Raw genomic sequence first — 138,834 nt, forward strand, 5'->3', positions numbered from 1 at the left:
CTTCCTCTGAGTGGGACTCAGCACCCTCTCCTTAATTGCCTTCTCGTTAAACAAGCCCTTAATAAACACATACCAAGGGAAAGAGGGTGGGGCAACATAGCACCCTCACAAGTGATCATTACACAGAGGTCACAGTAATTAAGCAAATCAGGGAACAGGAAGGGGTGGGCAGGACACGTACATTACCAGTTACATGCTTAGGAAGGGACTGGTACCCATTTTATCCTCAACTTCGCAGTTGAGGATAAAACGGCCATGGCCACAGTGGGAACTCGGGCTGATCAGGGATGGGGTGAGGGGCAGCTAGTGTAGAGTGGCCCTGTGCCTAGCCCGTGAAGAGGAGCCTCAGTCCTACAGAGGCCCACTTCCTAGGGTCACTGTGAAACCAGCACATCTGTGCCTAAGGTACAAGAGAGAACACCAGTGACTTCGATCCAGCTGTGGGGATGTAATAACATCAGCGGCTCCTGAGTGCAAGACATCCTCTAGCCCCCTCCTCCACCAGGTGCCAACGTGACGGGTCTGCACACAGTTTACATTTGCAGAAGCAGCAGTGACCGCCCTTAAAGGCTTCTGTCTCCCTGTTTTCAGCCCAAATGCCTACATGGTGTGCCTGACCCGGCGAGGGGGGAGCTGCCAGAAGCCAAATGTGACTAATATAAACAGGAAGCGGTGCAGGTGCCGGAGATGGAGTCGGCTTACATTGAAATCCAGCTATGATTTGTGAGGCGGTTACATTCTGGCCTTAATAAATATCATCCCCCAATCTGTTGGAGTTTGACGCTCGAAACTATCGCGAGCATACTAATAGATAATAATCTGTTCCTTCTGTGTCCTCTGGATGTGCCCCCTCCGTCTTCATACTCATCCCAAAAATGAAGAGCCAGGAGCAGGCTAAACAGGTTCCCCCACACTCCCATGGAATCTTTACCTAAGAAGAGGGATAAGATCCTTCCTAAAAGGGGGCTTGGGGAATTCCCTGGCGGTCCAGTGGTTACAACTCCGACTCCGCGCTTTCTCTGCCGAGGGCGCGGGTTCAATCCCTGGTCCGGGAAATAAGATCCCGCAAGCAGGCGCGGGCCAAAAATAACTAAATAAATAAATAAATAGGGGCTTGAACTGTCCTCCAAGTCCCTTCAACCCCATCCAGTCTGCAGGGAAGGCAATGGGCACTGGGGGAAGTAGAGAGCAGAGGAGTCAAACAGAAAAAGGACCAGGAGGAAGGGGAGCTCCCCCACCCCCAACTGGTGCACGCTACTGCCTGGGCAACAAGCATCCAAGTTGCAAACGGCTCTGGGCAGAGGTAGAAACCAGCATCCGAACAAGTACACGTTGGGATGCAAACCCACCTGGCATCCCCTACACCCAAGGCAAAGACACCCTTCCCCAGCACGCTTAAACCTCCGAACTCTGGGCCCCAAGATTCAGCTTTAGAAGCCCGGGGCTGAAGGCACCACAGACAGCAAAGAACTAATCTCGGGGCTGGCTGGCCGGATGGGGCAGGGGACGGCGCACGGTCCCCAGGGAGCTCAGCAGTCCGAGCCCGCGTCCGGCAAGAAGCGGTAGCCGCGATGCTCATTCCGTGCCGCACTCCAAAGCCCACCCCGTCCAAGGCGCTGCTCTTCTAAGTGTCTCCTCCTCTGGGGGAAGGTGGGGGAAGGGTGGGGGAAAGAGGCAGAAGAAACCAAGCCGGGGCTGCCTTACCCAAAAGCCCAGTGCCCAGCCATCTCGCCCGGGCTGCGCCTCGGTGCCCAGCCCCGGGCATCGTGCTGTTCTCTGCCGAGCGCACCAGGGGCGCGGGGACAGGATACACAGGTCACAGCCGCGCTCGCAGCCCTCGGTCTGCAGTCGGCCCCGAGGCTGCCGGGGAGCTGTGCACCGCCGGCCGGGGCTCGGGAAAGTTGGCGCGGAAAGGGCGAAGAGGGGGAGGGAGGGAGAGGAGGAGCCGGCTGCGGGAGCAGCCGCGGAGGGCAAGGGGAGGAGAAGGAGGGGCCCGAGGAGGAGGACCCGGAGCAGCAGGACCTCCGAGCTAGTGCAGACGCGAGCGACGCTGCTCCTCTGCTTTGGAAGCGCTCCAGCCGCAGGAGGGGCGGTGGCCGCCGCGGAGCCCCGGGCGCCCCCGCCTCGTGGTCCCCGAGCCCCGGGAGCCAGCCGTACCGGCCCCACCACCACCACCCCTGCTTCCGCTCCGGCTCGGGCTGGGCGGCTGCGGCTTCGCACTGCAGGGCCGCCCTCAGCCGCGCGCATCATCCCGTGCGCTGAGCTGCCAATTAGGAGGATAGTTTGGGGAGGGGTAGAGATGGAGCTTTTCGGCTGTTGGAAGGCTGTGATGTTCTGCTTTGAGGAACACGAGTAGGGTAGCGGCTCCCTCTCCCGGGGCCGCGAAGGGACCGCTCGGATGCCCGCAGCCAGCACTGCAGCAGCCGGCGGGCGTGTGCGGGCTTGTCCGCCGCGGCCGCCGACCCGCGAGTGTGCAGCCTCGCGGAGCCCCGCTGTGCAGGGTCCCGGGAACCCGGCTTCCAACTGTAAACTACCCCCGTCACCGCCCACCATCCTCTCCCACTGCTTCGTGGACTCCTCGAAAATCATGATGCTCCTAGTTAGGGAATCGGCCAGACACCACCGATCGGGTCCAAGCCCCGCTTCACCCTCCCGCGGCACCCCTACTTCTCATTTTTCCCACCTAGGCCACCCCCCTCAGACCCTCCCCTTTTACCCCCCTCCAAGGGTGTCCTGAGTCCTTCAGAATCCTGGAGGACTCCCTTGGCCTCGCCTCCCTTTTGGGGTGGGGGTCGAGGAGCCCAGGGCAGATGTCCGGGCTTGGTGGGGGTCGCAGCCAGGTCAGAGGGCTTTTTCCCAGACCCTCTTGAGTTACAAGTGACTAGTGCTACTTGGGGTGGTTTGGTGACTCATGTCTGCTATCCTCCTCAGCAGCCCCTTCCCAGCCATCCCAGCCCCCTCCCGCCACCACAGGGCCTGTCTGAGGTCCTGACCCTCCAACCTTTGCCTGTCTGGAGACTGGTTCAGACCTGGAAACCTGCTCCCACTTCATGGCCTGACCTCTGCTACTGCCCCCGCACCGCCCATCTTCTTAACCTGGGGTCCCTGGGGGGCTTCAGAGATCATGGACCCCTTGAGGTTGTACTGGAAATGCTGAATGTCTCTCTTTTTTTCCAGGAGAGAGGCTGCTCAGTATAGCTGTGATAGTGGTATAGGGGCTCTGGAGTTAGGCACTGGGGAATCAAGTCCCAGCTCCAGCATATGTTGTCGTATGACCTTGAGCAAGTTATGCAATCTTCTGCAGCAGCTTCATCTGTAATATGGTGAAAGTGACGATATTCACCTCATGCAATTGTTAAGAGCAATGCCACCCTTAGACCTGGGCAACAGGGGCCTCAGCCCTGGTCTCCTGAGTTTGGAGGGCCTCACTCTGGCCCTCCTCTGGCCCTATGCCTCCTCACTGGAAAAGTGTTTCCTGGGACAGAAGGGAGGGTAGTCTATACACCTCCTCTTCTAGACCATGCTCCGAACATCCGGGACCCTGGAATTCCCTGTTCACATGACCCGATTCCGAGCAGGCCTCTTCCCCGGGTCAATCCTCTCAGGAGCTGCCCATGCCAGATGTGCACCCCCAGGCCGGGGCAAAGGGCAGCTGTTTACAGAGGGTGGGAAGTGGATGGAACTTGACATGCAGATGGAGGGTTCCCAGGCATGCATGAGAGAGACCCTGTCCCAGCAAGACCAGGGAAGAGTGGACCAGGGAATGGCTTTTGGGCCTGGCCTTAAAATTAAGACTGAGGAAAATTCATCAAAGGTGGAGGATAATAGATGAGTTTTAACACTTTGTTATCTTGATTCATAACTTATATTTAGACATATATGTAATTATCATTTGTGCAGTTGCCCCAGGCCTCACAAACATCAGATGTGGACCTATGAAGACTGGATGAGATATCATACGTAAAAGTGCTAACAGAGTTCTAGGCATAGGGTCAGCCCGCAGTACATTTTAGCTCTCATTATTCTCAAAGAGGTCTGTGGCCCTAAAAAGGCTAAGACTCTTCCTGTCTCCAAGTTTGCACGTTTACCCCCTCCTTCTCCAGGAGCTTCCAGACACTAGATCCACAGGGCCAGACATCCACACTGCCCACTTTATTTTTACAGCAGGGGTCAAGTTTCTCAGAGCCGGAGGCTGATTTGAGACAGGAGGTGAGTCAAAGGGAAGGAAAGTGACCCCTGCCCAGAGAAAGGGGAAGGGAGGGGACAGCATTCCCTGGATATCTTTAGACCCTGGGGACACAAAAACAGGCCAGCTTCCTCCGCACCCTCCACCTTCTAGGCTGCCTCGCTGCTCACCAATTCTTAGAGCCAGAAGGGTCCTTAGGAAACCCACACGCCTCCCAAATGAAGAAACAGGCCCAAAGAGGTAGAATGTGTGGCCCAAGGTCACAGAGAAAGTGATTCTTAAAGTCAGAATTAGAACTTCCCCCATTATTTGATTCCCTCCCTCCACACCCCCAGCTTTCCTCTAGAGAGCAGGAGGGCTCCACAGCTGGGCAGGAAAAGTGCTTGAAAGATGCATTAGCGGCTAGAGGAATTTCACATTTAGAGAGCACTTTCCTCAAAAATTCTCAAAACCCTAGTGCATCCATCAGATGGACGGGCACTTTGGCCCTTTCTGCGCCTCCGGCTGCAAGTCCCTAGAGGGCAGGATGGTGGTTTGGACACAGCCCCCTGCTGTGCCCAGCAGGCTGGCTTCGCGGTGGTGGGGTCCTGCACACTCAGGTCCTGGGCAGACTGGCTCAGAAATACCTCGAAGAGCAAGTTTTCAGGGATACAGAGACGGACTGGACCCTGAGCCAAGGAGCTGCCAGGAAGCTGTTCTCAGGTGGGAGGAGATGGGCCTAGATTTAAGAGGAAAGGAGATTTTTCCAGGGGGGTGGGTGTGCGGGGGAGGGCTCAGGGTCTTTGAAGCAGTTAGTCCAGCAGTCCTCTCTGAGACCAGGCAAGCCTCTGGGTTCCTGCCCTCCGCCTCCACCTCAGGGCCAGGATGGGAGCTAGGAAGCAGCGCAGGTATGAGGTTCAGTGTGTGGTGGGGAAGTGACACGGGCAGAAATGGGGGCCGAGCTCCGGCTCCCAGCCTCCGGGAGACGCTTTTATCCAGGCAGGTACTCAACCCTGGGGGTGGTCCCACCTTCCACCTACACCAGGGCGGGTAGGTGGAAGATTCCATCTCTGTCAATTCTCAGAAAGCTAGCCAAGACCCCGGCAGGGGAGGAAGGGAGAGCTCCGGTGAGGCCTCCGGAGCTATTTTGGGAGGAGTTCCTTCTAAGTAATAAGAGCCTGGCAGGGAGCCTCCTCCCCCTCTGGCTCCCCTATTGCCCTTGCCCTTGCCTGCCCCTCCCCCTCCCGCATAAGCCCTCTTGGCTCCTGTCGGGGCATTGCAGGTAATGGAGCTGGACGGCAGCCACGCTGACCCAGCTCAGAGAGGCAGAGAAGAGGGAGCTCTGCAGGGATCCATCCCCCCGCAATGCCCCCACCTCCCAGCCCCTCTCCCTCTGACCTCAGATCACTCAGATCGACACCAGGAGCTTATAGCCCAGTTATCAACAGGGCCCCAACCTCAGGACAGTGGAACTGCAGGAGCCGGGATGCTCTGCATACAGTAACTTAAAGTTGAATGCTCCCAAATCCTTCTGCCTCTGGGGTTGGGGCTGGGTGGATGCTACCTAGCCAGGCATTTGGGTGTCTCCTTCTAATGCACCTAGGTCTGTTCCCTGCCCATTCCGACTCACCATTCCTGCCCTCCAGCTCAGCGCTCACTTGCCTCAGCCACAGTCTCAGCATCCACTGAAGTTTGGCAGGTGCTGAGGGGGTTAACAGGACAGCATGCACCAAACCAACCCGCAGGCACGTGGCTCAGCAGCCTAGCAAGGAACCAGTACTGGCCCCCTCGCCCGCTGCTCCCCAGCCCACCTCGAATCCGACCTGGAGCAGCGATGAACTCTTCCTGAGCTCTCCTCACCCATCTCCACTTTCTCTAAGGGCTCTGGGCGCACGCACCTCCTCCATCCCTCCCTTCCTCTTTTTCTGTTTTCTGCCAGGTTCTTTCCAAACATCCCTTCAGGCAAAGGGGGGTGGGGAGCCCCAGACAGATGAGCTCATTGGGAGGAGGAGGGCAGAGGGAGGAGGGAGCTAAAACATCCTGACCAGGGAGGTGCTCACTGGACAGTCCCAAGCTGGAGAGGGGCATGTGCCCCCTGGCAGGAGCAGGCGTCTGCTTCCCTCACTGCAGCTCAGAGATGGGGTGAGTCCTGGGCATCCCTTTATTCTGGGCCACTTTGGGGTAGGGCGTGAAGCCCCATGGCAGGGTCTCAGCCACCCTACCCAGCACCCCAGAGCTGTGTTTACCTCTGTGTTTCATGGATTACCATGCCCCACTGCTTGTCCATCATGGGAGGATGGGGGCTCAGGAGGGCTGGGGGTCGGAGGCATTGGGAAGGTTTGTCATTCATTGTAGGGGGACTGCCTAGTCCGCTGAATGGCTAGATGTCCTCCTGGAACCGTAGACCTGGTCCTGCCGCTGAACTGGGCGCTGGGACAGACTGACCAAACCAGAAGCGTAAAAAGGTGCAGAGCGCCAGGCAGGGCTCCCCTAGTGTTCTGGTCCCATCCGCTATGAATATTTTAGTGTGAGAGCAGTGGATCTTGCAAAGTGAGAGGAGAGAGAGGATGTGGAGTAGAAGAGGAGATATGGCAGGGACAGAAGGCCAGGAGAGATGGCCGAGAGGAAGGGAAGAAGCATGGGAGCAAGGGAGAGTCTGCCTGGAATGAAGGGGAACCTGGGGAAGTTGGAGTGAGACACAGGCCGAGGAGGAGGGGTAGGGATGGAGACAACTGGTCAGCAGGTAAAGAAAAGGTTTTATAGGTTTTCAGAAACCAGGAGAGGAGAGGGTGGCCAGCGGGAGCCAGAGCTGTTTGCAAAGAGCTGTGGGATCAGGGGCATGGAGGTGGGATGTTAGAGACCCACTGGGAAGCCTTTGCCTCTGCTTCCAAACACTTTTGCCCATCTCTGGCTGTCCATGGTCAATTTGAGATTGGCTCCCAGTCACCCCTCCCCCACCCACTCCTAGGTCTCTGGGCTGCAAGAGGCCAGTCCACTGCCCTTTCCCAGTCACAGCCTGATGTGATTGATGGCTTTGGCATCGCTCCACCCTGGGTCTGAATTCTCTGCTATTTTCTGTGTCACCTTGAGTGTACCCATAACTTAGTATAACAGGTCTCCTCATCTGTAAAAGTGAGAAAAGAATGCATATTTGGGGAGTTGTCCTGAGTACTATCAGCTGATACACATAGAATATTGAGCTTAGGGCCAGGCACAGAGTAGCTACTCAGTAAATGGTGTTCATCCTGATTAGTCTAGCCAGCTGTCACTCACCCTGCTACCACCCCGGCCCCACCCTCCAAACCCTTTGAGGCTGGATATGAGCCCGCCCATCCCACAGCCCTTCCCAAGAGCATCAGCTCCTGTGGAGAGCCCACAGGGTGTGAGCCTGCTATGGGACAAGGATGGGAAGGCTGAAGACTTTGACAAAGCTGGGAGGGTGAAGGGAGGAGAAGGCTGAAAAGATTGTCACCATTTTCTACAGTCTTGATTGAAGGACAGGGGAAGCTTTGCCCCAGCTGGAGGCCCAAAGGTACAAGTTAGACTTGGCCTGATCTTTGGAAAGAAGTTCCTGAGGGTTCCTAACTCCAAATTTCCACCCTCTTCCGGCCTATTTCTCACTGTGAATAGGGGCTTGCCACCTACCCTCTCCCCACCACCATCGCTAAGTCGGGTAAAGATGCAGCCTGGGGTAGAGCGTGACTGAGTAACAAGGCAGAGGGACAGGAGTTTGCCCATTCATGTGTCCTGTTTATCTTCAGGCAGGCAAGCAAGAGTTAATCCTACTTCTATCATTTGAATCCTAAAATGAGGGCTGCAGAGGGCCATTGTCAGTAAATTTAGACAGCATCTAAAAGTATGCCCTGACATATGAATCTTCTCGACAACACCCCCAAGCTATGCTTGAATACCTTCCGGGATGGGGAGCTCATTACCTCAGAGAAACTCAACCCTCTGCACAGCTCTGACTTCCATTGGATCAATATCTGCCTCTGTCCGCCAGCCCTAATGTTTCGCCCTGGGGCAGAATGGGTCAAGGCGAATCCCTCTCCTTGTGGCCACAGCCCCACCCGCTGTATTAGCCATCAGCTGTGACACACACTTTCCCTCCAGGAGGTACACACCCCCTTCTTTTGCCCATTTGCCCACAGGAGGGTCTCAGTCTGTTGAGGCAAACAGTTCTAGTCCTATGCCACCTGTTTACAGGGAATTTGTCGCCGTTGAGAAGCAGAGGCAGCTGCAGTTGGGATAAAAGTGCCTGTGCCAAGGCTGTAAGGGACAGCCCCTCTCATGGACTCCAGAGTAGCCAAGCTGAGCACCCAGTGTCCACTTGGCCCCCTTCCCAGCGCCTCGTGGGCTCTCAAAGTCATTATTGCCAGAGAAAAGGAGAAGCTGCTTTACAAGCTCCCTACTCCCAACTCACCTACTCCCACCACCTCCCTCCCGCAGTCTTTCTCCCTTTTCTAGACAGAGGCCTCCTCAGCCCTGCAGAGGAGTGGGGTCCTAGGCTAATCTGTTTTAGGACCAAATTTATGGGCCATGTCACGATGCCAGGATATAGTTCTAAGATGGGCTTCCTTCCCCATGGCCCTCTGGAGCTCTCAAACACTGGGTGGCCGGAGCCTGTCCTAAAAGGTGGTTGGTACCCTGCACATCAGCATGGTAGCAGGCAGCCAGGAATGACTAGAACCTGGCAGCCTTCAGGGTCAATTTCACCATGGCCATCCGAGAAGAGAGCCCGCAGCGCCCTGCCAGCATGGACCTTCTGAGCCCCTGCAGTGCCGAAGGCGGAGGGCAGGAGACCTCAGTGGGGACCTGTGCTCCTGTGCCCAGCTGCCCAACCCATATCCCACCAGGCACTGCCCCAGCTTCCTCTCCCCTGAAGTTTTTTAGCACAACACCTGCAACATGGGAGGGAGACAAGTGGCCTAAGATGGACCATATACAAACCAGCATGAGGAAAGGCACTCTACTGAGGTGTGGAATGGGACTTGGAATGGCGACTAAAACCAAGCTCTGTCATTAGCCTACTGTGTGACTTTGGGAGAATTACTTTCCCTCTCTGAACCTCAGCTTTCAAAACTGTGCCCTTACAAGAAGCATGGGGGCTTCTTTTTGTTCAACTCAAGCCCACTGGGAAGGGGCAGGCAGGAGCCTGGGCTGGTGTGGGCTGCTGTGCCGAGCTGTGCCGAGCGCTAGGCTCAGACTGGGTGTGGGCTGTGGGAAGAACAGGCGGCCTGGAGCCAGCTGGGAGATCCTGGATTGTCCTTGACTCATCTTGTGGCCTTAAGCAAATCGCTTCCCCGACCTGGTCCTCAGTTTCCCCGTCAGGATAATCAGGAGACTTGGCCAAGTAGTCCCCGGGATCCCTCCCCTCTCTGATGTTGTAAAGATCTACTCTTCCCCCTCCCCCGCTCCTTTTGGGCCTCAAAACCTGTCCTGGGGACTCTGAGAGGCTCCGCATACAGACTACTATTCCGGGGCAGCCGGCCATGGGCAGGCCGATGGCTGTGCCTGAGCCCTGCAGGGGCTCCGGCGGGAAGCAAAGGAACGGTGGGAATGGAGAGGCACCAGCACCTCAGGTGGGGGACACGGGAAGCCGGTGAGCAATTCTGAGTTGCGGGGTGGGAGCTAGCCCTTCCCGTACACGGCAGCCCCCTCCTCAATCAGAACTACCTCACCAGGCCCCAAGCAGGCTGAGCCCCAAAACATCAGTTTAGGGGAGACACCTGAGCCAAACCCAGTCCTCCCAGAAGCCAGGCCCAGCTCCACAGTGTCCTCCAAGTGTTCTGGGGGAGAAGACTTGGACTGAGTTAGATGCTGTGTCCACCCGGAAGGAACCCAGCACCTGAGTCCACATCCCCTGCCTCAGTTTCCTATCTGTTAAGTAGGGAAGCATCCTCTCTGACATTCCATCCTTGGAAGGACTCAGGGGCTCCAAGGGCAGACATCCTTTTAAACCAAGGTACCTTTGGTTCTGTCAAATACCAGCCACCTCTGTTTAACACTGCCACCTTCTATCTGGCTTCTTTCTCGGGTAGCAGCTGCCGGCATTAGGACTACGAATGTTAGGCTACTCCTAGAATAGTCTAAAATGCATCTGACCACTAAACCAGTGGCGAAGGTCTCTGGGTTACCAGGGAGCAGGCAGAAATGACAAAGGAACCATGAGAAAAGTAGAAACCAAGCACTTCAGCATTCCCTTGCATTCAGAAAGCTGAGGACTTTCTTATCGGGTGAGCCTCCTTGGCAAGGGTGTGTGGGTGTGTGTGTAAGAAAGAGAAAAGTGCAAAGAGATACAAAACCAGAAGGCAAGAGAGAAGACTGGGTTGTCTGGGAGAGCAGAGCCCCTGGGCCAGGTGGTTGCCTTTGGTCCTGAATTGAGGACCGATTCAGCAGCACGTAACTAGGATAGAGCAGTTCGCAGATGGGACATGAGCGACCTGATTCTTCCCTGCAGCCACCCTCATCCGTGAAGTTGCATGAGGGCAGACTCTGCACCAGCTGTCAGCTATTCCTCTTGAGCCCAGAGCAGATGAAACAGATGTCTGCCTAGTCAGACACAGCTTAGAAACAGGGGGCAGGAAGGATGGCCCGTCCACCCATGGAAAGAATAGACAACATCGGCATGACGGTTAGCCTTGGGGACATAAAGTGTTGTCATCTTCCAGAAATAACCAAAAGCCCTCCAAGAAGTGGGTGTTTAGACACCCTGTCCCCAGGGTGCTTTCAAGGTGGATGGAGTCCCCCAGGATTTTGTGAAGGCAATGAGGGGAAAAGAGGAAACATCTAACAAGAGGGGAGCAGAATGATCTCATCATTGATGGGGACCCAGCAGTGTCAATGGCATCACCAGGAAAGGAACAACAGGACTCCCTGTGAAAATCCTGGCACCGCCTCAACTTGCCCCACTCTGCACCCCTGAAAAAAGTCACACTCAAGGGATGTTCAGGGGAGACCATCTGTTTATTGCAGCCAATAAATCCAAGCAACGAGACAAACTGCAACAGAAACGGTCTGCTCCCCAAAGCAGACACATCACAGCAGTTGGGTCACAGAGGACCATTTCAGTTTCTCTCTCCACCACCTCTTCCATTACCACATAGCACATAAATCCTAGAAAGTGCATAAGTAGTTGTGTTTTCCCCTCCAAGTGCACAAAGAGCAATAAGAACGTTCCATAATTTGCCTTTGGTGAATCAACTCAAAACACTGAGAAATAATTGTTGCCCCCTCAACGTAACTTTCGGGGTAGATGTAGTGAGATGTTTTATATTTGTATATATCATATATCTCTACCTATATATAGACTATGTACAAACGCATCAGCAAGCTTCAATAAAGGAAGACATCAGCAAGAGGCACAGCAAGAGACACAGGCTTTCTATCCTTAAGACGTATGTAGGAAGAAAAATTTCTCCATTCATCACCCGTTCCAATTGCACCAAGCCATTCCTATGGCCTGGGACTGTCTTTTGGACCTGGCCAGCATTTTCAATTGTCCATCTGCTTAACCTGACCTTGCAAATACTTACCAGCCCAACCTCACCAAGGAGACTCACAGGGAGAAATATGGGTCCAGCTTTTCCTTTTTATAAATTGGGAATAACTGTGATTAGTCCAGAGCTAGGGGGCAGATAGCTATTTCCAAAGCCAGTTCCAAGGCACCTCAAGGCATTTCAGTCCTGAAAAAGTGTGCTTTGTTCCTACAAGCTAAATCCCATGGGTTGGCGAGCCCATCTCTCTTTCCAGGGGCCCTTAATGAGGAGAAAGGGACAGATACGGGGTTCCAAGAGAGCAGGAGAGGCAGAGGCAGTTGAGAAAACCAGCAGACTGAACCCAGCAGAGCGCAGTGATGGGAACATGCGGCCAGAAGTAGGGCTTGAGCCCCACGGTGCAGGAAGAGGTATACACTAGAAAGCAGGGTGCTGTGGAAACATCTCACCAGTCTCCCACCTCTACGCACAGAAGCTCCATTTTGTTCCCAGCCTCATTGCCCTGGGGGAGGCAGCTCTATGAGGCCTCTGGAAGAGACTCTAAGAGGCTTGGGGAGAAAGTGCATATGAGGATGGGTACCTGAGACAAAGGTGGTTCCTGGCCCATCCCCATCTGCTTGGGCGCCTGAGGCCCCTGGACAGGCACTGCTCTCCCTAGGACCCTCTAGGGCAGGGCAGAGAAAGGAAGGAACCCAGAAGTCTTGGGCTTCTTAATAGAGAGTTAGGACTTCTTAGAATAAACCTAGGGAATCTTGCAAACAATTTCCCTAAATGTTATGAGTCCTGGAAAAAGAAAAGTTCCCAGCATCCACACAGATCCTCACTCATCCCGGAAGAGGAGAGCACTTAAGAAGTTGCCAAAAAGTGAAATCTGCAAGCTGCAGACATGTTATTACAACCACCCTTGGTCTCAGCTGGAACGAGGGTGCCCACTACCCATCTCTCCCCTCTCAGCTGGTTGGCTCCAAGGATGGGCAATGTCCACCTACCCCAGGCATCCTGGGGGCTTAGCCCACCCCCATTGGCAGTGTGTTGATTGGCAGTTAGGTACTGATGAGCTAGAATTTCCAGGTGAGCTGGACTCATCCCACCCAGGAGCTCTCAGGCTGGTTGCCCACCCTCCACTCTGTCTGGCCTCTCACCCTCTTCCTTATTGCATCTTCCCTCTTTCCTTCCTTTCCCCCCTTCCCAGGGCCCAGATTCTGGAATCTCTTCCTTTTTCTCCTACTCCAGTCCTGGAAGCAGTGGCTGCAGAGGTGGAATTAGATGCACCAAAAAAAAATTCATCTTGGTCCCCACAGTGCTGACCTAGCAGTTCCCAGCTCTGTTATGGCTTTGTGTGCATCTCCAGTACCTGGTCCAGTGCCTGGCACATAGGAGATGCTCAATAAATGGATGTTGAATTGAAGTGAATTAAACTGAATCGCCCATATACTATTACTCTCTCCCCAAAAAGGCCATCGGCTGGGCAGAGGCAGAGAGGGGTCCCAGAAGCTGTCAGAGTCCCATCTCTACCCCCTTTCCCCAGACTCCTGCCCTGGGCTCTGATCCCCTGAGCCCAGGCAGGGCCTGAGCTCTGAGAAAGGCTGGGAAGTGCTGCAGAGGGTCAGCCTGGGGTGGGCGTGGGGCATTCCAGCAGCTCTGCCCTCCCACTCCCATCACCCCATCCCTGCCTCTGTCACAGCCTGGAGGGGCTGGGCTCCAGGGAGTTGAGCAGGGCTGGAGGAGCTCACCTCCCTCCCCTCATCTCCTTCATCTCTCTGTCTGCAGAGGCCCCTCCCACTGGGCAAAGCGTGGCTTTATTCATCCAACCTGGAGACTGAGGAACCAGAGGAGAAGCAGGCCCCTCGGTTGTGAGTTTGAACCTCAGTCTCCCGGTCTGTAGTATGGGTGACTTGGCTAGCTGATCTCTGAGGATCTTCCAAGGCGGTTTCTCTCTGTCTCTCTCCCGCTCCTGAGGCTTGAGCGATTCCCTCTTCATGTGAGTAAAATGGCAGTGAAAGTTGGCTCCCCACAAATGCTACTTTCCGTCCCCCCAGAGAGAACTGTCGGGGCAGGGGAGGGTGTGACATGGCTCCAGATGTGACATGGCCACAGGGTCTCAGAGGCTACCAGGCTCCCCTCAGGCTTCCCTCAGGGCCAAAAGCCAGATGAAACCCTGCTGAGGGTAACGCGGGAAGTCTGAACAGAAGCCCCAGCGAGGCCCCCGCTCTGCACACCTACTCCTCTGACGTGGCTCCCACCCCCTCTCTCCTTGTCTCCGCACCTCAGCTGCTCCTGGCCCAGGTGATGGTGGCCACCCTGGGGGAGGAGGCAGTCAACCTTGAACTCCATTTTACAAAGGAGCCCCCAGCCCCTCGTCCCTCAGCTAACTTTGCAGTTGCCTCCTGTGAGTGGGTAACTGCGGTGAAAAATGACCAGCACCTGGAGAAACACGACTCCCCGCCCCCCACGGCCTAGCTCAGCAGCCCTTTGGTACTTTTCCTGCCAAAAATCCCAAGGGCTTAAGCAAGCCCACAGAAACCCAGAGGCTTCTGTGGTAGCAGCTATCGAAGGAGAAAGGTGAGAGCAGAGCTCCCTGGGCCAAGGCTTGTCTCCAGCTGCCTCCAGCTTCCTTCCCTTCAAGGCCCAGGAAACGCACGGACATCCCTTCAACACACCCCCAAGTTATAGGAACCCATCACCACCCCCGTGACAAGGCTGCCCAGGGCTAGGGGCAGCTCTGGGAGCAGAGGCATGCCACACCCCAGGCCTTCTAGAGGCAGCCAGCAGAGCCCCGTCCCACCTGCAGGTCCCCTCTGAAGCGGCCACCAGACCAGTCCACGCACTGGGCAGACTGGACAGCTGGCCTCCTCCTCCTCCACTGCCCACCCTCCCCCTTCTCTCTCTGCGCCCCTCCCACAGGCCTCCTGCCTCTTCTCAGAGGCTGGCAGTTTTGAGCCCGCTTCTCCCTCCCCCCCAGGGCCCACACATCCCAGACGCCAGGGCAGGTTTCTCGAATCAAAGAGAGGTGAGTCTCTCTTGGTGCAGGGTGGCGGATACGAAGGGAGGGGTTCAGGAGGCCCCAGGTCAGCCCTGGGATCCTGGTTCGAGAGAAGCACACCAAGAGAGGGCAGGCGGGGGCACACAGTGCAGGGCGGAGAGTGGGAGGGAGACAGGACGCAAGGGAGGGGCTGCAGGGCCGGCCGCCCGCCCGTTACTTGGTGCCATTGTCCGCGTTGCCCTCTCCATCCGTCTTGCCCTCCTCCTCCGTCTTCAGGTCATCCGTGCTCAGTTTCTGCTCTTTTTTCCTCCTCACACACTTTACTACCATCAGCACCAAGATGACCACAGCCAGAAAGCCCCCGACGGAGGCGCCCACGATCACGGCCACAGTGGAATCCCGCTCAGGGGGCTCTGGAGAAGGAGAGGAAACAGACCCGCTGAGCCCTAGGGCTGGAAAAGGGAGCCTCGTCCACTGGCCCCTGCTCCCTGCAGTAGGTGTGGGGTGGTCCTGACTTTACTCTCCTCCGTGGAAAGCACTCTAGTCAAAGCAAAAATCAACCCAGGCCATGGACCTCTAAGCGCCCCACCCACCCCATAATCCCAGGACACCTAAAAGTCCCAGGGGAGGGCAATATAATGCAGTATCCAAGAGGATGGACTTTGAGGTCAAATGGACCCAATTTGAGTCCTGATTGTACTATTTATTAATTGTGTGACCTTAGGTACCTTACGTAGCCTCAGTTTCCTCATCTGTAAAATGGAAATAATCATAGTACCTCCCTCATAGGGTTGTATGAGGATGAAGTGAGATATTGCATCTAGAGGGTTTAGCCCTACCTATAACTGAGACATAGCAAGTGTCCGATAAATGAAAGCTGCTCTTGGGATTCTTAAGATCGTGATCATGCTGGACAGCATCATCAGGACTCCCTGAGACATAGTCCTCAAGGACGGGAAGGAGTAAAACAGATGCCTTCCACCCAGCACGTGCTGTTGCTCCCACCCCTCAGGAGGGCACAGCCTCTCCCAAGGAGCCCCAGCTAGTCCTGCTGGAGAGTAGCTGGGTGGGAATGGGCAGGGCCCCCCAGCAGCCCCTCACCTTCCATCAGGACTTGCAGGTAGATCTTGCCGTGGCCGCGGTGGCGGTCGGGTGGGTTCATGATGTAGCAGTTGTAGGTGCCCTCATCCTCCAGCTGCACGTTTCTCAGCGTGACTGACACGTCATACTTGCTGGGGTTCCCTGAGAACTCCACGCGGTCTCGGAACCGCTCCAGCTTCAGGTTAATGATCTTCATGCGGAACTGGAGAAACTGGGGGGGGCAGGAGGCGACAGGATAGGGGGCTGCATGAGCAAGGAGCTGCAAGGACAGCAGGATGCCCCTCCTCCCATGCACCCTTCTACCTGGAAGAGAGGCAGTCACCTCTAGGTCTCTGCCACCCTCCCAGGGCCACCCAGGCACGACAGCACACCTCTGCCAATGCCCTCAGGAGCAGATAGCCCACCAGGGTATGCTAGGGTCCTGGTACAGTGCAGGGGCAGGTGGTGGGAAAGGGGAGCTTCACGCTGTGGGGCTCCTGCCTCCCCCACCCCTGCTTCCATCTGAGAACTCACCATCTCCTCGGAGCAGTTACTACACTCCTGGTAAGTCCAGTTCAGGGAGAACTGTTTGTGGTTCACGGTGTAGCAGGAGTTGAAGGTGCAGGACAGGCGGGCATCAGAGCCATTGAGGACGTTGAGGGTGGTAGGTACTGTGACTTCCATGCTCCTCCCTGGTGGCACTGTGGACAAAGCCACAAGCTGGTGAGGATTCTGGCAGACAAGGCCAGGGAGGGGCAAGCCTCTGCATCTGGTGGGGAGCGGAGCAGAGCTAGGACAGCTGGCGGGGTCCCTTATGGCTGAAATTAGGGGGTGGGGTGGAGTGGGGTGGGCAAAGCTCCTAAGCGGTAACTGATGTGGCCCTTGGGGTGGAGAGAGAGCACATCATCTGTCAAGCCAGGGACAGACAGATGGCCTCAAGCCTGCCCTCCATCTGGCTGTCCTGCCACAGGCCTGTCATGGCCACCTGATGGCTTGGACAAGGGGCTGCACGGTGCTGGCCTCGGTTCCCCCTCCTTCCCACCACTTTCAACCATCTCGGCTGAGCCAAAGCCCTTCCAGCGGAAGCTGCAGTGTCCCCTGGGGGCAGGCAGCCTTGAGGACAGATGCAGATACAGAAGGCCTCGCTCTCTATACCGCAGGGAAGAGTCAAGCCATATGCCCAGCCCAGCCCAGCCCAGCCCCCTTCTCTTCCTCAGGCTCCTGGCAGGGACAGCAGATGGGCAACGGGAAGGAAGAGATGCCCCAGAAGAATAGGCACAATTCAAAGGGATCAACTGATGGGTCTACAAGGACAGGAGCCCCTTTTGGAGATGCCAGGCCTGGACACACCGCAGCAAGGAGCTGATACAGGCTGCAGGGACAGCAGGGTGCAGAATCCTCTGGGGAACACTGGACCTGGTCCAGGAGCCCTGGGCGTGTGGCCTGAGAAGGCCCATCCGACTCTGACATTCCAAGCAGGGCAGAGTCTAGGGTGAGGGGAGTGAGCCGAAGCCCTCCCAGCTGAAGCTGCAGTGCCCATCCCACCCCCCGCCCACAGAGGGGCAGAAAGCCTTGGGCACGAAATTTAAGGGGGTGCCCACCCTCAGGGTCATGCAAACACCTCCTTAAATTTTGCACCCTAGGCACTGCACTCACCCCACCCTAGCCCTGGGCTGAATTCCAAAATTCTCTGCCAGTATGGTCAAAACCTCATCCCAAAAGATGAATATTCTTTATAAAGGAGAAGCAGTAATGCTCAGTATCAATCATTCATTCACTCATTTACCAAATATTTATAAATCACCTCCGGTGCCCCAGGCACTCAGTCTAGGGCCCAGGGATTATTGCTATGATGGAGGCAGGCAGAGGTACTGTAACATGGAGCTTATATCCTAGGGAGGGGGACAGACATTAACAGGGAAAAGAAATAATGTAACTTTAGCTATTGATTCACAGGCAAGGGCTGTAAAAAATAAAGCAAGGTGCAGGGTGTGTTTGACATCGGGTGGTCAGGGAGAGCTGCTCCGAGCGCTGCCCTGTAGGTGGCCCCACACTAAAGTGAAGGAGTGAAGCCATTTGAAATTTTGAAGGAATGCAAGGCAGCCGAACATCAAGAGGCAAGTTCCAGGGGTTGGAATGAGCATCACGTATCTGAAGCACAACCAGCAGAGTGATCAAGGGGGCAACTGGAGAGAGCTGAGGTCCCAGAGTTAGGCCAGGACCAGGACACTATTCTGAGTGAGAGAAGAAGCCGCTAGGGGACGGCAGGGGGGCAGCTAGGAGGCACGGAGACCCCAGTAGATGTGGTTCAATCCCAGCTCTGCCTTCTATCGGCTGGGAGAACATGGGCAAGTTCCTCTATCTTCTGAGCCTCAGGCCCCTCCTCTGTAAAACGCAGCTGATGATACCTACCTCCTGGGGTTACGGTAATAATTAAATAAGATAAAATATGTAAAGCAAAGGGTAGGGGAATTCCCTGGCGGTCCAGTGGTTAGGACTCAGCACTTTCACTGCGGTGGCCCGGGGTTCAATCCCTGATGGGGGAACTAAGATCCCGCAAGCTTCAAGGCACCGCCAAAAAAAAAAAAATACAAAATAAAAATAAGGCAAAGGGTAGCCTAAATTCTCCTCAAGTTCTGCCCCCTAAGCAGGAAGGGCTTAGGCAGGGCCACGTTGGAGCCTGACCCCTCGGGGCAGCCCCTTGGAATTCCCCCGGATTGCACAGGGCTCGCGTTTTGCAGAAGATTTCGCTGTGCAAAGCTGCCGGGCCCCACCCCAGGAACAGCAGCACTGCAGCCTGGAAGCAGGGATAGCGAAGCCCTTCCACTCGGCTCATCCCTTCGGATGAGTGGCCAGGGCCAGCAGGCAGGACTTAAGAACAGGAGATGCTCTGAACTGCTGGCCAGGGAGGTCAGGACCCAGCCCTAGATGGAGGGACAGGCACACGGCTCCACCTGCAAGACCAGGTGTGCTGAAGTGCTCATCAGGGAAATACGAACTGGAGAGGCTGAGCGGCAGCCCCAGGAGAACAAAGCCCAGTTCCCATCTCCTCGCTCTCACAGCGTTATGAAAGCACTGAGCACAGCGCCAGGCGAGGAGGAGGTGTGCTGAAAATGCCATCTCCGCCCCCGCTCTGCAGAGGCGGAGGTATCTTCAGGGAAGGAGCCCGGCAGGGCCTTGTCCTGAGCTTACCTCACATCCCAGGAACACCTTGCTTCTCTAGCACCTTCCCTGGGAAGGTTCCGCGACCTTCCCAGGGCACCTGAGCAAAAGGAGCCTCCAAGTGGCAATAGGAAGTAGGTCCCACACATCTGGCTGACCCATCCCTGCCTGTGTCCCGCCCCAGGCCATAACATCACTCCAGAGACAGAACTTGAACCCTACCAGGAGCTGCCTCCAACTTGAAGGAGCTAGCACTCTGCCGTGCGGGAGGGCAGGGCCCTGGGGAGTGAGGGGCCTTTTCTGGCCAGCAGGAGGGGGGCAGACTGAGAGGTGCAATGCGGCTCCTTCCCCGCATCCCTATGTCACAGCCTGCAGGAGGCGCCAGGCGGACACGTGTGCCCTCTAGTGGTCAGAGAGGTCAACCGTCAAGTCCCAACTGCAGGGAGAGGAACAGGAGTCACCAAAGCAGGGGGAACCTCAGGAATTGTAGATCCAGCTCCATCATCTTACCAACGAGGAAACTGAGGCCTGAGAGAGACACACAGCAAGTAGGGACAAGCCGGGTCCCGAATCACGGTTCCTGACTCCCAGTACAGCGCCCACTTCCGCCTGAGGTCTCCCAGCGTCCCAGCTCAGGGCAAGGGCCTTAGGCCTTTCACCAATCCAGGCCCTCGTTAAAGATGAGGAAATCATCGTGCAGCGAGGACAGAGCTGTGAGCAAAATCCTGGGCTCCTGGTGAGCTCTGCTGCTTCGGGAAATTAGCCGAATCCACGGCTAGGGCCACAAAGGGACTTCATAGTAACAACAAGATGCTTACTGTGCGCCAGGCGCTGTTTACATACCCTACAGATATCACCTCATTTAATACAGCAACCCTATTATCACCCCCACTTTCCAAGTGGGGAAATGGAGCACAAAAAAGTTAAATGAATAGCCCAAGTTCACAGCTGGTAAGTGACAAAGCTAGATTGGAACGCAGGCTGCCAGGCTGCCAGGCTCTAGACAGCAGGTTGAGGGGTGGAGGCTGGGTGAGGGGGTGAGTTTTGTACCAAGGGGTCCCAGGGCTCAGTCCTCCTGCTGTCTACATGGCAGGTCCAGCCCCCATGTCAGCCCCTAGGCAGTCAGGCTGGCCAGAGGGGAATGGTCTTCTTTAAAGGAACCTCCATACAAGGGGGGCTCACAATCTTCCTGGTTTTCCCATTTGGGACCATGTCTGGAGCCTGAGTCTCTGATCTCCAACTCACAGAAAGGAAATGATTCAACAAGGGTACCGTAAGGATGTGGCTTTTGAGCTCAGTTCCAAAACTTCACCAATGCCCAGTGCCCCTCACTCTCTCTAAGGTGTATCTGGGCACCTCAGGCCCCATGTCATATACTTTTCTAACTGGCCCATCTTGCAGAGATCACAAAAATTTGCTCATCTCCTGTGAAACACTATTTCCTACACAGACTAGAAGTTAATTCTCTTCATGCCTCTTTCCAACCCTACAGCAACCTATGAGGTAGGTTAATTTTTTTCTTGGTTAAAAAAAAAAGAACAGTTTGTCTAAGCAGAGAAATTAGTCCCCACCCTTCTGGAGCACGCTGTGTCCCAGGGCAGCCCCTGCTACCCAGGTGACTGTGACACGCAGCCCAACTCCTGGGCTGCCTTACCATTCAGACCCACCACCTCAGGTCTCCCTCCCAGGCCAGGCCACCCCCATGCAGCCAGGAGAGCACCTGTCCTTGTCACCCCTCATCCCTAATTGCCATTAGCTCCCTGCTGCTTTCAGGATCTCGTCCAGGCTCCTGGGCTTCTGAGCCCTTTGCCATCTGGGACCATCCAGCATCCCAGCCTCATTTCCTGTCCTGCTCCTAACCCTTCACGCTTCCTCCACTCCAGTGACCCTGGAGTTCTTACTTTCCTGAAAACGCCACTTTCTTCCACTCCTCCATGCCTTTGCACGTGTTTTTGCTGCAGGTTGGAAAGCTCATTCACCCTGCTGCCCCTGAGCCCTCCTGCTTACCCCGCAGATCCCAGCTAACAAGGCATCGCCCCCGTGGCAGCTTCTCCAGTGCCCGTGACCTCTCCCCAGACCGGGAGGTTTCTGTCACTTCCAGACCAGGAAGCAGAATGGCATAGTGGCCAAGACCAGCGCTCTAGCACCGTGGTCTGATCTTAGGCAAGACGGTTCACCTCCCAGCACCTCAGTTTCCTCATCCATAAAATGGGAGACAACAATAGGTCCTACCTCCTGGGGCCGTTGTGAGGATTGAATACTAAAACATAAAGCTCACAGCGGTGCCTGGCTCATGGTCAGCCCCCACCAAAGGTTAGCTGCTAACAGCACATGGGATGCTGCATTACTATTTTTTGTTTATGTTCCCTAGTCCCTCGGGAGGCTCTGGGGAGCTGATTCTTATTTATCTTGGCATCCCTGGACCCGGAACAGCATGTGACACACAGTGGGCACTCGATAAAAGTCTGGAGAGGGAAGGGAAGGTGTTTTCCCCTGTGTGTCCATGTGCAGTGGGGTTGAGTGAGGACCAGACTCCACTTTCTAAGCCTCGCCTAACATAACCCAGACTTTGGTAACCAGGCCAGTGACCGTGGAACCAAGAGTTTTGAGAAAAACTCTAAGGAAAACCAATCATTTGGATTGCTTCTAACTGAAAACTAGTCCCATGTGCTTCTGTGGTGTGTACAGCAGGTTGGCCAGCTGTCCCCTGTCCCTTTGTCAGATCTGTAGTCATCCTCCAGGCCCTGTGTCAGTCCCCTCTCTTGTCACTTGGGACATCCCTCCATCTTGGGGACTTATGCTGCTACAACCACCAAGGTTCCATTGTCCACTTGAGCCCTCGGCCGCGGAGTACCAGGGCCTGTCTCATCACAGCACCAATCAAGTTCAAGTTCGAGGTCCCTACTCCTGCACCCTCCCCCCATCCAGGTTTGCAGAGGCTTTAGCCTCCTCCCACCACCGCCTCACAGCCCCCATGCCCTTACCTCTTCACCCTAGATTCCATCTTCCTCTAAGCCACACCCTGGTCCTGGTCACTGAGCCCCCTTGCTTTCTTCACTTAGATAAGGCTCTCCCTCCTGCAGGAAGCCCTCCCTAACTCCCCAAACAGGTTGCCTGTCCTCCATCCTCATTTCCTTGCACACTGGTCACTCACCCAACTCCCCTCTTTTGCCTGTACTTAAGATTCTTTGATCCAAATTATTGTTACTATAGCAGCATCATTTCTTAAATATCGGGGGCAGTAGAATTCAGTGGTTAAGAATGGGGTGAAGCAAAAATAAACTCAGAATGGATTAAAGACCTAAATGTAAAGCCAGACACTATAAAACTCTTAGAGGAAAACATAGGCAGAACACTCTATGACATAAATCACAGCAAGATCCTTTTTGACCCACCTCCTAGAGAAATAGAAATAAAAACAAAAATAAACAAATGGGACCTAATGAAACTTAAAAGCTTTTGCACAGCAAAGGAAACCATAAACAAGACGAAAAGACAACCCTCAGAATGGGAGAAAATATTTGCAAATGAAGCAACTGACGAAGGATTAATCTCCAAAATATACAAGCAGCTCATGCAGCTCAGTAACAAAAAACAAACAACCCAATCCAAAAATGGGCAGAAGATCTAAATAGACATTTCTCCAAAGAAGATATACAGATTGCCAACAAACACATGAAAGGATGCTCAACATCATTAATCATTAGAGGAATGCAAATCAAAACTACAATGAGGTATCACCTCACACAGGTCAAAATGGCCATCATCAAAAAATCTACAAACAATAAATGCTGGAGAGAGTGTGGAGAAAAGGGGACACTCTTGCACTGCTGTTGGGAATGTGAATTGGTACAGCCACTATGGAGAACAGTATGGAGGTTCCTTAAAAAACTAAAAATAGACCTACCATATGGCCCAGCAATCCCAGTACTGGGCATATACCCTGAGAAAACCATAATTCAAAAATAGTCATGTACCACAATGTTCATTACAGCTCTATTCACAATAGCCAGGACATGGAAGCAACCTTAGTGTCCATCGACAGATGAATGGATAAAGAAGATGTGGCACATATATGCAATGGAATATTACTCAGCCATAAAAAGAAACGAAATTGAGTTATTTGTAGTGAGGTGGATGGACCTAGAGTCTGTCATACAGAGTGAAGTAAGTCAGAGAGAGAAAATCAAATACCGTATGCTAACACATATACATGGAATGTAAAAAAGAAAAAATGGTCATGAAGAACCTAGGGGCAGGACGGGAATAAAGACACAGACCTACTAGAGAATGGACTTGAGGATATGGGAAGGGGGAAGGGTAAGCTGGGACAAAGTGAGAGAGTGGCATGGACATATATGCACTACCAAACCGATAGCTAGTGGGAAGCAGCCGCATAGCACAGGGAGATCAGCTCGGTGCTTTGTGACCACCTAGAGGGGTGGGATAGGGAGAGTGGGAGGGAGACACAAGAGGGAGGGAATATGGGGATATATGTATATGTATAGCTGATTCACTTTGTTATACAGCAGAAACTAACACACCATTGTAAAGCAATTATACTCCAATAAAGGTGTTAAAAAATAAAAAAGAAAGGGGTGAAGTCAGACAACAAGGGGTTCAAATCTCAGCTCCCCTTAAACTACTGTGACCTTATTGGGCAAGTTACTTAACCTCTCTGTGCCTGTTTCCTCATCTGTAACGTGAGGGTCATAATGTATCTGCCCCATGCGGTTACCAGTTGCCGTGAGGACTAAACAAGATACACAGCGCGTGGGCACGTGAAAAGAGTTCATAAAGCGTAGCTATTATTAAGCACTTGCTATGTGCCAGACTCACAAAAAACCCAGGCAGTAAGTATTCTCCAGTTCACCCAGGAAAGAACTGAAGCTCAGAGGGGAGTAACTTGCTGATAGTATGAAGTAAATGACAAAGGTGGCTTTAAACCCAGATCGAGTCCAAGGCTCATGCTGTCTCTACTGCCTGAGCTTCCCTAACACTCCTGCTCTGTTGTTAATATGTTCAGTAACTCAGCAAAGCTCACAGGCCTTACCGTGCAGGCTGCCAGGGGCCCTGGGCTGTCTCTAGCACTCCAGCCCAATAACCAGCACAGCATGCCAGAGAAGGAGAGAAAAAGAGCGAGAGAAGGAGGGAGAGAGAAACTTTGTGATGGGGAATATTCCCACTGACAGCCGTTGGACTGGATCCTCAATTGCTATGCCAGCAATGAGTAAGTTTAAGAGCAAAAAGGAGACTACCTATAAAGCAGGCTTGCAAGTGACTCCCTAGCCCACCTGCCCACCAGGAAGTCCCTAAGTGGCCATGTATGAAATTAGCATTTGGATCTCTTGACAGTCGGCAAGGTGGGGCTGGACAGTTCAGAGACGTGATCCAAAGGGCCACAACCACACTCATGTGTTCCCTTTTTTTCTTTTTTTTTTTTTTCTGATCCCTTCACCTGACCCCTCCTCCACTCCATCTGGCCCAAGCCAGAGAGCTTCTCCATCAGTGCCTGCTTCAGCAGTTCTCTTCCCAATGCAGAGATCGCTCCTCAAGCCTGCTTCCCACCTACGCCTCCACACACTGCAACAAATCGGTGGTACAGATTTCCAGGAAGCCAGACCCAGACTCAACTTTCTGCCCCTCTACTCCCCCCGTACACGCTTTTCTGACATCCTAAATCCACCAGATTCCAAAGATCAAGGTTCACAGAAGAAGCCCCTTAAGGGAGCATTAAGTCCCAGGAGATTTGTAGCAGCTAAAAGAAAAAAATCCATGAAGAGGCTCTGCACATCAGCCTACCCTCGGCCCCCAGCCCCACATACGTCCATTTCAGGGAAATCCAAAGAAAAATCACCTCCCTTGACAATTGACACCTCCGAGGAACCCTCAGATCCCCTGACCCAACGTTTCTGCGACCAAGTCGTCCCAGCGTTATGCAGTCCCCAGCCACATCTCCCCCCATCCCCGCGCCTCCCTTCCCAAGGACAACGCCGAAGGGAGGCTCAAGCGATGTCTTCTTTCCTGCCCCCGGCCCCCATCCTCCTCCTGTTGCGGCTGCACTTCTGTACCCTCAGAAGCATGCAGATGTGCAGTCTAACTTACCCAAAGAGAAAAAGAGACTGAGCCCCGTGAGACTGAAGGCAGGGCGAGGTAGCCAGGCATCTTTGTGCATTTTCAGAGACTGAGATGTTAGTCGGGTGGGATAGGGAGAGGGTGATTTGAGGGGCCGAGGGCTACAGGGGAGGAATGGTTAGATGCTAAAAGAAAAATGCACAGATGTACTTCAAAGACACATACAACATTAAGGAAGCTTTATTTCCATCTCTCTAATATGGCCGGCTTGTATGTTGCTGCTAAAAAGAGAGAGGGAGTGTGGAAGGGAGAGAGAAAAAAGTGGATGGAGTAAATTTTGTGGTTGGTGGATTTCGAAAAGCAGGTGGGAGGGCATAAAAAAATCTGTCTGCAAAGAGCAAAGTTCCTCGGAAATTTTTACCCTCCAAAACCAGAACTAAAGCATGGCCTGCCTTTCTTCTCCACTTGGGTGATGGTTGGAGTTGGAAAGTTGTTTGAGGAACCCATTTATTTCAAAGCTGCTGTGAGGGGTGAATTCTTTTTGTCATTTAAAAACACCCAAAAAAGGAGATGCTAGTTTTTGTTTTGTTTGAAAAGGGTTCAGGGAAATGAGGTGGGAGACTTTCAGGAAGTAAGAACTTCCTCATTTTTCTAGCATTTCCACTGAAAACAGAACAGCAGGTTGGTGTAAAAATACCTGAGAGCTCTTACAGTCATTTGTAACATGAACTTTTGGGGAATCCTGATTCAATCAAATCAACAGTAAAAAGACATTGTTGAGATCATTGGGAAGAAAATAAATATGGACTGGGTGTTAGATTATATTAATGAATAATTCTTGATTTGGTGGGGGGGGGGGCGTTAAAAATTTTTTGTGGTTGGGACTTCCCTGGCCATCCAGTGGTTAAAACTCCGTGCTTCCACTGCAGGGGGCGCGAGTTTGATCCCTGGTCGGGGAACTATTATCCCACATGCCCCATGGTATGGCCAAAAAAAAAAAAATTTGTGGTTATGTTCTTTAACATCTTTATCTATTATACACATTGGAGTGCTTATAGGTGAAATGATACGATGGTTGAAACTTGCTTTAAAATATTCCAAGAAAAAAAGTGGGGGGGAGGTAGGTGACACAAGACCAGATGTTGAAACTGGTTGTTTCAACAGATGTTGAAAAAGGGAGAAAACAATAGGCTAGTGTCACAAGTAGGAGAACTTGGGGTGGAGTACCCACGTGGCCCTAAGCAGATAAGGTGACCCCTACTCCTCTGGGGAGACATTTGAGGAGAACACAGGTTCTCCTGTAGCCACTACAGGCACTTGCGATGGGCCACTGGTGCGGCAAGGAGGGAGCCACCCACATCTTAGAGCATCAACTCTGTGCCAAGTCTTTAAAAGTTTGTACTTAATTGTAAGCCTGGAAGAGGTGATTTCTTCTCTTTTCTTTTTAAATTGCAATGAGGAAACAGAGGCCGACAGGGCCTAACCCACTCAAGTTACCTAGGATAGTTAAGGGCCGAGTCAGAGCCAGGACTCAAACTGAGGTCTGTGTGAAACACTGGGTATGTCCAGTATTCCACATCGCCTGTTGCCAAGGGGAGGAGACACAACACCTTCCCTTGGGGTGTTTAGAGACACAGAGAAGAGCAGACTGGACTAGATGAAGCAAGGGGCCTCTGCGTGCGTGTGTGTGTGTGTGTGTGTGTGTGTGTGTGTGTGTGTGTGTGTAAAAGAAGGTGCTAAGAGGCAGGGCATGGAGGAACCAAAGGAGAGGCCAGCACAGTGCTTGGTTCAAAGCAGACACTCAATAAACAGGTGCTGCATAGCTGCACGGGGGCACCCTGAATGAATGAATTTGGAGAGGAGTGAGACATCGTCCACATCATCGTGAAGGCAGTAAAATCTAGCTGAGGCCGCTGAGGCTGTCCTAGGCTGGGGAGGAGTGAAGTGGGCCAAATTTGGGTGGCAGTTGCTAGAGGCAGAAAGGCGGAGAGGAGGCCTCTGTGCTTCTCCACACCAGAGATGGTTGTCCATGCCTGCATCTTGCACAGACTCTGTCGCCAAAGTTCCTCTGTCACTTCCCCAGAGTCTGCCTGCAGCTGGCTCATGCATTCACAGAGCTCACAGCCCAAGGGAAGGAAAATCAGAGAAGAAGAGATAGGGCAGCCTAGGGAGAAAAGTGTCTTCCGGTGGCCACAACCCTCAGGCCCCAGGCCTCCTCCGCTGTCAGCAGTGGCCTGGCTCACAGGTGTGCCCGGAGAGATAGATTGGCACCAGCCCGTGCCCTGGCTCCCGCACAGCCCCTCGGCCAGGTCTGCAGCACCATGTCAGCCCGAGAGTTTTCGTTTGACATAGCCGGCCTCCTCCTTTTTCTTAATGCAGCTGAGCGTGCCTGTGAGGCCCAGGGAAGCTGATTACTGGGCTCACTTGGTCTCACACTGGGTCCAGACGCTTCTGTTTTGGGGACATCTGAGACAAGAAGGGGATCCAGAAGTTCCTTTGCCTCAATCCAGAATTTGGCCAAGAGAAACCAAGTATATGACTTTACAGACTTTGTCCAACCCAGCCCTCCAGGACCAAGGGTCAGAAGGCTCCAGATCAGGGGAGAGACACCCTGGCAGGGTGAGTCGGGAGGAGAGCTACCCCAGAACCTCCCCTCAACTCACGTGGGCCTCCAGATGCCCATTTGCTCCAAAAGAATACGCTTTCCCCAGGAGCCAATACAAGCCTGGGAAGCAGAAACTTGAAGAGGTATTTTGCAGAATGAAGACACCACTGGTGAAGACTGGCCATTTGGGAAATGAAGCCCTATTTTCGGCATTTCTACCCAGTGCCATTCATCCGTGAAGATTTTATTAGACAACACTCAATTACCTACCCTGCTGGGGAAGACTGTTACAAATAATCTAAAGGAAGGTAGCTTCCTTTTGCCTTTGGAATTCGTGGTTGAAGCTACAAAGAGGCTCCCTAGGTACCACTGCCTTACTGGACCAGCATCCTCAGCATCACCTGGGTTCTCCTTCGAAATGTACACTCACAGGCCCCACCTCAGACCCAAAGAATCAGAATCTGCCTTTTTAACAAGATCTTTAGGTGTTTCTTGAGCACAGTAAAGTTTGAGAAGTAACACCTTCAGCTAATACTAAAAGGTTCGCATCCCAGGAGCAAGGGGCAATGCAGGCCAGGTTTGTGGGGTTGGGGAGAAGGCACCGGCAAGCAGAAACAAACTTAGGGGTAAATGGGCAGAGCAACCGGCGGCCTGCTCAGGGATAACAATCTCACTCACCTCTCTCCTCTGCCCGGGCCCTTCCCAAGCCATTCCACACCAGGCGAGGTTTCTCTTACCCCCACATAGGGCTTTACATCATGGTGTCTCTGCCTCTGCAGTTTCCTCTTCTAGGAATGCTCTTCCTCCCTTGTCTACTCAGCCAGCTCCTAGCCCTTCTTCAAAAATCTGCTACAAAGTAACCCCTTCTTTGTCGTACCTACATACCTCTCCTCTCTCTGCTGCTGTGACCCTGGGTCCATTCACTCATTTATCAATTCCCTCAGTCAACAAACTCAAATATCTATTTAATGTCCCCTATGTGCCAGACGCTAGGCTAGAAACCAGAGACCCAGAAACGAGTGATATACAGCTCATCCTTTGAGAGCTTACCTTCTAAATAGAGAGACAAATGTATCAATCCCCATCTACAGTACACCTGGGTTGCCCGAGTCAGGGAGTATTGTCATTTTTTGTTTATACATCTTACCTCCCCAACTAGACTGTAGCTTCTTAAAGACAGGGGTTGTGTCTTACTCTTTTTAGTTTGTGCTGGGCCACTACTGGTCCCTGAGCAGATGAAAATGAATGAATGAATGTCTATTTTACATCTGGGGAAACAGCAGAAACTCCATCAGCCTGACCTTTCACAGCCAAAGTGTGGTAGAACCAGGACTGGGAGCCAGGTCCAGCCACTCCACACCCTAGGAATTCCATTCAACAAGGGACTGTCCCACATGGGGTCAGGTGCTGCAAAGCTCACAGAAAAGACCTAAACAGGATCTCTAAGAGTTTAAGATCTCTCGCAGAAAAGAAAGCCTCACACCCATGAAACAATTAGAGAACATCAGAAGATAAAATCTGGTAAGTGTAGAGACATCTAGGAAGATGTGAGAAATAGGAGATCACCCAGGCGAGACTCAAGCAGGGCCTTGAAGGAATGTTGACTTGGGCAGGCAAGAAGGAAAAGGGAATTCCAGGCAAGGGAACACCAAGAGCAAAGGCTCAGAAGCACAAAAGACCAAGGTATATGGAGCAGAGGGGTCCTGTCACGGAAAAAAAAAAAAAAAAAAATGAGAGACGTGGATGGGTAGACAAGATGGTACCCAACCTCAGAAGGCCATGAACATATGATGTGGAGTTCAGACAAGGGCTTTGAAAGTTCTGGGACAAGTAAATCATGATTGCTCTCACCACCTATGAAATAAGAAAGGGTTTAGCTTTCTGTGAAAACTCCAAGTTCCCTTATTTTTTGATAAAGAAGGGGTGTTTCGAAAGTTGGGCTTTATAGAAGTGGTAATGGATCGCCTGATCTCCCTTGAGGAAGACCAAACCACATTTGCAAACCAGCTGGCCAGGACAGAAGGTCAGGAGTCTTGAGAAACTTTGTTTATTCTTAGTAAGAAGATAACTGGTCTGTGTTGGGATAAAACTTGCAACCTAAGGTTCTTTGGGTCTAAGCAACTGAGCCAAATCAGTGGCAGTGGGACCCCTTACACACACACACACACACACACACACACACACACACACACACACACAGAGCTAGCGTTTTATAAAAGAAAATTGCCAGTATAGACATGCAAGCATATGGGCTAGCCAGAAGGAGAAAGAGTGGGGTGGCAAAGAGAAACAAAAGACCAAAGGGCTGGCGGAAGGCTGCAGCCTTTAATAGGAGGCACATCTTCTGCAGGTCCGCAGTGGACAGACAGGCTGAACTGTTTTCAATTCCAACAGCCAAACTCTGACAGTGCCAGATTATCCATTATTCTTGGGTGGCCCCACCCCCTCTACCCTTATGCTGCTTTCTGTTGGCAAAAGCCTGCTTGCTTCTGGAAGCCTTTGAATATGGGAGCATCTGGTGTCCTAGAGACTTAAAATACTACAAATTTGAGTAACAAAACTGCTTGGATCTACCAGGAGATCCAGCTTGCTCCATCTCCAGCAGGTTTCACACCCTTCAGAATGTCACTCCTTGGAGCTATGCAAAGCCCTTCCCTGAGCTCAGCTTCCTAACTCTTTCTTTGAATGGGAAGAGGGACTTAGGTATTTAGGGTTGCAAGGGCTTCCTGCCCATAGAAATAAAAATTAATGGGAGATGGGGACTGAATCATCAGAAGACAAATCCACTGGGAAACACACTGGAAGAGGATGGAGGGCCCAGACCAGGCTCTAGCCCCTAACTGACCTCATTTAGTCCCCACCATGTATTTTATATCTGGGAAATAGCCTCAAAGAATTGACATAAACTTTGCAATACTGAAGAGAGAGTAAGAAGCAGAGGCAAGATATAAACCAGGCCTATTTGACCTTGAAGCCATTCCCTACGCCATATGCCTTCATGGCCCTGGATTTAGTAGACAACCACCCCTAGGCGAAGGGCATGAGGGAGCAAGCAGGTCTTTTCCATGGTCCCTTGCAGGGCTATTTTGGTTTGGGGCAAAATTATATTTGACAGCTGTGGACTTGCACTCTCAACTTTGACCCCATGCCTGTGTATAAGAGGAAAATTTGTAGAGAGGTAGGCTTGTGGGAGAGAGGTGGGCTTCCTCTTCCTCCTCCTTAGAATGGAAGCCAAATCTTGGATGAATCAAATTCAGATTTGATGTGAGCAAGTCAAACTCTGGAGGGGCATGCCCACACTTCCCCGGGGAAAGCACCCTCTGCAGGAAGGAACGTATGCAGAAGCTGCCCAGCCCACCCTCCAGCTCTTATCCCAAGTATCCCCTTCCACCCAGAGCAACAGATGTACAGTCACCATCCATCCATCTCACTCGGTATCCTGAAGGTCATCATCCTATAAAAACAATAATTGAGGAAATGGAAAAGGGCCCCTTAGCCCAGGAGAGCATGTTACCTTATAGCCCAGAAATGAAACCACTTCCTTCCCATGAACTCTTAGTATATGAAAGACTCCTCCTCCCCCCTCTCCTTATCATGTCAACACGTGTCCTCTCTCTGGTAGGTCTTGAACAGGCTATTGCCTTCAATTCACATACTGTAAATTATTGACATACTCCTTATTGAGAGCTGACAGGTGAGAAGGAGACATTTAATGACTCTTAGCCATGGCTGAACAAAAAGAGGCTTCAGGCCTCCAAGTGGAGACCTGAGAGCCTTTGGTAAAAGAGAAAGATAATGATGAGTGTGTTATAGAGGGTTCTTGATATTTGCAGAATTAAGGAAACCCTTCAAAAATGTAGCTCCACTTACAGCTACGTGTAAAAGAATGAAATTAGAACACTCTCTAACACTATACACAAAAATAAACTCAAAATGGGTTAAAGACCTAAATGTAAGGCTAGACACTATAAAACTCTTAGAGGAAAACATAGGCAGGACATTCTATGACATAAATCACAGCAAGATCCTTTTTGACCCACCTCCTAGAGAAATGGAAATAAAAACAAACATCAACAAATGGGACCTAATGAAACTTCAAAGCTTTTGCACAGCAAAGGAAACCATAAACAAGACGAAAAGACAACCCTCAGAATGGGAGAAAATATTTGCAAATGAAGCAACTGACGAAGGATTAATCTCCAAAATTTACAAGCAGCTCATGCAGTTCAATATCAAAAAAACAAACAACCCAATCAAAAAATGGGCAGAAGACCTAAATAGACATTTCTCCAAAGAAGATATACAGATGGCCAACAAACATGTGAAAGGATGCTGAACATCACTAATCATTAGAGAAATGCAAATCAAAACTACAATGAGGTATCACCTCACACCAGTCAGAATGACCATCATCAAAAAATCTGCAAACAATAAATGCTGGAGAGAGTGTGAGAAAAGGGAACTCTCTTGCACTGTCGGTGGGAATGTAAGTTGACACAGCCACTATGGAGAACAGTATGGAGGTTCCTTAAAAAACTAAAAATAGAACTACCATATGACCCAGCAATACCATTACTGGGCATATACCCTGAGAAAACCATAATTCAAAAAGAGTCATGTACCACAATGTTCATTGCAGCTCTATTTACAATAGCCAGGACATGGAAGCAACCTAAGTGTCCATCAACAGATGAATGGATAAAGAAGATGTGGCACATATATGCAATGGAATATTACTCAGCCATAACAAGAAACGAAATTGAGTTATTTGTAGTGAGGTGGATGGACCTAGAGTCTGTCATACAGAGTGAAGTAAGTCAGAAAGAGAAAATCAAATACTGTATGCTAACACATATATATGGAAGCTAAAAAAAAAAAAATTGTCATGAAGAACCTAGGGGCAGGACGGGAATAAAGACACAGACCTACTAGAGAATGGACTTGAGGATACGGGAAGGGAGAAGGGTAAGCTGGGACAAAGTGAGAGAGTGGCATGTACGTATATACACTACCAAATGTAAAACCAATAGCTAGTGGGAAGCAGTCGCATAGCACAGGGAGATCAGCTCAGTGCTTTGTGACCACCTAGAGGGGTGGGATAGGGAGGGGGGGAGGGAGGGAGACGCAAGAGGGAAGAGATATGGGGATATATGTATATGTATAACTGATTCACTTTGTTATAAAGCAGAAACTAACACACCACTGTAAAGCAATTACACTCCAATAAAGATGTTTAAAAAATCTAAATTTAGAAAACCCATTATAAAAAATAAATAAATAAACAAACTCAAAATGGATTAAAGACCTAAAGCTAAGGCCTGACACTATAAATCCCTTAGAGGAAAACACAGGCGGAACACCCTTTGACATAAATCTCAGCAAGATCTTTTTTGACCCACCTCCTAGGGTAACGAAAATAACAAGAAAAATAAACAAATGGGACCTAATGAAACTTCAAAGCTTTTGCACAACAAAGGCAACCATAAACAAGACGAAAAGACAACCCTCAGAAAGGGAGAAAATATTTTCAAATGAATCAACGGACAAGGGATTAATCTCCAAAATATAACAGCTCATGCAGCTCAATATCAAAAAAACAAACAACCCAATCAAAAAATGGGCAGAAGACCTAAATAGACATTTCTCCAAAGAAGACATACAGATGGGCAACAAACACGTGAAAAGCTGCTCAACATCACTAATTATTAGAGAAATGCAAATCAAAACTACAATGAGGTATCACCTCACACCAGTCAGAATGGCCACCATCAAAAAATCTGCAAACAATAAATGCTGGAGAGGGTGTGGAGAAAAGGGAACCCTCTTGCACTGTTGATGGGAATGTAAATTGATACAGCTACTATGGAGAACAGTATGGAAGTTCCTTAAAACACTAAAAATAGAACTACCATATGACCCAGCAATCCCACTCCTGGGTATATATCCGGAGAAAACCATAATTCAAAAAGATACGTGCACCCCAATATTCATTGCAGCACTATTTACCATAGCCAGGACATGGAAACAACCTAAATGTCCATCAACAGAGGAATGGATAAAGAAGGTGTGGCACATATATACAATGGAATACTACTCAGCCATAAAATGGAATGAAACTGGGTCACTTGTAGAGACGTGTATGGACCTAGAGACTGTCATACAGGGTGAAGTAAGTCAGAAAGAGAAAAACAAATATTGTGTGTTAATGCATATATGTGGAGTCTAGAAAAATGGTAGAGATGAACTTATTTCCAAGCAGAAATAGAGATGTAGATGTAGAGAATAAACGTATGGATACCAAGGCGGGAAACGAGGGTGGGATGGATTGGGAGAGTGGGACTGACATATGTACACTACCATGTGTAAAATAGATAACTAATGAGAACAGAATGTACAGCACAGGGAGCTCTACTCGATGCTCTGTGGTGACCTAAATGAGAAGGAAATCCAAGAGGGGATATAGGTATACATGTGGCTTATTCACTTTACTGTACAGCAGAAACTAACACAACATTGTAAAGCAACTATACTCCAATTTTAAAAAATGCAGCTCACTTAAGATTGGATCAGAAATCAGAGACCCACAAAAGACCTGCTCTTTATCCAGGCCCTGAATGGCTAAGAGGGAAAAGTGGGATGCAGAGAATGAGGAAGGCCCTGTGGGAATAAAGACGAGGAGATCTGAGCTGGGCGCAGACTAGAAATAGGAGTTCAGAACCAAAGGATTTTAAAAACTAACCTCATTAAATCTTACAATAGTAACCCAAAGGTAAGGGAGCCTCACATTTCAGACCAAGAGTTAAATCACTGGCTGTCCACTTTGGCGACACATGAGTGTCACTTTTGTAAAAGGTAAGTGCCCCAGCTCCACCCAAGAATTCCAAACCAGAGCACCTCTGGTGGAGCCCAGCAGAGAGCCACCAGCCACTCTGAAACCCAGCCAGGATCAAGAAGCACTGCGTTAAGTCAAAGAGCCGTATTCATACCCCACTTCCAACCCCATTCACCCCCTCAAAACCCCAGTGTGTAAGTCACAGCAGGGCTTTCCTCCAGTCACTTCAATTGTTTCAGGAGTTCCAGACCATAGATTCCTCACCAAGACTCCACTTGCCCCTCAGCCAGGGTAGAAACACAGGATGATTTCCACAAACTGCATTTATTTGGGGATAATTGGCCAAAGAAATCATTTGGGTTGGCTTTTATCTCTGTGATTCTTCCCTGGAACCATCCACAAGGAGCACCGTCCAAGCAGAGGGTCTGACCTGATGGGATGCTTGCGGCCTCTGGGGCAGCTCAGTCAGGGTCCCCAGGGCCAGTGTCCCGCTCCAGAGGGACCAAGTCCATGCTCCCCCTAATCAGGGCCTGTTCCTCCAGAGCTGTCCCGTCTCTCTGTCAAGCTTCAAGCCCTCCATCCTCAGCCCTTTGCCCAAGCAATGAGGCCGGGGGAGGACTTGGAGGGCAGGGGATCTGACATGGACTCAGGACACAAGGAAGAGAGAGTCTGTGCCACGGCCAAGGGCAAAGGGAACTCCCCCTTCTTTTCAAAAAGCTTGCTCTGTCCTTGGCATTCCCCCATCTGACTTTTTGTCAGATGGGCTAGTTGGTGCTGACCTCAGAGAAGGCCAAACTGGGTGCTGTGGGGAGAGAGAAACAAAGCACATTTGTAAGAAGCATTTCAATCATAATAGTTACCATTTATTGAGCTCTTTCCATCTGTCTGGCCCAATTCTGAATTTCACATGTACTGTCTCATTTGATCCTTACCACCCGAGAGATAGGTTTTATTATTCCCATTAAGGATTAAGAAACTGAAGTTCAGAGAAGCTAAGTTACCTGCCTAAGACTGAGCTAGCTTCTAAGTCAGGGTAAAGATTTGGACCCTGGTGTGTCCAACTCCAAAGCCTGTGATCTTAACCATTGTGCTATACAGCCTCAGAAAGGGGACACGGCGCGGTGCCCCCTTCATCTAAGTAAATTTAATCAAGAAGCAAAGGTTCTTTGTTACCCTGCTGTCTTTCAGATAACACCTCCCTACCTGAGGTCTCAAACAAGTGGTACGCAGGCCAGAATTCACCCACGGGCTTGTTTAATTTGGTACATAGTGTTTTAAAATAACTTGACAACCCCTGAAGGGCTTTGAGTTTGTGGCCCTGGCCTCTCATCACACTCGCTTTATTGAAACCGTTTCAAGGGGACAGGGCTGCCATTTTCTGCAAAGTTTAAATCGCAAGCACCTGGCAGTGAACATGGGGAAGCTGGCTTTGAAACTGGCTTGCCCTCCTCCATCATCTCTGCCCCGCAGACTATCTGCAAACAGTACCACCCAGGTGGCTGACACACTCCGCAGCAGCCGCTGTGCAGCTGTATCAGCAGGTCTCTAAGATGAGGCTCTGGCCGGCACTGTAGCACCACGTGGCTATAACAGGAGAAGGATGGGGGGAGGGGAACGACTATATTCAACTTCAGAGGGGAGCTTATGTTTCCCTTGGTGGAGCCAGGCCAGGGCTCTGATCTCACACTTCCCTGGCAGAACCTTTCTCTGCTGTAATTATCTGGAAGTTCATGTGTCCTTAGCGCTGGTGTGACAGGAACAAACACAAGCCATCATCCTATAAACAGAGGAGGCCAGCCTCCCTGAACCCAGCAGAACACCGCTCCCTCCATGGCTGGGGTGCCTATCGTTAGTCTACAGATAGCATCATATCTCTCGCCAGCTCAGTCCTTTTGTCCTTACCCCTACTCACTACACAGCAAGGGTCTTTTTTAGGTGCTGGACTTCCCTGGACAGTTGAGCAAAGAGAAAGTAGGAATCAGACTCTGTATTATTACATGAAATTCAGCATGAAGCCTTGCCGGCAATTAGATGATGCCAAGGTATAATAAGTCACAGAATTTAAAAATCTAAGAGTTGGAAGGCATCTTTTGAAAGGAAGGAAAACCATCCCTTGTGACACGATGCTTGTGCAAGGATCTTACAGCCCCCTCGTTACTATGCTAAGATCAATCCTCTCTAGCCCTAGAGATGCTCATAATACTCGAAACTGGGTACAAGGACAAGTTTGATATGACTTTTCTATCCAGCAGGACTTCAGCTTCTCACCCTTTCCTACTACCTAGAAAAATCTCTGCCCTCAGCAGAGTGGCCTCCCCAGGGGACCTAGCAATGTGCATCCCCCATGAGTTTGCCGTATCCTTCCCAGCTCCTTTTCCTGCCTCCAGATGCCTGGCTTGGCTGGACCCAGAATATTCCTCACCATGGTCATGTAGGTGGCCTCTGACTTCCCACTTGATTCTTCATCAGTCACCTCTTGCATGGTTATTGAGGAGTAGATATGTTTCTAGAGGGGAGAAAATCATGTAAATATTCCTAAAACTCAACAAGTCTTACACACCAGAGAAAAGGCTATCTACCACTCTTCAAGGGGACAGGGTTTCTCCAGGGCATCAACCACCAAAATCAGTAGGTCAGAGGGTTACTAAGAGCTAGAGAATTATCATAGGTCACGATAATCCAGTCCTCAGACTTCCTGGAAATTAAGAAAATTAGCTCATCAGCAAAGAGCACTATCTTAAGAACCAAATTCTTTGGTTCAAAAGTCAAACATCTGGGACTTCACTGGCGGTCCAGTGGTTAAGACTGCACGCTCCTAATGCAGGGGGCACGGGTTCGCTCCCTGGTCAGGGAACTAAGATCCCACGTGCTGCATGCCGTGGCCAAAAAAAAAAAAAAAATCAAACATCTTTGTTTGGATGGGCATTGAGGTAGCAGCAGAAAATTCTTATCTTGCCAAATTATTTGTACTTTGTGATTATTTCCTCCTAATTAGAGTCATGGCAGGACGGCATTCATCAGCAGCTAACTGTCATCATCTCTTCCAGAGGGTTTATATGCCAGGAACAGCCCTCACTGAACTTCACATCTGTGAGGTCAGAGGTACTTTGTGATTCCCATTCCTGTCACTATTTGGAGAAGTGATATCATCCACTGGCAAAGTCTTGGACTTCTGGAGTCCCCTGCACTATGTTGTGAGAAAATCCTACTCTTGGGACACAAACAGCCCAAAAGATGGAAAGGTAAATATGATAAGAGGAGTTTTTCAAAGGAAAGAAAGAGAGAGAGAGAGAGGGAGGGAGGGAGGGAGGGAGGGAGGGAGGAAGGAAGGAAGGAAGGGGGGAAGAAAGGAGGGAGGGAGGGGGAAAAAGGGAAGGAGGAGGGAAGAAATGAAAGAACAAAAGGGGAAAAAAAGAGTTCAAGGAAACTAATCCATTTCTCAGTCCCTGGTAGCAATTATTTATTACAACTAATATGGTTGAAAAAGTTCTTGATCCTCTCTTTCTAAAGGTCCCCGAATATTTAATCTGAACAATTAACTCCTTCACTTAACTCTGGAATGGATCGTAATCATCCTTTATATTGATACCGTGCCTCATAGATTACAAAGCACTTGCCTATCATCATGTTATTTGAACCTTACAATGGGGCAAATATGTTTGTCCTTAAACTCATTTTACTGATGAGAAAACTGAGGCTCAGGGAGGTGGCAGAGCTGGGCTTGAACTGGGACTTTCCCAGGGCCCTCCAAGGATGTACTGGGCTGCTGGACTGGCCCTGTCCACCCCACGCCACTCACTCTCCCAGGGACTCATTGCAGTGATGGAGATTCCCTGAGCCGCTGCTCTGTGCCAGGCACTGGATGCGCCGAGACATAACGATGAGTGAGACACAGTTCACACCACCTGGATCCTGGAGCAGCCTCCACCTTGCCCTTACTGAGCACAGCAGCAAAATGGCAGAGTTCTTCTCTTACCTCTGGATTTGCCTTCTTTGTGTTCTCCAGGTTTTTGACCAAGGTAGTGGAAGTTACTGAACTGCAAAGGCATGAAAAGCATGTGGAATTACCCAACCAGCACCGTATATCCAAGGGTGACAACATGAGACCACACAGAGTTTTATGAAGAGAGAGACCCCAGGTTAGGAACTACTCCCAGACACCTACAGCCCACGCAACCCAGCTCCGCTTGAGATCTGAGAGATGCATCTCTTTCACCGAGAGCAGAAAGGCATCTGGAGATAGTTTAGGCTGAACGACAGCTTCAACCTCTCTATTGTCACACTAACAAGTTTTCTGCCCATAACAATTTTAAGTGAATTAATAGAGAGGGGCCATGGGATTCGATTTTAACATTTCCGAGGACTGGGGAGATGGAGCTGAGCCAGCAGGGAGCAGCAGAAGCTCAGCGAGACACCGGTTCAAAGGCTTCCGGCTTCTTTCTTCCAGGGAGGAGGCCAAGCAGAATTATCCCCTCAAACACCCAGGGCTGGGAGCTCCGGCCCCTTCCCTGCCCTTGGCCTTTGATCGTTCGACCATCTGCCTTCTGCATTTGCCACTAAATAGGCTTCCTTTTTTTCCTATTTTGGCCTAAGGTGGAGCGAGAAAAGAAAAATAACAACAACAACCAGGGTTAAAGCTAGAAAGGAATGTATATTTTTTTGACTCAGAGTAGAAATATTTTAATCGTATTTTCTGATTATAAAGTTGTATGCTCTGATTGTAAAATAACTCAAATAATACAGAAATGTAGACAGTCTGAAGTTGAAGCTCCAGTAAACCCCCTACCCTCCTAGGACCCACGTTTTCTTTTATCCCAAATAGCACTATTAATATTTTAGAATTATCCTTCCAAACCTCTCTCAATGCAAGCGTAAGTATACTCACACGAAATACATTTAGTATATATGCTGCTGAAGAGAGAATTACATAATATGCTTTTTTATTAAAATGAGATCATACTATATATTGTATAATACTACTCCTCGGACATCTTTCTCCATCATTACATACAGAGCCATGCGGTATTTCATTGAATGGAATACCAATTCATTGAATCATTACCTTTCTGACAGGCACTGAGAATGATTTCAGTTTTTAATTATAATCTTTGCTACAGCAACCACGTTTATGCACAAGTCTCGGCACATCCATCCGACTATTTCTTTAGAATAAACTAGTAGACAGACATGGGAATGCTGCTCTTCATTTTGAGGGAAACTGAGGCCCAGAGCAGAGAAGTGAGTTGATAGGGAAAGCCAGGTTGTCTAACTCTCGGTTCAGTGCTGTCCACATGCCCAAAGCAAAGACCTTCAAGTTCAAAACCAAGTCAGAGAGCCCCTGGGGAGTCAAGTGCAAACCTAGCAGGCAGCACCAGTTTCTGGATAATACATGTCCCATGGAGAAAGGAGTCCCAAAAGTCAGCACTACTCAGTCTTAATGGGGGTTCTTGCCCATTGACACTATTTCAAAAAGACAGTCAATTTGCCCTAGCAACATAGTTCATCCATAGTTGGATAAACGGAAGGATATGAGCCTGCCAACAGCCAGTGAAACACCAGTGCCCGTGCCCAGAGCATCGGTGTATTTCTGAGGTACTGGTAGAATTTCAAGCCTTTAAAAACACATTTCAACAATAAATAATTTAGGACCTGAGGCCATTCATTCAAAAGTAGCTTCTCATAATTAAAATGTGGTCCTTCAGATAAAGCCACTGACAACCCTCAAAGTCTGAGCTTCTCTACAAAGTACATACATATTGTGGGCAATTCAAAAATCGTTTCGGGCATTGAATAGCACCATTACGGTTCTTGCATAAGATTTATACTCTTAATTGTACTCTACCTGGACCAACATTTGTAAGTCTGTGTAATCTTTGTAAAATGAGGATGGTGTGGGAATGTGCAAGGCCTTTCAGGATAACAGTGAGCAAAGGGGGTGGGGTCACTATACGATGACGTCTAATGTGGTAACCACAGATGATTCTGGTTTAAAACACCCCCTTCTGTGAGAATGGCACGCTTAGAGCCTTATCACTCTCTTCCACTTCAGGCTAGAGGCATCTCCAGCCCCCCAGCCCAAGAGGTGGGAGCAGCCCTGTACCTCTTATTCCCATAGGTCCTCTTCACAATCAATATCAGAACCGGAAGCAGCAGGATAGTGGCGCAGATAACTCCCACAATGATCACCAGCTGATTACCGCCCAGGATCTCAGGTCTGAGGGTTACTGAGGTCACCAATGCTTGGGAAAGGAGAGAAGTAATGACAGGGCCTCAATAATCCAGAAAAGAGCTGGGAGCCTCACCAGTTCTAGACCAAGTAGCAACAGCCACGTCAGAAGTGGGAGGAGAAGGTCAGACTCCACTCCGTGTTGAAACACTAGGACTCCAGCTGTCCCCATTAGATTGAGAACCGAAGTCCACTGACACACACACACCCCCACCCCCGCTTACCATTAAAATGTAGACTAAGGTGGGTGGGAAAAGAGAATATCACCTCACCTACAGTAGAGTTTCCTTTCACATTAATAATTCTATCTTAAAATGTGGTTTACCAAATGACAGAAATAACAGACATGTTAGAGCCTGCTCTACAACACTCAGCCCCATAGTCATGATACAAAGTAAAGCACTTCCACCCTTATGGCGCCCTTCACTCATTTCCTCAGTTCACTCTGAACATACACATCAAACACCTCCTGGGTGCCAGATATCACTAGGCACAGAAGATACAAAGACAAATAGTGCGTGGTCCCTGCCTTCAAGGAGAGAGACAATGTAAACAGAAAACCACAGACTGCTTATAGATGCTTTGAGAGCTGTCCATATAGAGTACAGAGCAGCATAGAGAAAAGGGTACCCAATTCTATGGGAGCAGAACCTGAGAATTTGTCAGCAAAAGTTTAAGAGTTTAAGTTGAGTCTTAAAGGAAACATCAAGGTTTTTTTGGCAAACAGTATGGGTAAGGATGGTAGGGACCTTATACCCAAGGTCTGGAGCTCTTAGGTGCTTTTTTTGTTTGTTTGTTTTGTTTTGTTTTGTTTTGTGGTACGCGGGCCTCTCACTGTTGTGGCCTCTCCCGTTGCGGAGCAAGAGGCTCCGGACGCGCAGGCTCAGCGGCCATGGCTCGCGGGCACAGCCGCTCCGCGGCATGTGGGATCTTCCCGGACCGGGGCACGAACCCGTGTCCCCTGCGTCGGCAGGCAGACTCTCAACCACTGCGCCACCAGGGAGGCCCTCTTAGGTGCTTTTAGGTGACAGGATGGTGCTTTTAGGAACTAGCAAGAGTTCCATGGGTCTGGTTCAAAGGTTGTGTTTGTCGGTGTGGTGGGGAATGAGGCTGGATGAATAACAGGAGCTAAGTCATGCAGGACCTTGATTATCTCAATGAGGAGCTTGGATTTTTTTCCTTGGCGATGGAGAAGACATTGAGAGATTATAAGCAGTTGAGATCTGTTACTGAGAAAGATGGCACTCAGAGCTGCATGAAGAATGAGGGGTAGTGACTGAGAATGAAAGCAGAGACTTGTTAGAGGCCTACAGTCCAAGACGGGGATGAGACAGCCAGAATAAGGCGGTGGTGACAGATGGGAGAGGAGGCAGATCCAGTCAGTAGTAGACAGCCATAAAAAGGAACGAAACTGAATTATCTGTAATGAGGTGGATGGACCTAGAGTCTGTCATACAGAGTGAAGTAAGTCAGAAAGAGAAAAGCAAATACGGGTTGCTAATGCACATATATGGAATCTAAAAAAAAAGGTATGATGAACCTAGCGGCAGGGCAGAAATAAAGACGCAGACGTAGGGAACAGATTTGAAGACACAGTGGAGGAAGGGGAAGCTGGGATGAAGTGAGAGAGTAGCATCAACATATATACACTACCAAATGTAAAATGCGTGGCTAGTGGGAAGCTGCTGCATAGCACAGGGCGATCAGCTCGGTGCTTTGTGACGACCTAGAGGGGTGAGATAGGGAGGGTGGGAGGGAGGATCAAGAGGGAGGTGATATGCGGATATATGTATACACATAGCTGATTCAATTTGTTGTACAGCAGAAACTAACGCAACATTGTAAAGCAGTTATACTCCAATAAAGATATATATATTTTTAAAGTCAGTAGTAGAAATGACAGGACTTGTCAACTTGTTAGACTGGGGGTCGTGGGAAAGGGAAGAATCAAGTACAACTCCCAGGCACCCAGTTGGATAACTGTGTAGATGGTGGTGACATTAACTGAGGTTGAAGGGATGGGCTGGGGAGAGGTGAGAGGGGTAGGTTTGGATATGTTGTATTTGAGTATTTGTGGAATATTTGGGTGGAGCTCATATAATACATAGAGATAGATAGATAGGCAGACAGATAAAGTTGTATCTAACATAGAATATATTGAATGTATATAGAACATGGTGTTCAATACTACTGAGGTAGAGAAGGTCAAGGATGTGCCTTTAGAGTACCATTGGTGATCTATGCTAGAGCAGAGGTAGAAGCAGAAGACTGAATGCAGTGTGCTATCAATTAATGGGAGATGAGATAGGAGACACCATGTCCAGCCCTTTAGCAAGCTATCTGGCTGTGTAAAGAAAGAAATACATAATGTACGGTGGGGAAGGTTGCACAACTCGGAATATACAAAAAACCATCAAGTGTACACTTTAAATGGGTAAATTGTAAGGTATGTGGGTTGTATCTCAATAAAGCTGTTTCAAGAAAAATAAAGATATAGGATGAGAGCTAAAGGAGACAAGGACATAGGTAAGAGGAAGAGTGGAGTGTATGTTTGTGCTGAGTGGTAGAAGCCCTTGGAAAGTACGGGCTTAAAGAGCCATGCTGTGAGGATCCTGAGAAGGAAGAGAGAGCACCACCCGAGCACAGGGGCTCAGATAAGCCCTGGGTGGAAGGGAGCTTAGGATGGCAGGGCAGGGAGGACGATGGGAGTGGATGTAGGTCCGTTTGTGGGCGGGGAGGGCTCCAAAGTTGAATGAGCTCCCGTTAATGGCTTCTATTTTCTCTGTGAAGTGGAGCTAAGACTTCTGAGAGTGAAGAAAGCCATCTGTCTTCTTCCCTCTCCAGCTGGGATCCTTTGCTATTGGCAAGAAGGCGCCTCCATAGACTTAGGTCTCTGGCCAGAGGTACTGGGGTGTGTTGCACCCTCACCTCTATCCCTGCCCCCAACCAACCACAGCCCAGCCCTGGGTCCCTAGCAAAAGGCAAAGTCCACAGGCCACATCCTGACTGCTAACTGGGTTATGGTTTAACTTGAACTCCTCACTTATCAACCTCTATCAGTCAACACAATTTAGTCTTTACTCTCCTACACACCAATGGCCTTAATACACAGTGTTTCGTCAGAATACAGAATCTTTGATCAGGAAACCCCTCTATTGTTGGTTCTGACCCCTTCCTGTTTTCTCTCTGTTCTTTGCTGTCTCTCACCAGCTCGGGACCATCTTCCTTTCCACTACAGAGCACAAAGCATCTCCCTTGAAGCCAAGTCAAAACAACTCCAATCCATCTCTGAGCTCCTGTACTTTTAACTTAGTATATTACACTAATGATGAGTGAGGTCCGGCAGAGGGGTGGTGTTCACTCAATATGAGCTTTTTTTTCCTTGACCTGCCAGCAGGGAAGAACTAGGGTGAGGCAAGTAAGGTGCATAGGGCACCAAATTTAAGGAGGTCTCACTCTCAAGGTCATGCAAGTACAGCGTACAAGTGCTTGATAAGTGCTGGGCTTATCAGGTTCAGGCAAGTACAGCACCTGGGAGTGATGCCTCCTTAAATTTTGCACCCTAGAAGCCTCTCCAGCCTCACCCTAGTCCTGGCCCTGCCTACCAGCTATGAGGCTCCTCCTCCCTCTCCAACCAAATGTTAGATACTTTGAGGCTCTTTCAGGATCACGTGCAGCACAGTGGTTTTCCTGACTGTCAGGTTCCCCAGGTGGATACTGCAGGTGTAGCTTCCTCCATCAGACTCCTTCACTCTGTGGAGCACAATGGAGCCATCGTTGTGGGAAGTGTCCCCCACCAGGTTTACACGGTTCTGGAAGCGGCCCCAGTTCTGGGGGTATCCCATGGCTGCCTTGAGTTTGGGGTAATAGCGCAACACAATCTCCTCCTAGAAGGGAAAGGCAAAACGTATGAGATTGAAGGGCTGGGGTAGAGGGGCGCCGGGAAGGTTGAGAGGGGGAGCTCTCAGGACTCACAGACTGTGTGTGGAAACAGTAAAGGTATTATCAGAAGGTATTAAGTAACACAAATCCATGGACACACGTGTCTGCGGGCACATAGTTGTGCAGGATGCCACCAAACCACAAACAACTCTTCCATCTCAAGAGAGGGATGAGGAAAGTGGGAATGAGGGACTTTCAGTTTTTTGCACTTCTCCAGTAAAAAAAGTAAAAGTACTCCTTTACTTTTTATGACATATCCAGTTGGATTTCCAATAGGCACCTGAAACATGTCTAAAACTGAACTCCAAAATTCTCCCCCAAACCAGTTCCTTCTTATCCATCCCATTTTGGTAAATGGCAACGTCTTCTTCCTTAAGCTCTGGTTAAGAATCTTGCAGTCATCCTTAACTCCTCTATTTCTTGAACAACTCACATCTAATCCCACAACAAATCCTCTACCCTCAAAATACATCCCAAATCTAGCCACTTCTCACCTCTTCCACAGTCTGGTCCAAGCCACCATCTCTCACCTGGATTTCTACAAGAGCTTCTCAATTTGTATCCCTCTATACTCCCCACTACAGTCTATTCTCAGCAGATGAACCTTTAGAAATATAAGTTAAATCATATCACTCCTCTGCTCAAAACCCTCTAATAGCCCTCCATTTCTCCTAAAAGTACAAAGTCCTCCATGAGCTGTCCCACCCCCATCTCCTCTCTGATTTCACCTTCTACTGGCTTTTTCCTCACCTACTTGGGTCACTTCACTCCAACCACACCAGTCTCCTTGCTGCTCCTTGAGTACTGGCCTCAGGGCCTTTGCACTTGCTGCTTCCTTTGCCTGGAACACTCTTCCCCCCTAGACAGATGCACGGTTGCCTCCTTCACTTCCTTGAGACCTCTGCTCAAATGTTACCTTTTTGGTGAGGTCTCCCTGACCACCTACATAAAATAACAACCACAAAACCCTGCTTTCTTGTTCTCCATAGCTCTTACTATTACCTGACATATCATGTATTTATTTCTTCATTGTTTTACTATGTATATCCCTCCATCTTTTTTTTAAACATCTTTATTGGAGTATAATTGCTTTACAGTGGTATGTTAGTTTCTGCTTCATAACAAAGTGAATCATCTATACATATACATATATCCCCATATCTCCTCCCTCTTGTGTCTCCCTCCCACCCCTCTAGGTGGTCACAAAGCACCGAGCTGATCTCCCTGTGCTATGTGGCTGCTTCCCACTAGCTACCTATTTTACATTTGGTAGTGTATATATGTCCATGCCACTCTCTCACTTTGTCCCAGCTTACCCTTCCCCCTCCCCGTGTCCTCAAGTCCATTCTCTATGTCTGCGTCTTTATTCCTGTCCTGCCCCTAGGTTCTGTCCCTCCATCTTGATTGTAAGTCCCCCATCAGGGCAGGAGCTTTGAGTATTCACTGCATAGCAGATGCTTTAAAAACACTTGTTAAATAAATGTGTTGGAGTTTTTTATAAAGTTATGTAAATATTATTATTTTTTAAAAGCTTTTAAGAAAAGGAAATGGGCATACAAACAGAAACATGAATGAAAAGACCTGGCTTGTCTCTTGTGATTCAAATTCACAACCCAAAAACGTCAACTCTCATCCTATTTTCTGCAGTGTCTCAATTGGTGGATGACATATAAATGCATGACGAGTTCCCAGAGGTGAATCTGGAACTACATGTAATTCCCCAGACCCCACCATGATGCCACCATTTCTTTTTTTTTTTTTAGAATTTTTGAATTTTATTTTATTTATTTTTTATACGGCACGTTCTTATTAGTTATGTATTTTATACATATTAGTGTATACATGTCAATTCCAAACTCCCAATTCATCCCACCACCACCCCCCACCACTTTCCCCCTTGGTGTCCATACGTTTGTTCTCTACATCTGGATGCCACCATTTCTGACCCACTCAGCATATAGGAATCAAGTGAGTATAAATGGCTTTTTGTAGGGATGACCTGGAATATGTCTTCATTTATAAAAGTTAAATCTTTTCTAAACTTTGTACCTTAACTTTTATTAACAATAAGTTACCTGAGATATCTCTTACAACACACCTTGACTCATCAGGATATCACCATGCCACAGTTGACATCTACTGGTCTAATGAACTAACTTGCTGTTTACTACTTCAGAGTTCCCATGAAGTACTCCTCAACCTGGCCCCCAGGACCTACTAATCCCAACATTCGAAGCATCCATGAAGATAAAGAAAATTCCCTCCATCACATAAATGGGGCAATGGGGCACAGAAGAAAACTCACAAAAATAACCCAAATAAGAATGAGAGGGCTTCCCTGGTGGTGCAGTGGTTAAGAATCCGCCTGCCATTGCAGGGGACACGGGTTTGAGCCCTGGTCCGGGGAGATCCCACATGCCGCGGAGCAACTAAGCCCGTGTGCCACAACTACTGAGCCCATGCGCCACAACTACTGAAGCCTGTGTGCCTAGAGCCCGTGCTCGGCAACAAGAGAAGCCACCTCGGTGAGAAGCCCACACACCGCAACAAAGAGTAGCCCCCGCTCGCCGCAATTAGAGAAAGCCCACGCGCAGCAACGAAGACCCAGCGCAGCCAAAAATAAATAAATTAAATAAATAATTTTTTTAAAAAAAAGAATAAGAATGCAAAATGGTATAGACGATCTTATTTGCAAAGCAGAAATAGAGACACAGATGTAGAGAACAAACGCATGGATACCAAGGAGGAAGGGGGGATGGGATGAACTGGGAGATTGGGATTGACATATATACACTATTGATACTATGTATAAAATAGATAACTAATGAGAACCTACTGTATAGCACAGGAACTCTACTCAATGCTCTGTGGTGACCTAAATGGGAAGGAAATCCCAAAAAGAGGGGATATATGTATACATATAGCTGATTTACTTTGCTGTACAGTAGAAACTAACACAACATTGTAAAGCAACTATACTCCAATAAAAATTAATTAAATAAAAATCAAAAACATTTTTTTAATTTTAAAAAAAGAATACGAATGCAATTGTGCTTATGCCTAGCCCATTGCCTTCCTGGCTAGGCCACCAAAATCATCCCCCTTGCTATCCCACGGACTCTACGAAAAGGAGAAGGGAGAAGAGGAATTAAACTAAAATGCAGTGGCCAAGTCATGTACAAATGCTTTACACCAGCTGTCTCCTATATGCGTCCTGACAACCTGAAAAGCTGAGCAGCAGCAGCATCTACTTCTTCTTCTTCATCATCTTCATTAGAGTCATTTTTCCCAACCGGAAGCTGAAATTGCCCAGCCAAGTGGCTGAGCTGAGAGGCCCAGCTTTGCCAAGGTCCAAAGCCCAAGCCCTCACAACACCACCACATGGCACCTGGTGCCTGGATTCTTGATCTCCCCGCTCTGTCCTGACAGCATCGGCCAGGGGCTTCTTATACACAATGAGGGTTTCTCCTCCTTACCTTGGTGTGCTCTCCTGATGAGAACATCCAGTCTACCCTGGTCATGCGTTTCTCTTCTGTGCTGTGGAAAACACATCCCATCTGAGTCGAATCACCCACATGAGCCATGAGCTCTGGGGATAAAATGATAAATCAAGTCAAACTCAAGGTATAATCTGTAGAAGCCAAAGAACTTCTAGAAGAGATAACATTTAGCCAAAGATCCTCAACAGTAAAGTCAATGTCACCACCAAACACTGCACACTTTCCCTCCACAGGTGATCCAGATTATTCTGTGTGGTCAAAGTACTCAGAGGCCTCTCACTCAAATCCACACAATACCCCAAGGATAAGACAATACCCTCTAGCTACCAACATTGGGGTCCCACTGACTTCAGTAAACACTTTCTGGTTCTCTTAATTCCTTTCTCCTTCTCCTTTTCTAGAACCTCTCCCACAAGCCCCAACTCCACTTCAAGCTTGTGATAAAGAAAGTACAGAGGGCTTCCCTGGTGGCGCAGTGGTGGAGAGTCCACCTGCCGATGCAGGGGACGCGGGTTCGTGCCCCGATCCGGGAGGATCCCACATGCCGCGGAGCGCCTGGGCCCGTGAGCCATGGCCGCTGAGCCTGCGCGTCCGGAGCCTGTGCTCCACAATGGGAGAGGCCACAGCAGTGAGAGGCCCACGTACCGCAAAATAAATAAGTAAAATAAAAAATTTAAAAAAAAAAAAAAAGAAAGTACAGAAAACCTTGAAGTCCTCCACTTTCTGTTCACCAACTTAGATACCCACATCTGCTTAACATAAACAGGAAGTGGAAAGTTCTATAACTCTCATTCTTATAAATAATCCACTGGCTCTCCTAGCTGAAAAACTGAATCATGGGTAACTCTCTTCAACTTCTTTTATTCTTCTACAAGTTGTCTTAGGACTTGCTTAGGACAATTCTGGCTAGAGTACAGGTCACAGGACTGCTTGCTAATTAGGCCAAGACAACAGACAGTTTTCCTCTTGGCTTTTCTTTCTGTTTTAATCCCTGCCCCCACTTCCCCATCTGCTCCCCCTTCCCCTGCTCCTGGCTTTCCAACAAATAGTCTCTTCCTCCTGCTTATTTGTATAAGCAGCTGACCCCATCATATGTCTACTGCTTTAGTCATTTCAACAAGTCCCTGAAAAAGAAAACAATTGGAAAGATGCTTCTGATTTTTCAATAGTGCTCTATACAAATCGACCACAAAGTCAATTAAGAAAAGAAAGGCAGGATGATATTTAAGGGAGACAAGCCTAGGTCTTAACTGGACAGAGTTCCTTCAAGAGAGCATTAAGCGGAGCTCATAAAGGAACACAGTACATCAGCTAACCTTTTCATCCCAATTGTGTCCCTGGGAGAACGTTAACTTCCCACCCAGGAGGAAAGATGCACAATGGGAGGAAAGCAAAAGAAAATATTATGAACTCAAAACTCTATGGAGGGAATTATTTTGGAAGTAATAAAAATTCACTGCAAAGAATACCAATAGGGACGGAAACACCCTCTAAATCTATGAGTATATTAAGAATTGAACCCTGTTTTTTAAATGCAATAATAAGAACTGAACATTCTGAGTTCCTTCAACACACCAGGCATGTGCTAGACACCTAGGATATCACCTAGTCATTACAATATTTTGAGATATGCACTATTACTCTCCCATTTCACAGAGGAAGAAAGTGAACGAGCCCAGAGCTTCATGGCCAGTAAAAGGCAAAGCCAGCACTCAAACCCAGGCCTGAGTGAAAACAAAGCCCACGCTTTCTCACTCCCTTTACTGTTACCACCTCACATAAGTGGAAGGATGGCTGATTCTAGAGCAAAAATATGGGAAGTTAATATTATTTTTATTTGTAAGAAAATTGTCTATACCACTGAAATTTTGTTTTCCAAATATTAGGAACTTTCTCTAAATTAGGATTTAAAGCACTGTTAGGTGTGATTCCAAAACATGGGCTTTTAATTATTTCATTAGATTGCCTCCCTTCTAGAATCATAGACCTTTATAAATTGAAAAGAGATTAGAATAGAATAAAAATAATAGAGTAATGAAGTTAGGGATCCAGAGGCCACCTAAAGCTCACATACTATACTACCTACCATGTGCGCGAATCCCTTCAATAAGAATATTTTCTCTCCTTGAACAACATATTTTCCAAAATGTTAAACCAAACTCAAAACATTGTTCAAGCAACTTATCTGAAATGAAAACTTTAATTCAATTTTGAATCTTAAAAATGAAGATCATCTGACTGAAATTATATGCACAAGTTTGAATAAAAATTACTTTTTGTTCTCTTTATACTTTTCATCAACTATTATACAATATATCTATACAGTATAAGTATATAATCTGAGGACACACACATTCAGATGCCTTAAAATCCTTTCACAGAATAAAATGGACTCAAATTCCTAAGAAAGAAAGAAAGGGAAAGAAAGAAAAAAGAAAATTGTCTATAGCGTTTAAAATAAGAACTACGAATAAAAGAGTTGAAGTAGTAGAAACACAGAAAAATTACAAACTGAAGGATAAACTTTGTGGAGGAAATCTAGATGAGTTTTCACATGGAAGGAGATGGCCACCAGGCAAATGGTCAGGAGTTAGAGCTATTCCCACGCCGGCTGGAAAGGAAAAGTAAATACAAATTGCTCCACTGGCTACTGGGAAATCTGACTACCCCTAAAATTGCTCTAGCCTGCTCCCATGGACTCAGTTCTTAAAACTGCCTCCTTTGGGCTCCTTCCCTCTGTGTCTCTTCTAAGCAGGAATAGGCACCCGTTTTGTAGGACATGCTTGTAGTCCTCAGGCCCAGCATCAGAGAACAAAGTAGAAAGGGGTAACTCAAAGATAATCCTTGGGGGACACAGACAGTTGGTTCATTTCTTCTTCCTGGAGAGCCATAGATTTAAAATCGAAAGAAAAATGCAATTGAAAAAAGTAGGAAAAATTAGGAGAGAGGCCAGAGGCCACCTTCTACAATTCCTTCTACCCTTCCATTTTTTAGAAGTCAGATTCAAGTGAGGGATGCTAATTTAAGAATTTCCTTCATTTGACAAATGTTTACCGTATGTTTACTCTATGCCAGGCATTGTGTCTAGGGCTGGTCATGGGACCAAGAACACAGATCCAGGTGAGCAGGGGAGACACAACTGAACAGGTGTGTTGAATATCACCAGAGACTGGGACAGGGTGCTCCAAAGGAGCTCATTGAAAGAATGGACCTAAACTAGCTGGCAGGGGGCAGGGCGTCCAGATTCTAGTTCACTCACTAAACAGCAAGCTCTCCTGAGGCCAAAGACTGTTCCTTCTATCTCACACTTTTAAAGAATGCATTTAGTTCTGTGGTTTTCAAACTTTTTAAAGCAGCAGAATTCTTTCTTCAAACAAAATCTTATCTGGCAGCCCAATGAATACAACAGGAAAAAGGAAAAGGACTTTGGTTGTAGTGGAGGTGGAAGCCTGAGGTCCTGCCCAACTAGATCCTCTATCAATCCCCTGCCCTGTTCTCATGCTTTGTGTGGCCCACCAGGTTCCTTGGACCTTGAGTGTTCTATAGAACATGTTTTTTAAAACCAACAATCTACTGAAGCCATTTATAAATGGGAACATAAGGTCCTAGGAAGTTAGAGAGATCTGCTCATTTCTTTTATATCCCCCAGAACACCTAACATAGTTACCTACAAAATATGGACACAACATCAACATGGATAACTGATGGGAAGCATCAGGGTATAGTGAAAAAAAAAACACTATAAAAAACACTTTGTTGACAGAGGTACCAGGGTCCAAGTACTGGATATGCCATTTAATAAATATATGTCCTTAGGCAAGTCACTTAATCTCTCTAAGCCTCAGTTAACTCATCTGTAAAATGAAAAGAATACAGTTCTTCCTTCACAGCATTTTCATGAGGTTGAAACATGATAAAGTAATAATAAAATAATGATCATCATTATTTTTATTTTATTGAGGACTCACTCCGTGGTAAGTACATAGCACAATGGCTGTCACTTGCTCAACAAAATCAGTTCGCTTCCCTCATCGCACACCAAATCTCTTGCCCCTTCGCCCTTCTCTGAGTAAGCATTTATGTACCTTTGGGCTCCTCTGGTAGTACATGCAGGACCACTGCTTTTTTGAACACCAGGCTCTCCATTTTGAAGCGGATTTCACAGGTATAGTTTCCCTGGTCAGCCTCTTCCACATTTTGCAGCAGGAGAGAACCGTCATGGTGTAAGATGTCCCCCACCAAGCTCACACGATTCTGGAAACGCCCCACAGGCACACTGATGTTGGCATAATAGAAGAGCACGTAATCATCCTGGAGGGCAATACAACATCAGAGAAAATGTAAAGTCCATGGCACCAGACCCAGGAGTCTGGATTCAAAAGCCCCTGTTCTGTGGAGGCAGCATAGTCATCATCACCACTGTGATCAAAAAGTACTTGGGGGCTTCCCTGGTGGCGCAGTGGTTGAGGGTCTGCCTGCCGATGCAGGGGACATGGGTTCGTGCCCCGGTCCAGGAAGATCCCACATGCCGCAGAGTGGCTGGGCCCGTGAGCCATGGCCGCTGAGCCTGCGCGTCCGGAGCCTGTGCTCCACAACGGGAGAGGCCACAACAGTGAGAGGCCCGCGTACCGCAAAAAAAAAAAAAAAAAAATAGTACTTGGTACCCAATTCATCATCAACAACATCATCATCATCATCATCACCATCATCGTGTGCCTGGCAATACACTAACTTGCATAAGGATCTGTGGCTCATTTTACACAAAGACAATTGGAGAAACAGGGTCAACACATTTCCATTTCTTACAGTTTAAGGTAAAATGTAACACCCACTCTGAAGATCACTCTGGGGATTCAAACTCACAACTTTTGAAAAGCATCTCCCATCTTCACCCTGTGTTCTGCCATGGCCTCCGCATTCGATGGCATCCAAATGTAATCCCACAGACAGGCTGTTGTGAGAATCCCCAGCATGTTGGCTGTTACCGCTGTCCTTTCTGCCCTCCTCCAGGCAGCTTATCATAAGGCATGAGAAGGAGTCATCAACAGGGAATGGTTTACAGACTGGGAGGGGGAGCCACTTAGACCATGGGTATTTCCCTCTTATAACAATAAATAGTAATAAAAATTTGAGTGACAGTAGCATGATAGGGATAACATGCTCTGAGCTACAAAAGCAATATTTCATTTGCAAACATTGGGACTTTATTGTCAATAATATATTACTTAGGACATATTTCGCAAATGATCCTGACATACAAGTATCTCCACAGAATCTCAGATGAGGCTTAATACACTCTGTTTCCTAATCCAAAGAGCTCCCATGAAAGGCCTTCACTCAGCCATGCTGAATCTGCTAATGCCAACACTTCAAGCAGCCATGAAGGAGAAAGAGATGATTCCCCAGCACATAAATGGGTCAGTGGAGTGCTGAAAGAATCTGTCCCCTCCCCAAAGAAAAGATTACTGTGACACCATTCCTGTGCCTAGCCCATAACTCTTTTTGTCTAGACCAATGCGTTTTCACTCTTCTCGCTCTCCTACCCACCTATGCTACTCTACAAATGGGAGAAATAGAGGAAAGGAACTAAAGAACTTTATGTGCATGTCTCCCATTAGCTTCTCAAGGTCCCGAAAAGTAAGCATTACCATTATTATAATCACCTTCATCTTCACAGATGGGGAAGTTGAATGTCAGAGAGTTTGAGTCATTTACCCAGCTGATTACACAGCCAAGAGGCCAGGAGGAGGCTCCGTTCTGGCAAGCTCCAGAGCCCAAGCTCCTGCAACCCCGTCTCATGGCACTGGATGACCTGATTCTCCCTCTCCCCACATTCTGACACCATTGGCCAGGGACTTTTAATACACAGCAGTGTTTCCTCCTTCTTACCTTGAAGTGCTCTCCTGATGAGAACATCCAGTCTACCTTGGTCACAAGTTTCTCTTCTGTGCTCTGGAAAATACATCCCAACAGGGCTGAATCACCCACGTGGACTGTTAGCTCCACGGAGGAAACAATCAAGTCATTCAGGCCCAAGAAATAACCTACAGAAGTCGAAAAGGCAAGAGGAGGCATCATTCAGACAAATACACTCAGCAAGAAAAACTAGTATTAATCTCCAAGTATATGCACCTTTCCACCCCAGATGACCCAACGTGGACAAAGTATTCAGAGGCCCTTCATTCCAACCAGCATGGCATTCCCAAGGGTAGGAGAAATACTCTGTAGTTCCCCCCACGTAGCTCAAATCAGAGGAGTTCTACAATCTTCATGCTATATAGATGCTAACTGGTCCTGTGCTCCTAGCCAGTCCCTTCCCCTTTTCTAGGATTCATCCCTGCAATCTCCTTTCTAAAGAAAGAAGAGAGGGAATTCCCTGGTGGTCCAGTGGTGAGGACTCTGCGCTTTCACTGCCAAGGGAGCAGGTTCGATCCCTGGTCGGGGAACTAAGATCCTGCAAGCGGCGTGGCATGGCCAGAGAAACAAAACAAAAAGAAAACAAGAAGAAAGGAGAAGAGAAACCCTGAAGTCTCTCCTTTCAGGTCATGAATTTAGACATCCATAAACAGGAAATGGGATGTCTCTGGCTCCTAGTTTCAGTTAGGGAACTGAAAAGCCAGTTCACAGGTACTTTTGCTTCCCTCTGCCTTTCTCCTTCTTTAGTTCCTTTACAAAAGCTTATCTCTGAATTTGCTGGCTGATTCTGGCTGTAGTGCAGGTCCTTGTAATTAGGCCAGGACAGAGCACAGCTCCTCCCTTGAATTTCCTTTGTTTGCCTTCTCCCCACCTCCCTCCTCCAGCTCTGCCCTCAGCCCTGGCTTTCCAGTCTCTAGGGTTAGCCCATGCGGTACCCCTCCACTATCTGTCCATTGCTCAAGTAATTTCTCTTTTCCCTTAAAGAAAAAACCATTTCTAAAGAGAAAACCATTACATGGATATTTCTGTTTTCACAGGACATGCTCTATGCAAAGAGATAACCATAGCAAGAAAGACACATTTAGATGCTGGCCAGTTCCTATCAAAGAAGAGCCAAGTGAACGAATTTTGGAGTAAACAGAAAATGTGCCAACCTCTCCATCCAAGCTGCTGCCCCGGGAGAAGAGTGTTAACTTCCTGCCCACAGCAGGCAACACGCAGTGGGGAGGATGTGAAAGAAAACATGAACTCTCCACTCTCTGGAGGGAATTATTTTTTGAAAGAAATCAAAAGTACCTGCAAAAGCGACCTGGAATTTTCCTGTAAGGAAGAACTGAGCAACTTTAAGTGTGGTTAAAGGTATAAGAAGCTTATTTAATGTAATATGAAGAGAACTGTCTGTAGAATTAAATGAGTTTGCTAGAAAGCAAGAGCAACAACCAAAGCAGAGAAACTTATACCTGATAGGTAACCTTTGTACAGAAATGGCTGAAGAAATTGAGACTTTCTACAGAGGAGGAAAAACTCTCCAAGAAGTACAATACCCCCTGATGTCACCAGGCCACTCCACACGGGGTTGGATTGTTAAGTCTCTGGATGGAAGGGCAAAAACCTGCAGGCTGCTTCACCCAGGAAATGTCTAAATAGCCTCTGAGATTTTTATAACCCTGATTCCATGGGGAAAAAAATTCTCTAATACATACCAGTTTCATGTGTGTGTGTATGTCTGACTGCATGTTTGTGCACATGCTATGTTGCCTGGAATTAGAGCAAAGACAATTCTTTTGTGCACTTTGCTGAGTCAGTGTTTAGGTCACCATGCAAAGTTTAAAAAACTAATAATAAAGAGAAAAATAGAATAGATAAACAACAAGGTCCTACTGCATATTACAGGGAACTATAGTCAATATCCTGTGATAAACCATAATGGAATATAAAAAAGAATGCATGTATATGTATAACTGAATCTCTTTGCTGTACAGCAGAAATTAACACAACATTGTAAATCAACCATACTTTAAAAAGACCAAAAAATAGGGACTTCCCTGATGGCACAGTGGTTAAGACTCCATGCTCCCAATGCAGGGGGCCCGGGTTCAATCCCTGGTCAGGGAACTAGATCCCACATGCATGCCACAACTAAGAGTTCACATGCCACAACTAAGGAGCCGCCTGCCACAACTAAGACCCAGAGCAACCAAATAATTTTTTAAAGTTTTTTAAAAAAGAGAAAAAAATAAAAAGCTATGAGAGCAAAGCATCTCATTAATTTATTCTTCCAACAGAGCTATATCCATGGGATAAAGAGAAGACAAGGGGACAAAAGGATGAAAAAGTTAGAAAGAGATGGGATTAGCAAGAAGAAGCAGCCCTGAGCACCGTAGGAACAGGAGACTCCAGAGCAGGCTTTTTAAAACTGGAGCTTAAGGAGAAACCTGAAGGATAAGGAAGGCTTAGGCATGCTTGCTAGGGTGAGGTGGGGAGAGAAGGTTCCAGGCAAAAGAAACCATCCAAAATTGGGAAAGAGCTCAGCGCATTTGAGGAACTGCAAGAAGACTAGTGTAGCTAAAGCACGAAAACAATTACAGGGATTCTGGGACTCCCTTTGGTAATTTCATTTCCTGATCTGAGACTAGCTGTGGTTTTAAAGATAACAATTTAAAGTGCAGGAATACCAGCGAGAAACTTTCTTTGTATCCCATAGGAAGGTCCTAAAACACCCAGTCAGGACCCAAAGTCATTCTGTTTCTAATAGCAGCAGAGGAATATTCAGCTTTCCAAGGAAGAGTCTCCTACCTGGCTTCTAAAACAGCTGTTGAAGCAAAACGGCTGTTTCAACAAAACTGTGAAGTTCCAGGTTGGGGTTTCCATTTTCAACAAAGCAAGGGGAAATGAAAATATATAAAACTGGCTTCTGAACACGCATGAGACTTACAAGAAATCAAATACCCTCCTTGGTCCCTTGGCTTCTACTTACTGAGTAACACCGGCACCAGGATGCGTTTCGGTGGGTAAAACATGCTGCTCTCAATTTTTCAACCTTAAAAGAAAAAAAAAGTCAGAAAATAGTGTCAAGAGAAGTTCATTAATTTAACACATCAATGGAGAGTTCTGTGAGTCAGCCTCTATCTGAGGCACTGGGTTGCAGCACGTAGCAAGGAAGACAAGGTCCCGGCTGATAGCAGCTTGCACGTGGAGGGGAGATGGAGAGGAAAAAAGCAGCAAATGAATGAATAAGAAACAGTGGATGCTGGTAACTGCTATGATGAAACAAAACAGAGTGGTATTTGGAGAGTCACTTGCGGGCTGCCTCAGACTGGCTATAAGGGAAGATTAGATGAAAGTTGCTTTTAAAGAGAAAAAAAGCAAACAATTCCAGGATAGCCTTGAGGTGACAACCCTAGACAATCTACAACCTGAGAGTTTCACATAAACAAAAGATTACAGGATACTCAGCCTGAAATTTTTACCTATCTCTCCAACTAAATTAAAATGACTACCTTTAAATATATAAAGAATGTTCTGGACATGTAAGAAAAGAGATACGCAAATACGAGGAAATTTTTTAAACTCAGTTATGACACAAAGAAGCCACATGAAAGGTCCACAGTGAGATTTTTTTTTATATTTTTTTAGGCAGGATAGCATGGATAGAATGCAAATTGGGTTGTGCATGGGCAAAAGTACTTTTAAAACATCTATATTATCTCTGTGGTATTAATTTCACTGCATCCACCAGCTCCTGGGAAAGAATTCACTGTCTGCACAATGCCCTGCAATTTTCTTAACAAAACAGAAGAACCCTAACTCCCAGGAGTTACAATTCAACAAGCCTTGGGTTCCTACCTACTACTGTGGCTGGTCTCCGTCATGATCCCTGCACCTCTAACATTTTGGAGTAATTCCACCTCAGAATATGCTAGGAGGAAAGGTCTTCTTTGTGTATTAACATCATAGTACCCTACCCAGCTCTGCTGGAAGTCCAGCACGTATGGTGGCCATTTTAATGTATAAAAAATGATTACCTAAGAGATTTTGTTTTTTAATAATTTGTCTGTTTGATGTTTGCCGTTTTGTCTGTCTGTTTTTCTTTCTTTCTGGCTGCATTGGGTATTCGTTGCTGTGCACGGGCTTTCTCTAGTCGTGGCGAGCGGGGGCTACTCTTCGTTGCGGTGCGCGGGCTTCTTATTGCGGTGGCTTCTCTTGTTGCGGAGCATGGGCTCTAGGTGTGCAGACTTCAGTAGTTGTGGTGCACAGGCTCAGTAGTTGTGGTTTGCAGGCTCTACAGTACAGTAAGAGATTTCTTACCTGTATTCTAATCAACAAAGTCCTCCATCTGAAAAATCAGGGTCAAACTGTTTAAGGTGGCCCTACCTAGGTCTCACTTATGCAGAAAGTCCATTGACCTTGCTGAACCTCAGTTTCCTCACCTATAACATGGGGATAACGACACAAGGATCAAATGTGATAATGCAGATAACAGTGCTTTGAAAAACAGAAAGCATTACCACATGAGATCCTATTTTTATAGCCTAAAAGTCAGATAGGAAACAGAGTTTGTAGCCTTAGAGGAGATTTTGGGTTCTGAGAATCTACCTTTACAAGAACAGCAAATGATGAATCAGAATGAACTGGAAACTTCTTAAGTTTCAGTTCTTGAATTCCACTACAATGTAGATAACAATTACACTGACTCAGATTACCAAAAGTCACATTAAATTTCCCCAAATATGAGTACTTCTAATGAAAATACAAGCTCTCAGGATAGCCACAGCTTTATTCCTGCTGCATGACACATGCCTTACCCTACGCATACATGCGTGAGCATGATAAAGGGCTTCCTTTATATCATAACTTTAATTCATCATATCTCAGATATCTAAGATCCCTGTCGTGTTCTGGATGAATTCTTCTCCAGGGAGTTGGTTGTGCTCCCTTCACTGCCCAGCAAACAGCTCTCATATATTCCCCAAAGCAGTGCGCCATTTGCACGGAGGAGTAATCATTGATTACAGTGTAGAGTTATCTATACTCTCAGGGGCAGGACCATATGCGTCTCATTTATGAGTGTCCCACGCCCATGTTACAGTATCGGTGAAGTGCCTGGCATATACTGGACAAGTGCTGACAGCTGCCAATACAACCATCAAACTGAAATCAACTTAGACATCGTGCAAATGCACCACTCTATTCTAAGAGGAAACCGGCGACCCCAAAAAGACTCTGAATCTAGTCACCAACCTCAAGACACACAGAGCCACACCCAAACCATTTTCAAACAAATTCTAAGAAGTGTGCAAAAATTTGATAAATAGAAGATACCCATTTTCAGTCTTAAGTACTCAAGTGCACCACTAGAACTCTGTGTGAATGAATAGAGAAGCAATGATTTAACATAAAAAGCATTAAGTTTTTAAAAAATTATCTTCCCAGATCAGACATTCCATTAACTAATTCTTTGATATTTGGGAAACCACTCAGTCTCCCCAGGCCTCATTTTTAACATTAAAGGGTCAGACTTTTTCCCCCTAGTTAATATAGCACCACACTAGAAATCAGTAGTGGATACTCAATAAACTAGAGAAGGTTATATGCCAGGCACTGTCTGAGCGCTCTGCACATTAACCAATTTAATTCTCACAACCCCCTATGAGATTTTACAAATGAGGAAACTGAGGCACGGATTGGTGAAGTGACTTGCCTAATAACACAGAGCAAGTGGTAGGCCAGGATTCAAACCCGGGCATTCTGGATCAGAGCCTGTCTCTTTACTAGCCTGTACTGCTCTTCCATGTGTGTGAAAGTAATCAATGTTTTACAGCAAAGCTTCCCTGAACTTCATTTACCAAAACAAGATTAATCTGCTCCCCCTGACTGAATGCTCTTCCCATCCCCTTCCCCTAGTTAACTCCTGTTCATCTTTCATATCTCAAATTAAATGTCATTTCCTCAGGAAAACCTCTCCTGAACCACCCTTCCGAGGGCAGACCCTAGCCACATGTTTTAATAGTACCATTTCTCTTTCCTTTAGGGCATTTGTCACAACTTCTAATTATCTATTTACTTATATGCTTGTTTGATTAAAGTCTTGCTCTCCACCCTCACCCCCACGAGGCCAAGAGCTGTGGCTATGGGCCAGTGCATCTCCAACACCAGCGCAGAGTAAGACCCAGAGTGGGAGCCCAGGGACCACTCATCAGATGAACTAATAACACCTAACCAGGCCAAGAACACTAGTCAAATTTGAAGATTCCTAGTTAGTTGGCAAATATTCAGAAATTCCTATCATATAATACAGATAGATAGATATTACACACACACACATATATAGTTCAGAATTTTATCATTCAGATATGTAATTCACTATATATATATATTAATCTCAGTCTCTAAAAATCTAACCAAAGCATTCAGATGCACCTTCAGCACCTTGATAGACTCCAATTGAATCCTCAACTCAGCCTGCTTCCTTTCCCGGATACTGACTTATCTCTTCACCAGCATGTTCTTGAGATAATTCTGCATAGTAAATTATCTCACATGTTGGCCAAATGTTTGGACCTGAGCTTATGGCTCTTTCACAATATAACTCTTGGCAAATACTTTCTATCACTCCTGGGGAGTTGTAAGTATCAGGACCCCCTTTTCCCCAGTGTAGGGGAATTGTTGTCCTTGGCACAATTATAACAGAAAAAAAGATCTTCAGAAAAGAGACTCATGACAATGAGACTACAACACAGGATGTGGAAATGACCCCCAAATATTACGATATTACAAGACAAAATAAGGGAGAGGCATTCTCTCTCTCAGTCAAAGCATTTGCCCCTAGTGAGGACAAGCAACCACTGAGCACACAGACAACCTCACTGCCCTCCCTCACTCAGGCAGCTGCTCTACCTGCAAGGCTAAGTCCCCTCAATTTACACATCACTGTGTACCTCCAGGATTTTGGATGTTTTTAGGTATACGAGTCCACATAACCACTCTGAGGCATGAACCTCTTAAAATGCATCCTTGTTTTTCCTTCCAAGACCATTTAGTACAGACTGGTAGGTTACATGGCTTCTTATAATACAGTCTCAGTTACATCGGTCAACCCTGTACTTGAAGGGGACCTTGAGAGTCATTACTCCTGCTCTCTCCTTTAGAATGGGTTCTATCTAAACCATCCTACTTCATCTTTCCTTCATCTTTTGGAAGTTTTAGCCATGGCAACAAGAGAAGAAAAAGAAATAAAAAGAATCCAAATCGGAAAAGAAGAAGTAAAGCTGTCACTCTTTGCAGATGACATGATACTATACATAGAGAATCCTAAAGATGCTACCAGAAAACTACTAGAGGTAATCAATGAATTTGGTAAAGTAGCAGGATACAAAATTAATGCACAGAAATCTCTTGCATCCCTATAAACTAATGACGAAAAATCTGAAAGATAAATTAAGGAAACACTCCCATTTACCACTACAACAAAAAGAATAAAATACCTAGGAATAAACCTACCTAAGGAGATAAAAGACCTATATGCAGAACACTCTAAGACACTGATGAAAGAAATTAAAGATGATACATACAGATGGAGAGATATACCACTTTCTTGGATTGGAAGAATCAACATTGTGAAAATGACTGTACTGCCCAAAGCAATCTACAGATTCAATGCAATCCCTATCAAACTACCACTGGCTTTTTTCACAGAACTAAAACAAAAAATTTCACAATTTGTATGGAAACACAAAAGACCCCAAATAGCCAAAGCAATCTTGAGAAAGAAAAACGGAGCTGGAGGAATCAGGCTTCTGGACTTCAGACTATGCTACAAAGCTACAGTAATCAAGACAGTATGATACTGGCACAAAAACAGAAAGATAGATCAATGGAACAGGATAGAAAGCCCAGAGATAAACCCATGCACATATAATCACCTTATTTTTGATAAAGGAGGCAAAAATATACAATGGAGAAAAGACAGCCTCTTCAATAAGTGGTGCTGGGAAAACTGGACAGCTACATGTAAATGAATGAAATTAGAACACTCCTTAACACCATACACAAAAATAAACTCAAAATGGATTAAAGTCCTAAGTGTAGGGCCAGAGGCTATGAAACTCTTAGAGGAAAACATAGGCAGAACACTCTATGACATAAATCACAGCAAGATCCTTTTTGACCCACCTCCTAGAGAAATGGAAATAAAAACAAAAATAAACAAATGGGACCTAATGAAACTTAAAATCTTTTGCACAGCAAAGGCAACCATAAACAAGACAAAAAGACAACTCTCAGAATGGGAGAAAATATTTGCAAATGAAGCAACTGACGAAGGATTAATCTCCAAAATATACAAGCAGCTCATGCAGCTCAATAGCAAAAAAACAAACAACCCAATCCAAAAATGGGCAGAAGACCTAAATAGACATTTCTCCAAAGAAGATATACAGATGGCCAACAAACACATGAAAGGATGCTCAACATCACTAATCATTAGAGAAATGCAAATCAAAACTACAATGAGGTATCACCTCACACCAGTCAGAATGGCCATCATCAAAACATCTACAAACAATAAATGCTGGAGAGGGTGTGAAGAAAAGGGAATCCTCTTGCACTGTTGGTGGGAATGTAAACTGATACAGCCACTATGGAGGACAGTATGGAAGTTCCTTAAAAAACTAAAAATAGAATACCATATGACCCAGCAATCCCAGTCCTGGGCATATACCCTGAGAAAACCATAATTCAAAAAGAGACATGTACCACAATGTTCACTGCAGCTCTATTTACAATAGCCAGGACATGGAAGCAACCTAAGTGTCCATCGACAGATGAATGGATAAATATGTGGCACATATATGCAATGGAATATTATTCAGCCATAAAAAGAAATGAAATTGAGTTATTTGTAGTGAGGTGGATGGACCTAGAGTCTGTCATACAGAGTGAAGTAAGTCAAAAAGAGAAAAACAAATACTGTATGCTAACACACATATACGGAATCTAAAAAAAAAAAATTGTTCTGAAGAACCTAGGGGCAAGACAGGAATAAAGGCGCAGACATAGAGAATGGAATTGAGGACACGGGGAGGGGGAAGGATAAGCTAGGACGAAGTGAGAAAGTGGCATGGACATATATACACTACCAAATGTAAAATAGAAAGCTAGTGGGAAGCAGACACATAGCACAGGGAGATCAGCTCGGTGCTTTGTGACCACCTAGAGGGGTGGGATAGGGAGGATGGGAGGGAGACAGAAGAGGGAGGAGATATGGGGATATACGTATATGTATAGCTGATTCACTTTGTTATAAAACTAACACACCATTGTAAAGCAATTATACTCCAATAAAGATGTTAAAAAAAAAAAAGCTAAAGCCTTATCACCATCATCATCATTATCATTATCATTTACTCTTTTATTAAGAGCAAACCTTACTCCTTTTTTCTCTGAGCATCTTAACACAAGTTACTCTACACTACAGAAAGGGAACGTGTCCCCATTAGACTACCTTATGGCAGTCCTCCTGCAGAAATTGACAGCTCTGTGATTGTGGCCTCACAATCCAAAAGGATTGCCATTAAATGAATACTTTTAGAACCAGCCTTCTTCTGAGTGAGAAAAGTTCAAGTCACTGTTTAAGAAATACAAAGAAACTGCTTACCCAAGATGAGGAATGCCAGGAGAAGCAATGCACTGAGCTCTCCCACAACTGCAATTGCCAAGTCCAACTGAAGACACTTCTGCCTGCACAGAAGTTCAAGCTCAGAGCAAACCAATGCGTGCATTCTGAGTTGGCTGCAGAGACACAAACAGGAACCTTTAAATCAAGGTTCTTGTTTCAGTCATCTGGCCTATTACCCACTTGTTATTTACACTTTCATTCTAAAATGAGGTAACAAATTCGCCTTACTGAGGAGAGCCTCATGTTCCAGACCTCTGCAGGTGTCATCTCCCCTTCTAGATTACAAACTCTCCAAGGGTGGGATCTCAAATGGTCCCAGGCAAACATGCTGAGAAAGAAATCAGCCTCTTGCAAACAAAATAAATTTAAGATTAACACAAAACATTTTGCTCTGTATCTAAAATATAGCAACCTTTCATTTTTTTTCTCTCAACACAGAGGGGCAATATAGCCAATCACTCAATCCCTGCTTCCAAAGATGTGCCTGCCCAGTCCTCCAACTCACCACCTAGGCATGTCAGTTTCCACTGACCATGTGATATCAGCATTTCTAGAATACAACAAGCATCTTATTCCCCCAGAGAATACTGTGGGTGACTAGATAAAAACTCAAAGCTTCTTCACGTTGAGGTATCTTTTGCTTTTAAGTTGCCACTTGAAAATAAGTGTTCTCAGTGTACGCTCCTTCAACCTTGCCTGCACTGGCTTGCCTCACACGTGGGCATACTTGTTTTTTGGAACTTGTCCTGTATCATTTGAAAAGCTGTTGAATGCTTGCTCTTTACCGGCTATGCTACATGGTTCTTGAAAACTGGTGTGCTGATAAGCCAGCAATTGAGTAAATACCCCCACCATGGCCTATTTCAAGCTACCAACACTTTAACAATTGGCCTGCGAAATTCCTAAAAATTTAACAATCAGCTCTTACGGTGTGAGCTGGCTGCAGCACCCCTTGGAATCTATGCAGATTCTTGCTGGGGTATGGCTCAGTCATGAATGGTTACTTGATGCTGAAAACCACAAACCACCTCCCTTCTCTTTCACAGGACAGCTCTCATCTAATATGTAGATATACACCAAAAAGTAGCCAGAAAGTGCAAAGAAGTTTATTAACTATGACGTGGTAAAGATCTCAAGAGTTACACGTCTGTGTGCATGACCCAATAGTGCATACCCTCCTACAAAAACAAACAAACAAAAAACACAGTGAAATGCAGCAGTTAACAGTCCAACACTGGAGTCAAAGGGTTGGAGCTGCCTCGTCTTGCAGCAAAGTTCTAAATTGCGCAATTAAATGAGAGTGTTGGTCCATGCCCTACTAGTCTTCTTACAGGTCCCCTTTGGAACCATAACTGAGTGACACACAAGAATATTCAGATTCAGGATTTGGCCGCCAGAATTTTTTCTAAACAAGGACGTGCAACATCCCCTCATGAAGCACCAGAGTCCAGTTTGAGAGCTGCAGAGAATGTGCCCCCAAGAAGCTTGAGGTTAACAGGCCACATGGGAAACACAAAGCATTTTATAAGTTCACATTTGGTAACAGAATTAAGAGATCAATGGACAAAACTCATAAAGTAATGTAACCACAAGTAAAGACTTCAGCAGGCAAAGAAAAATTCTGAAAGGCTTTTAAGCCTCTCTGAAGCTTTCAGAATTCAATTCCCTTTCTAGACAAGGCTGGTCTCCATACAATGTGATAAGAACTCATGGAGCAGCAAAAAGAAAAATAGAAGATATTAAACAGAAGATATTAAAGATATTAGAAGATATTAAAACAGTAAGTTAAAAAAAGAAAAAGCTTGATCTTCCTTCCATCCTTAAAATGCATGTGTCCCAACACTGCTTTGTGCTCCTTTGAAGAAAAAAGGCTGTAACCCAGACCTCAATATAAGGACTGAAGAAGGAAACTGAGAGCAGCCCTAAGACTGTGATAAACATATCCCACTGTATTAATCCTCATCACATGCCTGAAAAGAAATTACAAGAAAACTCAGCCAAAACTCGTTCTTTATTCAATGGGATGTGACTTTACCTGGGTTCCTATAACATCATCTCTTTCTCAAAGAAATGAGGACCCACAAAAATTCTACCTCACAGCTAGATCTCTATCTTCAAATGTCTTAGAGCCCAAATTATTTACTTTCATTACTCAAATTGTTTTCCTCTCTGTGTTGAGGTGTCAGATTGTCTCACTAGATTGGCCCTAGACATCCACATACTTAACAAGTAGCCCAAGACTGTGAGATTTAACCACTGGAAATGTAGACTGCCAATCTCGCCTTTGCCTCTTCTTCTTTATATGACCAGAGGTAAATCATAACATCTATTAACTAATTAGACTCTCTAATCGATGGACTAGATTAACAAAAGAGGCCAGGCCAAATCTATGAGCACTAATAACCCAAATTTTTAAAAACAGGTCTTAGCAAAAAAATATAAAAGTGATTTTTGCACAGCATACAGTATATTATGCTATAATATGGAAACCTCCTGAGCCACCTAGCAAAAAATCATGGAAACGGGCTACCTTGTTAAAAAATCAAAGATGGGAAGAGAGGATAATTTTTGTCTCTCATAATTAAGACGTGAACTCCATCCCTCTATTACAGAGGACTGCACAGTCAACCCTTCCTGATATGTCATACATTTTCTTTTAATTTATTTTTATTTTTGGCTGCGTCGGGTCTTCGTTGCTGGGCTTTCTCTAGTTGCAGCGAGTGGGGGCTGCTCTTCATTGCAGTGCGCAGGCTTCTCAATATGGTGGCTTTTCTTATTGTGGAGCACGGGCTCTAGGCGTGCAGGCTCAGTAGTTGTGGCACATAAGCTCAGTAGTTGTTGCTCATACATATTTCTTAATGGCTTCTAGAAAATCCCATGTAAATTAAAATTTGAAATATGTTGCTGCAGTAGAATGGAGGAAGCTCATAGAAGGTATCAGGAGAACAGAAGGAGGAAGTATAGGTTATTCACACCCTCACTTCCTTATCTCAAATATTATGCAAAAACGGTTTGTAAATACATTAGTTTGCTCATATTTTCCGCATTTTAGAAATCAAACAACTTTTGAAGAACAGCGTAGGTTAAAAGATGATTTCATTGCAAATTACTGGTAAAATAGTCTACTTAGCCCCACTAAAACCTTTTGAAGAGTTTTTCTTGCCTCTGATCTGAAAAGTCAAGAAGGAAATCATAAATCAGTCAGCTGTCAGAAAGTAAATGTGATAAGAACAGAAAGTAAAATAACAAATTGCACCTAGTAAGACAAAAGAAAGGAATCCCTCTATCTCATCATTTCTTTCCTTAATTGTAAACTGAATGCACTTTAACACTTTAAAAACCCAGTCAAAGTAAACCACTGACTCCCGAGCCTACCAACTCTAAAAAAAAAACTGAGGTTATGCACTCCAAGCCTCCCAAACACAATTGATGATGAGATCATTAAACCAACGAGTATATGCTGTATGCTAACTCACAGCTGAAAATGTTCATGGAGCAAAAAATAAAGAATAGCTATCCCAGACAAACATTTTGCCTGGGAGCACATCAGGAAGCTCCAAGCTCCATTTCATTAAATATATGTACACATTTTGGCATCAGCAGTATGGCCAACATCTAGGATTCTCCCTCAAAAAATTGGAAGAAAACATGTAATACATTCAAGAGCAAAGGCAAAACAAAAAGTATCTTTCTATTTAGGAAAAGAATTCCTTCATTCAATTAGAGTATAAGTTATTTAAAGGGGTAGTTATAAGTTTCTTCTGAGAGTTTTTGAACAGTTTATAAATACAAAAAGAACATTTCTTCAATAAATAAATGGCTCCTAAAGTCTTCACTGATGGCTTCCAGAATTCTCCATCACTACTGTCCAAGCCAGCTCCACTTCTCTGGGAGGCTTTAGCTGACAGTGGAATGGGATATTTTCTGTTATTAGGTGACTCTTCTTCTATCATGCAGACTTTCATCAGTAAGTCTCTTCATAGTCTGAATCCTGGAGGGGAAAGAACAGTAGTTGTGGTGTGTATATGAAGCACAATGCCACAGTCAGAATTCAGGCAAAGACCACACGTTAGGGTCCCCCAAATGGAACTTGGCTAGGGGAGACATCAACAGTGAAATGGCACTGACTCAACCCACCTAAATTCCCAAGAAGCATCACAGGACCTCATTATAATTGGTATCTATTGGGCTAATTTCTGCTTTGAAACCCTAAGGGTTCCCTTTTCCTGGGTGACTATTTTTTAAAACCTCAACACACATGAAAACATGCCTGTCTGTAGCAAAATGTGCAAGACTGTAGCTAGGAGTTTAGGCTAGGAGTCAGTCTACCTCTGGGTTCCAATCCCAGCTCCACCCCTTGCTGGCTATGTGACCTTGAGTAAAGTTATTTAACTTCTTTAAACCTCAGTTCCCATCACTGTGCCTGGCAATTTGTAAGCACTCATTCATGATGAACTAATATCACTATTATTCTTATTCTTATTTTTATTGTTCAAACTTGTATTCATTATTTCTAAGCTCGAGTAGGCCATTAGTACTACCTGGCATACCCCATTTCTCTAGTCCACTCATTCTCCTATTCTCCTAGATGACTATTTTCATATCTTTCCCTCTTTGTCCAAACCTCCAACACCTTCAGCTCACTTCATTCTCAGCTGATGACCTTATTTTCTCCCATCATTGGGAACAGAGAAGCAGTCAGTAGGGAACTTCCACAAGCTCCCATCATATTTACCCACCCACCTGCATCTGGGCCCACCTACTTGGCCTTCCTTACTCTTCGTATGGATACATTCTCGCTGCTTTTATCTAAGGCCAACATCTCCACTGGTGCACTAGATCCTGAAGTCACTCCAGCAATCCTCCCCCCTCTCCTGTAACATCAAATTTTCACTTTCTACTGGCTCATTCCCATCAGCATACAAATGTACTGTAATTTCTCCCATTGTAAAAAGAAGAGCAACCCTTGACACACACCTCTCTCTACCTCCTGCCCTATTTCTCTGCATCCCTCCACAGCAAAACTCCTTGAAAGTGTCATTTATACCCACTCTCACCAAAACATCTCTTTGTATTCTTTCTTGACCCTACCTCAGTCAGGCTTTCATCCCCACTATTCCACTGAAGCTGCTTTTGCCAAGGCCACCAATGACTTCCACATTACCAGATCATCCAGTAATCAAGTCTCAGTTCTCATTTTACTTGACCTGACTCAGGAACAATTGACACAGTTAATCACTTTCTTTTCCTTGAAATGCTTTCTTCATTTGGCTCCCAGGATACAGAGCTCTCCAGGTTTTCCTCCCACCGCACTGGACATTCCTTCTCAGCCTCCTTTGATAATTTCTCCTCATCTCCCCCATCTATAAACCTTGGAGAGCTCCAGGGCTCAGTCCTTTGAGTTCCTCTCTATCTACTCTCATTTCCCTGGTGGAAATATCTCTACCAGTCTCTATATACGAATAACTCCTAAATTTATATCTCCATTCTAGACCTCTCTTCTGAACTCCACACCCATATAACCAATTGCTTACTCCACATCTCCACTTGAATGTTTAATAAGTATTTCAAATTAAATATATCCAAACTCAGCTCCCTTAAAGCTTGTTCCACCCACAGGCTTGTACATATTAGAAAATGGCAACTCTGTTCTACTAGTTGCTCAAGTCAAGAACCTTGGATTTATCCTTAACTCCTCTCATTCTTTCACACACACACATGCAACTCGTCAAGAAGTCCTTCTGGCTTTACCTACAAACTATAACCAGAAAACAACTACTTCTCACCACCTCCACCACCACCACCACCTTGGTCCAAATCATCACCCTCTTCCCTTACTTGCATTATTGCTAAAGTCTCTTAATTGCACTCTGTTTCTCTCATGGTCCCTCACCACCTGTTTTCAAAAGAGAAGCCAGAATTATCCCTTTAAAACATACATCGGTTCAAAGTGTTCTCTTCTCAAAAACTTCCAGTGGATTCTGTTTCATTAAGAATAAAATTCTAGGGCTTCCCTCGTGGCGCAACGGTTAAGAATCTGCCTGCCAAGGTAGGGGACACGGATTTGAGCCCTGGTCCGGGAAGATCCCACATGCCGCGGAGCAACTAAGCCTGTGTGCCACAACTACTGAGCCTGTGCTCTAGAGCTCGTGAGCCACAACTACTGAACCCGCGTGCCACAACTACTGAAGCCCGTGCACCTACAGCTGTGCTCCACAACAAGAGAAGCCACCGCAATGAGAAGCCTGTGCACCGCAAAGAAGAGGAGAGCCCGCTCGCCTCAGCCAGAGAAAGCCCATGCGCAGCAACAAAGACCCAACGCAGCCAAAAATAAAATAAAGTAAATTTATTTTTAAAAAAGAATAAAATTCTAGGTGATTACACTCACTATAATGTTCTATAAGATACGACATTATCTCTCCGAAGAAATACTATTCTTTGCCTTGCTCACTTCATTCCTGCCACACTGGCCTCTGTGCTGCTCCTAGAACATGCCAATCATGGCCTCTCCCCAGAGACTTTGCACCAACCACTTCCTCTGCCTGAAATGTTCCTCCATGATAGCCAAGTTGCTTGCTTCTACTTTTAGGTGTTTGTTCAAATATCATTTCAGTGAGGATGTCCCCAACCATCCTATTTATTTATTTATTTAGGTCACACCTTGTGGCTTGCAGGATCTTAGTTTCCGGACCAGGGATTGAACCCGGGCTCCGGCAGTGAAAGCACAGAGTCCTAACCACTGGACCTCCAGGGAACTCCCCCAACCATCCTATTTGGTATCATACTCCCTTATCCAGCCATTCCATCTCCCTTTCCTATTTTATTTTTTCTCTACAGCATTAAGCACAATCTGACATACTATATATTTTACTAATCTTTAAAAGATTTAGTTTGTTATTGTTTGTACCCAATTTAAGAGAAGGTAACATTTCAACTGTGTCTCAGACCACGAGTTTTCCAGGAATGGAAAGAATGTAATTTCTTCTGAGGGCAGGGATTTTTGTCAGTTTTGTTCACTGTTGTTTTCGAAGTACCTAAAATCACAGCTGGGGCATGTCAGATACATGCTCGAAGAATAACTGTTGAACAAATCAATATCTGAAATGTGGACAATAATCTTATGAACATTAGCTTATTTAGTTTTTTATTTACTTTTTTAAATTTTTATTTTATATTGGAGTATAGTTGATTAACAATGTTGCGTTAGTTTCAGGTGTACAGCAAAGTGATTCTTTTTTCTTTGTTTTTTAATTTTTACTTTATATTGGAGTATAGTTGATTAATAACGTTGTATTAGTTTCAGGACATTAGCTTATTTTTTGTTATTAAAAATATTCAAATCCCAAAGGGTTGGAATTAGATCCTATCCACCTTTCTATCATCTTATCTATAATACTCAAGTACGTGAGAGAAAGAGAAAAAGGAACACTGTGGTGAGTAATTGGGCTGCAGTCATCCGGCCAAGTGCTGAATTTGGCAGTAAGTACAAAGAAGGCTCAAGTTTAAACCCTGACATGACAGGTATGCTTTGTATTAGATCATGAGTTGCTTTTGACCTGTTTCCAACAGTACCACATCAGAGAGTCTCTCTCCCTCCTAGGATCCTGGAACAGCACACAAGCCTACCAGTCACAGCAAGCACCCAAAGGGGGAGGGATGACAGTTTTCTGAAATGTACATCAAAACTCAAGCCTTGCAACATGGGTATTTCTTATTGACAAACGCCATCGAGTCACCTAAAAGTTTATATCACTGGGGAAAACTGAGGCTCAGAAGAAAAGTTCAATTCAGGGTTTTAGGTTCAGCCAGTCCAGCCAGGTCTCCTAGTATGACCTCAGCAGCATAGGACACTCCTCTTTCAGGATGTTCCCTGTCAGTCAGCAGAGGCTGCCTACGCAATCCCCTTCCCTAACCTAAGGACACCACTCTCTGCCCGTAAGACAGAAAATAAAATAATGCTTAGAATTGGTGGGGGTCCCCTGAGACCAAAATGCTTTGGGGAAAGACCTTGGTTCATACTTTGCTTCAGACCTACCTGCATATCCTCTGCTGCCTCTGAGGGTGAAGGATTCCATTAATTAAGCAGGAAAATGAAGCATGAACAGTGAACAGAAGAAATGGCATGGACTTACCAGACACTCGGCACAACGGACACAAAGCTTGCCCATGCAGTCATCCTTCTCCTGGTCACTGCTGTAGAAAGAGGACAAACCAAATGTGAACAATCACTATCCTCAGTATGGCAGAGCAGTTAAGAGGACAAGTGTTGAAGTTAGACAGGTCTGTTTTTAAATTTCAGTTCTGCCACTTACTAGCAGGATGACTGGGAAAATGACTTAAGCTCCAGGAACCTATTTCCTCATCTACAAAATGCAGACATTACCAGCTACACTTAAAGGGTAATGGTTAGGAGTAAATGCAAAATAAGTACATGTAAAACAGGTACCACAGTGCTTGGCACATAGTAAGTGCTCAATAAATAGGAGCCAGTCACAATCGTTCATTTAGAAATGTACTGAGCACCAACCATGACAGAGGCATTGTGCTGGGCTGGGGATAAAGACATAAATAAAACATGGTCCCCTGAGCTCATTTTGTTAGAATACAATGTGGCAAATGTTTTCATAGAGTTAAGGTCAAACCGCTGTGGCAGCAAAAAGGAGGGAGTGATCAGTTTTCCCTGAAAGAGTCAGGGAAACCCTTGAGAAGCAGACATTTCATCAGGGTCTTGGAAGATAAGGAAGAGTTTTCCAGGCAAACAAGGGAAGGAGGGAGGGGATCCTAGGTAAGAGGAAAGCATGTTGAAAATTTTTTAAAAGGTCTAAATGAGTATAGTATGTTTGGAGAAGGAAACGGCTCACTGTAGTTGGAATGTGGAGCAAATGAGAAGAAATGGCAAGAAACAATGCGACTTAGGGTTAGATCATAAAGGATCTTGTTAGACCATGCTTCGAAATAGACGTTTTAGTATTTTTACCAAGAGTTCTTTGCCTTTTTGTGGGACCACAGATTCCTTGTAAAGGGCACTGTTACTCCCATTAAATAAATGTGCACACGCACACACATGCACACACACACAGAAAGAAGATTTTAGACTCTCTCAAAGTAAGACTTCTCTCCCCAGGTTAAGAGCCCCTGATATAGATAATGGAGAATCAACAGGGTTTTATGTAGACTTCTGTTACCTGTTTTTTGGTGGATTTGTTCTTAGGGAAAATACTGGATCACACCTGCTCACTGGCAAATGCTTTTGATAACCAGAATCAAATTAGCCCCTTCCGAGCATCCGCTGACCAAGAGTAGTTCTCACTTATTTAAACTGTTTTGCTCTCCCTGGCTGTTCTAAAGCCTCTCTCACTGCTCAGGCACATCTGTCAGGAGACATCAGCTCAGTGCCAAAACAAGGAAAAGGGGAAAATAACTGACTTGTTGGAATTTCCTGTCCATTTTGAAGGAATGAGAGATTCACTTCAGAATTTATATTCAGAACCACAGCACTACACAATCTCATTTCAAAAAAAAAAAAGAGACTAGGACTATGCTATCAATCCCTCCATCTCTCTCTCCAAATTAACATCCACACATTTCCCTTTCAGCAGAACTAAATTCAGCCTGGAAGAAAGGAAGGCATGATGCAGAAGCCTGGGTACTGTCCACAAGCCAGGTCTCTGAAGAGGGTTGACTGCTCAGGACTGCAGCTGGACTTACTCAGCTGAAACCTCAATAGATGACTTCTTAGAGCCAGACTTGCTCCTCTTCTTCAGCCCCGCAGACTTCCTCCCCATTCTCACCAGCAGCAGCACACCCACCACAGCTGAGGGAATGAAGACAAGAATGGAAAGAAGGGCCACGGAGGACAGCATCATGCCAAAACCTGGAGGAGGAAAAAGAGGTCAAAGAGAGGGACATGCAAAATGCTTCCTTTGACATGAGATAGTCTTACATTTGCTCTTGTATTTCTTCTGGTTACAAAGGGCATAAATTCATTGTAGAAACAGTAGAAAATACACAAAAGGACAAAGAAGAATTAAATTTTACCCATAATCCCACTCCCTAGGCTCAATATGTCAATATCTACCCGTTCAATCTTCTTTCTAGGAGTATGTGGGTATGAGTCTGAATATAGGGAGGAGAGTACATGTTCAGAAGTATTGATCATAGTTTACATGCTATTTCTAGCCTCTTTTTTATATACTATATTATAAATATTTTCCATAAGTATTCCTTCCAGGTGTGATTTTTTTAATAGCTGCATAGTATTCTACCATATTAAATAATTTATTGAATTGATCTTCTATTGCTAGATATTCAAATTATTTCCAATTCTTTGAATCTATGAGTTATATAATGATGATCATCCTTGTATATAAATATTTAGCTCTATTTTTTTAAATAAATTTTAAAATGGAATTACTGGATCAAAGGGCATATACTTTTAAGGCATCTGATTTATACTACCAAACTGTCTTCCAGAAAAACTATACCAGTTTCTACTTCTACCAGCAGTATGAACGTTCCTATGTCTTTGAAACCTATGAGTTGCCTTAAAAAAATAAAGAAAAAAGGAAGAGGAAGGGGAGGGAGAGAGAGAGACATACAGAAAGATTTGAGAAATGACAAGGTATCTATAATGAACCATAGATACCTTGTCATTTCTGAATCTCTAAATCTTTGGTTCAAATTCAAATAAGGACTAGAATGACCACTCAACAGTCACTAGGGAATAGTGTAGAAAAAAAGGTCAACCCTTAACCCACTCTCCTCATGTTTCACACTAAAAGAAAACAGTTGCTCTTTGCAACATAAAAGAAATGTGCTGCCGCCGTCTTTAGAGGAGGTACCCTTTCAAGAAACAGGCAAGAACACAGTCTCATAACTGAGGGTATGAACACATTAGGGAAACCAGAATGACTTCTATTTCACACAGACAGCAACCCTCCATTTATTCAGGGGTTTGCCATACATTCCACAAGACCTCTGGTCACCTGAAATTAAAATTTTAAAAGGATAATGGAGAAACTATGACGATATTTGAAAAAAAGTCAGTTTGAAAAATAAAGGTAAAAAAACTCATCCTCAGACAATTCAAAATGGCAGAATGTCCCAGTGACCAACCGGCTTATGAAGATAGGTAGTTTTGCTTATCACTGATCTCCCCACAAACCACTACTGTAGTCAGAGAGCACTCACTACAGAAGAAGGTTGGTGGCAGTTAGCTTACCCCTTTCTGTGACGGTTAGCTCTGTCCCTGGAATATTATGGTACACATCCGGGGGATTCTTCACAGCACAGCTGAAGGTCCCATTGTCCTTTATGGTAGGGTTGATTATGCTTATGGACGCATCCCCGTTGTACACATCTCCAACCCAGGAAATTCGATTCCGAAACGTGCCCACTGTGGTTGGGTACTGGAAAGACTGATAATGAAAAATCTAAGAAAGCAACACCATGAGAAAAAAGTTAATTTGGAAAATGCAATGAAAACGTAAAGCTAAGTGGGTCCAAAATAAAATACAAATGTGTACTGGGTTTTCCCAGTTGGACAATTTTTTTTTATGTTTTGTTCACTTCCATCCTATAGATTAAAAGACAGGCTAATAAAACTTGTCCAAAAAAAGGCCTGACGAAAGAATCCAGGGATCCTAATTCTTGAACCCCTTTTAAATTCTCCCCCAAGTCCTAAAGTAGCAGTTCTCAACCAGGGGCAATTTTTTCCTCAAGACACTTGGTAATATCTGGAGATAATTTTGGTTGTCTCAACGGGGAGGAGTGCTACTGGCTTCTAGTGGGTAGAGGCCAGGGATATTGCTGAAAATCCTACAAAGCAGAGGACAGCCCCCACAAAAAAGAATTATCTGTATCAAAATGCCAGCAGTGCCAAAGCTGAGAAACCCTATGCTAAAGCGGCATCTAAGTCATATGGTACTTTATAGTGTGCAAACTACTTCTATACGTTTACTCATTTGAGCTTCACAACAACACTGAACTATACATGGAGCAGGCAGAAAGGGAAACAAGGACAAAAACAAGAAATTAAATGAGTTACTCGAAGGCACACAGCTAATAAGTGGGAAAGGGGAGATTTTTGTTTAGTCTCAAAATCACCAGGAGGCTGTAACATAAGCCTCTCTCAAGTTATCTATCTTGGCAATTAATAAAAACCTCAAGTCAGATGCATGATTGGCATTCGATGAATATACATTGAATTAAAACAATGCTACTTCAGATTGGTAATCATATATTTCATCACCAAAAACACCTAATTATATTTGGTGGTAGGCTGGGCAAGCACTACAATACAATATGATCTTTCTCTCTCTCTCTTATGCAAGATTCAAGCCTTTCCTAGTTCTTTTCTTACTTGGTACCTCCCCACTTAAGAACCCAGGCACTTACAAACACCGAATTGCCCAATTTTGAAAAGCAACTTCCCAGAGAAGATGCTGAATCACTTCTTGGTTCATTTGTTCATGCATTCATTCAACAAATATTTACTGCACACCTACTATGTGCCCTTAGGCACTGTATTAAGCAAAATGATACAGTGGGAGCCAATCAGGCACAGTCCCTGCTCTCACGGAATTTACCATCTAGTGGGAAATACAGATATTAGTAAATAATAAAATGTGTAGAATGTTCCAAAGAGGGAGCTAAAGAATACCTATCTCTGATTATCAGCATCAGTATAAAAGGGTTTGAAACTCCTTATTGACAAAACAAAGCCTGCTGTGAATCTGCAAGATTAATCCGACCTGTGAGTTTCAAGTTAAACTAGTGATACTCAAATCCTGCTAACTGATTAGTTTGACAGAATCCTGACTGATCACGTAACTGCAACATAGTGTTATGCAACTTTAAGGGTCCACTAATTCCAACTTGGATGAGTTTGCTGATTTCCCAACTAGCCTCACAGAGAACAGCGCCATACGAGAACTGCTGTTTGCATTTAAGGCTTCTGCCCCAGGAAGATCCCCACTGTTTGTACTGTCCTACTTTTGGCCAAGGAGGAAGAGCCATATGAAGCCAGCCATAGTTTCCTGACCACTCAAAATAAAGTGACCTATTTTAAGTCTAAACAAAAAAGGACCAGAAACTAACACAACATTGTTAATCAACTATGCTTCAATATAAATTTTTTTTTAAGTTGAAAGAAAGAAAGGAAGGGCGGGAGGGAGGGAGGGAGAGAGGGAGGAAGGAAGGAAGGGAGGAAGGGAGGAAGGAAGGAAGGAAGGAAGGGAGGGAGGGAGGGAGGGAGGGAGGGAGGAAGGCAGAGCGTCGCAGGTGGTGGGGCGGGGAATGGCATGCTGTGCTGCGCAGGGCGGTTGGCACAAACGGCAGCGCCGAGGCGGGAGTAAACACCTCGCCACCGTGACAGGTCCTTTCCCAAGCCCCTAGGGACAGCAGAGGACTTGGGGACCAGCAAGCAGCCCCAGGGCACGAGAAAGGCCTCTGCCACCTGTCCTGCGTCATCCTGCCCCACGCCAGGCCCAGCGCCCCGGCGCACGGCTGCTTCAAGTGGAGGAGGAGGAGGAGGGAGGCAGCAGGGGCCTGGGCCGCGCCCTCCACGCCCGGGGGATGAAGACACTGCTGTCGTGGACAGCCCGCGCCAGCCGCAGCCCCTGAGTCAGGCTCTCCCTAGGTTGCCGGGTTCGGTGTCAGAGCCCTTGGAGCCTAGCAGGGCCAGGATGGGGGTGGAGAGTTACCTGCCCTGTCCCCTGCTGTCCTCCTACCACCGTCCGGGAGCACCTGGTGAGGCCTCGGCGGGGAGTGGGACCCCCAGAGCCACAGCTACTTCCACCACAGCCAGCCCCCTGCGGGAGTGCTTCGGTGGGCAGGATGGCGGCGAGCTGCGGCCGCTGCGGAGTGACAGTGATGGGGCACTGGTCACCAAGGGGTGCCAGCGCCTGGCAGCCCAGGGCGCCCGGCCGAGGCCCCCAAACGGAAATGGGCAGAGGATGGTGGGGATGCCCCCGCCCCCAGCAAGCGGCCCTGGGCCGGGCAGGAGAACCGGGAGGTGAGGCAGAGGGGGAGGGCTGCAGCAGTGGCAGCAGTGAGGCCAGCGCCGGGCTGAGGGAGGAGGTGTTGCCCGCTGCACCTGAGCGCCTGGCCCTGGGCTATATTGTGCCCTGCATGCGGTACTATGGCATCTGCGTCAAGGACAGCTTCCTGGGGGCGGCACTGGGTGACCGAGTGCTGGCAGAGGTGGAGGCCCTGAAGCGGGGCGGGCACCTGCGTGATGAGCCAGCGGGCTATCCTGCCACGCAGCATCCGTGGGGAGCAGATCGCCTGGGTGGAAGGCCATGAGCCAGGCTGCCTAAGCATCGGTGCCCTCATGGCCCACGTGGATGCTGTAATCCGCCACTGTGCTGGGAGGCTGGGCAGCTACGTCATCAATGGGCGCACCAAGGCCATGTGGCGTGTTACCCAAGTAACGGGCTGGGGTACGTGAGACACGTTGACAATCCGTATGGCGATGGGTGCTGCATCACCTGCATCTATTACCTGAATCAGAACTGGGACGTCAAGGTGCATGGCGGCCTGCTGCAGATGTTCCCTGAGGGCCGTCCTGTGGTAGCCAACATTGAGCCACTCTTTGACCGGCTGCTCATTTTCTGGTCTGATCGGCGGAACCCCCATGAGGTGAAACCAGCCCATGCCACCAGGTACGCCATCATTGTCTGGTATTTTGATGCCAAGGAGCGGGCAGCAGCCAAAGACAAGTATCAGCTATAGCATCAGGACAGAAAGGTGTCCAAGCACCCGTATCACAGCCGACTACGCCCACCTAGTGTCTAGTCCCAGAGCTGCCTGGACAGACAGCTTGCCCTGACTTCGGGAGAGCCCTGGGCCCCAGTGCCACCAGTCTCGGTGCCTGCTCCTTCCCCGCCACTGCCGCTGCTCTGTCTTTGCCTCTGTTCTGCCTGGTGTGGAGGGCTCCATCCATCGCTGAGGACCAAGGAGCAGGAGAGATCTCTGCTGCCCTGGGATGGGGGTTGGGGTTGTAACCTGGGCAGAGGCCGGTGTTGGGGACTGCCGTTACTGGAGGTGGGGGTCTGTGCCCTGCCCTGTCTGGTCATGCATGCCCCTCTCAGGTTTGGAGAGCTGGAAGGAGGCACTGCCACCTCCTACCAGAATGCAGGATTTGGGGTTGGGGTGACTCATGGCCTCTTGCTGGCAAAGGTTTGTGGGGGAGTATCCCCAAGCCCCCCACTCCTCCATCCTGGAATGGGAAGTGACTCCCCAGCCCCTTTGGCCTTGGCACATTTTGGACTAGGCTGCCGCTGTTGGGCAGGATGAAAGGTGCTGGGAGGAGCATGGGTCTGCAAGTCCTGTCAGGCAAGAAATAAAAGTTTACCTCAGAAAAAAAAGAAAGAGAGAGAGAGAGAGAGAGAAAGGAAGGAAGGAAGGAAGGAAGGAAGAGAGAAAGAAAGAAAGAAAGAGAAAGAGGGAGGGAGGGAGGGAGGGAAGGAGGAAGGAAGAAAGGAAGGAAGGGAGAAAAAGGGACCACAAATACAGCCTAGCTCACTGGAGCCACCTTCACTAGGACAACTGGAGCACTTACTGTAGTTACTGAGAGATGCTACATGGCATTCCATAATGGTTCCTAAAACAAAATCCAAAGCTTATACATTAAAATCAAAGAGAAAGTACTTCTAATGAAGGAAACAGGATAAACAAATCAAGGATACTTTCAAAAATACAATCTTACATGCCACTCTGATATTCACATTCTTGATAAAAAGTATCCTGACCTAGGATATTGCTGGAACCGTACAGAAAAAGGGTTTTTTAATAGCATTTCATCTTCAATTAGACATCCTCAATGGGATTTGAGCCATAAATGTGTTTTATCTGTGTGATTAAAATATATTGCTTCTAATATTGCAAGACCATCTGTCATCAACAGCATCTGTCATCAACATAAGGTGCCCTATAATTTCCTTCAAAGGGAGCTGTATAAATCAGTGCAGATGTTTATACACTGGGAGAAGGTGCCAAGATAAATCGACAAGTACCGATATACAAACAGAAACACCCACTGAGACAACTTCACATGACAGGAAATGAGCAGCTTTGAGCAAAAGGATGTCTAAGACTGGGACCTATAGAATTTCTCTGTCCAACAGCCTGGAGGTACCCTTTTTAGTAAAACAAATCTGAAACTCAAGCTATGAAGCCAAGCAAAAAGAAACAAAAAAGAGAAACAAAACTAAACCACATTTCCTCTGAGTTTCTGACTGTTTTTCCTATAGCTTATTTGCAAGATTCTTACACAGAAGAAGAAAAAGCCCTATATGACCAGATGAATGTGATATAGGGTAGAAGCTCATCTCCTCCTTTTTAATAGAAGCTCATCTTCTATTTTAAGATGAGAAGGCCTCAGGTGTACCTGTGACATAAAATAAAAGGATTCCAGAGCTGTTGACCACAGAAGGCTCAAAGAAATATCCTTAAAATTATACACTTACTGATTCTGTGCGACTGCTGCTTGGAGGTCGATATGTCCAGTCTATGGTGAGTTTGTCAGTGATAGATGAGGTTGACTTGAAGGTGCATTTCAACTTGATATTTTCTCCAACATAACCCCGGACATGGGCATCTGCTTTAATCTCCAGGGAAAGGACGATGTAAACACCTAGTCAAAGCAAGCCCAAACATTTAAAATGTGTACACTGGGTGGAATATATAGACGTGAGTGAACAATATAGAAACCCTATTTTTTTTATTTCTTTCTTTCTTTATTTTTGGCTGCATTGGGTCTTCGTTTTTGTGCGCAGGCTTTCTCTAGTTGCAGCGAGCAGGTGCGCGGGCTTCTCACTGTGGTGGCTTCTCTTGTTGCAGAGCACGGGCTCTAGGCACGCGGGCTTCAGTAGTTGTGGCACATGGGCTTAGTTGCTCCACAGCATGTGGGATCTTCCCGGATCAGGGCTCGAACCCGTGTCCCCTGCACTGGCAGGCGGATTCTTAATCATTGCGCCACCAGGGAAGCCCTAGAAACACTATTTATCACTTTTAGGGCTCTCATCAGAAAGCTGTAGCAATAAATATCTTCTCAGGCAGACCCAAAAGGATAAGGAGCAGATATCTGCATTAATCAAGGGTGCTATTTTTGTCATTTTACGATATTAAATCATAGAATGAATGTTTGGGTAAAAATTTAAAACCTGGTCACATCAGCACTTTTTCCAAATACAGAGTTGTGGATAAATTAACTACAGCCAAGCGGGTCAGCACACAGAAGGCTAAAAGGCAACACCACCCACTCCCTTGACACACTTATACTCCAGGAATACGGCAGTTGCTGTGGTCTGAGGGATTTACCCCAAGTACAGCACGACTGTAACCTGAAGCTATCACTGCCTCAACCACCAGCAAAATAAGAGTAGAAAACAAGAATAGGAATTTTTTTTCAAAGAAAAAATAATTTTTATAAATCTACGCCAAGGTTCTATCTAGTTTTGTTTTGTTTTTCCCTTTCTTAAGGCTCGTTAATGAATCACTCATCCATTAAAAGTAAATCATGGGGAGGAAAAAGTTTATTAAATTTACAATTTAATGCATTTTAAAATGTAAAAATAAGATATCATTTTTAAACTCTTTAGAGACTTCCTCTTTCCAAAACCACTTCGTATATCCAACTTTTTAAAAATTTATTTATTTTATTTATTTATTTTTGGCTGCATTGGGTCTTTGTTGCTGCATGTGGGCTTTCTCTAGTTGCGGCCCGTGGGGGCTACTCTTCATTGTGGTGCACGGGCTTCTCATTGCGGTGGCTTCTCTTGTTGTGGAGCATGGGCTCTAGGCACGTGGGCTTCAGTAGTTGTAGCACGTGGGCTCAGTACTTGTGGCTCGCAGGCTCTAGAGTCCAGGCTCAGTAGTTGTGGCTTGCGGGCTTAGTTGCTCTGCGGCATGTGGGATCTTCCCAGACCGGGGTCGAACCCGTGTCGCCTGCATTGGCAGGCGGATTCTTAACCACTTTGCCACCAGGGAAGTCCCCTCGTATATCCAACTTTGACATCCCATCTCCCCCAAAAGAGTTGGCACTTTCTTCTGACCATTCCCTCTGCTTTCACAGAACAGTGGTAGAAATTTCTCTTCCATTAGGGAGCCATTTTTTAGGAAAGGAAGCCACCAGCACTTTGTTTTTCCTGCTTCCTTCTCCACTACAATGAGCCATGATTCACCTGGCAGGCCAAAGGCAAACAGAGCAGCAAGGTTTCAGAAGAGAGCAAACCCACACACCATCCTGGAAAACAGCAGTCCCTCTGGTTGAGAAAGGACACAAATCCCAGCCCTATCACCTGCTGACTCTGTGGCCTTCGTAGGTTTACTTGATTTCTTCAGTTTCTCATCCTGGTAGGAATGATAATAATAACACTTACCTTAGAAGGTCATTGTGAAGGATAAATGAATTAAAACATGTACCACACTAAGAAGCCTACCTAACCCAGAGTAAGTGCTCAATGCACGTTAGATAGCTTCATCATCGTTACTGACACCTCTTTAGTTCTGTCCTTAGTCTCTCAAACTTTCCTATCAGAGACATACTTATGAATCATCATTTCCAGTGCCTTTACCTCTGCTGCTTTGAATCATGTTTCTTGCTCCTCTCTAGACAATCCAGTCTGTTCACATTCCTCTTAAAAGCAGGAGACCAAAAAAAAAAAAAAAATAGCAGGAGACCAAGACTGAGCTCACAACTCTACTAAGAATCTGACCATCCCAAAGATGAGGACTACCTTTGGTTCATCCAAGACATCCTCTCTGACTTTGCCATGCTAAACTTGTTATTCCTCCTATGCCTTTGCAAATGCTGTTCCTCTGCCTGGATCTCTCAATCATCTCTCAATCCCTACTCTCTCCTAAGCCCTCACTCCTGACCCACTTTACTCATGACTTAAGATAAAGCTCTAAAAAATGGAACGCAGAGGGCTTCCCTGGTGGCGCAGTGGTTGGGAGTCCGCCTGCCGATGCAGGGGACGTGGGTTCGTGCCCCAGTCCGGGAAGATCCCACATGCCGCGGAGCGGCTGGGCCCGTGAGCCATGGTCCCTGAGCCTGCGTGTCCGGAGCTTGTGCTCCGCAACGGGAGAGGCCACAGCAGTGAGAGGCCCGCATACCGCAAAAAAGGGAAAAAAAAAAAAAAAAGGAAGGCAGAAATGAATGGATAATCTTCACACTCCCCATACTCTTTATATATCCTTTATATACTCAGGATATATATCCTTTATATACTCTTTATATATCCCAAAACATAAGTATAGCAAAGAGACTTTAAAGTTTAGATTTAGAATTAGACAGACCTGAACTTGAGTTCTAGCCCAGCTGCTTTCTGGCTGTGAGACCTTGATCATAGTTACCTAACCTGTTCAAGATTCAATTTCCTCACTTGGTAAGTGGGAATAATTAAAAGACCTACTTCATTGTGTCACTGTGAGGATCTAAGAAGATTAAAGAAGGTAACACATAAAATGCTTAGCATAGTACCTGAAATTGAAACTTTCAATAAATGTTAACTATTATCATTAAAATGAACACCACAAACACTCAAAAACCTTCAGTAATTCTCTATTGGGCTATAACATAAAATCTAAATAGTGCCAATCTGGCCCCCAACTTCTGCTACTCTGCCCACCTACCCATCCCATCCCCTTCACTATGCCCAGAATGTCCTGCCATTTCCCAAATTTATTATGTCCTTCATGCCACTGTGACTTTCTTTGAATATGTCTTTATCTGGAAGTTTCTCCCCATCCCTACCAATCCTGCCTGGTAACCACATCCCCAATACTCACGCCCTTCAAAACCCATCTCAAATATCACCCCCCTTGTGATGCCTTCCCAAATTCTCTGATGCAGTTTGTTACTATTTTTCAATTTTCACATAACATTTAGTACATAATGCTACTCAAGCACATATACCATTGCTTGCACTCAATTTGTAAAGACAATTTCCTCCATTAAATTAAAGGAAGTACCTTATGAGCAAAAGTCAGAGGGAAGGGAGAAGGCAGAGAGAGACCAAGAGAAAGAGGTGGACAGGTCACCAAAAGTTCTCATGTAGGAACAAAGTGTGCTTATTAGTCACCCACTCTCTTCATATCCCCATTCTTACAGTATTTTCAACATTCTTAAATCCCCCAGACACCTACCTTCCCATTAAACAGAATCAGGAAAAGCTCAGCCCTAGATGACCACTTCTAGACTATGGCTGGTGTGCACTGAAGGAGAAAAATCACACCACTGCACCGATAGTTACCATAAGAAATTCATCAGTTCCATCCACAGCTAAGTCCTTAATGAGGCATGATGACTCTTTAACCAGCCTTGGTCATCTCCTCTTTCTGACCCCTCAAACTTTGCCATTCTCTTTTATCTTCTGTGCAACCTATAAACCCCTCATTCTCAGAAGAAAATGTCTCTCTTCTTCAAGGAACTTGAAGCCATACGAACTGCTTAGTCACATATCTTCCTGCATCTGCACCCATTCTTACCTCCAATCTGAAAGGATGTGGTGTCCCTTTTTCTACGCAACGTCAAGCCCTTCTTCTCTGCCTGGATCCCTCCCTTCCAAGCCTTGCTCCAGGAAGAAAGAAGAAAAAAAAAAAAACCCTCTCTACTATCTTCAACATTTCCCTTTCAAGAGGGGCTTTCTCCCCTCAGCCTCTAAATACACAGAATTCTCTCCCATCTGTAAAAACAAATATATAACAATAAAACAAAACAACAACAAATTTTCCTTAACCCTGTAATCCTACTCATTACCAACTACTGCCCTCTCTACCCTAAGCCAAGTTTGTGAAAGTGTTGTTTATATCTGACGTCTCCCTTTCCTCGCTTCCCATCCACTTCTGGACCCCTACAGCACAATTTGGACTCCACTACCACTTCTAGTAAAAGGCATTATTGTCTTAAAACAGCAAAATCAAAGGGACAAAAACTCCAATAGGCAGTTTTCTCTCCTGATTTTACTGGATTCCTCTGCAGCAGTAACTGTTTGCTCCTTGACCTTCTCTGTCTCAAGGCTTCCAGGATGATACACTCATTCATTCACTCATTCTTCAAACAAAGATTTATTGAGCGTCTGTTTTGTGCCACCCTCTAAGTTCAGGATTAAATGTGAGCAAAATACATACACTCCCTGTTTTGGAGCTTAAAATGCAGCAGAAGTTCAATACACTAATCAAACAGTCATAAAGACAAATGTATAATTACAAACTCTGATAAGCACTGTGAAGAAAAGACAGAGTGGTTATGAGAACTGTAGCAGTTATGATAGGGGAGCAGGGAGTGGTTAATGAAAGCTTGCCTGAAAAAAGCTACTTTTGAGTTGAGTTCTGAAGCAAGGATAACAAGGTGAGGAGAGGGGGAGCATTCCAGGCAGAGGATACTGTGTATGCAAAGGTCCTGTGTCAGGAAGGAGCACAGTCAGTCAAGGAACTGAAAAAAAGGCAGAATGGTAGCAACACAAAGAGCATGAGAGAGAAGACTGAGACATGGCTAGGAGGTAAGCAGAAACTAGATCAGGCAGGACCTTAGAGATTTGGGTCCTTATTCGAGTAATGGGAAGCCATGGAAAATACTTAAGTGTGGGACTGAGTGAGAAGGGGCATGAAGAAGTTTGCATTTTTAAAACCTCACTCTAGGGAAGACGATTAGGAGGCACTAAGTATATATAAAGAGATTACTTAGGAAGCTACTACAATAGTCAAGTGAGAAATAAGGAAAGATTGAACTAAGTTGGTGGCAGTGGACATGGAGAGAACTAGGAAGACAACAATACAAGGTAAAATCAGCAAGAACTGGTGTTAGATCATATGTGGAATGTTTGGGAAAGAGAGGCATTGAGGATGACTCCCATATTTCTGGCTTGGTGATACCATTCACTGACACAGGAAAGACTAGAAAAGTACCAGGCTTGGCAGGGAAGAACATGAGCTTGATTTTGGATAAGTTTAAGGTGCCTTTGAGATATCCAAGGGATAATGTAAAGGGGGCAGTTGGTTTTGGGCAGGGATGGGCAAACTATGGACCATGGGCCAAATCTAGCCCACAACATCTTTTTATAAATAAAGTTTTATTAGAACACAGCCAACTTTATTCATTTATGTATTGTCTAGGGCTCCTTTTGTGCTACTCCAGCAAAGTTGAATACTTGCAACAGAGATCGTGTGACCCACAAAGCCTAAAATATTATCTGGCCCTTTACAAAAGTTTGCCAACCCTGCTTTAGAGCAAAAAAGAACTATGGATTAGAGTTATAAATCAGAATCTCATTAGTCTCCCTCCAACCAACTCTCCACACTGATTGTGTTACATACACACACACGCACACACTCGACATCTCTGCTAGTTTCTATCAAATCTCTTCCTAAGGCTCCTCCTTTCCTACCCATCCCTTAAACACTGGTGTTCCTCAGAGTTCCACCCTGAGCCCATGGTCCTTCTTTCAACATGTTCTCTTTGGCCAATCCTACCCACTTTTATAGATTTCACAACCACTAATAGGCTAATGATTCCCCAAACTATGTTGCTAGCCATGACCTGCCTCTGAGTGTCCAAATATTACTGGATATACCCACTTGACTATCACCACCACAGGAACCCAAACTGAAGGTAGTGAACTCTTGTTACCAGCTCAATATGCATTCCCCTCATCTCCTTTCCTAACAATACCCAGATTTTCTTTAGATATCCACCCTTTCCTACATAGCCCATGAGCTTGGGGGTAGAGGCCTCTGGCAGGGTCCAGGCAGGAAACAGAAGGCAAAATCAGCTAAAACTTTGAAAAGCGTGTGGGTCACTTTTCAAAGGGACTTTTTCTCAGCATCAAGGAAGCCAACAAAGGCACAACCCTTTACCACTCCACGCCTGAAGGGGCAAAGGGAGGAAACGGTGTTACTGAAGCCTGGTAAGAGGTGGATCTGTGGGCCATTTGACAGAAGCTGTAGCCACAGAGGATCATAGCCACTATCAGCCATGGCACCATGACAGGGAGGGAGCAGGGAAGAAAAATGTCTTTCTCCTCCTGCCCTCCAATCTCCTGCCAATGCCTCCCACTGACCAAACCTAACTGGAACCCAGAGGACGGGAGCCTGGACGATGTGGTTTATAGGTCAGCTTTCCAGGGAGGAGGCAAAACAGAGAAGAGAAGTGAATGGATCTGGTGAGAGAGGAGCAAACCAAGAATAACGAGACCCTCCTCCCAGCTCTGGAAGGTAACTCAGATTGGCCTAAACTAATCATTACATCCAGAGGTGTGCTGGTGAACAGCTAAAAATAGAAAACCCAAATATGTAGGTTTCAAAATTTCTGTGGTACAAATACTCCCACCATGGCTAATTTCAAGCTATGAAGGTAAAAGTCTCTGAATGCTGAGTTAGGAAGACATGTGCATGATTGGCTCTTGAGAGCCAGTAGGAGGTAGCTCCAGCACACCATTCTCCTGACCACAGAGATATATTTGGAGTAAACACGGGATTTAAGTTAATCTAATCAAAGTAAGTTTCAGAAAATTTTCTTGGAAAGTTACCTCTATGCCTTGTTTATGCTCTTCTCTATGTCTGGAATTTTCCTCATTCCCTTTCTCTAACTAACTCTTATCCTTCTTTCAGATTTAACTTTGGAGACACCTCCAGGAAGTCTTCCCTGTATCCTCTTGGCAGATTAAGGGCACTTCCTCTGTGATGCCATGGTTTCTAGTGCATTTCTCTCTTAGCACTAGATTTTAAAATTATCTGCTGACTTGTCTGTCTTCTTCGATAGACCCTAAGCTCATTGAAATAGAACGTAGCACATTATGGATGCTCAGTAATATTTATTCAACTGAACCAAACCAAGAGTTTCCTTTTATAAAACAAAAATTGTCACAAAATAAGCATAAAAATTACAAGTTCTGAGCAAATTTTGGTTACTGAATTACAGCAAGTACACCTTTAATCAAACTACCTACTAGCAGCTTCTTCCTTCTTAATATATATAAACTCCATATTCATGAACATAATTTTGCCACAAAGCTATCAATATGTAAAGTCACTTCACATAATCTAAACACCGGATAAGCAGGTCTTAAATATATAGTTACAGAAAAGTAACCATAACATCCATGGATGAACTAAACAAATCTACACTACTAATCTATACATCAGGATATTGGTTCCCCCTGGAGGAGAAGGAAGAATGCCTGAAAGGAGGCACAGGGAAAGTTTCTGGAATGCCAGTAACAATCTACATGCTGATTTGGGTGCTGGTTGCCCAGGGGTGTTCAGTTTCTGAAAATTCATTAAGCTGTACACTTATAAGCACTTTTCTCTGTTTTACTGAAATTACAATTATTCTAAAATCAATGGATATAAAATAATTTTCCTCTTCCACTCAAAAAGTAAAATAAGAAGAAAAAAATATCAATCCAATGTTACATTCATTCAGAAACTTTCACCCTAGGCCTAATGTGCTAATGGATATTTATCTCTTCCCCAGAGGGAAAAAGCATTCTTGCCAGGTAAAAACAGCCAACTATAGAAATAATTATAATAATTAAAAAGAAATTTAATCTGGGAGGAAAACAAGAAAATCATGTTTAACCATAAGTAATTTTATACATGGAAGAAATGGAAAAAATGACAAAAACTCCCAATTTTATACACCCAATTTTCCAAAATACAAATCTGTCAAACTGATTCATAAAATTGCACACTCAAGTGGAAAAGAGAAAAGTGTAAGAGCCCTAGGCTTGTTAATCTACTGGTTTTACATACTTAGACAACTGATATAGCAGGACCATACTTATAACTTAGGAAGAATTCAAACAAGTTAATAATTTAACGGGTCCTAAATATGAAGAGGAAAGGCAAATAAACTGGTATGAAACCAAAGTCTATTACCTAAGAGACTCAAAACAAAAGACCCCCTCAAAGATGGATGAACCTTAAAACATACTAAGTGAAAAAAGCTAGTCACAAAAGAACACATATTGTACAATTCCATTTCTATGAAATGTGCAGATTGGCAAATCCACAGCAATAGAAAGTAAATTGGTGTTTGCCAGAGGCGGGGGGGAGGGAAGAATGAGGAGTGACTGTTAATGACTATGGAGTTTCTTTGGGATGAAGAAAATGTTCTAAAACTGATTGTCATAATAATTGCACAACTGTGAATATACTAAAAACTATTGAATGGTACGCCTTTTTTTTTTCTGGCCGTGCCATGCTGTGCATCATGAGGGATCTTAGTTCCCCAACCAGGGATTGAAACCATGACCCCCTGCAGTGGAAGCAAGCAGTCCTAACCACTGGACCACCAGGGAATTCCCTGAATGGTACACTTTAAATGGGTAAATTGTTCAGCATGTGAACTGTATCTCAATAAAGCTGGGGTTTTGGGGTGGGGGGGTTTAGGCAAAAGATAAATGAACAAATACATACAGATCATAGACTCAACTTTTAACATTTGAATTATTTGGTTGCTGAACTGATGGACAGTTTTCAATGTGAAATGACATCAAGTTTGTGAAACCACCCACCATTTCTAGAATTTTTTTTCAGTAGGACAATATTTGAACATTTCTCTGTGTGTGTGAGAGAGACAGGCAGACAGACAGAGAGAGGAAACTAGGATGATTTGGAGTGACAGTAGGTCAGCCTAAACAGTATATTGGAAAAGAATTTAGGATTATTTGGAGTGACAGTAGGTCTGCCTAAATAGTATATTGCAAAATAATTTAGCTGAAAAACTGGACACCTGTTATGACACAGGCAGATGGGAGGGATCAGGGAGTATGCTGGCAGCATAAATACTAGTCATCAAATAAATTAAAACTCCCTAGCCCTACCTGCTGAGACTTAGCACACCTGAAGCCTTTATATCAAAGATCCCCTTCAGAAATTCCTATTACCCACAGGGAAATTTTATGAAGTTAACAATACACTCCTATGCTAGCTCTACTAACATATGATTTCCTGGGGAAGACACACACACACACTCACACAAATCCAGGGAATAATTGCACCCTAAATGAAGGTAATTAGGTTGACTGAAATTTATGCAACTTGAAAATTGCATGAAAGCAAAACTTATCCAAATTTTAACATTATGTGATAGCGTGAATACTATACTTCTGATATTGGTTAATAGATTAAAATCTTAACAGAATTGATATTCCCTTCCTTGTATTAAAAAAAAAACTGTTATTAAAATACCAGAGCAGTTTCTTTTCCTCAACACATGCATCTCTGTTACAATGCAATCAAAGCACATCCTTTCTGTGACTCATAAACGTTTTACTTCATAAGCCCTGACAATCACCTACAAAAAAAAAAAAAAAATACCAACAGTCATCATTTTCTTTCACAAAATTACTGGAACTCCTGAAGACTAGAATTGTCCTTTCCTAATCAGGATATACGGCCCACAAAACCACAGCCGAGTCAACCACTGATAACTCATAAGACAACACCGGATGCCCCCAAACCCAGTGCCCTCCGTGATTCTATCTAGCCGTGCCATCACCACAATACAACGCACAGTGATCGAGCTGCCAGGGGCTCAGGAAAGTACGGACAGGCTACCGACGGCCCTCAGTGGCTGTTGATTACGAGAAGAGAACATTGTCCCCACGCCCTCCCGCTTCCTTCCTTCCCAGAAGCGCAGTAGGGTCTTTCCTGAGACCCCCACCGGAACCGGAAAAGCGACCATCTTCCCTAAGCCCCCGGCCGGAAGTGCGACCGAGCCCGCTGCCGACTCACTCACCCTGGAAGAATAGGACGCCCAGCAGTGGGCACAGAGCACAGCCACGGCCTCCAGCCGCCCCGCTCTGCAGCATCCCGACAGCTCTCCAGAAGTTTGCACACCTTGTTTACGGCTCCCTGTAACCACACAGGTAACACCGGAAGTGACGCGAGGGCGGGAGGCCGCGAGAAGACCTAAAATGGCGATTCGAAGTTGCCATAGTAACGTGGCTTCTTTCCAGAGCCACACCTGGACTTGCTCACTTCAAGTCAGCGATTCTTAACTCTCAAGTAGGAGTTCATTATTCCCGTTTGCTCGAAAATGAAGTCGGACAGGCTTTGGAGAACTTACTATTTATTTTTACGGAATTCTGCAGCACTTAATCGTCTTGATCCCCTTGACTCTAAGCCAGAAGTCCTTTTTACTCCCTACAGATTATTTTATTTGAATGCTCTCAGAATAGATTTCTATAAATTTAGAGTTCAGAGGGACCTGGGAGATCATACAGGATCAGTCAGTGAATAGATAAATATGTATTAGGCCTTCCTGTCAATTTGTGCCTCAAGACTGTTTGGTTCATGTTCATTTTTTGTGTGTATAGCTATTACAGCATCCAGTTCAGTACTTACCTAAATTGGGTGTTTATTAAATTGCTGTTGACAGTGGCAATGATGAAATCATTACAAAAAGGAGCTGAGATTTGTGCCACTTTTGGTTGGAACAGTGAGGAAGTGCTTGAAGTGAAATGAAGAGATGGTGTCACATTCTTCTGAAAAAGAGATGGGATGGTACCCTGCTCTAATCATTAGTCAACCTATTCTCCTGGAATCTATGTATATTTAATGAAAGCAAGAGAGGAACGAAAATATGCTTCAGCTTTTGGGAAAGTTAATAACTTTCCGTTTTTCAACTCCCATTCCTTTACTAGACTTGAAAGCTGGTAGTTTTCTCTATTAAGGTAATATAAGAGTATCAAATGGAAGCGATGATACTGTTCCTTCAAAAGAGTCCCCAAACTAAGTAGTTGGTTGTGCCCAATTCTCAGTTATTTGAAGCAATGTGGAAATTCATACAGGTTTATTTATCCAGTAGAAACTAATTCTATCCATTATTGACTTGCAGGCTGCCTCTAAGAAAATTTTTCAGTGAAGATAAAATGTATTCCCATCAGTTTTCTGTGACCTGCTGTGTAAAAATTTTAGATTTGCATAAAAGCAAATTATATAATTGTAATGCTTTATTACTGAAGGTTATTTACATAGTGTTTAAAGCACAATAAAAAATAAGTTACAATACAAAAGTTCTCTTCAAGTAAAAGACACTGAACAGCCAGGCTATATTAACCCTTGAATATTTAGCCAAGACACAAAAGCTACAAGTTTTGCTGGAAACACCTTCCATGAGTTTTTAACTACCTCTTTACATTTATGGAACATCACCCAGGCCATCTGTTTGAAGAAATGCCCAATTACTATATTTTCAAAGGTTGAATTATAGAGAAAAATAGAAAATGTGAAAGGTAATACAGACTTTAAATCCAATTTTTACTTTCAAAACTGGGTACTGAAACTGTACTTTTTTAGACAGTATAAAAGGCAAAATGAGACAGGTATGGAATGCATTTTGAATCAAGGTTCACATGTAAATTATACCAGGTATTTTTTTTAGTATTGGAAAAAATATCAAAGCTCATCACCTTTAAATACAGATAAACTATTTGGAAATTCCAGTTTTAAAAGAAATAACATCTTCAACCTAGTTGGTGAAAACTGAAAATATCAAGCTGTAAACATGGGGGGCAGGCGGTAGGGGGAGAGGTTCCTAAACATTTAGATGTTTTCTATTCTTTAAATAAGTGCTGCAGTAGCTTAAGTTTGGAAAGACACTGGGAGACTAGACAGTTCTTGAAAAGCACTCTTCTTTCCATGACCCACTTATAAAGTTTGTTTTATCTACTAGTATAAGAGAAAAAAAAAAAAGTTGGTTACATTCTGTTAGTTTTGGTATTTCTTTGCCCCCAAACCAAATCCTCCCCCCAAATAAGCAACTGAATTAAAAAATAAATAAAAGAAAAAAATTTAATGTCTTCCAGTTCTCAGAGCTTTGTATAACACCATACAAAATTATTATCATTTAGGGTGATTTTTTTCACTAGCCCTAAATTTTTTAATTGTAATATACTCCTTCAGAAACTCCATTTAACTGCTTAATGATTCCAGTCTACAAATAAGCATAGATTTTGCTCTGTTGTTATAAATAATTGAATTGGGGGAAAAACTATAGTAAGCTAAACAGTCATTCACTGCTCATGAAAGATCTGAGCTGTTGATTGCTTGTCACAGCAGAGAAAAAAGGTGACAAGCAATTCATCTTGAGGTGGCCTTTGTCAATCTACTAGCACTTCTGTAACCTTCCCTAGTTACTCTGTGGTTTAGACTTGTACTACTGTAAACCTTGGATCCATTGACCAAAAACAAACAAAAACAAAAACCTGCCATCTAGGGTATTGAAAGAAATTCAATAAAATAAGATGTGTCCCATACTTAAGGAGAGCCATAAAAATCAAACTGTTCTTTAACAGGTTGAATTTAGAATTTTCTGTTAATCAATCAAAAACAGTTGGGAGAATCAGCTCACCTTTTAATTGAGAGTGTGAGAAGGAAAGAGTAAACATGTTAACTTTAGTAGCAAGAGTGCTGCTCTAAGGAAACTAATATATTAAAGGAAATCTTATGATACACAAGTGGACTTTTATCCCATTTGATGCCAATAGATATGTATACAAATCATAATCCACAAGGAGTGTTTAAGGGCAAAAATGTAGCTTCCTAGTATATAAAAGCTAATGAGCATTCGAAAAAAATACAATATTTGTACTCTGAAATTAAATAAAACCTTAGTAACAGGGCTGTGTGTGAGTCTGCTGGTATCTGCTCAAGAAGGGCCCTATGCTGGCACCAGAGGAACGTTGCTTGTCTAGGTGGTTATATACTGCAGAGCTGGTTGGAAGACAGGTCACAACTGGAAAAGCCAAAGAAAAGCTTCCATTAACACCAACTTATCTCAGGGTTCTTGTTCTTGGAAATCTTCAGCTTCCTGAAATACAAAACAAAAGTTTAAATGGATAATGTATATGGCAAGAGTGCAATAGGAGTACCTGGCATTATGAATACATATATATATGATCTATTCTCCATCGTGAAGGAAAATATTCGTAAGTATATTTGTCCTCTTCTAACTTAACTTTTAAAAGAAATTTCCTGATCCTTATTACATATTTCTCTGAGTCAGTGTCCTTAATTCATAGTCTCTGCCTTGCATGGACACTTGGATGATCCATAGCTGCTCACTCACATGCATTCATTCCTCTCCCTCTCCCTCTCCCTCTCTCTCTCTCTCTCTCTCTCTCTCTCTCTCTCTCTCTCCCCCCCACCATCACCCCAACCCCTTTATTATAAACAAAATCAAATATACAGGGGCTTCCCTGGTGGCGCAGTGGTTGAGAGTCCGCCTGCCGATGTAGGGGACACGGGTTCGTGCCCCAGTCCGGGAAGATCCCACGTGCCACGGAGCGGCTGGGCCCGTGAGCCATGGCTGCTGAGCCTGCGCGTCCGGAGCCTGTGCTCCGCAACGGGAGAGGCCACAACAGTGAGAGGCCCACGTACCGCAAAAAAAAATCAAATATACAGAAAAGTAAAGAAGGCAGTGTATGGAATTCACTGTCACTTAATTTTAAAGTTTTTTTTTTTTGCCTTATTTGCTATAAATACATATATTGGTGGGGGCTAAAGTTTTTAAAACAAATTACTGACATTTTAACCCTAAATACTCCAATATGCATTTTTATAATAGGGATATCTTCCTGTGTAACCACAATACCCTTATTATACCTAATAAAAGTTAACAATAATTCCCTATTGTCCAGATTGAAATTTTTCATATTAAGACTTGCCCAATGTCCCCCCAAATCTTTTTTATAACTAGTTTATTCAAATTAGTATCCATCCAGTCAGGGATTGTACACTGCACTTGATTGTGTTACTTCTTTAAACTTTTTTTTTAAATTAGGGTATAATTGCTTTACAATATTGTGTTAGTTTCTGCTGTACAGCAAAGTGAATCAGCTATATATATACATATATCCCCTCTTTTTTGGAATCCTTAAATTTTTTTCAATCTTAAACAGCCTCCATCTTTATTTTCCATGACTCTGGCTTATTAGAAAATCTGCTTGATTTTAAGTATAGCCCTTGGTAAAAATCTCTCTGACACCAGATTTTTTTTCTAGGTTTACAATAGAACCATTTTTCTCCATATTCTATTTTATAAATCCTTGAGAACTTTCACTGGAGCTTTAGGCTATAAAAATGTGGCTCTTTTTGCAAATAATAATAGTGGACCTACTTCAGAGAATAGAAGAAATTGTGATCATATGAAAAATAAATCATCCTACCTTTTAAGCCTAATAAACCTAAAAACTGGAAAAACAAAACTAAACACCACTAAAATTGGATTCATAGTCCCAATAACTAAATGAGAGTAGTAGAAATCAATTCCAAATAATACAGAAGTTCTCCTGTCAAAATGTCAAGCATATCTATTGAGTCACTCTCTTAAATGCCATGATTAGGTTACAATAAAACAAAAGAATAAAAGCAGATATTCTTTCATTTAAAAAAATTTATTTACATGTTGAAAGTTAATTTATTATTCTTTATGGTGGTAAATATAACCCCAAAGCCTCAAATAATCATAGAATTCTCTCAGCTTTACTGGTAGTAGGGTCTAGCTTCCTATCCTTTGCACAAAACACACTCAAAGGGGAAGCCATCGATAACACAAGAGAAGCCTTTTATCTCTCTGCCCAACTCCTCTAATTTCATACAGGAAACACATATCATATAATCTGGGAGATCCACAGTAGAAATGAGCCATATAAGAAAGCTAAGGAGGGACTCCCCTGGTGGCACAGTGGTTAAGAATCTGCCTGCCAATGCAGGGGACACGGGTTTGATCCCTGGTCCAAGAAGATCACACATGCCGCGGAGCAACTAAGCCTGTGAGCCACAACTACCGAGCCTGCGCTCTACAGCCTGAGAGCCACAACTACTGAGCTCACATGTTGCAACGTATGAAGCCCATGTGCTCTAGGGCCCACGGCCTGCAACTACTGAAGCCCTTGCCTTAGAGCCCATGCTCCACAATAAGAGAAGCCACTGCAATGAGAAACCCGCGCACCGCGAGGAAGAGTAGGCCCTGCTCATCACAACTAGAGAAAGCCCACGCACAGCAACGAAGACCCAATGCAGCCAAAAAAAGCTAAGGAAAGAAATGAACCCATTTGTGAACCTTACCATATAATAATGTTAGTCTGTGTCTTCTAAATAAACAGAAACCTTTTTTTCTTGGTTGAGCTTTTCTTCTTCTTTTCTGTAACATAGAAGCAGAAACCAATGTCAGGGGAAAAAGGCAAGAAGCAAGGGAGGCAAATCCTACAAAGGTTCAGGTGTGATATATTCCCCCAAATTTGGGGAAGAATTGTATGCACCTGGGAGTAGATCCAAGCTTACAGAGCACTAAACCTATTAGCGCTATCTAATAATACTCATACCTCCACATGACCCTGGGTATCTGAACTTAGACACTTTTCAGAATATTTCTAGAAGACAATATTATTTTGGAACTCCAGGTTTAAAGCAGACACCTTAGTTTACCATTACTATTCTACCTCTAATTCTACTTCCTATTCAAAAAAGAAAAGCATAAAATAAAAAATAAAACAAACAAAAACAAAAAAAGAGTGACCTAGAAGTCAACTTTATTGATCGTATTCTATTCAAACCAACTCAGAGTTGGGTTCATTAGTCTCCTTAAAAATCAATTCTATTTAGTAAATATTTCTTGAGGAAAAGAAACAAATGGTGCTGGGACAGCTGAAAATTTACAACTGCAAAAGAATAAATTTGAACTCCTACTTCACACCATATACAAGAATTGATTCAAAATGAATCAAAGACCTAAATGTAAGAACTAAACTGTAAAACTCTTAGAAGAAAACATAGGCATAAATCTTTTTGACCTTGGATTAGACAGTGGTTTCTTAGATATGACACCAACAAAACAAGCAACAAAAGAAAAAAAAGATAAATTGGACTTCTTCAAAATTTAAAGGACACTAATCAAGATAGTGTAAAGGCAACCCACAGAAGGGGAGAAAATAATTGCAAATCCTATATATAATAAGACGCTTTTGTTTACTCCAAAATATATTTTGAAAAACTCGTAGGGCTTCCCTGGTGGCACAGTGGTTGAGAGTCCGCCTGCCGATGCAGGGGACACAGGTTCGTGCCTTGGTCTGGGAAGATCCCACATGCCGCGGAGCAGCTGGGCCCGTGAGCCATGGCTGCTGAGCCTGCGCGTCCGGAGCCTGTGCTCCGCAACGGGAGAGGCCACAACAGTGAGAGGCCCGCATACCGCAAAAAAAAAAAAAAAAAACTCTTAAAACTTAACAATAAAAAGACAAATAACCTAAATTTAAAGTGGGCAAAATATTTGAATAGGTGCATCTCCAAATTAGATATTTAAATAGCCAATAAACACATGGAAAGATGCTCAGCATCATTAGGAAAATGCAAATGAAAACTTCAATGAGATACCACTTCACACCCACTAGATGACTATAATCAAAAGGACAGACAATACAAGTGCTGTTGAGGATGTAGACAAACTGGCACCCTCATACATTGCTGGTGGGACTATAAAATGGTGCAGCTGTTTTGGAAAACTGACTAGCAATTCCTCTAGAAGGTAACACAGAGTTACTACATATCCCAGTAATTCCACTCCTAGTTATATACACGGGAGAATTGAAAACATATGCCCATGAAACTTGTAGATGAATGTTCATAGTAGCATTAATCGAAATAGCCAAAAAGTGGGGAAAACCTAAATGTGCATCAACTGAATGGATGAACAAAATGTGGTATATGCATACAATGGAATATTATGCAGACACAGGAAGAATGAAGTACTATAACATAGATGAACTTTGAAAGCATTATACTAAGTCAAAGAAGCCAGACAGGGCTTCCCTGGTGGTAAAGTGGTTAAGAATCCGCCTGCCAATGCAGGGGACACGGGTTCAAGCCCTGGTCCGGGAAGATCCCACATGCCACGGAGCAAATGAGCCCGTGCGCCACAACTACTGATCCTGTGCTCTAGAGCCCGTGAGCCACAACTACTGAATCCTGTGTGCCTAGAGCCCCTGCTCTGCTACAAAGAGGAGCCACGGCAATGAGAAGCCCGCTCAGCGCAATGAGGAGTAGCCCCTGCTCGCCGCAACTAGAGAAAGCCCGCGCGCAGCAACGAAGACCCAGCACAGCCATAAATAAATAAGAAGCCGGACGTAAAAGGTCACATATTGTATGATCCCCTTTATATGACATGGCCAGAACAGGCAAATCCATAGAGACAGAAAGCAGATTAGTAGTTGTCAGGGGCAGGTGAGGGAGGAAAATAGGGAGTGGTGGCTAAAGGGTATGGAGTTTCTTTTGTGGAGGTGATGAAAATATTCTGGAATTAGTGGTGATGGTTACACAACTTTGTGAACATTAAATAATGAATTCTATTATATGTAAATTTTATCTCAATAAAAAAATATATTATGCACCTTATATCAGCATGGCTGACTTTGCTAGGCACTAATTCATAGAGCCCCTGCTGACAGCCCAGTGGTTCTTAGAAATGTATGCTTTACATTAAAAGTGAGGAATATCCAGGACTTCCCTGGTGGCGCAGTGGTTAAGAATCCGCCAGGGGACAAGGGTTCAAGCCCTGGTCCGGGAAGATCCCACATGCCACAGAGCAACTAAGCCAGTGTGCCACAACTACTGAGCCTGCGCTCTAGAACCCGAGAGCCACAACTACTGAGCCCACCTGACACAACTACTGAAGCCCGTGCGCCTAGAGCCCGTGCTCCGCAACAAAGAGGAGCCACTGCAGTGAGAAGCCCGCGCACCGCAACGAAGAGTAGCCCCCCTCGCCGCAACTAGAGAAAGCCCGTGTGCAGCAACAAAGACCCAACGCAGCCAAATATTAATTAATTAATTTTTTTTAAAGTGGGGAATATCCTAGAAAAGCTTTATATAAGTAAATTTTTATAATATCAAATCCTGCATAGTAAAGAAAGCTTATAATAAAATCTTCTATAAAATTAAGAAACTAAAGTTACTAGACTCACAGACATAGAAAACAAATTTACGGTTTGTTTGAAAGAGTGGGGAGGGATAAATTAGGAGATTGGGATTAACATATACACGCTATAATATATAAAATAGAGAACCAACAAGGACCTACTGTATAGCACAGAGAACTATATTCAATATTTTGTATTAACCTATAAGGGAAAAGAATCTGAAAAAGAATACATACATATATATATATATAAATCACTTTACTGTACACCTTAAACTAACACAACATTGTAAATCAACTACACTTCAATTTAAAAAAAGCTAAAGTTACTAATTCACACCCTAATTTATCCATCCTGTGAATTTGAATTCTGTTATGTAAGATTAACTCAAGAGGAAGAACACCTGTCCAACAATTATTTAGCCCCACTATAAAATACCAAGAGTTGCCATAAAACAGTGTTAAAAGAAGACTTTCCCAGAACTGCCCAGCCTTACGATTTTATCTCCACCACTTTATGAGCTCTTTCAGCCCGTCGCTTTTTCCGGAAATGCTGGAAGAGGACCACCACAATTACTATTATGACCATCAGTGCACAGGCGGAGCCAATGGCCAGGGCCAGGAAGTGGATCTCAGAGAAGCGTACTGTAAGGAGAAAAGATCAAGTTGGGGTTCTGAAAAGAGGACGACTATAATGAAATCTAAAGATATTCATCCTTTTTTTAAAAAATAAATTTATTTATTTTATTTATTTATTTTTGGCTGCATTGCGCCTTTGTTGCTGTGTGCGGGCTTTCTCTAGTTGCGGCAAGCGGGGCCTGTTCTTTGTTGCCGTGCACAGACTTCTCATTGCGGTGGCTTCTCTTGTCGCGGAGCACGGGCTCTAGGTGCGTGGGCTTCAGTAGTTGTGGCACACGGGCTCAGTAGTTGTGGCTCACGGGCTCTAGAGCACAGGCTCAGTAGTTGTGGCGCACGGGCTTAGTTGCTCCACGGCATGTGGGATCTTCCTGGACCAGGGCTCAAACCAGTGTCCCCTGCATTGGCAGGCGGATTCTTAACCACTGCACCACCAGGAAAGTCCCAAGATATTATTCCTTAAATGGAATCATTTAAGTGTGTATTTTCATCTTTAAATGAAATCTTCCTTTCTTCTACGATATTAATTTTGTAAAGTCTAGTAGCAGTAGAAAAGCCATACAGGGATTTCCCTAACAGTCCAGTGATTAAGACTCCGTGTTTCCAATGCAGGGGATGCAGTTTCAGTCCCTGGTTGGAGAACTAAGATCCCATATGCTGCGTGGTGTGGCCAAAAAAAAAAAAGTAGGAAAAGCATACAGACTACTTTAGTGGTTCTCAAACTTTGGTTCTAGGAGTAGCAGCTACAGAATTACTTGAAAACTTTGAAATGCGAGTTCTATCAGACCCCACCCCAGGCCTAATGAATTACAGGGGGCACCCAGCAATCTGTTTTAATTTGTCCTCCAGATGATTCTGATGCATGCTAAAAGTTTGAGAACCACTTGGCCAGTTGATCTACCTAGTGGGGTAAAGTTATTGCTGACCTAATCGAATCCAGTGTCTAAACTATTTCTCCCCGAATCCTTCTCTCCTCTGTCATGCAGTCAGTCATTTATTCAGGCTTATTAAGGGCCTATTATGTTCCAGGGACTCTGATGGAAATACAAAGCCAAAAGAGACATTACCTTCAAGGAACTCATGCCCACTGGAAAGATAGACAAGTAAATCAGTAACTATAGTCTAGTGGATATATGATGCAAGAGAGAACCCAAAGGGAAGGGTCCCTAAACCAGGCTAGAGTCTGTGAAGCCTGGGTCTCTTAATTTTTACCTTGATTTCTGACTTAAATTTCAATGAACCCTCAGAGCCAGAAAAGACATTAGAGAATATCTAGCCCAGGGGTTCCCAGCCTGGAGTCTATGAAGGAAGATGGGGGGTGGGCAGGGCACAAGCCCACAGAATCCATGTCATATTGTGTGTGTACATTGTTGTGGTAAACAGGGGTTATGGCATTCATTAGGTTCTCTAAGAGTAGTGATCCCAATATGTTGAAGAACCATGTGTTCTTATCTACCTGTTCATTTTGCAGGATAAGAAACTGAGAGCCAAAGACATTACATTACTTCTTTCAATACTCAAATGACTTCTCCAAGGTCATACAGCTCTCTATTGATAGGGCCTTGAAGGATGATACTAGGAATGAAAGGAGGAAATGATACCACTGTAGAGGCTTTTACGTTTTGGGTAGTAATGTTGTGTGTTGGTTAAGAGCATACAGCAGAGACAGCTAGGTTAAAGTACCAGGTCCTAAAAAAAAAAAAAAAAAAAAATACCAGGTCCTGTGTGATTTGGGGTAATTAACTTCTTTGAGCCTCAGTTTCTTCAATGTATAAAATAGAGACAACAATATTCACTTCTTGAGTTCTTATAAAATATAAAATCGCTCATGTAAATTGTTCCACGCTGTGCCTGCACATAATAAAGTTTCAATATATGGTAATTATTGTAATTTTCAGTACAATTCAAGAGTTTGGGGGGGTTTATTTTCATTACTTCATTTTATCCTCACCATAATTTTTGCCATATTATTCTCACTTTACAGGAGAAAAAGAAAAGTTATTTACAGCTGGTAAACTAGCAGTGACTCAAACACAAATTTACAACTTGTAAGTTTTATGGTCTTTGCTTTTTGTTGTCTGGCAGTTTTCCAGGTTGTCCTTTACAGAACTGCAGGCAATACAGTGCCTTAGTTTGGAGCACAATTTTGGAGACAGAGATGCTTGGGTTTGAGTTCTGAGTGACTCCATTTATGAGCTCCATGACTTTAGACAAGTGACTTAACCTCTATGAGCATTGGTTTCCTCATTAGTAAAATGGGTGGGGGGGGAGCACACTAAGAGCACAATAAAATGATATGATATGTAAAGATTAGATATGATATGTAAATCCCCTAGCACATGGGAAGTGTTCAATAAACAATAACTACCCTTATTGGGATCTGCTTCCAACAGTGGTTGCGAGAATTAAATGAGATAGTACATGTCAAGAACTTTGGACAGTGCCTGATGTAGAGTAGGTACTCAATAGTACCTTGTGAATAAATGAGTGAATGAATGGACCTATTGTGTTAGCCTTTTATCGGAGGGTTGCTTCCTCTCCCTTTCACGATCTCAATGCCATTTTTGTAACAGATTCCTTAGGTCCCTTTATTTTCTGTTTCTTTCCACAGCCAAACAAAGCCTTCCTCTTTTTTACCCCAGGACTCTTCACTCTCCCTCTGCAGTTTCCAGATCCAAAGGGTTGGTCCCTCTCTACTCTTTCAGCCATCACAAAAGTTTGCCCCTCTCTTTTCTACAAGCTCTCATGCTTTCCAAAACGATTTTTCTCTACATCACCTACCAGTTTGCACAACGCTGAGCTGGATCTCCCCTATCAGCCCATCAACATCAGGTGGGTTCTTCACCTGGCAGGTGTATGTCCCATTGTCATCAAACTGTAGCTTCCAGAGGAGGATGGAGACATCGTACCGCTCAGGGTTCCCATCCCAGACCACCCGGTCCTTGAAACGCCCACTCATGGGTCTGAAAGGATCCACATGGTAGTAGAAAACCTAGAGAGGAGAAATGGCCAAAGGTCTTATTTGGTACCTGGGAAGGGAGGCTGAGATGGCAGGACCCGAAGAGAAATGCCAGCAAGCCTGACTGCCCCATCTGCAGCTCTCCTGCAAGAACCTCTTGCTTTCCCCTTCGCCAGCCTCTCAGTTCTGTCTGTTGATTTGTTTCCCAGCTTTACCCTGTGCTTGTTGCTAAGAAAAATACAGGAAGGGCAAGGAGAAATGGACTGGCTTATTTTCCTAACCAAGGGACCCTTACTTACAAACTGCTCAGGGCCCCCATCTCGAGGACGGAAATTCCAGGTCACTGTTAGAGCATCACCCACAGGGGCAAAGCTGGAGAAAGTGCATTTTAACCGAACATCGGTCCCATTGACAGCCTCCAGCACACGGGGAGTGTAAATTTCCACAGCTGCTATTGGCCAAAGAGCTGCAATGAAAAAAAGGGAAAGGAAGGGTTAACAGGAGATGTGTATTAAGAGAATTTCTGCTGACACTACCAAAATAAAAGTATGAGTAGGGCATCAAACAGAACTGAGATGCCTCAGCTCTCACTCAAACTCACTTCACCCAGAGTCTGCATACTCCTACCTACATGCAACCTTCACCCTCCCATTCCTTAAACAGCTACAACTACCACACAGCGCTCTCACTTTCTCCAAAGCATGATACCCTAGCCTCATGGTACCCACTTCAACACTGCTGTAAACAAACTACAAACATCGGCAAATAAAATTGAAAGCAGAAACAAAACATCAGAACTAATCAGAACATGAATTAGACATGTATTCAGATTAAGCATTGTATGTTATGTGTCTGATGGTCCCCTAGCAGGTATTTTCCAGAAAGTGTCCTTGTTGTGTGAATTTCACACTGTTCCTAGTCTTCTGCAGAAACTGAGTTAATCAGTCCCAGACAGTTTAGCTTGCCTGCGCCACTGGCACCTTTATACCACATGGCATTTTTTTAGCATGATATTTACATTTAGAATGTGCATGTTGGGGCAGTTGCAAAGCCCCAGCGGGTCTCTCTCCTTAACAATCTCAGCTTTCCCAGTGCTGCCGAGAGCCCCAGGCAAGACCCACACACAGAAATCGAAGTGCTAGGTTCTGCCGGCAGTGGGAGGTTGAGAGTAGCCACAAAAAATGGTGTGTAACCTGAGATTAGAAAACTCTCTCTGTGCCTGAATCACTGGCACCTGAGAACACACCTAAACCTGTTTTTCCAAAAGCAACTCCCCCCAAACAACCCACCACTTCAGTTTCACTAAAGTCAAAACTAAAATGAAATGCAACTGTGGCTCAGGCTCCAAAGAGCTCCAAAGCTCTTGCAACTTCTTCAACAATTAGCTAACTTTACAGGGTAGGCAGTGAAGGAGGTAGGCTCAGAGAAGCCCGCGAGCTCTTACCTGTGAGCTGTATGCCGAGGAGAAAAAGCACAGCACGCGTAGGGCTCTTGCCATACATGAGGGAAACCCAGCCCTGGCCCCAGAGACCAGACCGGGCAGACGGAGCGTTCCAGCACCCCGCCAAGGCCACTCCAGGAGGAAAGCGCACTGCGTTTTTCCGGAGAGGGGAGTCAGTCCCTCACCTATGGGAACCTGAGCACCCGTGCCTGTGAGTCATTCCTGCTCTGCCGGTGCTGGAGTGAAAGGTGGGGCCTCAGCTCCCAACGCCCTCCTTCCCTCCTTCCTTTCCTCCCTCCCACCCTCTGTGCTACAAGCGCGCCTGCAGAAAGTCCCATGCAGTCCTGTCTTAACTTTTCAGTTTATCTGGACCCTGGCCTCTGGATGGCCTTGAAAGCAGCCAGAGGAGGTGGTGCCCGTCTGAAATGTCCCAGGCTGCTTTGGTTCTGGCCCACACACACACGTTTTTTTAAAAACAGGTTTCAGGCTCGTCTGAGAAGTGAATGCTGAACCTACCTGCAGTGATTCCACTTATCAAAGCACCTCCCTTGGGCCACAGCAGCGGAAACTGGGTTTCCAAATCCAAAGTAATCAGAATTCCTTAGGACCCTCTGTGCTCAAGAAGTCCTACAGTTTATACCCTCAATTTTAGCCAAATGTTACCACAAGGATTGCCGTACCTTTTCTAGCTGCTAGCTTTCCCCGAGACCCACGTAAAATAGACTGACCAAAACAAATCTCAGTGTTTAATGACCCTTTACGTTTGAAGGATTTAAAGAGGAATCAGGACATCATCCCAGCTCATTTAGCCTATCTCAAGACAGTTTGCAAAGTGCTTTTATCTACACAACACTGCCGTGAGGCATTCCCATTTCACCAGTGAAGACGCTAAGAGCCCAGAGAAGTGATTTGCACAGCCAACAGGTAGCAGAACTGGAACTTTTTTGACTTTTTTTTTTTTTTTTGGCCGCACGGCATGTGGGATCTTAGTTCCCCAGCCAGGGAGGGATCCAACCCATGTCCTCTGCAATGGAAATGCAGAGTCTTAAGTCCCCTTTTTTGACTCTTAAATCTAGTTCTCTTTCCACAAAATAATAGCTAATGTGAACAATCAGACAGAGGACTCTCAAGGAAAAGTTTTTCCTAATAACTTTTTTGTACCTCTGATTTTATCTGCCATTTTGGGGGCAGCCATCTGTCTGAGAAATCTAAAGCGTTGAGGACTTTAAATGAGCAAAGGTGCCTCCTTGTCTGGAAGGACGATGGGTAATTGTTACAGGTTAATGAAGCAGCGTGGAAACAGCAGTAGGAGGGGGATGAAGATTACACACACAGTTAAGAAGTAGGCTTGACCAGAACCTAGAACAGAAGAAACAAATTGCCCTCATGCCTGGATTAGCAATCTAGAAACTCTTTAGTGATTCATAAAGTCTCCTAGTGAAACCCTGGAACAAAGAAGTTTCCAGGACGGGGAGGAAGGGGCAAGCTAACTAGAAAAAATAAAACAGCATAAAGAGGGAAGCAAAGAGAAAATTCCACCAAGAGAGAGGCAGATTACGGAAGAAGAAGAAAAGCAAAAGAGGAGAGAAAAGCAGCAGGAGAAAGATGTCATGATGATGGAGCAAAGAAAGGTAAACAACAGCAAAAATCAGTCCCCATTAGAACTAGAGAAAACAGGGGCTCCCCAAGTGAAGATCAGTGGTGTCCCAGCGTGAGTGTCCTGGGAAGAGTGTTTCTGAACACAGAATGTTTAGCTCCTTTGTCAGCTTCTAGGTCGGAAATGCTGGGGAAACATTTCAAATGGTGATAGGATAAAAGAGCTTTTCTGGTATGTAGGTCCAAAGAGTTCAGCTCCAGGAGCCTGAAAGAAAAGGAGTTAAGGAAACTTGAGCCTCTTTGTTGGCTTTCAAATTGCAGGGCAGTGCAGCTCTGGAGAGGTAAAGCCTGAGGTTTTGAAGTCTACCACAAATTGCAAACTTTGGTCAGAGGTAGGGTTACCAAAAGGCTCAGGGATGCAGTGAACAGCAGCATGAGAGGAATCGGGGCGGGAAGGACTGAACAAACTGCTCCTTTGTCAGGAGGAGAAGATTCCCCCCCTCCCAGGTAGCCAGAAGCCCTGTGAGCTGGCTGCCAGCACTGCTCTGGGGAGTCAGCCGCTGCCCAGACCCCATTCCTCAGCAGAGTTCAAGTTCCTGGCTGTGTGCCCGGCAACACCCAATTCCTTCCAGTTAGCAGGAGAGTCACCCGGTTCTCCTCCCTGGGTGGGGAGGGGAGAGGCCAAGGGCTGGACTTGCTAAGTAGAGAAAACACTAAAGAAAAAGGACGTTTGTCCCTAAGAGTCCCCAGGATGCCAATCAGCAGGAGTCTGACCAGAGCTGGAGGCATCTGGGTAAGGCCTAAGTTACAGTTCAGTTTGTGTCTGGGCAAATGAGAGAAAAGGAAGAGGAGTTCTGGAGTTTAAAGAGAAGAAAAGTGAAGTTTTCAGAGACATTACTTTTCCTGTAAACTTTTCCAGAGAAAAATTCTGATTGTCATTAAAATTTGTGGCATACTAAGTTTTGAAAGCACCTCATCTGTCCCTTCCCCTACACATTTCCTAAAAATATTTCTGATGGATACTGAGACCTTGGTCAGTAGGAAACTCACTGGGGGCTCAGAAGACAAAGAGAACAACTGGCCTGTATCAATATTTGTAAAAATTGTTTTCTTAGCATCCTAGGCAAAAATGTTTTTTTTCACCACAAGATGAAAATAGCATTCTGTGAAGCAAGGAAAACAAATAATTGAGCTCTTGGGGTGGTTCAAATAAAGTATTTAGTTACTCAAAAGTTTTGGTCCATATGTCTTTCTTACTAGAAAAGCTTTATGAAATTTTTGTTATATGCTAGGCTAGAAATACAAAATAGAATAAGAAGGACTTCTTAAATTAAATAAATAAATAAATATTTTTTTTTAAAAAAAGTAGAATAAGACATTTCTGCCTGGGAGGAAGAATCAGTCTAAAGAGAATTGGGAGGTGGGGTGTGTATGTAAGCAAGTAGTTACCGTATTTGTGACTTTTGAACCAGTCCTAAAAGGCTGAATAGAGAGGAGAGAAGAGAAACAGATGGGTGGAATGTGGTATCCACAGGAACCTGCAAGCAATTCCTCAAATCTAGTGCATAGGGAGGAGTGGCAGTTCAGGAGGCTGGAGAGAGGTTGGGCCCAGATGTTGAGGGTCCTCATTCGCCATCTGAAGGTGTATGGACTTGATCCTGACAAATATATCCGTTGGGTGTAGCTAACATGTGACCAGAGGAGAGAATTTGGTATTTCCCAGAACCATAAAAAATAACAAGGTATAACTGAATCACTTTTCTGTACACTTGAACATGTAAATTAACTATACTTGAATTTTTTTTTAATGGTTAAAAAACAAATAAGGAGGGACTTCCCTGGTGGCGTAGTGGTTAAGAATCCGCCTGCCAGTGCAGAGGACATGGGTTCGAGCCCTGGTCCAGGAAGATCCCGCATGCCGCGGAGCAGCTAAACCCGTGCACCACAACTACCGAGCCTGCGCTCTAGAGCCTGTGAGCCACAACTACTGAGCCCATGTGCCACAACTCCTGAAACCCACGTGCCTAGAGCCCATGCGCTGCAACAAGAGAAGCCACCGCAATGAGAAGCCTGTGCACCACAACGAAGAGTAGCCCCCGCTCGCCGCAACTGGAGAAAGCCCGCGCACAGCAATGAAGACCCAACGCAGTCAAAAATAAATAAATAAAAACAAATAAGGAGGGAAGGCCTTGAGACATCAACCACCACATACTCAACCAACTGTCTCATAAGGCCCCTGGCCTAGGAGCCAGAATGAAAATATAAACTTATTACGTGTTTTCAGAAGACTCAGACTCCTAGCCTTCCCTAACCAACAATTCCAATCTATAGCTCCTTTGTTTTTTTTCTAACTTCCTCTGGTTTAGAGACCTTTTCAAAGATGAGAGAGAATGTCAGAGTCCTAGATGAGAGGTGGGTTCTCAGCCCAAGGAAGAGGTGTTTTCCCTTGGGTCCTCCTCCTTGCCTCAAGGTTCCTACAGATAGTCCAGGGCAAGTCTGGATCTGAGCCTGAGCTCTAACGGCTTAGTGAAACCACGGGTAGGAATGCTCTTCTACCTCCCCACCTCTTGGCATCTTATATGTACACTTCCCCAGTAAAGCCTCAGACTCCTTTCTTAATTATAGAGGAGAGGCGTCATAATCTTATTAAACAGCCCAAGGAAGAGACTCTGAAGTTTAACCCTTCATATTCTAAAGAGAAGTTAGATGGATTTGCACAGGGTTGGAGAGATAGGGTGTCTTTAAAGATAAACTTGAAGAGTCTCCCAGGAGGATAAAGAGACCTTGTTGGAGGCATTTGTCTATCTCCCTGTTTACCACAGGCACTACATCTAAATACTGGGTGAGAATTTACATTTACATAGTGCTTACTGATGAATGTGGTACCTTTTGGTTACCATGACCAATTTCATTCTTAGGAAATTATTTCATTTCCTGAAAAGAAATAGCCTCTTCTCATACTTCTTTTTCTTCTTCTTTATTTATTTATTTATTTATTTGCTAGTAAATATTAGGAAGCATGAGACAGGAACTGGAGTCCAACCTGCTTAGATCCAAATCCAAGCTTGGCCACTTAGTTAGCTGTGTGACCTTGGGCAGTTATTTAATTCTCTGTGCCTCAATTATCTTACACGTAAAATGAGAATAATATCTGCCCCATAGGTCTCCCCTGGTGGCGCAGTGGTTAAGAATCTGCCTGCCAATGCAGGGGACACGGGTTCGAGCCCTGGCCCGGGAAGATCTCACATGCCGCAGAGCAACTAAGCCCGTGCACCACAACTACTGAGCCTGTGCTCTAGAGCCAGCAAGCCACAACTACTGAGCCCACGTGCCACAACTACTGAAGCCTGTGTGCCTACAGCCTGTGCTCCGCAACAGGAGAAGCCACGATAATGAGAAGCCCGCACAATGCAACGAAGAGTAGCCCCCGCTCACCGCAACTAGAGAAAACCCGTGCGCAGCAACGAAGACCCAACACAGCCATTAATTAATTAATTAATTAATACTATCTGCCCCATAAGCTTAGTATAAGAATCAAGTGAAATTCTGTATTTAAGTAAAGCTCTATGTGCAGTGCCCATAGAAAACGCTCAGTAAATTTAGTTGTTTGTGGTTATACTTAGTTAACATATTGAAAACTGTTCCCATGACCACTGGGAAAAGGTCTAGCAGTTTCTTGTAAAGCTAAGTTTCATATAAAGCTAACCACCTTAGCAATTTCACTCCTAGGTATTTATCCAAGAGAAATGAAGTTATATATCCACAAAATTACTTGTATGAGACTATTTGGAGAAGTTTTATTCATAATACCCCAAATTGGAAACAGCCCAGGGGTCCATCAACAGAAAAATAGATAAATACTCCATAGAATACTCGTACGATGGGTTACTACTCAGGAATAAAAAGGAACAAACCACTGATACATACAACCACATGCATGAATCTCAAATATATTATGTTGAACAAAATTAGCCAGACATAAAGGAGTACTTGCTCTTTTTTTTCCAACTTTTCTGAAGATTTTTATTTATTTATTTATTTATTTATTTTTGGCTACGCTACGCTGGGTCTTCGTTGCAGCGTGTGGGCTTTCTCTAGTTGCGGTGAGCGGGGACTAGTCTTCAATGCGGTGCACGGGCTTCTCATTGAAGTGGCTTCTCTTGTTGTGGAGCATGGGCTCTAGGTGCGTGGGCTTCAGTAGTTGTGGCACGTAGGCTCAATAGTTATGGCTCACAGGCTCTAGAGCTCAGGCTCAGTAGTTGTGGCGCACGGGCTTATTTGCTCCATGGCATGTGGGATCTCCCCAGACCAGGGATCAAACCCGTGTCCCCTTCATTGGCAGGTGGATTCTTAACCACTGCGTCACCAGGGAAGTCCCAGTACTTACTCTTTGATTCCACTTATTTGAAGTTCTAGAACAGGCAAAGCTAATGTTTGGTGGGAAAAAATCATAACAGTGTTTGCCCTTGGGAGAGCGAGTGGGGGAAGGAATAGACTGGAGAGGCATGAGGGACATTTCTGGAGTGATATTAATGTTCTGCATCTTGATATGGGTTTGGGTTATAGAGGCTTAGGCATTTGCCCAGTTCTTTGAATGGTATGTGCTTAAGTCTTGTGTGTTTCATTGTCTGCAAATTTTATTTCAATGTATTCTTAAAAGGAATTATAAATGAATATTGAACTCTCATTAATGCTGAAGTATATAGGAGGATGTGTCCTGATGTCTGAAATTGTAAAATGCGTACAAAAAATAAGATATTAATGGATAGGTGGATAAAGGGATGAAAAGAGAAATGAATAGATATATGATATAAATCATGTATTAATATATAGTAAAATGTTAGCTGAAGAACGTAAGCAGGGAATATAGGTGTTCACTGTAAAATCCTCTCAATTTTTCTGCATGTTTGAAGCTTTTCATAATAAAATGTTGGCAAAAATCTGCTTCCTCCTTTACCAGGTTTCCTTAGCATTCAGTAAACGACAACACCAAACTTAGAAATAAAATGTTTGAGAGTCATTATTTTACATCATTCTAGTTTAGACATCATTCCTTAGAATATTGGTCAATTTTAACAAATAAAAATTACCATTAATTTAAAAATTACAATTTATCAAGTACCTACTATGTTCCCAGAACCACCACAGGCATGTCACAGATATTATGTCTGATCCTCATAATAGCAAGACAAGCAGAGGTCCCCGTTTTATAGATGAGGAAATTGAGGCACAAAGAGACTCATTCATTCTAATACCTATTGAGCCCTTGTGGGTGGAGAGAAAAGGGGGAAAAGGAGAATGAATGACCAGAGATGAGGCTGAAAATCTAATCAGGGGCTAGACCCTAAAGGCCCTTGATAAGGGTTAAGGAGTTTGGACTTTATCTGGAGGGCAATGGGGAGACATTGAAAACTTTTCAGCAGAAAGTGATCTGATCAGATTTGTATATTTAAACATCACGTGGGACTTCCCTGGTGGTCCAGTGGTTAAGAATCTGCCTTCCAATGCGGGGAACACAGGTTCGATCCCTGGTCAGGAAACTAAGATCCCACATGCTGCAGAGCAACTAAGCCCCCCACACCACAACGAAGAGCCTGTGTGCCGCAACGAAGACCCAGCACAGCCAAAGTTTTAAAAATAAATCAATAAATTAAAAATAAAAGATCACGCAACTACAATTTGGAGAGAGACAATGGAGAGGAACAAGACCGAAAGCAAGAAGCTGCTTCTGGGAACAGTAATCAACAGGCGGATGATTTGACAGGAACTGAAACAATGGCAGAGGGAATGGAGAGAAGTAGGGATTTGAGAGCTACGAAGGAGGCAGAATGGATGGAGATTCGTACATGATTGGAAGTGGAAGTGAGGGAAAGTGTTGGAGGATAATTTTTAAAATTTTTCAAATTTTTAGCATAGATAACTTGGTGGACAGTGGCTGCCCTTCTCTGAAATGGAGAGGATGAGGAGTTGTCAAGTTTGCTGTTCCTGTGGGACAGCCAAGCAGAGATGTTCAGTACAAAATGGGACAAATGGATCTGAGCTCCAAAGAGAGCTCTGGGCTAGAGATGCCAGACTGAGGTCTCCAGCCCTTCCAGAAGGCAATTGTGGGGCCACTGTAGAGTGAGAAAGGACGCGGTCCTAGGACAGAATCTACAGGCTGAACATCACCTAAGGAACAAGAGAAAAGGAGAATCTCTGAAGAGAGTGGGTAAACGCAAGAGAGAGAGAAGAAAATAACTGGAGTGGTGTCCCAAAGCTAAAGGAAGAGGGGGGTTTCCAAAAACAAGGGGGGGTTTCCAAAAAAAATTTGTATTTTGATACAAAATATCAAATGCTACTGAGAGTCAAGTAAAATAAGGACTGAAAGTATTCACTAGATCACCCAACTGGTGACCTTAGTGGAAGCACTTTCACCTGAAAAGTAGTAAAGGTGGAGGTCGTTTTGCAGTCGATGGAGGGGTAAACGGGAGTGAGGAAGGGGTTTACTTATGGTCAGAGCTTATGAAGAAGAGCAGAAGAGGCGGTAGCTGGAAGGCAATGTGGTAGAAAGAAGTTTTTTAGCTTTCGGCTCATTTGTTGGTTTTAAGAAAGGAAAGTATTAGCATGTTAAAATGCTTCCTGGAATGAGCCAGCAAACAGGAAGAAGTGTACCTCCCTCATTGTTAACAAGAGGTTAAGAATGTTCAGAGACCTCCCTGGTGGTTAAGAATCTGCCTGCCAATGCAGGGGACACGGGTTCAAGCCCTGGTCTGGGAAGATCCCACATGCCTTGGAACAACTAAGCCCGTGCGCCACAACTACTGAGCCTGCTCTCTAGGGCCCATGAGCCACAACTACTGATCCCACGTGCCACAGCTACTGAAGCCCGCGTGCCTAGAGCCCGTGCTCTGCAACAAGAGAAGCCACCACAATGAGAAGCCCATGCATCGCAACGAAGACTAGCCCCTGCTCGCTGCAACTAGAGAAAGACTGCGCACAACAACGGAGACCCAACGCAGCCAAAAGCAAGTAAAATTAAATAAATAAATAAATAAATAAATATATTTTTTTAAATGCTCAGGGGATGCTTAGGACAGTCCTGCTTTATACTGTTGTCCTCCTGTAATGGTTAATAGTACCCCTTTCGGAGGACTTCCCTGGTGGTCCAGTGGTTAAGACTCCACGCTTCCAATGCAGGGGACACAGTTTCGCTCCCTGGGTGGGAAACTAGGATCCCACATACCGTGCAGGGTATCCAAAAAATAAAAAATTAAAATTAAAATATAGTACCCCTTTCACACTGTGACAGTGTGGAAGATAATTTATATGGTCAACCTAGATAAGGGGGAAGCCCAGGCTGCGCACAGACTTGGCTAACTTTGAAAGTGAAAGTGTTGGGACCAAAAATTGAAGTTTTCATCCATGTGTGTGTGTGTGCGTGTGTGTGTGTGTATGTGTGTGTGTTTATAAAGTTTTTTTCGCCTCCTGAGAGAATTCTCATCTAGTGGTTCCTACTTCATTTGTGTACTAGGGAAGAAAGGTCACTGTCCTAGGATGAGGCAAGGAGACAGAGGAGCAGAAGTCGGAAAGGGAGAGGAGGTCTGACACAGTTGGTGACAGGAATGAGAGGAGAAATTGGCCAAAGTCAAGTAGCATTCCCAAGGTCACCTACCTAGTGACATGGTCAGAATTCAAAACCAGGCCTGCCCAGCTCTCAAGTCAACTCCAGAGCCAATTTGAACTCTTCCTACAATACCAGTTGCCCCTTCTCATTACAATGTATCAGATGGGACTTCCCTGGTGGTCCAGATGTTAGGACTCGGCGCTTCTACTGTCAGAGCCCGGGTTCAATCCCTGGTTGGGGAACCAAGATCCTGCAAGCTGCGCAGCACGGCCAAAATAAAAAAAAAAAGAATGTATCAAGCATGTCTACAGTCAGCCCTCCATTGTATGTTCAGGCCACTCTCTGACCAGTGGTGCCTTCCTTCCCTCCCCATCACTACCACTGCCACCATTCTGAGACTTCTGAAGCACAGGTAAATGAAATAAACATTAGGCATCCTCTTCTCTGCATCTCTCCTAAAAGAAAACATTTGATGGGGGCTTCCCTGGTGGCACAGTGGTTGAGAGTCTGCCTGTCGATGCAGGGGACATGGGTTCGTGCCCCGGTCCGGGAGGATCCCACGGAGCGGCTGGGCCCGTGAGCCATGGCCGCTGAGCCTGCGCGTCCGGAGCCTGTGCTTCGCAACGGGAGAGGCCACAACAGTGAGAGGGCCGTGTACTGCAAAAAAAAAAAAAAATAGGTGAATGGATAAAGATGTGGGGTATATATATATATATATATATATATATATATATATATATATATATTACTCAACTATAAAAAAGTCAACTATTGCCATTTGCATCAACGTGGATGGACCTAGAGATTATCATACTAAGTGAAGTAACTCAGAGAAAGACAAGTATCATATGATATCACTTTTATGTGGAATCTAAAAAATAATACAAATAAATCTATATACAAAACAGAAACAGACTCACAGCCATAGAAAACAAATTGATGGTTACCAAATGGGACACGGATGTGGGGAGAGACAAATTAGGAGTATGGGATTAACAGACACAAACTACTATACATAAAATAGATAAGCAACAAGGATTTACTGTATAGAACAGGGAGTTATACCCAATATCTTAATAAGTTAATAATAACCTATAATGGAATATAATCTGCAAAAACAAAAAACAAATCGCTATGCTATACGCCTAAAACCAAAACAATATTGTAAATCAAATACACTTCAATAAAAAAAAAGTTTACCTGTTCCTTGGAAAAAATGCTCTGTCTCATTGATCAGACACAGTACTTAGCACACTGTAGGTGTTCAGTAAACACTGGTGATTGAGTAAGCTGATCTCAGGTTAGCAGAAACAAGCACTTTTTTTTCAAATTAAATTTATTGTTCATCTTAAAGCAAATCAAATACACAGTAACATGACAATTCCAACTTGTTCACAAAAAGTGATAACTGAGCTCTACTGAGAAATAAATACTTTTGGGATAATAGGGAAAGCGTAAGTTTTGACTAAAAATTCTTTCTTCTTCATAAAACCAAAGTCAACTCAAGGTGTTCTTTCACCAAAAAAAGTCTACCATTTTGAGTTTTTCCCCTAATCTAGTTTATTTCTTTGGTATTTTTATATGAATGATTTGTAGTAATTTGTTTGTAACAGCCAAAGAGAATTTAACCATGGTACTAGTAATAAACAGTAGATTACCAAAACTTTAATATTTATTCCTCTCTATTTTATCTTGAGAAGCAAAACCTTTATGAAAGAAAATGTAATTTAGCAGAATCACTGAAAAAGAGTTCTACCATCCTAAGTTCATTCTTATTTTCATCTCTATACCTTTCTCAAACTGTTTCTTTCCTTTAACATTCTTTACTGCTCCCCACCTATTCACAGCCTTCTTTTTCTCTTAGGGTGGGGGTGGGTGACCATATAATTTACTGTCCAAACCGGAACAGTTGGTTTTTGGTTTTGTTTTTGTTTTTCATGGAAAGACATTTTATATTAAATATAGCAGTGTGTACAAGTCAATCCCAAACTCCCAATTCATCCCTCCCCCCAACCCCCACAACCATAAATTCATTCTCTAAGTCTGTGGGTCTGTTTGTTTTGTAAATTAAGTTCATTTGTATCTTTTTTTTTTTTAGATTCTGCATATAAGCAATAATATCATATGATATTTTTCTTTTTCTGTCTGACTTAGTTCACTTCAAACTGGAACTGTTTTGAGACTGAAAGTGGCATTATTGATATTTACACTGGAAAAATAAAACAGGGCTTTCCCAGGGACACTGGGATGTAGGGGTCACCCTACTTTAAACTCTCGGGTCCTCAGTTTCCACATTAATAAAGCGAGGGGGTTGGACCAACTGACTTCTAAGGACCCTTCTAGTCTTAACCATCGAAGAGTCTACTGTTCTGACTTAATGTGCTTCATCCTCAAAATTCAGTCTTACTCAGAAAACCTCAGATGTCGCAAGGCCTCAGAACCACTTTTTTTCATCACAGGTCCATTGAATGCTGAGAAGCAGCAAAGGTGCTGAGTTAGCTAAGGCCTTTCAGCCTCTCTGCACTCCCCTCCATTTCCCATCGAGGCCTGTTGCCTGCAAGGGAACAAGCAGGTTGGACTTGTCGGCTCAGAAGCATTTCTGGGTGGAAAGGGCAGCCCGGCTGCTTGTCCAGGCAAACAGGATGTGTCTTCCCTGGTGAGTCAGAGCCAGATAGAGAAAGCACGCCTGCCCAGCCCCCTGGGGGGTTCCCCTCCGCCTCCCCAGCTTCCAGCTCCTGAAAGGGGAAGACAGGGAAAAATTCTCAGCAACGTTGCTGTTTTCTTCCAGCCTGCCCCCATGTTATACACCCTCTGAGTGTCAGTGTCTGCTGGGCTACACTAGCAGTAAGCAGAGGAAATGAGGCTTTCAAAGACAGAGCAAAAAATGATCATTTAAAGCTGTCACCCTGAGTGCAAGCTCTTACTCTAATGATGCTGACATTATTCCAAACGTTTCTAGAATGACTCTTCTGGAATGGCCTTAGCATCTTGAACCAAAAAAAATTTTTTTTGAGATCCTTAACGATGACAAATCTTCACGCTTTTGAGAGCTAGTTTGATTCTCCAACACATCTAAAAGTCACATAGATCAAATCCAAAAAGTGTGAGAAAGTGAGTAACCAAACACCACTGATTATAAAATCAGGAGAATGAAGATCTTGTGTCGTGTGTACGTGCTCCCTGAGGAGGCTTTCAAAGACAAAAAAACTGAAGAACTCTTTTGTGCGTAACTATGATGAGAGGATAATCCCTCCTAGAGCTTAAGATCGCTCCTGTGGTTACGGAGTTGGATATAGACACAAGCAGGGGAGCTTCCCTGCAGGTCCAGTGGGTAAGGCTCCACCCTTTAAATGCAGGGGGTGAGGGTTTGATCCCCGATCTGGGAACTAGGATCCCACATGCCGAGTGGCAGGGCCAAAAGAAAGAAGGAAAAAAAAACACTGAGAGGCTCTTCTCTTTTCACGGAATAAGGCCCTTCATGATCCGGCCCCACCAACTATCCAGCCCCACTTCCACGTTTTCCAGGCTCCTTGAAACTCACTCTTGGCCATGTCAAACTAACCACATATGTGTTCTTACCTTCACGTATATATCTGTACATGCTATTCTGTCTACTTTGTCCATCTGATGAATTCTTATTTGCTTTTCAAAATTAAGCTCACATTCTATGAAGGCTTCCCTGAGCCCTGGAGCCAGAGTTAATAGTTCCTTACACCTTGTGACACCTTTATTATGGCCCTTGCTGCACTATGCCATCATTACTTGTTTACACGTCTGTCTCCCCTCTAGACTGAGTCCTTTGAGGGCAGGGTCCAGGTCTTTTCATCTCTGTGTCCTCAGCACCTAAACATGCTAGGCACATAGTAGAGGCTCAATGTACATTTGCTAAAGGAGTGACTGCATACCTACCAGATAGGCTCCTGTGGGCTCCATGCTGGGCTCCCACACCTCAGCGAAGGCATGAGGTATGGAGCGCCCTCTGGTGGAACCCAGAAAAAGCTCCAAGGGTGAAGACCTAAAACCAAGTCCCAGCTTTAACTTTGCTTATTTTTATATCTCAGCAAAGATCCTCTCCATAATTGAAAAATCTACACTTGACAAGAGTTTTCCACCTTCCACTGTCTTCAGCCTAGTAGCCATCATGAAAGGAGGGGAGCAAATATAATCTATAATATATATAATAGATTCTATTTGAATATGTACAATGTAATGTATTAAATCATAATTGTCAGGATGTGTCTCCTACTTTTATCCATTTATTCTAGGTCTTAATTACTGAATGGATGATTCAACCTAGAGGTCTGAAACCTAGAATTTGGAATGTACTCATCCATTCATTTATTTAATAAATAATGATTTGATTGAATAAGAAAACTGAGACTAAACACTTAAGGAGCAACTGATATATGCCCCACACCGTGCTGAAGAAATATTTGAAGATGCCATATTGGGCTTTAAGGAATTCACAGATACTTGATACTAGACGCTTCCATCTGCAAAGCTCTTTGCAAAGCATTTGAAGACATCACCTCCTTTAATTATGACTATTCTTTTTTAAAGATGAAGAAAATGAGGAGGATAATGTGAAGCGATTTGCCCAGCTATCCAGCTCACTCCCACTACAAAATAAATGGAAGAACTATGGCCCATTCTGGGGGTTCTGTATTTAAAACCAAAGCTCTTCCCATGGGTTCTCACAAAGCCCCACAAAGTCAAAGGCAATTTTTTTTTTTACCATTTTACTATAGAGAATTTCAAACATATACAAAAGTATACAAAATGGTATAATGACCCCTAGGGACCTATCACTCAGCCCCAATTATCAGCAACTCACGGTCAACTTTTTTTCACTTATACCTTCACCTATCCATCCAATCTTATTTTGAACAAATGGAAAAAAATCATTTCACCCATAAATATAACTTCAATGCCATTGTCACACCTAAAAATAATTAACATTTCCTAGGGCTTCCCTGGTGGCACAGTGGTTGAGAGTCCGCCTGCCGATGCAGGGGACACGGGTTCGTGCCCCGGTCCGGGAGGATCCCACATGCCGCAGAGCAGCTAGGCCCGTGAGCCATGGCCGCTGAGCCTGCGCGTCTGGAGCCTGTGCTCCACAACAGGAGAGGCCACAACAGTGAGAGGCCCGCGTACCGCAAAAAAAAAAAAAAAAGAATTAACATTTCCTAAATACCAAATATCCAGTGTTAAAATTTCCACTTATCTCATAAATGTTATGTTTTTTACAGTTTACATATTTGTGTTTTATTATTGTTTTATTTTTTTTAATTGGAGTAAAGTTGCTTTACAATGTTGTGCTAGTTTCTGCTGTACGATGAGGTGAATCAGCTATATGTATACATATATCCCCTCCCTCTTGGACCTCCCTCCCACCCCCCCATCCCACCCATCTAGGTCATCACAGAGCACTGAGCTGAGCTCCCTGTGCTAAACAGCAGGTTCCCACTAGCTATGTATTTTACACATGGTAGTGTATTTATGTCAAACCTAATCTCCAATTCGTCCAACCCTCCTCTTCCCTCCCTGTGCCCACATGTCCGTTCTCTACGTCTACGTCTCTATTCCTGCCCTACAAATAGGTTCATCTGTACCATTTTCCTAGATTCCATGTATATGTGTTAATATACGATATTTGTTTTTCTCTTTCTGGCTTACTTCACTCTGTGTGACAGACTCTAAGTCCATCCACATCTCTACAAATGACCCAATTTCGTTCCTCTTTATGGCTGAGTAATATTCAGCCATGTTGTATATATGTACCACATCTTCTTTATCCATTCATCCATTGTTGGACATTTAGGTTGTTTCCATGTCTTGGCTATTATAAATAGTGCTGCAGTGCACACTGGGGTACATGTGTCCTGAGAAAACCATAATTCAAAAGGATACAGTTTACATATTTGAATTAGGGTCCAAATAAGGTGCAAAATTTGCAATTGGTCCATATGTTTCCTAAGTCTCTTTTAATCTATAGCTTCCTCTTCATCACTTTTTCATTTCCTTGAAATTTACACTTAAAGAAACTGAGTCATTTGTCTCTGGACATTTCCACAGTCTGGACTTTTTGCCTACATTATTATGTCGTGTAATATGTTCCTCTGTATTTCCTATAAATTGGATTTAGAGCAATGGTTCTCAATCTTTAGTGGGTATCAGAGTCTCTTCTGAATGGTTTGTTGAAACAGATTGCAGGGCCCCACTTTCAAGAGTTTCTGTTTCTGGTCCGAGGCAAGTCCTGAAATTTTGCATTTCTAACAAGTTGTCAGGTGATGATTGACCACACCTGAGAGTCATGCTGTAGACTTGACTGAGCCGCAGTCGGAATCAGAGTTGATTTTTTGTAAGACTACCTCACATGTGGTATCGTATTCTTCCTTCAAGAGGTACATAATGTCATCTTTTTTGGTTCTGTTAGCAGTCTTCAATGTTCATTGCCTAGAACCATTCATTCATTCATTCATTAAGCATTATAAACTATGATGTTCTAATTCTATCATTCCTGCTTCATTTACTAGCTAGGCTACTTCCAGGAAGAGAAACTCCCTCATCTGCTAAAAGGTTACCCAGTGGGATAGTTCATACAGGAAAGACTAGTTTTGAACACAACAACCTGGTTCACTAGTATCGTCCAATTGTTACCATTTAAAGATTTTCTTTGTGTGTTTGTTTGTTTGTGGTGTCGTTATAAACTCATGGCATTAAACATATTTGATGCATTGCAAACATTACAGATATTATACTTATTGATTCTCAAATGATCCCATCATTAGCTGGTGGGAGCCTCTTCAGATTGGCTCTTGAATCCTTGTAAGGTGTGTTTGCTATGTTATTTAGGAATATTCAGGTCTGGGAATTTCCTGGTGGCCCAGTGGTTAGGACTTGGTGCTTTCACTGTCTCACTGCCGGGGCCCAGCCCGGGTTCACTCCCTGACCCGGGAACTAAGCTTCCGCAAGCTGCACAGTGCGGCCAAAAAAAGAAAAAAGAATATTCAGGTCTGCTATGGAAAATAGGAGAAGGAAACAAATAAAGAGGATAGAAGAAATTAAGTGTAGAAGTGAGTAGCTTGTGAGGTAGAACAGGCCTTAATGCATAAAGCAGATATCTGTTGATATAGGAAGCAATGGACAGACTAAGTAGTTGAATACTAATCTACACGAGGCACATGAAACACCAGATATTTCTGACACACTCAATATTTGTAAAATCTTAAATCAGTCATTTGCTTGTGACACCTATTGTGGCACTCTGTGTACTCTGCCTGACATATGCAGGTAAAACCCATAACTGCCTATCACAGTAATTGACAAGCTACAGCTGTAGCCTGGAATTGTTGCCCTTGTGTTCCTACAACAGAGTATAGGAGAGGGGAAATTCTTCCTTGACCCTCTTAGGGTCCCTGGCTGGGTCTGAAAATTAAACTGACAAAGAAAGGTTAACAGGAGGAAAACCTACACATTGATTTAATGTAATTTTGCAGGACATGGGAGACTTCATAAGGAAATGAAGACTCAGAGAAACACACCTGAGTATTTTATGCTGGGTTTGCTGAAGAGTGGACCATTGTGGTGGAATAATAGTTTGAGGAGTATGAGGTCATTGTACCACACTGGGGGAAATTTAACAAGGACAGATTCTTCTCCGAGTTCCTCTGTCTTTGGAGATAAGAATGTTCTTTTCCTCCAGGCCTAGGTAGGGCACCTATCACATGAGGATTTATGACCTACATGTTTCAGGGTAGAAGGGCAAGGGGGGAAGGTGAGAGTGAGCTTCCTGCTGCTGCTGTTTTCTCAAAGTCCTTCAGCTTAAAATATTCAATATGCCAAGGTGCCATCTTTCGGGGTAGTGTGTCCTGAGCCCCTTGATGGGAGCAAGAGGCAATTCAGCCACCATCATCTGCAGAGCCTCCCTATTCATCCACAATCCCAGTCCTTGCAGCAGAGAGAAAGGTAGGGCTGATGAACATTATGTAGACAGGATTCACACCCAGTGGGTCTTCCACCGGTTTATACCCTATCCCAGATGGATTAACCTTCCACATCTCTTTCCCATTGCTACTCACTAAATGTTTTTAATTGATTTAATAAACCAAATGAATCAAGGGTATTAATTTTGTCTGTGAACCATTCTGCTCTGTGATCTCTGGGATTGTCTGTTATATAGTATATTAAGAGGCCATCATAACATCAAGGTAATTTCTCACATGACAGTCTTTTTGACACATGTGACAAGATGTTGCAGCCTCATCTTGTCTACTTCTTGCCCCAGGTCTGAAATCATCCACAATTCTTCAGGTATCCTTGATTACTTTTTTTTTTAAATAAATTTATTTATTTTTTATTTTTATTTTGGGCTGCATTGGGTCTTTGTTGCTGTGCGCGGGCTTTCTCTGGTTGCGGCGAGCGGGGGCTACTCTTCGTTGCGGTGCACGGGCTTCTGATTGTGGTTGCTTCTCTTGTTGCGGAGCACAGGCTCTAGGCGTGCGGGCTTCAGCAGTTGTGGCACATGGGCCGAGTAGTTGTGGCATGTGAGCTCTAGAGCGCAGGTTCAGTAGTTGTGGCACATGGGCTTAGTTGCTCCACGTCATGTGGGATCTTCCTGGGCCAGGACTCAAACCCGTGTCCCCTGCACTGGCAAGTGGATTCTTAACCACTGCGCCACCAAGGAAGCCCTCCTTGATTACTTTTAATGGGAAATAGTATTTGAGGCCTACTTATCTGGGCTTTGGGGGTGCTCATTGCTACTGAATTGGTAAATTATTTTTTTAACTATGTACTGTTTTATGTTATATAGGCTTCTTAGTTCTTCCATTAAAATGAATAATTTAATGTTAAATATGCAAGCTCAGATCTGAATGTACTCTTTATACAATCAACTCTCAGCTAGTCCAACTTTACAGATATATACATAAGTGGGAAAGGAAATAGAGATACCAGATTTGGTATGACAAACTGAACACACACATGTTATTTATCCCCTTTCACTCCTGAAACCCTACTAAAATGGCATATACCAGTAAAAGACAAGGAGAATGTGAACATAACAGCAGATAGGAAATAGAACAAAAGTTTAGAAGCTGAAAAACCAGGGAATGAGTGGCAAATGATTTACCATACCAGAAAAAGTTAAATTCTTCCAGAGTATTGAAGAAGTAAAATACTACTTAACTCATTCTTTGAGGTCAGCATAACGCCAATACAAAAATCAAAGATACTGTAACAAAGAAATTTCAAGCCTATTTCACTAATAAAAATAGAGGGAAAAATTAGAAAGAAAGAAGGAAAGAAAGAAAGGAAGGAAGGAAGGAAGGAAAGAAGGGAGAAAGGAAGGAGGGAGAATGGAAGAAAGAAAGGAAGGATGAAAGGAAGAAAGAAAATACGGAGGGAGGGAGGATGGAAGGGACCACTACCAAACAGGATTTATCCAGTTGTATGGTCAGGCCATTCAAGATGGTTGTTCTGTTGCTCTCTGTACATCTCTTGCTCAACCAGTCGCTGCTTCACTCACATTACTATCCAATTAATCATAAGGCTTAATTAGCCCCTGGTAACTGAGCCCAACTGACATCAATTCCCACCACCACGTCCCCCAGAGCAAAAGCCACTATGTCTTTCCAGGCCATCTGCCACACACAGTGGGGTGTCGCTCCAGGACACTTTGTGGAAGATCCCCTGTCCAATAAACCATTGATGTCTCTGTCCCTGTCTCCAGGCCCTTTCTTTGGTCACTAACTGGGCAACTACAAGGTGTTCAGGCCTGCAGGGTGCAGCCCAACACCAGTTATATAACAATGGTTTAATATTAGAAAATCTACAAATGTAATTTACCACATAAACAGATTCAGAGAAAAACTACATGAGCAACTCAATAGAAGCAGAAAAAGCATTGAATAAAATCCCATGCCTATTCAGGGTAAAAATCTTTGTAAATCGGAACTAGAAGGGAATTCTTTAACCTGATAAATAATAACTATTAAAATCCTTCAGCAAATATTATCCTAAATGGGGAAATAGCAGATTCATTTCTAAATTAAGAATTGAGAGGAACACCCAATGTCCCCACTTTTATTCCATGCTGTATCATACTGAGCCCTGTCCAGTGCAGTACAATAAGGAAAACAAATTAGAGGATTACAGAAAAAAAGAGGAACTAAAGCTGTAATTGTTGGCAGATTACATGATTTTTCACAATACCATAACAAAAGAATATAAACAAATGATTAAGAATAATAGGAGAGGGCTTCCCCAGTGGCGCAGTGGTTGAGAGTCCGCCTGCCGATGCAGGGGACATGGGATCGTGCCCCGGTCCGGGAATATCCCACATGCCGCAGAACGGCTGGGCCCATGAGCCATGGCTGCTGAGCCTGGGCGTCCGGAGCCTGTGCTCCGCAATGGGAGAGGCCACAACAGTGAGACACCCACGTACCGCAAATAAATAAATAAAGTAAAATAAATAAATGATAGGATCCTTAAAAAAAAAAAAAAAGTTAGGGCTTCCCTGGTGGCGCAGTGGTTGAGAGTCCGCCTGCCGATGCAGGGGACATGGGTTCGTGCCCCGGTCCGGGAAGATCCCACATGCCGCGGAGCAGCTGGGCCCGTGAGCCATGGCCGCTGAGCCTGCGCGTCCGGAGCCTGTGCTCCGCAATGGGAGAGGCCACAACAGTGAGAGGCCCGCGTACTGCAAAAAAAAAAAAAAGTTAGTAGAAGGAAAGAAATCATAAAGATCAGAGCAGAAATAAATGAAATAGAAACAAAACAATAGCAAAGATCAATAAACCTAAAAGCTGGATCTTTGAGAAGATAAACAAAATTTATAAACCTTTAGCCAGACTCATCAAGAAAAAGAGGGAGAGGACTCAAATCAGTAAAATTAGAAATGAAAAAAGAGAAGTTACAATGGACACCACAGAAATACAAAGCATCATAAGAGACTATTACAAGCAACTGTATGCCAATAAAATGGACAACCTGGAAGAAATGGACAAATTCTTAGCAAGGTATAACCTTCCAAGATTGAACCAGGAAGAAACAGAAAATATGAATAGACCAATCACAAGTAATGAAATTGAAACTGTGATTAAAAATCTTCCAACAAACAAAAGTCCAGGACCAGATGGCTTCACAGGTAAATTCTATCAAACATTTTGAGAAGAGCTAACACCCATACTTCTCAAACTCTTCCAAAAAATGGCAGAGGAAGGAATACTCTCAAACTCATTCTATGAGGCCACCATCACCCTGATACCAAAACCAGACAAAGATACTACAAAAAAAGAAAATTAAGGACCAATATCACTGATGAATATAGATGCAAAAATCCTCAACAAAATACTAGCAAACAGAATCCAACAACACATTCAAAGGATCATACACCATGATCAAGTGGGATTTATCCCAGGGATGCAAGGATTCTTCAATATACGCAAATCAATCAATGTGATACACCATATTAAAAAATTGAAGAATAAAAACCATATGATTATCTCAATAGAGGCAGAAAAAGCTTTCGACAAAATTCAACATCCATTTATGATAAAAGTCCTCCAGAATGTGGGCATAGAGGGAACCTACCTCAACATAATAAAGGCCATATATGACAAACCCACAGCAAACGTCATTCTCAATGGTGAAAACCTGAAAACATTTCCTCTAAGATCAGGAACAAGACAAGGATGTCCACTCTCGCCACTATTATTCAACATAGTTTTGGAAGTTTTAGCCACAGCAATCAGAGAAGAAAAAGAAATAAGAGGAATACAAATTGGAAAAGAAGAAGTAAAACTGTCACTGTTTGCAGATGACATGATACTATACATAGAGAATCCTAAAGATGCCACCAGAAAACTACTAGAGCAAATCAATGAATTTGGTAAAGTTGCAGGATACAAAATTAATGCACAGAAATCTCTTGCATTTCTACACACTAACAACAAAAGATCAGAAGGAGAAATTAAGGAAACAATCCCATTCACCACTGCAACAAAAAGAATAAAGTACCTAGGAATAAACCTACCTAAGGAGGTAAAAGACCTGTACTCAGAAAACTATAAGACACTGATGAAAGAAATCAAAGATGACACAAACAGATGGAGAGATATACCATGTTCTTGGATTGGAAGAATCAGTATTGTGAAAATGACTATACTACCCAAAGCAATCTACAGATTGAATGCAATCCCTATCAAATTACCAGTGGCATTTTTCACAGAACTAGAACAAAAAATCTTAAAATTTATATGGAGACACAAAAGACTCTGAATAGCAAAAGCAGGCTTGAGGGAAAAAAACGGAGCTGGAGGAATCAAACTCTCTGACTTCAGACCATACCACAAAGCTACAGGAATCAAGACAATATGATACTGGCACAAAAACAGGCATATAGATCAATGGAACAGGATAGAAAACCCAGAGATAAACCCACACACCTCTGGTCAACTAATCTATGACAAACGAGGCAAGGATATACAATGGAGAAAAGACAGTCTCTTCAATAAGTGGTGCTGGGAAAACTGGACAGCTACATGTAAAAGAATGAAATTAGAACACTCCCTAACACCATACACAAAAATAAACTCAAAATGGATTAGAGACCTAAATGTAAGACCAGAGACTATAAAACTCTTAGAGGAAAACATAGGAAGAAGAGTCTTTGACATAAATCACAGCAAGATTTCTTTTTTAATTTATTTATTTTTTATCTTTGGCTGCACTGGGTCTCTGTTGCTGCACCCGGGCTTTTCTCTAGTTAAGGCGAGCGAGGGCTACTCTTTGCCGCGGTGCACTGGCTTCTCATTGCGGTGGCCTCCCTTGTTGTGGAGTGCCAGCTCTAGAGCGCAGGCTCAGCCGCTGTGGCACACGGACTTAGTTGCCCCGTGGCACGTGGGATCTTCCCAGACCAGGGCTCGAACACATGTCTCCTGCATTGGCAGGCAGACTCCCAACCACTGCACCACCAGGGAAGCCCAGCAAGACTTTTTTTGATTCACCTCCTAGAGAAATGGAAATAAAAACAAAAATAAACAAATGGGACCTAATGAAACTTATAAGCTTTTGCAAAGCAAAGGAAACTGCAAACAAGACAAAAAGACAACCCTCAGAGTGGGAGAACATATTTGCAAATGAATCAACAGACAAAGGATTAATCTCCAAAATATATAAACAGCTCATACAGCTCAGTATTAAAAAAACAACCCAATCAAAAAATGGGCAGAAGACCTAAATAGACGTTTCTCCAAAGAGGACATACAGATGGCCAAGAAGCACATGAAAAGCTGCTCAACATCACTAATTATTAGAGAAATGGAAATTAAAACTACAATGAGGTATCACCTCACAGCAGTTAGAATGGGCATCATCAGAAAATCTACAAACAACAAATGCTGGAGAGGGTGTGGAGAAAAGGGAACTCTCTTGCACTCTTGGTGGGAATGTAAAGTGATACAGCCACTATGGAGAACAGTATGGAGGTTCCTTAAAATACTAAAAATAGAATTACCATATGACCCAGCAATCCCACTACTGGGCATATACCCAGAGAAAACCATCATTCAAAAAGACACATGCACCCCAATGTTCATTGCAGCACTGTTTACAATAGCCAGGTCATGGAAGCAACCTAAGTGCCCATCGACAGACGCATGGATAAAGAAGATGTGGTACATATATACAATGGAATATTACTCAGCCATAAAAAGGAATGGAATTGGGTCATTTGTAGAGACGTGGATGGATCTAGAGACAGTCATACAGGGTGAAGTAAGAAAGAAAAAAACAAATATTGGATATTAATGCATACATGTAGAACCTAGAAAAATGGTAGAGATGAACCAGTTTGCAGGGCAGAAATAGAGACACAGATGTAGAGAACAAACGTATGGACACCAAGTGGGTAAAGTGGCAGGCGGGGAGGAGCGTGGTGGTGGTGTGGTGAATTGGGAGATTGGAATTGACATATATACACTAATATGTATAAAATAGATAACTAATAAGAACCTGCTGTATAAAAAATAAATAAAATAAAATTCAAAATAAATAAAATAAAATTCAACAAAAAAGGAAACAAAGGAAAATAGTCAAGCAAGACAAACTAATAATAGTTTAGCCATTAAACAAAGTCAAGGACTTTTAGTTTCTCCTCAAGGACTATAGATGATATTCTGAGCCATGTCCTTTGAGCTGTTTTGCAGATACTGAAACCCCCACCAGGTGGAAGAAGTTAACCATATGCCACCCACAGCACGTAGACCACAGACTGGTTGAAACCAAAATGTTGATGGTGTTGACTCCCGCTTACCTCACCACCAACCAACCAGAAGAATATCCATGAGCTTATCACATACCCCACAATCTCCCTCCCTCACCCTGTCTTTTAAAACCTTTCCCTGAAAGCCATCAGGGAGTTGAGGTCTTTTAAGCACTAGCTGCCTGGATTCCTTGCTTGGCTCCGTGCAATGAACACTGCACTTTCCTGCACCACAACCCAGTGTCAATAGATTGGCTTTACTGTGCACGGGCGAGTAGACCCAAGTTTGGTTCAGTAACGCTAAGACCTTTGTTATCCACAGCCACCCACGTATTCCTTCAGCAAAGTGTTGGACGGAGAAACAATATTTTACAGGACACGGTGATCTAGGTGGGCAAAGACAAGTAAATGGCAGTTATAACAAGTGTATGGAGGAGTGTTGCCTAACCTAACTTTTTGTTTGGCGTTTAGGGCAGGCTTCTCAGAGGCTGATACATCTAGTTAAAACCTGAAGCCTTAGTATGAGTTGACTAGATGAGGGTGAACCTTCTAGGCAGAAAAACCAAGTGTTTCTTAGAAGTAAGAAAAAGAAAAAGCATGAAGCGGTTACCCATCTACTAATAATTTAGTATAGCAGAAGTGTGGGAGAGGGGGAGGAAGGAATATAAGGCTAGATAAATCTGGAAAGAAAATCAGCGGCAAGACTCCTTCCCCACCCCCACCACCATCCCTGGGCTTTATAATCATCCTGAGGATGACGCGTGAGTGTTTTAAGCTTCAAGCAGTAGAGTAACAAAATCACATTTTTGGTGTTTTTTTTTTTTTTTTTTTTTGCTGTACGCGGGCCTCTCACTGTTGTGGCCTCTCCCTTTGCGGAACACAGGCTCCAGACACACATGGCTCACGGGCCCAACATCTTCACGGCATGTGGGATCTTCCCGGACCGGGGCACGAACCCGTGTTCCCTAGCATAGGCAGGCGGACTCTCAACCACTGCGCCACCAGGGAAGCCCTTTGGTGTGTTTTAAGTTCACTCTCACTGTCTTATGGAGAATGGATTGGTGGGACCAAGCATGGAGGCAAAAAGACCATCATTGCAATAGCTAAGTGTGGCTCAAAGGATTAATCCAATCCTCCTCCTCCTCCTCTTCCACAGCCTGAAGGGTTCTCTAGGCTGGCAATAAAATGGGGCCACTGCATGACACCAAAAGCATAGGTAATAAAAGTAAAAAATAGATAAACTGGACTACATCAAAATTTAAAGCTATGCATCAAGTTTCACAATCACCAGCATGAAAAGGCAACCTATGGTATGGGAGAAAATATTTGCAAATCATATATCTGATAAAGGGTTAATACCTAGAATATATAAAGTATGACAGCTTTAAAAAAAAAAAGCCCAATTAAAAAATGAGCAAAGGATTTGAATGGACATTTCTCGCAATAAGGTATAAAAGGGCCAACAAGCACATGAGAAGACACTCAACATCACTAATTATCAGGGAAATGTAAATCAAAACTACAATGAGATACCACATCACACCCATTAGGATGACTATTATCAAAAGAACAGAAAAGTGTTGATAAAGATGTGGATAAGTCGGAAACTTGTGCACTGTTTGTGGGAATGTAAAATGGTGCGGCTGCTGTGGAAAATACTGTACGAGTTCTTCAAAACATTAAACATAGAATTACCATATGATCCAGCAATTCTACTTCCAGATATATACACAAAAGAACTGAAGGGCCTTGAAGAGATATGTGTACACCCATGTTCATAGCAGCATTATTCATAGTAGCCAAAAGGTGAAAGCAACCCAAGAGTCCATCAGCAGATGAGTAAACAAAATATGCTATATACATAGGATAAAATATTATTCAGTCTGAATCTTGAGGACACTATGCTAATGAAATAAGCTAGTTCCAAAAAGACAAATACCATATGATTCCACTTAAAAGAGAGAGTCAAATTCATAGAGACAGAAAATAGAATGATGGTTGCCAGGGGCTGAAGGGAGGGGGAAATGGGGAGTTGTTTTTCAATGAATATACAGTTCCTGTTTTGCAAGATGAAAAGACTTCTGGGGATTGGCTACACAATACAAATGTATTTAACACTACTCAACTGTATACTTAAAAATGGTTAAGATGGTAAATTTTGTTATGTGTATTTTACCACAATTTTTTTTTTAAATCGATCCTCAAAAAAAAAAGACTCCACTGCTTGGGGACTGCAAGTTTGCTAGGAACTGAGAGGTGGGGACCATTTGGGAAGCCAGAGGGGAGAACATACCTAATAGACTCCCAGTGAACAGAGTGGGCTTCTGGGCTGGTCTAGTGGCTGTGGAGCAGGTGGAGTGAGGGCAAAGTTCAGAGGAGTAGAGACATTTCATACCAAGCATTTATGGGCCCATATTGCTGATTTCCTAGTCAGTTGTTGCTTCCTTCTGTTCATTTTGAGAGGGAACTGGAGACTGGGTTCTATAAACCCAGGATGGAGGAAAGCTCTTGAATAGTAATTCTCAAATAAGATGGCACTGTTCTCTAAAGGGGTGTGGTGTTATTTGTGTGGGATGCTAAAGGCCATGCACAGAATAGGTCAGCAAAACAAAAAATTATCCTACACCCCATATGACTTTCAAACGGCCCAAGGGACATTTATGGACATAGCAGGTGGCAGAACCCTCCCCTAGCTTCCTCAACCTGTAAGAGCTGTTGTGTTAGGAAAAGCCAACAGAAACCCTTGAAACTGCCCATGACTCCCAGCCAAGATTATAAATAAAAAATAATATGGCACCGCAAAGGGAATGGTAGAGATTAGTGTCACTTTGAAGGACTTAAAGGATGCTGGAACAATGATTCTATCATATCCCCATTTAATTCACTAATTTGGCTTTTGCAAAAAATGAGGAATCATTGTACCTGAGAGTGAATTACTGAAAACCAAATAGTAACCCCAACAGCAGCAGCTGTGCCAAATGTAATACCTTTGTTAGAGGAAAACAGGAAACAGACATAACAGACATATACTTTCCTGGTCTTGCCTGGGGCTATGTTAATTTTTCCACTCTCTGTCATAACATAGTCTGAAGGGACCTGGATGATCTGGACATTCTTGAGAACATTATAGCAGTCTACTGTATCAATAACATCAACGCTAGCCAAATCGAATAAGCAAGAAATGGCAAGTACTTTGAGGCTTTGGGGAAGGGGAGATAAACCTTATGAAGATTCAGGGGACTGCCACCTAAGTGGCCTTCTTAGGAGTCCAGGGTCTTGGGCCAGCCAGGCCATGCCTTCCAATGTAGAAGACATGTTATTACACCTTGCACCGATCCTAACTTTAAGAAGGAAACACAGCACCTCATGTTTTGGAGGAACATACTCCACACTTGATTATTTACCATGTGACCTGGAACTCTTCCAGGTTTGGGTGGAGCCCAGAGCAGTAAAGGGCTCTGCAGCAAGTCCAGGTTGCAGTGCAAGCAGTTCTGCAACCTGGGCCATATTTTGGCACACCTGATGGTAATTAGAAATATCTGCGGTGAGAAAAGTTGCCTTTTGGAGTTTATGGCAAGTTCTTTTCTTTTTTAATTTATTTATTTTTGGTCATGTTGCATGGCATGTGGGATCTTAGTTCTCTGACCAAGGATCAAACCCACACCCCCTGCTGTGGAAGCTCGGAGTCTTAACCACTGAACCACCAGGAAAGTCCCTATGGTAAGTTCCAGTAGGAGGATCACAATGTTGACACATAGGGTTCTGGAGCAAGGCCATTCCATCTTCAGCAGAGAATTGTATACCATTGGAGAAACAGCTCCAGGCAAGCTACTAGAACAGACACACTGGTAGAGCTGAGTGACTGACTATGGGACATCAACTGGCCATTAAATCAGAACCGCTCATTATAGGGCTTCCCTGGTGGCGCAGTTGTTGAGAGTCCGCCTGCCGATGCAGGGCACACGGGTTCGTGCCCCGGTCCTGGAAGATCCCACATGCTGCGGAACGGCTGGGCCCATGAGCCATGGCGGCTGAGCCTACGCGTCCGGAGCCTGTGCTCCGCAACGGGAGAGGCCACAACAGTGACAGGCCCGCGTACCGCAAAAAAAAAAAAAAAGAACTGCCCATTATAAGTTAGGCACTTGTCAGATCCACCAAGTTGTAAAGTTGGGTGGATATAGCAACAATCCATCATAATATGTAAGGAATACAGTCTGGTTCAGGCATGAGTAGCTACAGAGGATACAAGCTCCAGGAGTACCTAGCCCATACTCCTATGTCCTCCACCACTGATAGTGGAGAATAAAGCCTGATCTTTGTTGACAGATGTCAGCTCAGTATGTGGATACAAGTCAAAATGGACTGCTGTAGCCCTGCAGGCCACTCAGAAGTGGCCTTGAGGACTTCCCTGGTGGTGCAGTGGTTAAGAATCTGCCTGTCAATGCAGGGGACACGGGTTCAGTCCCTGGTCCGGGTAGATCCCACATGCCGTGGAGCAACTAAGTCCGTGCGCCACAACTACTGAGCCCACACACTGCAATTACTGAAGCCCGCAGGCCTAGAGCCCGTGCTCTGTAGTAAGAGAAGCCATCGCAATGAGAAGCCCGTGCATCTCAATGAAGAGTAGCCCCCACTCACCGCAACTAGAGAAAAGCCCGTGCACAGCAACGAAGACCCAACGCAGCCAAAAAATTAAAATAAAATTTTAAAAAGTAGCCTTGAAAGCCAGTAGTGAGGGGAGATTCTCCCAAAGGGCGGAGCTTCTGGCATCGTACCTGGTCATCCACTTTATGGATGTTTGAATATATAGAGATTCATGCACAGTGGTGGATGGCTTAATTTATTGATCAGGGGTTTTAAATAAGATTAGAAGATTGGGAACAAGAAAGTATGGAGAAGAGGCATGTGTATGGACCAATGTGCATCATTATAAAGTGAGTAGGTCTTTGTGTCACGAGTTAACACCCACCAGAGAACATCTATCATGGAAGAGGCACTACAGCACAAAGTAGAAGAAAATGACTTGGCCAGCTAATGTCAACTAGCCTCTGTCCTCAGCCATCCCAACACAGGGACAATGGACTTATGAATGCAGTAACTATTGGTGGCAGTGATGGAGGCTATACCTGGGTACAGTAGTGTGAGCTTCCACTCACCAAGGCTGATCTAGCTACTGCTGCTCCCGAAACAGAGTTCAGTGCTGAGTCTGCAATTTGGGACCATCCTTGGGGGAAACCAGCCAGCCACTTCCTGCCAAGATGATTACATTGGACCCTTCCAAACCAAACCTGGAAAGGACTCAATTCATTTGATAGGAATTGATAGATATTCAATTCTATCAAATGAACGGTACAGGTTTGACTTTCTTGCCTGTAAGGCCTCAGCTGGACCTACTATCCAAGATTTCACATCCTGTCTGATCCATAAGCACTGGATCTTGCATAGCATCACAACAGACCATGGGACCCACTTTATAACAAAGGTACATAGACATACGACAATGGGATCCGCTGGGCCTATCATATACCACACCGTCCTAAAGCTGCCAGCCAATGGACCAATGGAATAGCCTTTTGAAGACATAGCTAAGGTATCAACTTAAAGATGACCTGCAGCCTGGGGCACTATCCTTCAGGATGTGACATACATCTTAAATCAGTGACTATCATATGATACTGCATCCCCAAGACATAGAATATATGCATTCAGGAAGCAAGGGCTGGAAGTAGGAGCGTCCATATTTACCATTACCCAGTGAAGCACTTAGGAAATTTGTGTTTCCTGTCCCTGTAACTCTAGACTGAGTTTCTAGAGGCCATGGTTTCCAGAGGCAGAATGCTTCCACCATAGTACACACTAAGAGTCCTATTAAACTAAGCTACACCTGCTGTCTCCCCTGCCAAGAGACCAGTAGGCAAAAAAACAATTCGCTCTCCCAGCAGGATGAATCTCTCCTTATCATCAGGAGGAGTCAGGGTTGCAGGGGGCAGGGAGAATACATATAGAACCCAAGGGTTCACGGCCTGAGAAGGCCATGCCGACCAGGAGCTCAGGCTCCCCAAGCTATGTCTTCTCTTAGTTCAGCAGAAGGGCTTGCTGAGGCCGGGAGCAATCTAGAAGAGTAATAAAGGAGGGAGATGATGACTATTAGATGGGACCCCCAGAAGAGCTGTGTAGTGGGACTGTAATTTTCCTTTCACAAGCTTCTCCAGGAAAAGAGATCAACCAGAACCCTGAAAAGGCTGTTTTAAAAATGGCGTGATGGGCTTCCCTGGTGGCACAGTGGTTGAGGGTCCGCCTGCCGATGCAGGGGACACGGGTTCGTGCCCCGGTCCAGGAAGATCCCACACGCCGCAGAACGGCTGGGCCTGTGAGCCATGGCCGCTGGGCCTGCGCGTCGGAGCCTGTGCTCCGCAACGGGAGAGGCCACCACAGTGAGAGGCCCGCGTACCGAAAAAAATAAAAATAAAATAAAAATTTAAATGGCGTGAAATTTTTATACAGCAAGTGGATCTGAGCAGTGCAAGGGGTGAACTGCATGGGTACTGCCCAGGTTCCCCTTTGAGGACTGCTTACTCCCCTGGCTGCTGGGAGGGTATCCTCTGAAAGCCCACAGCTGAGCCCTTTCACAGACATCGTTCTCAGTGGAAGCCGCTGTAACACCCAAGTTCACACCTCTCTGGAACCAGCTCATAAGCAAAACTAAATGATATACCTGTGGCCTCAACTCAGGACCACTCTGACCGGTCATCCTATTATCGAGTCCAAGCTCATACTGCTTGCTGCACTACAGACCAATAAATAGAGAGAAGAGTTATTGGGGAAAGGAACGGCCACTTTATTCGAAAAGCCAGCAGATGGAAAAGATGGTGGACTAGTGTTCCAAAGAACCATCTGCCCAGATTCAGAATTCAGGCTTCTTTTATACTGAAAAGGGAAGGTATAAAGTCCTGGCTCCAGCCAGACTCCAGAGGGGTTGTATTAATTTCTTCCTTCCTGCAGTCATTCACAGGTGGGCCTGGTCAGGATGCTCCCTGTGAGCTAAACAAAGGTATTTTAGCTTAACACTCATTACCTCGGAGGCAGGGCTCCCAGAGATGGGCCATTATGTATAATTTAAGCTTATAGGTAACATCACTTTAGTGATTAACTTGTAATAGAATATAAGGTTCTTCCCTATTATAATCCTAGCCTGGGAACTCCCCTTGGGATTGGCTGAGCTCTCGTTGTAATTCCCCTTCTCCCTCTGCCAATCCCGCTTCCTTCCCTGACAGGTGCTCTTCCTGTGCTTCCCTCCATGAGACACCTGCACACAAATTCCATTGCAAAGTTTGTTTCCCAGAGAACCCGAATGATGACAACGCACATTTAGAGATAAGAAGGTAACCACCAGGAAAAAAACAGTTTACAAAGTTGAAAGTGGTTTTCTCCAGGGAGAGGGATAGGGCTGAGTTGAGGTGAGGTGAGAGACTGTTGCATGTACCCTTCTGTGCTCTTCTTTGTTTGTAACGTGCCTGTATTACTTCCATAATTAATTTTTTCATTTAAAAATTTTTAAACGTTTAAAGAATTTGATGCTGTCATCCTCCTGTTTTAAACCCTTCCATCACTTCCCATTGCCCTTAAAATAATCCTTAGGAGTCTTTAACAAGGCTTGCAAATCCCTCCCCATCTGGAACCTGCTGAATTTCTGGTCCCATTTCTTACCTTCCTTCTCACTCTGTTACCTGCCTTTCTGGACTTCCAGTTTCTTGAATGCCTCTCTTCCTCATCTCCAGGCTCCAGACATGATGCTCCCTTTGTCTGGAATACTTTACTTGCTCTCCCGCCCCGCCCCGCACCTGGGTCACCCCTATTCCTCCATCAGGTTTCAGCTTAGATGTCACCCTGAGAAGGGTGAATTTCTCTACCCCCAGACTATATTAGGCCCCCCTCTATCACTCCCACAGCCCCTGTATTTCCTCTTTCTCAGCATCCATCTCCTGAAATAATCAGTTTAATATCCACATTTCCTTTCATCCTCCACAAGGACTATCTTGTGACTGCTCTATTACTAGCACCCGGGCACATACTACAGCATAGTAGATATCAAATATTTACTGAATCTATGAATTTCGCCAAAATGTTTTCCAGGGTTCCAGCTCTGTAATCTGTGACAAATTAAATAACCTGTCTGAACCTCAGTTTACTCAAGTATAAAATGGGGACGAAAATACTACCTACCTTAGAGGGTTGTTTTGAGGATTAAGTGAGATCTGTTGGTAAAGCCCTCAGCACGGTACCTGGCACCCGGTAAGCATTTGATCGATGCATATACTCAAACCATTTGCACTCGCATCAGCAGATTCTGAGGTCACTCTTTACCCTTTCCAACATTGAATATTGTTTTTTAAATATTTTTGCAAATATTATAGACAAAAAAGAATGGCATCTCATGGTTTTAAGCCACGTCTTTAAGTCATGTCTTTTCAAGCCAGCAGTTTTGCTAATAAAATGGCTGTGTCTTGCTGCCCCATGCCACATACGCCATAAAGAAAGCAGCTCTTCTGTGCTCCTCTCTCTTCCTGTCACAGCCTGTTTGGCGGGCAGGGGTTTCTGAGAAGGGAGCCCCCGACATGGGGGTTGCATTGTGCAAGGCCCAGACAACTAAACTGCAGGCATTTTTCACAGCAATTTCAGGTCTCGCTAGTCCAATGGGAGGACGTGGGGCCCAACTCTCCCCAGCCAACCCAGGTGGCTGCCTCTGCCTCGAACGTTTCCCAGTGACGTAGAACCCTGCAGGCCCAGAGGCCCCTCCACACTTCCTGTGTGGGGTTCAGAAACCCGCCTCCCCTCCCAGCCTTAGGTGCCTGCTTCGGAAAATGGTGAGTCTCCCGCTTACAAAGCCCCCTTCTCCATCCCAGCATTGGGAGCAATGGCCCCAGGGTCCTCATCTCCATCAGGGGTTTTGAAAAAGTCCTCTGGCTTCTTTTTCAGAAGTTATAAGCCAACCGGCCTCCGCCATCTTAGGTAGAGTGAGTGTCTGGTGAGGGAAGGATGCAGTCGGGGAATCTCTGGAGAGTTCTGGGACTCTGCCTCTTATCAGGTGAGTAGGATGGAATGAAAAGGGGAGTGTTTCTCCAGATCATGGAAGGCTCACATCCTAACCTGGTGCTGCCCAGTGGTACCAAGGAACCTCATTTACTAGAAAATATAAAGTGTTTGTGCAATGTTAGCATAGGGAACCAGGGCTGGAGGCTAGTGTGTGCCCAGGAGACCTTTCAGAGAACAGCCAAAGGAAAGCAGTTGGGATGATCATATCTACTGAAAGCAAGGCGGTCTTTGTGCCTCTGAGAACAAGCTCATTCTGTCAATGAACAACCGAGCCCTTAAGAACTAACACAGAAGAGATTAGAAGAGTTAACCTTCACTCTTTGTTGTGAGGAGACTAGATAGTTGAACCCAAACTCTGCACAGGGTATACAGCAAGCTTAGTATCTGAGACAATGAAACACCTCATAATTTTCAGTCTTCTTCAGTTGACCAAGAGCTTTCAATTACTTTAGTCCTTTTTGAAGCAAGGTGGAATATAAATTGATAAATAACCAAGAGCATTTCCATATCTCAAAACAGACAAAGAAGATTCTTTTAAAGGTTGCCGTTTATTGAGTGTCAGATACCGTGTTAAAAAAGTCTTTACACATGTTTACTAATTTAATCCTTACCTCCACCTTGGAAGATAAACGTTATATGGATCCCCTATTTTACAGATGAAGAAACTAATACTCAAAGAAGCTCAATAACTTGTTTAGAACCACACAGTTAGTAAGTGCTGAAGTTGACCTGGGAATTCAGGACTGCCTACGGGCCTGTGCTCTTAATGACAGCACGACATGAGGCCAGACAGCTCACAAGGGTTTTATTTCAGAGACCTAGAAACTGCTATCACAGCTGGGGCTCCCATCTCAGAGCTACAGCCATGGCTTCTCTAGTTCCTGCTTCATCTTGGGTTTCTCAAGCTTGAATGTGCACACAAATCACGGGGGGATCTTGTTAAATTGCAACTTCTGCTTCAGTGGGTCTGGAGTGGGACTGCGATGCTGCCTTTCTAATAAGCTCTCTGGCTTATTCGTCTGCTACTGGTCCAGGAAACACATTTGGAGTGTCAAGGGGCAGAGTGTGACTCCTTCAAGGAATTGGCTTAGAGGCCTATAGTATAAACTATGCTCTGCAGAGGGAGGGAGAGAGAGAGAGAGAGAGAGGGAGAGAGAGAGAGAGAGACAGAGAGAGAATACCAAAGACCCAAGCACCTCTAGAGATTCGGCATCATGAGAATGTGCTCAGTCTGCCCTTGTTAGGCAGGTGCGGGCAGGAGGCAGTTGGGAGGGGTGTCTCACACAATATAGAGGCTGTTGATAAAAGAGGTACACATAAAACTTTAAGGCAGGACTGCCCTGGTGGTGCAGTGGTTAAGAATCCGCCTGCAGGGCTTCCCTGGTGGCGCAGTGGTTGAGAGTCCGCCTGCCGATGCAGGGGACACGGGTTCGTGCCCCGGTCCGGGAAGATCCCACATGCCGCGGAGCGGCTGGGCCCGTGAGCCATGGCCGCTGAGCCTGCGCGTCCGGAGCCTGTGCTCTGCAACGGGAGAGGCCACAACAGTGAGAGGCCCGCATAACGCAAAAAAAAATAAAATAAAAGAATCCGCCTGCCAATGCAGGGGACATGGGTTCGATCCCTGGTCTGGGAGGATCCCACATTCAGAGGAGCAACTAAGGCCGTGTGCCACAACTACTGAGCCTGTACTCTAGAGCCCGCGAACCACAACTACTGAGCCTGCGTGCCACAACTACTGAAGCCCGCTTACCTAGAGCCCGTGCTCCGCAACAAGAGAAGGCACCGCAATGAGAAGCCCACCCACCGCAATGGAGGGTAGCCCCCGCTCACCACAACTAGAGCACTCCCACGCACAGCAACGAAGACCCAATGCAGCCAAAAATAAAATTAATTAATTTTTTTAAAAAAACAAAAACTTTAAGGCAATGTCAGGGAAACTGATTTTTATAAAGAATCCAAATTACTGCTAAATGTGGGGACCCTGGAGGGCCCAGTGGAAATATGATGGGACTCTTCAATGCACAGGCTCTAGTTGATGAATAATTGGTTTCAAATATTTCCATCTCTTTCTCAAGTAGGAAACAAATTGAAAAACCGAACCATCAGACAAGCAGGAGTCAGAGATGGAATGAGATTCTCAGTCTTTGTACCTAACCCAGAGCTTGTTTTTCTTCCACAGTCAGAGATTTCTTTTCAAAATTGTGGCTGGGCTGCAAACTTCTTTTGCTGTTTCTCCAATCTCCCCAGATGTACCCTCAACAATTTCTAACTTCTGTTTCCCAAGTGTTGTGTGTTCATGTTTAACACTAGCTGCTTTCTTCTTCTGTTTCATCTCGAATTGACCAGGAACCCGTGGTCAGTACGCAGCAGTCTTTGTCACTTATCTGGGGTATAGGAATAACTGTGATCCAGCAGTGGGTGGAAAGGACCTTAGATCTTCAGAAATGGGCAGACTAGGCCAGAGAACTTTTTCTGCTTGGAATCTCAGGCACTCACAACATTTACTAACTCTTTTTTTCTTATTTATTTTCTAGTTGGTGCTTGGGCAGAAGAAGGTGAGATATGCTTTCTTTCCTTGTTATGAAATCAGCCCAGTGTGTTTTGTATTTATGAGTGGAGTTTTCACTAGACCTCCCACAGAGCTCCCACAGATACCAATAAAAGAGGTTT

The 138,834-nt window shown here is 44.9% G+C and overlaps 6 protein-coding genes and 1 pseudogene across 6 annotated transcripts in view; 2 read left to right on the forward strand and 5 right to left on the reverse strand.

The window, feature by feature from the left end:
* SCN4B (sodium voltage-gated channel beta subunit 4) overlaps nucleotides 1–2,031 on the reverse strand; it is a 16,479-nt gene extending 14,448 nt beyond the window's left edge. The window contains exon 1 of the mRNA XM_060160477.1: nucleotides 1,705–2,031. Coding sequence (XP_060016460.1) covers nucleotides 1,705–1,765 — 61 coding nt within the window. The 5' untranslated portion in view covers nucleotides 1,766–2,031. The remainder of the gene's footprint in view (nucleotides 1–1,704) is intronic.
* Nucleotides 2,032–14,650: 12,619 nt separating this feature from the next.
* SCN2B (sodium voltage-gated channel beta subunit 2) lies at nucleotides 14,651–25,183 on the reverse strand. Its single transcript, XM_060157968.1, has 4 exons — nucleotides 24,992–25,183; nucleotides 16,259–16,425; nucleotides 15,746–15,956; nucleotides 14,651–15,057 (listed from the first exon to the last, which is right to left on the reverse strand). Exons 1-4 carry the CDS (start codon nucleotides 25,059–25,061, stop codon nucleotides 14,858–14,860), a joined length of 648 nt encoding a protein of 215 aa, XP_060013951.1. The 5' UTR covers nucleotides 25,062–25,183; the 3' UTR covers nucleotides 14,651–14,857.
* A 9,520-nt stretch (nucleotides 25,184–34,703) lies between these two features.
* JAML (junction adhesion molecule like) lies at nucleotides 34,704–73,439 on the reverse strand. Its single transcript, XM_060160478.1, has 11 exons — nucleotides 73,367–73,439; nucleotides 71,791–71,851; nucleotides 56,960–57,022; nucleotides 53,956–54,110; nucleotides 52,152–52,377; nucleotides 48,043–48,155; nucleotides 44,274–44,511; nucleotides 40,499–40,637; nucleotides 38,375–38,435; nucleotides 36,821–36,904; nucleotides 34,704–35,200 (listed from the first exon to the last, which is right to left on the reverse strand). The coding sequence occupies exons 3-11, from the start codon at nucleotides 57,000–57,002 to the stop codon at nucleotides 35,108–35,110; spliced, it is 1,152 nt and encodes a 383-aa protein (XP_060016461.1). The 5' UTR covers nucleotides 57,003–57,022; nucleotides 71,791–71,851; nucleotides 73,367–73,439; the 3' UTR covers nucleotides 34,704–35,107.
* On the reverse strand, nucleotides 66,896–91,153 carry MPZL3 (myelin protein zero like 3). The gene is made up of 7 exons (XM_060160479.1): nucleotides 91,013–91,153; nucleotides 90,405–90,520; nucleotides 80,128–80,294; nucleotides 74,880–75,090; nucleotides 73,367–73,532; nucleotides 71,791–71,851; nucleotides 66,896–67,649 (listed from the first exon to the last, which is right to left on the reverse strand). Exons 2-7 carry the CDS (start codon nucleotides 90,475–90,477, stop codon nucleotides 67,623–67,625), a joined length of 705 nt encoding a protein of 234 aa, XP_060016462.1. The 5' UTR covers nucleotides 90,478–90,520; nucleotides 91,013–91,153; the 3' UTR covers nucleotides 66,896–67,622.
* On the forward strand, nucleotides 76,955–78,447 carry LOC132525929 (prolyl hydroxylase EGLN2-like; annotated as a pseudogene).
* A 2,187-nt stretch (nucleotides 91,154–93,340) lies between the features above and the next one.
* On the reverse strand, nucleotides 93,341–103,832 carry MPZL2 (myelin protein zero like 2). Its single transcript, XM_060160480.1, has 6 exons — nucleotides 103,616–103,832; nucleotides 102,471–102,637; nucleotides 101,994–102,204; nucleotides 99,074–99,221; nucleotides 95,738–95,813; nucleotides 93,341–93,479 (listed from the first exon to the last, which is right to left on the reverse strand). The coding sequence occupies exons 1-5, from the start codon at nucleotides 103,671–103,673 to the stop codon at nucleotides 95,750–95,752; spliced, it is 648 nt and encodes a 215-aa protein (XP_060016463.1). The 5' UTR covers nucleotides 103,674–103,832; the 3' UTR covers nucleotides 93,341–93,479; nucleotides 95,738–95,749.
* A 32,057-nt stretch (nucleotides 103,833–135,889) lies between these two features.
* LOC132525414 (T-cell surface glycoprotein CD3 epsilon chain) overlaps nucleotides 135,890–138,834 on the forward strand; it is a 10,779-nt gene continuing 7,834 nt past the window's right edge. Inside the window, exons 1-3 of the mRNA XM_060157970.1 lie at nucleotides 135,890–135,935; nucleotides 136,048–136,156; nucleotides 138,699–138,719. Of these exons, the coding sequence (XP_060013953.1) occupies nucleotides 136,108–136,156; nucleotides 138,699–138,719 (70 nt within the window). The 5' untranslated portion in view covers nucleotides 135,890–135,935; nucleotides 136,048–136,107. The remainder of the gene's footprint in view (nucleotides 135,936–136,047; nucleotides 136,157–138,698; nucleotides 138,720–138,834) is intronic.

Source organism: Lagenorhynchus albirostris, chromosome 9 (assembly GCF_949774975.1).
Source record: "Lagenorhynchus albirostris chromosome 9, mLagAlb1.1, whole genome shotgun sequence".
Lineage (NCBI taxonomy): Eukaryota > Metazoa > Chordata > Mammalia > Artiodactyla > Delphinidae > Lagenorhynchus > Lagenorhynchus albirostris.

Excerpts from the sequence above, each read along its gene's own strand:
- SCN2B (XM_060157968.1), bottom strand. The coding sequence starts at position 25,061 with ATGCACAAAGATGCCTGGCTACCTCGCCCTGCCTTCAGTCTCACGGGG. Across the intron at positions 16,426-24,991 it reads CAGTCTCTTTTTCTCTTTGG|TGCCACCAGGGAGGAGCATG; the intron begins GTAAGTTAGACT and ends CTTTGTCCACAG. Across the intron at positions 15,058-15,745 it reads CCTGCAAGTCCTGATGGAAG|AGCCCCCTGAGCGGGATTCC; the intron begins GTGAGGGGCTGC and ends CTCCTTCTCCAG.
- JAML (XM_060160478.1), bottom strand. The coding sequence starts at position 57,002 with ATGTTTTACCCACCGAAACGCATCCTGGTGCCGGTGTTACTCA. Across the intron at positions 54,111-56,959 it reads CCTGGTGCCGGTGTTACTCA|GTTATTTCTTGGGCCTGAAT; the intron begins GTAAGTAGAAGC and ends CGACTTCTGTAG. Across the intron at positions 36,905-38,374 it reads CAAAGAAGGCAAATCCAGAG|AAACATATCTACTCCTCAAT; the intron begins GTAAGAGAAGAA and ends TCTCCCCTCTAG.
- MPZL3 (XM_060160479.1), bottom strand. The coding sequence starts at position 90,477 with ATGCTGCAGAGCGGGGCGGCTGGAGGCCGTGGCTGTGCTCTGTGCCCA. Across the intron at positions 73,533-74,879 it reads GCTAACCGTCACAGAAAGGG|GTTTTGGCATGATGCTGTCC; the intron begins GTAAGCTAACTG and ends TTCCTCCTCCAG. Across the intron at positions 67,650-71,790 it reads TCCGTTGTGCCGAGTGTCTG|GATTCAGACTATGAAGAGAC; the intron begins GTAAGTCCATGC and ends TTTCCCCTCCAG.
- MPZL2 (XM_060160480.1), bottom strand. The coding sequence starts at position 103,673 with ATGTATGGCAAGAGCCCTACGCGTGCTGTGCTTTTTCTCCTCGGCATA. Across the intron at positions 102,205-102,470 it reads ATGGGGGCCCTGAGCAGTTT|GTTTTCTACTACCATGTGGA; the intron begins GTAAGTAAGGGT and ends TCTCCTCTCTAG. Across the intron at positions 99,222-101,993 it reads GCTCAGCGTTGTGCAAACTG|TACGCTTCTCTGAGATCCAC; the intron begins GTAGGTGATGTA and ends TTCTCCTTACAG.